The 121896-nt window shown below is 38.8% G+C and overlaps 1 protein-coding gene and 2 long non-coding RNA genes across 5 annotated transcripts; 1 reads left to right on the forward strand and 2 right to left on the reverse strand.

The window, feature by feature from the left end:
- The first annotated feature begins 10001 nt into the window (after nucleotides 1–10001).
- Nucleotides 10002–13029, forward strand: LOC116663668. The gene is made up of 3 exons (XR_004319943.1): nucleotides 10002–10207; nucleotides 12322–12476; nucleotides 12775–13029. It is a non-coding gene; the product is annotated as an uncharacterized LOC116663668 (long non-coding RNA).
- A 17207-nt stretch (nucleotides 13030–30236) lies between these two features.
- Nucleotides 30237–77337, reverse strand: SP3 (Sp3 transcription factor). Its single transcript, XM_032479713.1, has 7 exons — nucleotides 77199–77337; nucleotides 76453–76586; nucleotides 75819–75944; nucleotides 66941–68300; nucleotides 39889–40081; nucleotides 34416–34612; nucleotides 30237–32001 (listed from the first exon to the last, which is right to left on the reverse strand). Exons 1-7 carry the CDS (start codon nucleotides 77203–77205, stop codon nucleotides 31685–31687), a joined length of 2334 nt encoding a protein of 777 aa, XP_032335604.1. The 5' UTR covers nucleotides 77206–77337; the 3' UTR covers nucleotides 30237–31684.
- A 6441-nt stretch (nucleotides 77338–83778) lies between these two features.
- On the reverse strand, nucleotides 83779–120093 carry LOC116663669. 3 transcript variants are annotated; one of them, XR_004319945.1, is made up of 4 exons: nucleotides 119661–120093; nucleotides 114667–114774; nucleotides 97633–98177; nucleotides 83779–85471 (listed from the first exon to the last, which is right to left on the reverse strand). It is a non-coding gene; the product is annotated as an uncharacterized LOC116663669 (long non-coding RNA). The 3 variants fall into 3 exon arrangements; XR_004319944.1 differs by having other exon boundaries at nucleotides 97633–97676; nucleotides 114627–114774; nucleotides 119661–120083; XR_004319947.1 differs by having other exon boundaries at nucleotides 97633–97676; nucleotides 119661–120082.
- Nucleotides 120094–121896: the final 1803 nt, after the last annotated feature.

Raw genomic sequence — 121896 nt, forward strand, 5'->3', positions numbered from 1 at the left:
GACTCTGGCCTTTCTTCCTGGTTTCCCCAAAAGTAAGGCCACGGGGCTGGAGTGACCAGATGATGTCATTGACAGGTTCTCTAAGAGACTGAGTCAGGGAAGGCCTGCTGAAGACGACCTCTGTTCGTGTCTGCGGCAGACAGAAAAGGCCTGTGTTCCATGGTCTGTGCTGCTCCCCGGGAAAGTTAGGGCACTCGATTGCGAAAGACAGAAACCCATACTAGCTTGAGTAAAAAGGCAAACTTACTGGAAGGCTCACACCCCCATCTGGGAAGAGCAGGGAGGCCACTGGACGTCAGAGACGGCTGGGACCAGGGCCTCACACACCCTCAGCATGCTCTCCCTCTCTTTTACCACCACGTGAGGCAAAGGGCAAATTCCTTAGCTCCTCTGAGCCTTGGGCTCTTCATTGTAAAGTGAAAAATTAATAGGAAAGGGGGAGTAAAAATAATATCTTCTTCAAAGGGCTGTTGACCATTTTATATAGATAACCCATGTCAGTGGCTGATGCAGAGTCTGGTATGTGTGTGTGTGTGTGTGTGTGTGTGTGTGTGTGTATATGTGTATATATGTGTGTGTATATGTGTATATATATATATAAAGCATCAATAAATGTTCATTTTCTTTCAAGGTGAGTCTTAAAGTCAGGGAAGAAGTCAGCATGTTAAAATGGAGAGGAACATTATTTGGAGCACAGGGAACCAAACGAGAAGTGCTCTACAATTCAGAGTAAGAGGCACTACAGGGGTTGTTAAAAGGAGGGTAATGAGCCTTAAATCATTCCTACCCGTAAATCACACACACAATCCATGCTCTAGAAAAAGGGGGGCCAGCATTAGCAATTGGGAACCCAGAATGTCAAGTTGATCAATCAATCTGCGGTTTGTGAGACGTTCTTTGCTATCCAGGGGAAGATTATTTCAGTCAAATAACATTTTAGGGCCAACATAAAAAGAATTGTAAAAGATTTGGATTTTGATGAACTCTGAGGAGCAAAAGCTGCATTTGCTCATGTTCCCTTTATAACTTTTTGGAGTCAGGCCAGTGAACATCCCCAGCTGTGCAGTAGGATAACATGAATTTACTACTAGTTCTGCACAAATATTCCCTATGTTGTCTTCCCTCATCCATTTCATCCTTGAGTTTTATGCGAGGAAAAATAGGCTTCATATTATACGTTTCTCAGGTAAGATGACTATACTAGTGGAGCACTGAAATCAATATGTAGTAAATTTTCCAGTTTTCCCAAAGCTCAGAGAGTTTAGTGCATCTAAGATTTGGTGTGTTTTGCATTGGAATCAATTTAACTCACACCAACATCTGCTCTTGAAAAAATAACATGAAATGTAATGTCTTCACAGTGGCACAGAATCAAACCCTCCCCCCTGCTCTTGCTTCATCCCTTAGATGACATAGTCCCCCTGTCATCTGCCCCCTAATTTGTCAATGTCCATAATGTCTGACAATTCCCAAGAATTCACCTGCCCCAGGTTTCCACTTCCCTAGACACATGTGGGCTGCTAATGGCAGTGACCACACTCATCATCACTTGTGGTGTGTGGTGTCCTGTACAGTTGAATCTCAACACCTGTTGGGTTCATCCCCCAACCCTTGAGCTTTGACTCACCCCAGATCCTGGCTCTAGGACCCAAGCCCTCAATGAGAGCGTCCTGTGCTATTCCATTCTCCCCTAGGCTCTTACTTATAGCATCAGTACTTTGATCTCACTCAGGGGCTGCCTGGTGTTGACATTTAACCTTTACATGCCCATGTCTGGGGTCTTGCTGTGTACCTGTTCCCCAGGACCCGGCACACTGGCTGACACAATGCATGGCACGTGCATGGCACATACATGGTACGTGTACAGCTGACATGTGGTGGAGGCACCACAAATACGTGCATGAATGACTGGGTGAACGGAATGCTTTTCTACACAGCTTGGCATTTTCAGTCTTTGGGAATTGAGGTCCATGTCGCATGGATCTGGAGAAGCTAAGATCAGCGTATGGAGACAGAATGAAACGGGACCATTCGGGATGGCAGAGAGCTGTGGCCAGGCACAGAGGTGGGACTGGGATGGGGATGGGGAAGCATCCCAAATCCTGGTCTAGGAACCACATGACCTGCATTCTAACCCTGGTCAATCACCAAAAAGCAGGTTCTGTGATCTGGGGCAAGCCACTGAATCTTCCTGAGCCCAAGAAAAGTCATAGAAAGTTACCAATGTGTATACAAATTCCCCCTCTTTATCAGCAGAACAGATTCCTTCAGGCCACAGAAGCATCCGTTTGAAGGTCTAAGTCATGAGCCCATTGTCAACCTGGCAGGAGACTTGCTACTTTAGGAGATAATCACGAGCAGGCTTGAGGGCTGCTGGGATAATCATGACCCCATGAGCACGCCATCAGGACCGCTGACAGATGATCCACAGGGTTAGGGACCAACTGTCCCCTCCCCCTTGACACGCCGGACACCTGAGCATCCCGTGCACCAGAAGCCAGACTGGTGGGGGGTGGGGGGAATTCCCAGCATCTGAGCATTTACCGTAAGAGTCTGACTTAACTGTTTGAAAGTAGAAAACGGAGGTATCTGTCTTCAGTTTTCAAACTTAAATGTCTCCCCAGGCCCTAAGTCATTTGTGGAATGAAGTTCGAAAATAAGTTAAGTTATATTCTATAAAAGCAAGCCCTAGTGCTGACCAGCGTCCCGCAAGCGACCCACTGCTCTAGCAAGTCCTTCCATGCCGGCCACTAGGAGATGCGGTGCTAATGCCCAGGGCTGAGTTTGGGATGAAAAGGGGGAGAAGTCCTTAAACGCTTTTAGCATTTCTTTATAAATATATCTATTCCAGCCTTTTAAAAAAATTATCAGCAAAACCATTAGCAACTCCAAAACTCCAAACTCAAATAATTATCATTTCTAACATAGATTTGTGGCTCTGCTTCTTCACTTAGTGTTGCTTTAAGGACGCATTTCCAAACCTCCCCCAAAGAGAATAATCACTAGATAGATGTTGGTTAACAAAACTAAGCCGAGGCCCCTCCCTGGACAGTCAGGTTCAGCAAGTCGGGGTAGGACGCAAGGTTCTTTGTTCCTTGACAAGTGTCCCGGGGAAGGAGGGGAAACACTGCTGTAAGGCAGTGGTTCTCAGAGTGTGGTTGCTGGACCAGTAGCATCACTGTCACTTGGAACGTGTTACAAAAGCAAATTCTCATTCCCCCCCCACCCCCACCCCCCCTCACTGAGTCAGAAACTCTGGGCGTGGAGCCCAGTAATCTGGATTTACCAAGCCCGCCAGATGATTGTGATGCATGTTAAAGTTTGAGAACAACTGCCCTCAGGAAGTGATAAACAGGAAACGACAAAAGTTTATTACAACCAAATGCCACTCATCTACCCGCACCCCACCCACACCCAAAAGCTCAGCGAGAATTCATCTTGTACCCCTGTGTCTGACAAGGGGTGAGGTTGCTGTGACAGTGGTTCCCAGACTTCGCCCTATGTTAGAATCTCCTGGGGAGACTGGAAATCTCCCGCTGCCCCGGTAGCTCCTCCTCGGGAACAAATCAGAACGCGGTGGGTGGGAGCCAGGCACCAGTGTCAGTTTAAGGCACTCGGGTGATTCCAGTGTGCAGAGAAGTTTAAGAACCACTGGCAGAGCACCTAACAAAGCCCTTGGGGTCAGACCTGCCAGAAAAGATAACAAGTACAAAATGCAGACCAGAGGCCGGATAGCACAGGGCAGGCCCAGCAGGGAGACTATCCTTTATGGGATAAAATGACTAGAAGCTGCTTGCCAGGAGTCACTGGAGAATTAGGAACGCGCTCTCATCCTCCTGAATGTTCTCAGAGTCAGCAAGAAGTGGATGGGTCAGAACAAGAAGGATGAAGGCCCCCCACCCCTTCCCTTGACCCTTTTCTGAACACCTGTGAGCACCAGTAGCATTTTAATTAACATCTGACTCCCTGATGGGGCTTGGTAAATAGCTACTTAAATCTGTGCAAAGTGATTGCCAGAGTATTACATAACTGGTGGGTCTGGGTCCCTTGGTGCAGAATATGGTGCTGAGGAGGAGGGAGAGGAGAAGGAGGAGGGGAGGAAGAGAGCTAACCTCCTTGAGAGGTTCCTGTATGCCAAGCTCAGGGCCTCCGTCACTTCTTATCTGCCTCTGAGGAGGGCCATCTGAAGCCAGGGCAGGGCGGGAACTTTCCACTGGTCCCATCTGTGAGTGGCAGAAGCACTCACCAGTCAAGGTGCGAAATCTGCTGAGGGATCAAGGATGCCAGGGGACTGGAAGGCGACTCGGAGAGGGCAGAGGGAGGGTGCTTGAGGCTCGCTGAGGCCAGAGCCGTGGCATGGTGACACTCCGCAAATCAACCTCACCCTCTGGTGTAGTCCAGGGGTGACATTCTTGGATCATGGAGATTCCCTATGGGTCCAGAGCAGCCAGGGTGAGGGAGACAGCGTGGCCCAGGGGCTTGGGGCAGGGGTGTCCACCAATGGGCACAGATGGACTTCCACATTCAAGGAACCACTACACGCATCAGTGCGCACCAGCAAAAGGTGAGTCCTGGTTTAACGTGGTGCAGACACAGAGCATAAGGTTTTTGTGGTCTAGGATATTTAAATTTTTAAAAAGCCCTTTGGCATCCTCCTTAACTCACCTTTAATGAGATCCCAGATGTCTCAACTGGGCCACGAGCACCAGCACATCCAACTGCATCTGTGAGGACACGACTCCCCAACCGTCCACCGGGAGCCCATCCTGGGGGCTCTGTTTGGAAGCTGAGGCAAACAGTTATTGCACATGAAGAACCTGGCAGGTAGAGTGGTAGGGAGAGGGGAGGCAGATTCCCGAAACATTACCCGAATTTATGTCAGCTTTCACATTTGAGCTGGGAAAACACACCCAAAATATAACCAACAGGAGCAGTTCATTGCTTCAGCGTTGCAAATTTTCAGCCTGCTAGGCAAGAGATCGCAGTCTTGGCAGCTTTAGGGGAAAATGTCATCCAGCTGGGAGGGAGGGAGGAAGGGAGCGAGGGAGGGAGGAGGGAGGGACGAGGCCCACGGGAAGGTCAGGGGATTGGGACGGGGATTGGGACAGAGCTGGGAGTCTCGGGAGATTACAGTGAAAACAGAACACAAGTTTGGCGCTTCAAAGACGTTAACCAAATTATGGCACAAAACTCCTTAAGAAAAACATGGACCGAAATATCCTATCTATGCAATACTCTGGCAATCATTCTGCACAGATTTAAGGAAATCAGAGAACAGAGAAGGGGGCATCCAGCGCCAGTGACCCTGGTCTGAATTTTAAGCCAAGCATCAAACCATCAGTCCAATAGTTGCAGAGTGATGGTGAAAACTGAGCTATTTGGATGTAAAAATTCCCCTAAAAGCTAAATATCAGCACTGCAAAGATTCCAGTTGTCAACACTCACTCACAACAGTAACAACACCTATGGAGAGCTTACCTCGAGCCAGCACCTGCCTGACAGTATTCTAATGCTGCCTCGTGTAACCCTCTAGGCAGCCCTGTCCCCACACGACAAAGGAAACACCAGGGAGGCCACACAAGTGGTAGAGGCAGAGCCAAGGTTTGACTCCAGGCAGCCTGATTCCAGGGCCCTTCATTTCTTTATAGTTAATGCACCCTTTTGCTTCTGATATAAATCTGTAACACTTGCAGGTACTTACTGGGTCCCAGGCACTGTCCTAAGCAGTTTACAGGTATTATTAATTCATTTAATTATCATTGTTATGAGATATTAGTCTCATCCTTTATTTATTTATTTGACAAATTAGAAAACTGAGGCACAGGGAAGAGATGTAAATTTCCCCAGATCTTAGTACACGGTGGAGCCAGGGCTCAAAATTAGGTAGCCCCATTCCAGGGCTTATACTGTTGACCAGACAGTAACTCCCTGAGAAACACACACATCAGAGTTGAGGAAAAGTCTTCACTGAAAGTGTGAAAGCGGGGAAGAATTCTGCAGCCTGAAATCTGATCAAGGTCGTGAGTGGGAAAAACCCTGACCTGGCTGCCCACATTAGGGCCGAGGGATCATGGGAGCAGGTGACGTGCTCACCCCTTGGTGTTGCTGCCGTGAGATCCAGGGTCCCAGTTTCACAGACATGAAACCCTGGGTACCACCCTCTCGGCACAAGTGGGATGGATGTCCCCCCAGGTCAGGGCATCTCTGAACTCCTTTGTTTTCTCAGACTGATGGTCCCTCTGCTTAGCTTCCCAAGCACATGAATCTGCCCCAACTGGCACCTAAGGTAACCAGCACTCCAGCTCTGTCAGAGAACCTTGACTCAGACCGGCTGCAACCTGCTCAAACCCAAATGCTCGCTGGGGGAAGTGACGTTTATGAGAAGCTATACTTACTGTAGGTTTGAGCCTTGCATGTAAATGGACCACCAGAAAGCTGGATACCTGCACTGTCACCCTCTGCCCTCACAGAATTTCTTCTCTCAAGTTGCATTGGATATTTTGCTGTCAACATTTATCAAAAATCCTTTGTGAAGCAGTCAAATGAAACTGTTCCAGCATCTGCCATGGGAAGAATTTTGAGGATATTGTCCACTGTATTACCCAGGCCTCATAGGAAAGACCCCCATTAAAAACTCCCCCCTTTTTTTTTTAAAGCTGAGAAAAGCTTTACTTATCTTGAGGAAATAGAATTTTTGTTTTGTTTGGTCATTTCTGAGTATGAAAATTATGTCCCCACCATCTACCTCTTTTTCTCTCATTTTTTAAAGCTTCCATAGGAAGCTCAGAATCAAACTTGAATTTGAAGTTGTGGACTTTCATAGGCTATATCAGGGGCCTCATCTCCATAGGAAAAATGTAAAGACAAACCTTTAGTAGAACTATATTTATTTCTTTATGTAAATTATATGCATGGACCTGTTACATACTATTGCCTGATACTTTTAAAGCATACTATTCACAAAGGCCGAAGTTCATTGTTGATGACAGGGATATAAACCCGTATTTCAAAGGGTCTTCTAATAACTTTAAAGTTGTTTAGCCTCCTCTTTCAGCTGATTATATTTACTTTTAATGAGGCTGACAAAGAGCTTACTCAAGCGGCCCTGGTACCAGCTTTGCCATTTTCTTCTTTGCTTGAAGATAATACCAGTATGACAAGCAAAATTAGCAATTTCTCTGCAGAAATATTTTTAGGCTACTGTCCTCCTTTTGTGAGGCTATACGTAAACGGGGGTAATACAAACCAGAAACCCACTTAACTGGACATGGGACTGCAAGACGCCCCAGCCAGCTGCAAGCAACCAAGCAAACGGGGAGGCCATGTGGGCACTCCAGGTGGCGGACATTCGCCCAGGGCTCCTCAAGACGCCTTCTGGAAGTGTCAGGGGCCGGCCCAGGGAAGCACAAGACAGACACAGGTTAAATAGCACTAAATCCTAACGTCTCTCATTCTGGATGAAAAATGTCTCTCACGAAAGATTCTAATGTATTGACTTCCCAAACCACAATCAGGCTCAGTGTACACACACCTCTCTGGGCTCCATCTACACCCTCTGTCCAGTTCTACCTTTCCCTGGTCCTGACCTCCTACTGATGCTTTTCCTCGCCCTCCCTCTATTTTTATTTATACACCATTCTTTTGGTCTGGGCTCTCGTTCAGCCCTTTACCGAATGAGTGTGGGTGTATTCCTATGTGTTGTGAACAGAACAGATATTAGAAGCTGAATGAGAACTCTTTTTCTCAATGTCTTTCTTTTTCTTTTAGCTGACTGTATATTTGGGAATCTGTAAGTTTGGGGTTATTCCACACACCTATGTCTCCAAACATTTCAAGGCCATATTCAGAGAAATAAATGTGAGCTGGTGTTGATTACCAACCGAAATGGAAATATTTCGACTTTAACAAGATGTTCAGTATCTACCTAATCAAGATTAAGTCTGGTGACAGAAGTCCTGAGAAAACAGTGACTTTAACCCAGTAGGTTTTAGCCTTTCCTGTAAAAGAAGCCCAGAGGCAGGTTCTCTACAGTTAGTCTGACAGCTCCATGAAATTACCTGGGACCCGGCCACCTTCAGTCACTCCTAGGGTGTGGTCTTCATCCCTGAGATCTAAGACCGCAGCTGGAGCTGCAGCCACCCTGTCCGCCATCTAGACTGCCAGCAAGAGGAAGCGGGGAAGGAGGGGAAGGGCGTCTGTCCCTCAGGACACCCCGCAGGGGGCTCCACCACTTCCCTCAAGTCTTCTCAGCCAGAATATAGCTGAGTCGGCGGTACAGGTAGGCGGGAGACGGAGGTGCTAAAAATCAGGGATAATGGATATTGGGAGAATAGCAAGCAGTCTCACCACTTCTGCTTTAAAATGTGAGCTTTTCGTTAGCAAAGTGTAGGATCCAATACTAGAACCACATCCAGCAGAAGTCTGACTCCAGGCCATCAACTTATAACTTATTCCAATCTTTTTTTTCTTTTTCTATTCGAAGACCCATTATCCATTGCTATCCAGGGGTATTTAAAATAAGAATCATCCCAGGAATACGTTGTTCATTGTAGAAGCCCTGAAACGTGTCTCTTTGAATGCACAATTAATACTGACATCCCAAAAGACTTTTTCCATCTAATAGAAACCACAATAAGTATCTTCCTAAGACATATTTTGCATGAGATTTTGCAAACCTGATCCTCCTTCAAATGCATTAGGAAAGTTAGCTACTTCATGGAACCCACGGTGAATTTGAGGCCAGGGTGGGGCAGGGAGGAGACATACATCTTCTACTGTGAATAATCACTCTCTAACACGTCTATACCAAAATTTGAAATGTTCACTTAGCAGAATTTCAAAAAGTAGTGTAATCTCACTGGTGACTATAGCAAACTAAAAGAAAGCCTCTGAAACAATCCCAAAATATGAATCTCATCCTGGGTCAACATTCCCCTTTTTAAATCTCATCTCAGCCACTGCCGTGTGTTCTCCGCTAAAGATCCCACGGGGAGATGGTCAGTGGGTTTTGCTACTTTTCCATCGAAGTGACTTCTGTAGCGGGAGATGCAGGCAGATGCTGAATGGCAGTCTTCTTTTTATTGCTGAGTGTAAGTCAGGGAGAGGACACATTGTGCAACCACGCACAACTCTCATATTTTCAGATGCCAAATGTTCCAACTGGACACTGACTGGAAAAGATAGGCAGTGTTCCAGTCGTGAGCTCACACCACGTGGGTGACATCACACTCTGACCAGGAGGGCCTCGGCAGCTTACAACTCACCAATCGGCAAGCCTGAAATAGACATAGGTTCTCCTTTGCTGGACCTCACGCTTCGTTACCAAAACTGGAGGGCTTGCTCGCACAGACATAGTCCAGGAATCTGAAGCGCTCCATTGAGCTGAAAACACACTGAGGGGACAGGGGTTGAATTTCACTCTGTCCCTTACAAGTAATGAAACTACCACCGCCAGAGGTGTGGTTTCCAGAAAGCTGACACCGTGTGAGCACGTGCGCCGACCCACCAACATTACCTTCAACCCATAAGGAGGGGAGGACATCTCCTCTGTTTTGCATCCCCTCCTCAAGTTTAAGCGAAAGAGGAAAATTATAAAATCAGGAGGCTGCCTATCCCCTGAGACATTTAAATTTCAGCTGGACCCAGCACTACCCTCGTATCACAGGCAACAATTTCACCCTGGCGGGGAAGCGGACTAAGTGACTTAATGGGTATTTTCCATCTCTAATTTCCATGATTAAAAGAAAGAGGTTGAGAGGGGTACATGTGGAGCCTATTGTGAGTTTGCCAATGAATCCTAATTTAGATCAAAGAGAGCCTATGTGACACTGAACCATAAACACCCTAGTGTGCGTTACTTCAAGGAAGTTGTTAGCGTGTCCCCGATGGCTATTATGGGATATAGTTGCACTCTATAGCCTGCACCCTTTAATTACTAATACAGAAGAAAATCCCATATAAGAGGGAGGAATGTAAATGAGACCTCTGCTCTTTTGAACATTTTATGCACTTGCCAAATTAAAATTTGCTGTGGACTTTGGTTTTCCCTGATCGCTGTTGGTAGTGATCATTTGGCTCGTGGGATTAAACCCGATTTTCCAAAGATTATTTCCGATCAGTGTGCAGATTTCCAATCTTTGTGTGCGCTTCGCCTGAGACCTGGATCATCAGAAGCAGATTGGGCACAATGTCTTTGAAGTTTTCAAAGGTAGGAAGAAATCCTCTTTCATTCTCATCTTACTTTGTGCGGGGCGCTGTGGAGGGGGCTGCCACGGAGGGAGGGGCCCGGGGAGCCCACTCGGCACCGCCCCCAGCACGGGCTCGCGCTCCCGCGCCGTCGGGACCTGGGTCTGGGGCGGGAGCACCACCTCGCTCACTGACCCCGGGCTAGCTCACGCTGAGTTTTCACGCACACTTTTGACCAATGTCAACATGAACAGCACGATTTTAATAAGACTTCCTTCTCTAGGATTCTTCAGCCCTCAGGCTGGTGTAGAGAAGAAGGATTAAAAACAACTTTGGGCTTACACTAAGAGTGGAGTGTAGGACCAGGCCATGTACAAAAGCCAAGATGCTTATTAGACAGAATGATGACTGAAGATATTAACCATTCAGGAGATTTGCCATGCCCAACACTGCGTCTTGTTTAATAAAGCAAACTCCTTTGCCATCTGTCTCCTACTACAAAGAGACAATAATAATAAAATCATTGCTTAATGAGTAAACTAAGTAGAGGCTAATTCCCGAGTAGACCATATTGGTGTTCTTCTCTGAAAGATGCCATATTCTCAATGAGGCAGAGAACACAGGGGAGAGTGCGTGCTCAGGCACAGACGAGGACGCGGAAAATCAAAAACCAGTGCAGCATATGTCAGTATTTAAAGCCCCATCAAAGAAACATCCAACTTTTCAGCTGTAACCCAAATATAAATTTTCCTTACCCTGTCAATTAGCAGATTACAAAACTTCTGTAGCAGGAAGACCCTTCTGCCAACAAAGCCGTAGTGTTTGGAACAGGTCCAGGTCAGACAGATGGCGTGGAAAAGGGGGTGCAATGAGAAGTTCCCTACTGGCAGAGGCAACCGTTCTTCCGGGCGGCAAATGCAACCTTTGAAGGGCGGAGCCCCCAGGTGAAGGGCATCTCCCACACAGCTAGAGAGTCACACACACGTCTTGAGTCACCAAAGTAGTCAGGGGCAAGCACAACAGTGGGCTGGCTTAAGGGAAGTGTTCAAAAAGGGAAGATACGCACAATATTAAATAACTGAAAACCTTGTTCTTTGGCACCTAAAGTGCGTTCCTCCCAACGCTAAGCCGATGGGCATAAAAAGCAGAGCCGCATCTTCTCCAAGTAAGACATGACTGTTAAATGAGGATAATAGGTCTGGCTTTTTTTGGAAGGCTGGCTATACCACAAACACTTGAATGATGTAACCACCAGGGGCAGACAAAGGCTATGTGCTATACTGTTATTAAATGCCACCTGTACATGTCACAGTCTATTTGCAAAACTGGCTCACTTACAAACAGCACCTACCCAGCTGCACAGAAAAGCTTGATTCAGAAGTTGATGCTCAGTAAAGCCATTATACATAATAATAACAATGACAGCTCACAGGATTTTAAAAATGGGTTTAAACACTGATGACTTTAAAATTTTTTAAAGAATTTAAATTCCCCTTCTTTCTTTCTTTTTTTTTTTCCCCCAATATATTTGGGATCCGGGGTGGCGGGTTAGGTAATTAGGTCTACTTATTTATTTATTTTTAGAGGAGACACCAGGGATTGAACCCAGGACCTCATGCATGCTAAGCATGCACTCTACCACTTGAGCTATACCCTCCCCCCTAAATTCCATTTCGTTAAGATCAAAGAAGCAAAGCGATTTCCTTAACTGAAATGTTTTTAGGTCAGTAAAAGTGTCTTTGTTGCTATTTCTCTAAATTAATAGTGACCAAGTCACTTGTAAGCACAAACAGTACACCAGACACTTCACATGTGTCAACTTACTTAATCCTCTAAACTACCCTACAAAATGGAATAACTCTCATCATTTTAGAGGGAATAAATTAAAAATCCAAGAAAGGAACCCGGCCATGCTGGCAGTCACTCAAAGTGTTGCTATTCCAAACCTAGGGCTCTGGCTGGAAGGCAGTTTTCTCTCCACGCCACTGCAATGCCCCCCAAGGAGGGAGTGGCTGCTTCCCGCAAGTTCCAAGTCAAACTTCTGTCTTCAAATGGAAAAGTACCACCTGTGGGTGTGCAGATGAATTGGCCTAACACAAAACAACCAGTGTATTTATGTCCTAATTCCAATGTCAGCTCGCTCCAGGTCTTGGCTGGTGGAACATGGTTTTGCACCATGGAGGCATTTGCACCCAAGTACAAGCTGGAGTCTTACCTTGAAGTAGTTCTTCCAGAAGGTTCTCTCGCATGACCAGGAACCTGGTTCCATACTGAAGACTGTCTTCTGCCAAGTGAGAAATATGCAACATGTAGGGTGGGCCGGGCACTTTAGATCTTCATGCTCTTGCTCCAGATTCTTTTCCTTCTGCTATTGCTGGCCACTCACTCACAGAGGCTGGGGGTGGCGGGGGTGCTGTGTTGACACAGCGTAGCAAGGAAGACACTGGGGCCATTACTCTGACCGCGCTGGCCTAAATTCTTTTCAGCTGCTTTAGCAAAAGTGGACTCTGCCTTCATTCAGAGGGTGGGTTTTCTCTGCCATGATCTTGACAGAGCAAAATAACACACGGCACGCTCTGTCTACAACAGCCCCTGAGTAAAGAGAATACAGACCTGGCAACACATTTGATGTTGTAGACATTCAGGACCGAAGCAAGGTTCACCCACCAAGCCTGCAGGGAAATTTTATGACCAGCGCCACTGTTTTCACTTCACAACGACCGATAAGAAAGGTGATCCAGTGATTAAAACAACAATTAACTTGGTCATCAGTTTAAACTTTGCAACCCAGATCCCTGCCCTATATCCACACCCTGAGAAGAGAAGAAAAAGAAAGCACAAAAGCCTCGTGGAAGTAACAATTGCCTACTTTAATGTTGGCAACGTGTAAGTGACAATTATGTTGTTAATTGACAGTTATTTCAGTGAGTTGTCATCCGTGTAGATTGTTCAGATTAGCACTGCTGTTTTTGCATTGTGATTAAAGCACTGAGTAGCTGCAGGAAAACTATGGTAGAAACATTCTAACCACTCAGAATTAAAAAGGGACTAAGCTCCTTTAAAGATTCAGAGGACTTTTGAAAGAGGTTGGGAGATATAAAGTCTGGTTAAAATGTGATTTTGAACAGAATGCTAGATTGATGAAATGCAATGTTTAATTAAAGAAGTTTCTTTCTATGTAAATGTAGTATTAATTGACCAGAGGCAGTAAAAGAGGGAGCAGACGTTAGCAGCATGGTTACTGAGCTTCCCAAGGAAAATACTCCCCTGCTTTGAGTGAGGCCGACAGAGCCTGCGTCTGGCCCTGGAACGCTCTCTCAAACTCAGGACAGGGGCTGGTTTTTTCTGAGGGCTAAAGACCAGAGCAAGTAAAACCCCAAGGAAGTCTGGCCTGAAGGAAAGATTTATAATAAATTCAGAGCCCAAGATTAAACAGCAATGGTTAACTTTCCATCTTTAAATACAAAAACAAAACACCAACACTCTACATCTTACTTCCAAGTTTTCTGCAGCCTTCCAATCTTACCAATGCGGATTGAATTTCGAAGTCTTCCTGCTGCATAAAAGCTTAGAGCTACAGCCATTTGATTAGTAACACAAAAAAGCTGATCTCCAAATCTGTGGGCCCTCCAGTCTCTCATGGGGCAGCCGTGGCCACAAGGTGGCAGCTGCTCAGATCTTGGGTACGTGACCTGCTGGAAGTAAACAGAGTCTAGAGGCCATTTCATAGAGTTTCCGCATGAATTTGGGTGAAAAGCATTCATGTTGGCAAGCTTCTCTTTATTTCCTTTTAAAGGAGGTCAAGCTAACAAGCCGGGCAATAAGTCTTGGTAAACTGGAGTCATAGTCCTTTCCCATCAACTGTGCATACATTTTTAAAAGCTCACCTGTTTGTGGCCGCTTGCATCTAAACAGTACACCTGCATGTCTCCCCTCCACCCCGCGCCTCTCCGGACTGGCACTGTCACACTGCTGTCCCACTTGACAGACGGCGGACATCTGTGGGTTTAACCTGCCCAGAGTTATTTCCCTTGCTCCTGATAATTGGGCTCTAATTTTCCTTTGAAGAACCATCCCCCGTCTGCATGATTCCTCATGGTCTGGAGGGACAGTCACCCCCCCAACACACCCAGGGGCGGCACAGTCAGCTTGTTCCACTCCTCTGGCTCCACAGTGAATGGGTCAAGGATGAGCACAGAACCCAATAAGTCTGGTGGGAACCCATCTTGGAACTTTTTTCTGGAACTCCTAGGAAAGAGAAAGAAGCACTCTTTCTTCAAAAGTAATCAGGAGGAGAAAATGTAAGCTCAGATGCTGGGAGTCACCACACAGAGAGAGAGCCTGACTGAGAGAGAGGATTAGCCAGAGCAAAGCAGGATCCAGATAGAGCGGGTGCCTTCTCACAGACATAGGTTAGCAATTTGGTGACTACTTTATATGCAAATAGGTAACTATGCTGTAGATAAAGAAAGCCAGGTTTTTCACTGTCAGGGGAAGAAGTTAAACATAGGCAAGAGGGGAGGCTAAATGAACCCCAAGATTTTGAATTGGAATTGGAGGTACTAGTATGAACTCATGGTCTTTAAAATATACCGAGATAGACAGACACAGAAATAACTGTCTGTATGTATGCATGGGTTGGTATATTTCCTAGTCTTTTGTCTTCTGAGAAGACCTAGACGCAATGACACCCTAATAGTAATAAGCACACCTGCTAATCTCCAGCTCCCAGTGGGTCCTTCCCCACTCCCTTCCCCCCACCCTGGTAACCATAAGTTTGTTTCCTATGAAAAAAAAGAAAACAGTGTGCCTGAGAAGTACAAGAAAACTCAGCTCTGAAACATCTTTCCACCGACCCTGGCATAGAACGTGATTACAGATATTCTGCCGTGGCAGTCCTGCAACAAAATAATTTTCAAGCCTTTCTCGCCCACGGAGGGAGAAGAGCATGCGGATACTTCCTGGTGGCACAATCTTCTCCACTTTGGGGAGCACGACAAGGGACCTCCATGTCAACTGTGCACCCAGGCCACCGTCACTCAGTCACTCTCCTGATACTCAGGCTTGTTTGGGAGGTGGCAGAAGACAGGAGGCTACAGCCCAGGAAAGAGCATCAAGGCAGTTAAATTATTTTCAATGACAGAGCTACTGGAGCCAAGTCTGTACTGGAAACGTTGTGTACACTGACCTACTGCCAGGGTGTCAGAGGACAAGAGAGCAAGCTTCCATTCTACTAGACTCCTACTCTGGAAATTGAAAATGAAACATTTTATCCTCTCTTCTCTGCTGTTATTTACTGCAAAAAAAAATACCAGAATCTTTAGGGAGATCCCTGTGCCCTGTAGGTTATTTCTCCCGAAGCTTCCAGGACAACGTCCATTTGCAGGATTGCTTCTACCATATTTTGACAAAGAGGAAGTGGCCAATTAGCTCATTATCTCTTTAGAGCAGCCCGGAGAAGCTCAAAGAAAATCCCTTCTGGCCTTAGAATATCTTACCTGATGAAGATAACCAGCAAAGGCTCTTTTTGTTTTGCCCACTCTTTTCTGCACCCTTTCCTCTGGCCAGAAGTGGACTCTGAGGCTCACTTTGGACCTGTGGTCATCTGGGGTCCCCCAGGATCGCGGCCACCTCTGTAGAGCACTGTGCATCTCTGGTGGGTCCAGATGGGAGCCCAAATCCCACTTAAGAAGGAATGCCACATGCATCACCATTGCATTTACTTCCTTGGTTCTTCCCTTCAGCATTCTCGATCAGACATAATGCTGATGCAATGCTGATGCAATGCTGATGCTGAATACAGAAGAGGTAGCCACCCAGGGGCTTTTAATTTGAGGGGCCAGCTGCCCTTAAGCTCTTTCTCCCAATGGTCTGTTGCTGCCCAAAATGTTTGCATGGGGTTCAGGGATCGTGTCTCTCAATGGTCCTCTTAAATGCAAGCTTGCTACTTTGGAGGGACGGGACATTAGCAGCCCCTTCCTTACAATCGTGCAACAAGTATTTACTGACTGCCTGCTGTGCTCAGTCAGGTCTTCTGAGCCCTAAAGAAATGGTGCTAACCAAAATAGACATGTGGCATTGCCTGCCTAATTTGCCAACTTTTTCATCTTCAGCTTTTGTCACTTCTCTGGGAAGCCTTCCATGAACCCCAACTCTCATTTAAATGACCCTCTTCTATTCTCCCAGAACATTCTATGCACCTGCCTCTGGCACTCAGCACTAAAAACGTATTGCCAGATCCCAGGATTTCAAATAGGGGCAAAGGTTAGTTTATATCTCAGAATCTTTCATTTTCATTTCAGTGGTAAAGGACCAGATAAAGTCACTCCGAAAGCATCATTCTTAAGCGCTACTCAAAAGAGGGAAAAATTGATATTCACTGCACAAAATCTGGAAAAAATAAAGTCTGTATTGCTCAAAATGGCAAATGCGGTTGTGGGTCATGAATCCGGTCTAAATCACTAAAATCCATAAAAAATAGTTACAACTTGTTCATAAAACACCTCTTGCGAGACTGTCCATAAGAAACATCAGGAGGTAATGAAACATCAGACAATGGGAAGTGCTAATTAACTCCGGCAAAGCCTTGAAAGGCTTGGCTTTATTATCTTAATGAGGTACATCGTGAACCCTGGGCCCGTAGACATGTGCCTTCATCACTCAGGTTCCCAATATCGATGGGCAAGGAACTAGAGCTCCGTCAGCCACCAGACTTATAGCCCAGATTTTATCTTTGAGTTTCACACTGTACCTTCTATGTCTGCCTGCACGTTGCTGGGTCACCAGATAGAATGATTTCAGTAAATAGATCCTGTAATTGAGAATTAAAACTGTTAAGGGCCGAGGTCCCATGTTCAAAATTTGAAATAAAAACCAAACCTATAAATCAGAGTAAAAGATGTGAAACTAAGGTAGAGGGGAGAAAAATTCCCCAACAGGCTAAGAAAAACCCTTTTATGTCCAGTTTCTCTCATAAAATACAGACTCTTGGGGAAATTCACAGCACCTTGTATTCAGAAAGCCCTTTTTACTCTTTCTCCTCTTTACATTTTTTTTTTTTTTTTCGAATCCACAATAGTCTTAGCCTATGTTCTCAGGTTTCCCAGACCCATTAGCCATTCGGTCTTACCACGGGGTTTATTATCACCTTGAGCTCTTAACAAAACTAGAGGCAATTTTGTATCATGGTGAAACATTTGCTAAGTACTGACAAATACTATTGGCACATCTCAAAATGGAGCTAAATTTGACATGATAAAATAAGATTATGCAGTAATCTTAGTAATAATAGTCTTATCATTCACGTGAAGATGACCTATTAGATTTCACAGAATAATTCAAAGGGAGGAAGGGAAATCTACTGATTACTCACTGTCAAAAACATATTAAGAGGAATCATGGCAAGGGTAAAGTTATTAGGTTCATCTACAGAAACTTTAATTTCTCTGGATCCCCCTCAGTCTTCTGTTCAATATTTACTCAGTTGACAGTACCCTTTAATACCTAAGAACTGCTTTAATAATCTTGTAACAGGGAAAAATAATTAGCATGTATTTGTAACAAAAGTTGTACAGATGCTGATGCTGTAATTATATATCATAATAAAGGACATAATTCAATGTCCTAAAAGACAGCTTGCCTGAAAACATGTAGGAGATGATGTGGGCATGTGTTCAGGGACAGAGCAATTTGGTAGTTAGAAAATAATTTAGGCAGCAAGCAATGCGGTCTGCTTTCCCAAGCCACAGAGCAAATGTAATTAAAAGGGGGAATGGAAAATATTGTGGGTTTGACTTAAAAAAAAAATGGGTAGGGACTTTTCCTGACTATAATCTTCTCTTGTTACAAATGTCAGCATAAGGAAGTATGGATGCAAAGAACATGAAACGATGGCAGACTGGTCTGGGCTCTTCCTCTTAACCACTCGGGATACAGCCAAATAATGAGAAAGACAGAGATAACTCTAAGTGGTAAGGCTGGTAAACTCAGATACTTCATCCCCTTTGATAAAAGCCCTACTAGTCCCCTTTTAGTCTTTCAGCTGAACTAACATGTAAGAAAAAGAAGTCAAGAAAAATAAAGAGACTTGAGGTTAACATAAAAAGAGAAGGACGTGTTCAAACAAAATAAGGCTATCTCCTCCCTCTCCTGCAGGTTGCTGCAAAAATGCCCGAGGAGATAAATGGCAGAGTGCCAGGGACTTCACCATGCTCTCTGCTATACTTTATCCGACTGGGGATTTCTTTCTTCATAAAGTTCAAATTTTACTTGAGACTTTCCAATAAGCACAAGGTCTTGAAAAAATTATTCAGGTCAGCATAACGTGGTTGGTTATATTTTACTCTCTAACACCACCAGAGCCATCCTCAGGACTAGAGGGATTGGCCATTTTTCTTTTGTTAAGGTCAGATTCTCCAAGGGGAGGAGTGAAGTAGGGTGAAAGCATGAGAACCAAGAGGACCCTGGTGCCCGAAGCTGGGGACCTGGGAGAGGCTCCAGCTGAGGGAGCGGACAGTGAGCTGATTATACCGCTACATAGAGCAGTTCTCTGCTTTGAGCTCCGACTGATTGTTGCCATCGATTCTTATTTCTCCCAGGGATGGGAACTGAGAATAAATCCCCTCTCTGTCCTACTCTGTGGTCCCCATCTGCTCTACAAGGCACAGGAGATCTTCCCAATGGAACTTCTGTGAACTGGGGCTGGCCCTCTCCTGATGCAGCCAAGATCCAACAGAAGCATCTCAGACAGAAGGAATAGAATTCAAGTCCACCTAATTGTCAGGCATAGTAGGCTCAGGGCTGAGAGGTTCATGATATGTTTAGGGTTCCCTGAACATGTTTTTAGTTTCTTTTAAAATGAGAATAATGAATCCAGCAATTATGCTCCTAAGTGTATACCCCACCCACAAAATTGAAACAGGCATTCAAATAAATACTTGCACACAAATATTCATAGCAGCACTATTCACAATAGCAAAAAGGTTAACAACCCAAATGCCCATTAGTGGATGAAAGGATAAACAAATGTGCTATATCTATACAATGGAATATTATTCAGCCATGAAAAAAGAATGAAGGATTGACACAGGCTACAACATAAGTAAACCTCTAAGACATTATACTAAGTGAAAGAAGTGAGATACAAAGACCACATATTGTATGATTCCACTGATATGAAATATCCACAATAGATACATCTGTAGAGACAAAGCAGAATAGTGGTTCTCAGAGACTGGGAGGAGAGCAACTACTTAATGGGTACAGGGTTTCTCTTTGGGGTACTGTCTTGGAACTAGACAAAGGTGGTGGTTACACAACATGTCACTGAACTCTGGACTTTTTTAAATGGTTAATTTTATGTTATGTGATTTTAATTTCGATAGAGAAAAGAAAAAGAAAAAAATCCAATCTGGATTATATTCATCTTGGTACCAATATTGTCATAAAATATATGTTTTTTAAAATTATTTATGAAGGATCCCATAAAGGCAAAAGCACCTCAAGCCCACAACAGTCCTAATGCAGCCTGGACAGAATACGTGAGCCCATGAGGGACCCAAGGAAGTGAGAGAAGGTGCCGCAGCTGGAGGCCAACAGATGAGGAGCAGGCTCACCTGAGCACCACCCAGGCCACAGCAAAGACTCGGAATGCCATTTGAAGTGCCAATAAAAAATTTAAGGAGACTGATTTAAAAAAAAAAAAAATCACCCTGGGCTGCTATTTGGGGAGTAGATTAGTTGAGATTCAAGAAGAGTGGTTATGAGGAGCCCAAAATAGAGGATATTGCCATAGTCCAGGCAAAAATAGTGGCTGCTGGCCAGGATGCTGGCAGAGGAGACGTAGAGAGATTTATGGTTTCAAGACGCCTGGAATATCAACAGGACCAGTTTGAGGGACGGGAAGGAGAAGGCGGTCCAGGTTAACTTTCACTCTTCTGGCACCAGCATCTAGATGTATACGATGATGCTATTCATTCAGATAAATCCTGAAGATTGGGTTTAGGGAAAGACATTCAGAGGTTGAGTTTTGAACACACTGATTTTGAGGTACCCTTGAAATGTCCAACAGAGGAGCCTAACTGCAACTCAACTGAGGAGGAATAGAAACAGAACCCTTGGGAGCTGTCCATGTCTGGAGTAAAAGGAATCCCCAGAATGAATGAGGTCATCCAGGGAAAGAGCATAAAGTGAGAAGAGGAATCAGCTCAGGATCAAGCCGCGAGAAAACCCAACATTTAAGTGTCAGAGAGAAAAAGAAGAAAAGCCAGCAAAGAAGAGGAGCCGTGGAAAGAGGCAGCAGGAAACTCAGGAGGGCCGTGGATGTCGAGGAAGGAGACTGTTTCAAGAAGGGGAGAACAGCCAACTGCGCTGAGCACGCATGAGGTCAACCAGGATGAGAATGTTTAGGTGCCATGGGGTTTGGTGACCTGGAGGGCATCAGCGACTTTTTCAAGAGCATTTTCAGTGGAGCACTGGGGCAGAAATCAGGGGAGGGGAAACTGAGAAGAGAGTGAAAGAAGGGGAGGTGGAAAGTGTGGACCACTCTTTCAAGAAGCTGACTTCACTCACCTGCGATGCCTGCCCATCTGGCAAGAGACAAATTAAGGTAGAAGAAACTTGGCCAAAAAAACAAAGGAGTTAGCCAGCCACCTGGTGCTGCAAATTCTTCAAGATCCATGATGAGCATGACCAAGGCCCTTCTGCAGCTGGAGGCCTGACTGTTGAGCAACTTGATAGAAGCTGCCCTGTGATCCTGCTAGTTTTATGACTGTTTGCAAAGGCCAGATTCTCTGCCCTTGCAGAGCAACACCAAAGAGGAGTAAAAGTTTGCAGCTTGCTCCCTGCAGCTTTTAAGTTGTGGGGGAAAGCCTCAAGAGCAGAGACACAGGGGCAGAGTCCCAAAAGCCATCTTCAAATAACGTGAAGACCCTGTACCAGCAGCAAGCAGTTGGCTCCTGTGAACACGTTCAGAGGGTCTGTAGGTTGATTGTTACGCACTCACCCAGTGCCAGGGCTGAAGGCTGAGCCCCGCCCCTTGATTCCCCTACATTCCTCCACATCCTGGTTCTTAACTGCTCACTTCCTTCCTCCAAGCCTCTCCTCTTTGTGTCCCAAGTTTAAATTTTGAGACACAAGAAATATCTCAGAAACTGTGCCTTTCTCTTTTGCCAGTTGAAGAAGGAAACAGCCCAGCAGAGAGGAGCCAGATAATACAAGCGTCCCTGGCTTTGGGTGGTGTTGACACCTACTGCCCTTCCACCATGTGCCATGATTTTACAGGGCAGGATGCTTACTCTTTCCTCCTCCACCCCCTGTGATTAGAAAGTCGGTTGTGTGCATATGTTGCTGCCTGTAGTCTCCAGTTTCCACTTCAGGGCTGAGTCACTGTGTCAGCAGTGGAATAGATTTCAGGAGACTTTGGCCAGAAAGACAGACCCTAAGCAACTTTCCTTACTTGGTCTTTTTCCCACCCTGAATTTGGCCTATCAAGTAAGCTTTGAGCTTAACACTAGAGCCTGAGCAAGTCAGCCCCTATTATGTTCTTTCTTTGACTGTCATACAAGCTTTATTAGTTGCCCTCATGCGTATAACCCCATGTCAAGCAGACAGAGGGCCTATATCAGGCTTTTGCATGCTTGGTGTATGATATTCCAGATGTCACATCTGTGGACACTTTAGCAGGGTTAGGCTCTATCTCTTAAAGGATCATGTGTAAGAGAGAAAAAGAAAGAGAGAGAGAGAAAGAGAGAGAAAGAGAGAAAGAGGGAAAGAGAGAAAGAAGGAACAAAAGAAAGAAAGAAAGAGAAAGAAAGAGAAAGAAAAGAAAGAAAGAAAGAAAGAAAGAAAGAAAGAAAGAAAGAAAGAAAGAAAGAAAGAAAGAAAGAAAGAAAGAAAGAAAGAAAGAAAGAAAGAAAAAAGCTAATCTTCCCCTAACTTTGAAATTAAGGGAATATATTGTTATAATGGAACAAGTACAGGAAACTAGAGAAACTAGATAAAAATTTTTTTTTAAGTCAGAAAGGTAATTGTAGTCAGAATATCATCAGCCTCTCTGTACCCTTTAGGACAGAAACTATAAATTGATCATGTTTTTATCTCAAGTGCCAAGCATATAGCATAAGACTCAAATAAGGTTCCACGTGAGAGTGAAAAGTAAACGGTAGTCAGAAACAGGGAAAAAATACCTGTTACCACCATTTCTAGTTAATCTTAAGCTGCCAATGCAATATATTTTTTAAAACAGTGGTATCAGCATTGGGAATGAAGAGACAAACCTTTTCATATTTGAGGCCAAAATGACTGTCTCCATAGAAAATCTTACAGAATCTATAGGCAAACCATTAGAACTAGCTAAATAATTATGTAGAATAGTTAGACAAAATCGACATACAAAAATCAATAGCATTTATATGGACCAGCATTGATCAATTTACACATTAACTTAAAAAAAACAGCCTACTCCCCATAGCAACACTTAAAAAAAAAAAAGTTACATGGGAATAAATGTAAAAAAAGTTGTGTAAGACCTTTCAAAGAGAAAACAATTTATAAAAAGGACATTAAAGTAGACTTGAATAAGTGGAGATAAATCAAGATGTGAAGGCATGGTATTGACTTTATGATCTCAACACAGGAAAGACAGAAAGAAATCAAGGAACAGACCCCCACACAAATGGAAACGGGGTAAATGAGAGGTAGCATTACAGTTAGTGGAGAAAAACTGGGCCATTCAATGAACTGTGCTGAGACATGGGCACAAGCTATCCATATGGAAAATATTAGAACCTTCACACCATAAACAGAAATAATTTCAAAGTGGACTAATAAGCCAAACTGAAAGACAAGGTCATAAAATTTTTGGAGAAAAATATTTTTATGATACCAGGCAGAGAATTTGAGAAAGACAAGCTACAACTCATAGATTCCATAAACCCGAAACTTAAAACAACATCACACATACAAAACAAAATACCATTAACAAAGTTAAAAGATAAGCCCCAGACTAGGAAAAGATATTATCCGCCCATGTATGTCTAAAATATATGTATCTGAAGTGTTTTTGTTTTTGCTTTTGTTTTTGGTGGGGGTAGGTAATTAGATTAAGTCACTTATTTATCCTTAGAGGAGGTACCGGGGATTGAACCCAGAACATCATACATGCTAAGCATGCACTCTACCACTTGAGCTATACCCTACCCCCAATATGCATCTGAAATTTATTAAAAATCAATGCAAAATGCAAATAACCAAAAAGGCACACAGGCAAAGAAGGAAATAGGTCATTTCCTTCGAGAGGAAACATGGATTACAAACTTAACAAAAGTATGTTCAACTTCACCAGGATACAGAGAAATAAGAATCAAAATCATGAGTTATTTCATATCCACCCTGTAGGGTTGGAGCTATATATATAAAATACATTTACGTGGCAATACTGAGGGTCCGTGCAAGAAAGGATGTCTCCAGTGTGAAGTGGGCTTCTGCAGCTGACAGGCTGATCTATGAGTGCCTGAGTTGGAATGGGGTGAGGGTGGAGGGGGCAGAACGGGAGAAACTGGGCAGAGGGAAGAGGCCACAGTGCAGACTATACTCCCCGCCCCCGGGTGAAGAGAACTCCATGGAGAACAGCTGGCTGGGCCTGAGCCTTCTTTCCAACATTCAATCCAAGAAGGTTGTCTGCTGGGTGAGGAGACTGCTGCAGTGAGATTGTGGGGTGTACGACAGCACAGTGGGGCTGAATGAGCGTTAAAGGGTGCAACCACTAAACAACATGCAGCTTCTGCTAGTTACTGTATGTTTGTTATGCCTACTGTATCAGTGTCTTGATACAGCCTGGCTTTGTTTTCCTGATTCCTTTTTAACTTACACTTGCTTGTTTTTCTCCCAGTTGGATTTTAAATCACTTCGTCAAACTTCAAAATATAATTGCACTGTTTTTCATTAGAAAGAAATATCTGCCAAGGCCAAGGACCTGGGGAGGATGTGGGAAAAGGTAATCTCCTGTACGGTGTTAGGAGTGTGACTTGGCACAGACACTGCAGAGATCAATTTGGCAGTATCTGGTCAATTTGAAGATAAGAATATCTTACTGGCCAGTGACTTAAGTTCTAGATACATAGCTCAGAGAAACACACACACGTGCACAAGGAAACATGTCAGGTATTTCATTGCAGCATTGTTTATAGTAGACAAAAACTGGAAATAATTGAAATGTGCATCAACAAGAAGATGGGACTACAGCATTTAAAATGAATAATTTAGCGAAACGTGTTAACATGGATACATTTCAAAAACACGAGTGGAAAAACAAGTCCCAGAAGGTTATGTACGGTATGATACCATTTATATAAAGTTTCAAAAACATGAAAACAATCCTATATATGCACACATATAATAAGCATATAAAACCATTCACGGTGTCATTCTGATAAACATCAAAGTCAGAGCAGCAGTTACCCCCGTGGGTGAAGGGAGAGATATGGAATGAGACAGACTGTACAGAATTCAACTATAGCTATAATTGTTTCTTTTTTTTAAAAGAAACAAGCAAATATGTATAAAATGATTAAGACTGTGAAAGCTGGAGAGTGGATATACAGGTAATTCGTTATACTCTTTTCTATATTTTTTTCTGTACATTTTTTAATGCTTCATCATAAAAAGGCACAAATACTAGCAACTTTGTTAATGTTTGCTGACAGACAACTAGGTGGATCTAAGTGAATGAACACCCTAGTACAAGATGGGGATAATTATTTCCAAGTGTAGGAAGGGTGCTGAGTTCTCTAAGGCTAACATTTACTAGTACTTAACTATGTACCAGGCACTGTGGGAAGTAGTTTACGTGCATTAACTTACTTAATCTCTTCCATCACCCTTATGAAGATGATGCTAATATTATCCCCATTTCACTTTTCAGAAAACTGAGGCCCAGGGTGGAAAGGTAGGAGTCCAAATTGACACAGTTAGTAAGCAGCAGAGCCAGGACACAGACCCATATGTGCCCAAGTCCAAAATCTATGCACTATGTTATACTATGAGAGTTTTCACCTTTACTGAAGGATTCGAGATGGAAAAGCCACACAGTTACCAACAGCAAAAAATGGGAAAGATGCAATTAAAGAATTTTTAAAGGATCGGGATGTGAGGAAGCTAAGTAATTGGGTACATACAATTAAAAGTGAGGCCAAACTGCACCTGAGCCCAAATACATAATGAAAATAAAAAGACCATGTGATGGGAGATACTAACTATAAAGCTAATGTTGGCAGAAAGTCAGTGATCCTTAAGACCAAACACAAGACACAAACATAGACACAGCCCTCTGATTGTGTCCTCAGACTGTAGACTGCTAAGGCCTTTTACTCAGGTTTCCTGGGCACATTTTATTGACCTTTCAAAGCCCATCCTTTCTGATTTATTCAGGCTCTATGCTGAGTTCTCCCTCATCTAAGCCTGATTCATCTGGCATCAGCCCTGAATTTTTGTTGATATTTTCTATAGGCCTAAGTGATCAGCTGCTTCAACCAGGGTATTTTGTTCAAGAAGGAATTGTATCTCAGATGTTTTAGTTGGCACTATTTGGTAGCAAGTAAAAACCTCCCAAACTTAAGAAAAAACTAAAGGTGGAACTGGGGGAGTCTCTGAAAGGTTTTGAGGGTATCTTATGAAACCCAAGAGCAGGAAGTGCACAGGCACAAAACATTGGTACAGTTATCAGGAATCAAGGCAGACATTCTCTTCATCTTTTTCTTGTGGTTGTATGGTCTCTCATCTTTGATTTATTCTTTCTGCTACACATGTAGGTTCCAAATGCTACCTCCCAAGACATCAGTTTTCCAATTCCAAACTCTTAGGAAAAGTCATCTAATTGGCTCAAATTTGATGAGATGGCCACTCCTTGTCCAATCATCTAAACAGCTCGTCCCCGAAGGTGGCAGGAAGTAATACTAAGAAAACGGGATGTAATGAGTTGAGCAGATATCCTAAAAGTTACCTATTCTAAAATTTCCTGTATGTTGCTGTTGCCTATTAATGGAGGCTTAGACATTTTTTGGAGAAAAAAGCTGTATTTCTTTGAAGGCCTTTTCCAATTTAAGTTTGGAACCATTAAATGCTAAATGCTCCCTTTCAATCAAAATGAACCTAAAGATTCTGTAGCTGGTTCCTAGAAATGTTAAAATAGGATAGAATTCTCTATCAGGGTGTAATTTCTGTGCTTCGTTCTTTTCTTCTTACTCCATCCTCTCTAATGAAGGAGTCACTTCAGACACATCGTTCACTATCAACTTACTCTCTAGTTTTCTTTTCAGATTTCTGCATTGAAAACTCCCCCTCATTCTGAAGGTGAAAATCAATGCATGAACCATATTTAAACAATGGAAACCCCAAAATATGGTCCCTTCACCACAAAATAAGTGATTTCTCCAAAGTTAACAAACAGATGTGGGGAGAAAATACCATTTATTGAGTTGCTACTGTAAGCCAGGATATGCTAAATGCTTACATTTTAATCCTCACAAAAATCCTATGAGGGACACTATTGTTATTTATCCTTTTTATGGATGATGAAAATTAGGTTTTAAGAAAGTAAGAAACCTATCCAATATCATCTAGTATTCGGCTTAATATGGATGTAGAAGAGGCATGGTTTTTAAATAAACAGGGAGTGGGGAGAGGAAGGCTCAAGGACAGAGAGACTCCTTTTCCAGCACATCATTTTTAACCCCAAAAAAGCCTGTATCTTGAATATATCTAATAAAATGGTATAAATCATGTTATGTGACAGCAAATCATGCAGCTTTTTTAAAACTCACAAGTCCAATTTTGGTAGCCATTTTCAAAAGAAATAATAGTTATCTCTGGGTAGCTTTGAGCTCATTTAAATTCATTCATTTCTTACTATTTACCAATAAAAAAGTGCCACTTTTATAATCAGAATCAGAAACTTTTCCAATTTTTATAATCCTGACTCAGCTACACATCTGCCCATCTTTCTTCCCTTCATCACTAAACTTAATATTCTATGTCTCCATGGCTTCTTCTGTGTCCTCAGTCTTTTACTCAAATACTCTTGACTGCTTACAAAGGTCAGCTGGCAATTGTCAAAATCGAGTCTTCTCACTTTTCTTGCAACTTAACCTCTGTACTGCACTTGATGTTTATCACCATCTTTACACTGTTTCTAAATCAGCCTCCTTGACTCCTTTTCCTCCACCAGTTCCTTCAGTGTGGCTGTTTTCCAAGGTCCAGGCCTTAGCTCAAGTAGATCCCCGTGCACTGTTTGAACATTAGACGAGAATGCATTAAATGTGCATTTTCTAAGATGACTTATGATCCCCAAAATATTAGGAATCACTGGTAAAGATTAAAGCCCAAACTCCTTTTCAATTTGACAGCCCCTCCTCCAAAACATCTCCACTCCATCTCTCACAATTTCCCTTTATCATCCATAACAAATCACACTGTACCTTTGCTAAAGCCATTTCCTCTGCCTGGATTTCCCAGACTTCTCCACATGGAACTCTCCCTCATCTAAGTTTTGAGCACTTTGTATCTGCCTCTAGCATATATTTACCACAATATATTTGATTATATACAAATCTGAACAAGGCAAGGGGCCAAATCAGTATTATCTTTCGTGTCTCCAACACTAAATAAAAATGGTGATTTCACTAAAATATCAAATCTTGTTCCCAAGATATCAACCAATTTGTTTTGTGAGGATCATCAGCCACCAGAGACTTCCTACTCATTTATGGCAGAAAGTTTTTAAAATACTTTTCACTGAAACAAATTGTTCTCTTAAACTGAAAACAATTCTTGTCTACTTAACATAATTAAAACCAAAAACAAAGTTATCTGCAGGTAGGGTAGCATGACCAACACATATATTTTAAAACCAAGTGTTACTAGTAATAACCCGATTTTGAACAATATTGCATACAGTAAAATTTTAAATAAAACAAAACTTTGGAATCATGAATAGTCCAGTAATAGGATCCCAACTACAACGGATACTAAGGGGATGCTTGCTCTATTTGAGTGATTCTAACCCAGGAGTATTTAATCAGAGCCACTTGAGAAGCTGTTAAAAATACATACAGTTGACCCTTGAACAACACAGGGGTTAATAATTCATGTGTGACTTAAGAGTTGGCCCTCCCTATGTCTGGTTCCTCCACTTCTATGGATTCAACCTCGGTTTATGTAGTACTGTAGTATTTATCATTGAAAAAATCTGCATATAAATAGACCTACACAGTTCAAACCCACTATTCAAGCAAGGGTCAAATATATATATGCTCCATCTCCAGAAGTGTCAATTTAGGTCAAGGACGAAGCTAGGCTTGTGGACATTTTTAAACGCCCCCAGCATTTTCCGATGAACAATACTGGCTAAGAACTACTTTTTACGAAATATGTTTGACATGCCTTCAACTTATATGTACATGTATTTTTTACTATTTGAGCATTTTCACTATTCTGAAATAACTTAGAGGATCTTCACTATTGTGCCCGAAGTTACAGGGCAACTGACTTTTTGCAACACGTCTACTCCTTTAAAGCTTTATGTGATTTTTAAGTTAATTACTTCTCAAAGTCATTAAGTTTCAATCTATAGAAAATAGAATTTTCTTAAGTGACATTTTCTTTAAACTGAGGTATAGAGTACAGATACCTAATCCACTAGATGAGTATGCTAACAGGAATTATTTGTATGTAAATATACTGAATATGCACTAACACTAGCCTTTACAAAAATAAAGCAATTGCCAAAAACACCTATTAGAGTATATTTACACAAAGAAATATTATACCCATATACAATACTAACAGATTTTATAAATAGAAAAAAATTTCCTCAAGGTAATTCTTCATATATTGTTTCCAGAGTATATTCAACATTTTTAAAATACAAAAAAAAAAATATTTAAAATCACCTAGGTTGATGTTGAATACTAACTTTCATTTCTTTGTTGGGTAAAGATCCAAAAGTCACTGGTATGTTCCAGGTGGGCACTCAAAAAAAATCTGAAAACTTAAACAATTTTTAAGACTACTTGCTTTCTTCATTGCATTCATGTTCTAAGAACTGATAAAACTGTCTTGAAAACTCATGGGTCAAAAATGCTCTATAAATTTACTGCAAATTTTCAGTGTTAAGGACATCCCTACTATCACACTCTATAAAGTTTCTTAATCTTCTCACTTAATGGGTATTTTGCTCAAGTGATCAACCTCTTCATATTATCCTCTTCAACATCCTAAATAATTTTTAAAATTCTAAAAAGTATTTCAAGGAATTTGAAGGTTCAAATTCTAACCTTGTCACTTTAAATGTACATTCCACTGATTAATTTCTATAATTCCAAATACTTCCTATTTCACATCACAAGCTTAAGTTTAGAAAAATTTTGTGTTTATGTGTATTTAGCTAGAGTTGTCCTATGCATTCAAATATATTATTGACAGTGTCAGATTGGGACTGGAAAATAAACAATGGAAACCTTTAACCCCACTGTATACATGTATAAAGTAATTGGATTTTTTATTTTAAATATCTAAAATATTCATATTAATATCCTGGTAATTTTTCCTTCCCTCCTACCCTGCCTTTATGCTTAGATATACATAAATTCAAAAACAGTCTTTTCAAATAACTCTTGCCATGGTTACCAAAGTTTCTCTTTTGCTATTGTATTCAAGAATCTTCATGTAAACTCAAATTCTTTATAAATCAAAATATTCTGCATTGCTTTAAAGGGGAAACAAACAAAAAACAAGGTTTGCAAAATGGCATTGATAAGATTCTTATGAATCAACATGGGCTAAAAGATTTTCAAAACTTCTATTTAATAAGCTTATTCTTAGGTGAAAAAATTGTAATCTGCTAAAGCCTCTACTTTTTAAGTAAATATACCTGTTTACAATAATTTCAGTGTCTGAAATAAAGAATCTGCAAATAAAATGCTAAGAAAAATAAACCATACAGATTTTCTTACCCCATACCACTGCAATTATTTTAAATGCATAGGAATACAACAAACTCAAAAGAAAAAAAAATAGTGTTTTATTAACTACCACACTGTTATAATACACTTTTAAACGTACAATAAGGTAGCCTTTAAATTTGAGGTGGTCTTAAGAATAACAAATGAACAGAATTCCAAATTTTTGAAATAGGTGAACTGCTGCAGTTATAGGTATACATTTAGGAAAATTGTATAGCTCTTACAAGACCAGCAATGAAACTTTATTTTGTACATTTTTTAATAATTGAAAATATAAACAATAATTAAAAAATAAAAAGAAAATACAGCATAATAAAAAACATACATTTCTCAATTAAATGTACTGGATACATATAAATTTTAACATATAAATTTTAAGGGAAAAAGCAAAAAAGGAAAATGGTTGATATTTAAGTGCAGACTGACTACCTAGACCAAAAAAAAAAAAAAAAAGACTTAAAAAATATCATAAAACCTCTAGTTTTCTATGACTAATATCCATATGGTTGGAGTATCGTCACTATGGAAGTGATTTTGTTATGTTTGCATATGTTATACTTTACTGGTAATTTACATGATGGCTTTTAAGGCCCTGGCAGACATATGGTTTTTGGAAACAAGATTGGATTAAAAAAAAAAAATCACTGCTAAGACGCAATACACCGTATTTTTTTGGTCCTCCAATGTTCAAGAAAAGGGATAATTCACTATAACGTTTTCTTACCACCCAAATGCCTCAACCTATACATTTTAAACTTTTTAAACATTGGTTATATTGCCCAACTTCGTTATTGAAAGAATATTAACAAGACATTATTTTGGCAAATTAAATCTTAAACATGGCTTTTCAACAGGATTTAAAAGGTGACTATTCCTAGAGTTCCATGTTAAAATGTAGTTTTCAAAATCTTACAAGAGTAATGCTTAAAATATTGTACATAGTTAACCTAATTAAAATAATTAGCTTCAAAATGACAAATTGATAAGCTAAGTAAAGCCTACACTATGTAACATTTGCTTGGAAACTTGATTTGTCAGTTATGCATAATAAAAATTCCAGTCATCAAGAAAATTACAAAAATTTTTTTTATCATAACATGATTTCTTTCACCCACCAACTTTTTTTTATCTTACAATAGATAAATACCAACATGTTCTCATTTTTACACTAAACCACACAGGATTGATGCATTTGGTTAGACTACCATTCGCATTGTTAAATTCAATTTTCTCTTTATATAACTTGGTAAAATTTCATTTCTTCTAGATTCCAAAAGTACCTACAAAAACCCATGCAATTTTACCATTTTTAATATACTATGGAATATCATACAAAGTAAGGCATTTCAGTGTCATGTATAACCAAGTTACTGTCAATCCAAAAATTTTTGCACATCAATAAAAAGATATCTAAGAACTTAGGAACAATATTCTTCTCACTACTGTATAAAAATAACCACAATGAATAAGTATTTGTGTAATATTTACTCCATTGTCTCATTTCCAGAAACTGTGACAAGCTGTAAAGGTATTTCAGTGTTGGTAAGGATATCTTGATTGCTGGTGGTGGAAGTATTAACAGTTCCTATCCCTGAAACAGAACCTTGTTGAATATTTGCAAGGATAAGTGTTGTTCCTCCTGCAGTAATCAAAGTATCATCGCGTGCAGCTTCCACAGATGCCAGCACTGTACTGCTAGAGTGAATGCCTTTTTTATTCTGATGTGTTTTAATATGTTTGGCAAGGTGATCACTTCTCATAAAGCGTTTTGAACATTCTGGACAAACAAATTTCTTCTCACCTGTTAAAAAAATTAAGTTACTTAAGTTTTTTAAATTCAGCATTAATACACTGATCATTTTCTTAGAAAGAAAATGAGCCAACAGTGACAGGGACAGGGAGCAGAGTTCATTTAGGACTATATTAGTTTCATGGGCTGTCCCTGCAAGATTTTTCTCATAGAATATTTTTCAAAATAAATCTGTCATCTTTATTTTTGGATGAAAAGCTATCTTCAACCTTATTAAATTATACACTGATATTCAGATACCAATTTAATACCTCAACTATGTTAATAGTTTGTTGAAATATCTGTTACAAAATGCCAGCTTAAAAATGACCATCTGTAATGTACTTCTTCAAAGAAAAATACTGTTTTAAGCTATATTTAAGATATTATTAACATGTCAGATCCCTGATACTTAACCTTTAACTTTTAAATGTGAATTCAGGTCACTACACAGAGTACTTTTCAATTAAAGCAAAGACACAACCCTGAAGTCCAATAAAGGCTGAGTAATCCCAAGAATAGAGATAGCTAGCCGACTTGATTTCAGCTGGAATAATGAAGAGCAACCCTAATATATCATGATGTCAAAGTTAATAAGACTCTGATGCCTAAAATTATTTCCCAGCATGAATAAAACTTTTTTTAAAACACAAAAGACAGACTGAACTTCTATTATGCTGAAGACCTACTATGTAAGAGAATTTCTGAAAGACAGATAAGGCAAAAAGCCAACTTAAAAGCAATCCAGAGAAGTCAATCAGCAAACAAATCTAACATTTTCTTTACTTTCTTCACAATGTCTTACCTATCTCTTGTTCTAGCAACTCTCCTCTTAGTAGGTCCTCATCAGACCTCATGCCTGAAACTATACTGCAATGACACCCTAGCTGTTTCCTCTCCAATCCAACCAATCAATGCCAAGACAAATCTTTCTTAAACGTGAAATTCTATCACAGCACAAAACTTCACCTTTGTATCAAGTGGTACGGAAATGCAAGAGTAACTTGCAGATAACTAAATAGTTGAGACTCTCCACTACCTAACTTCCAAAGACCTCTATAATGTGGCTCAATCCTATGTAACAGAAATGTGTTAAATAAAATCTCATCTTCAGGCATGACAAAGTTTCCCTCTTTCTCTGTTCACACACTATTCTATTCCTCTGGGAAGGTTATGTCCCAGTTGCTTGAGGAACATTAGTCCTGAGAGATGCTCACGGCAAATGGCACGATGAAAAGTTGGGGAATGCTACACACATTACCTCCCCCACTTGGAGATGTACAGTGCTCATTAATGTTCAGTTTAAGGCCCTAAGAGGCGCTCCTTGAAGGTACTTGTAGCAACCGTCTTTAACAGTATTTCCTACACTTATTTGATCATAGAGCTTTCTTCTGTTTTACATTATTTCTCTTTATATCCTGCTGCTCAAATTCCACTGAGGAAAATTCTTCTACAGAGTTATCTTAAGGCCTATCCCTGCCTACTGCCCAACAATGCCTTACTACCCTAGTAATAATAATCTCTGCCTCTGAGCATATTTTATCTACTTTCTTATATTATTAGTTTCAAACAGTTCAAAGCTTATTTGTCTACTTATTTGATGAGACAGAAATTAAAACAAGTAGAGCATATATTATGTGTACTACTACAGACTTCGTAGGTTATTGTATGCATTTAGATCTAGGAGACTTCAAAATCCACACTATCCGTTTCACCATAGTTCCTTCTTTTAAGCTCTCTAGACACTGTAAATGCACTATTTTTCAGTTCTTCGGTATTGAGAGCACAGACTGATGAATACCTTGGTCATTACATGGTAGTAGGATAAAACTATCTGTATAAGTTATATTTAGTTAGGATTCAATTTGGGTCATTCCTAGGTCCATTTCATACAACAATCACACAACACTATGTAAAAATAATTTAATGAAAGTCTTGACATCAATATTGCCTTGGCCATTCCTCTATGAAATGTCTTTTGCTTACCTCACAGATATTAAAACAAGATAAAAGGTGAAATGCCTGAATTTATCAGAGGAAAAGGAATTATTCTTTATTATAGTATTGAGGAGGAGGAAGAAAATTAAGATCAAGAGTAAAAGCAGGCAACTAATTTTAAAAAGTTAAAATTAATAATGATAACATAAATGTGGCTTAAGACATTCAATAATGTGGAAACAAAACAAAAAAGCTAACTGAAAAAAAAAAGAGATAACTGAAATCTACATAAAATAAAACATTATTTTATAAGCCACACTGGCTTGTCTGTAATTAGTGCTTTTAAATTGGCATTACTGAAGATAGAAATTTGATATAATTGGTCATATTTTAAAAATTCAGTTCAGTAAGCTGTGCTAAAAAATTTTTTTAAGGTAATATGTAGTCCTATAATTCATTTTTGTCTGTTAAAAGTAAATATTAGTAACCTGTATGTGTTCTTCTGTGCCTCTGTAATTCATCACTTCGAGTAAATCTTTTACCACAGAACATCCAGTTACAAATAAAAGGGCGCTCCCCAGAATGCCAACGCAGATGGGCTCTCAGATGTGAGGTCTTCCCATAGACTTTACCACATCCTGGTATATGACAAATGTGTTGCTTCTTTTTCCCAAGATTGGTACCTCTAAAAAACACACACAGAATAATATATACTTATATGAAAATATTCAAATGGACATTACCACTCATATATGCCCCATGTTGAATTTCAAATAGAAGACACTATCACCATGAGGTCAATCAGAAACCAAGACCATTTAAAAGCAATTTAAATTAAAAAATTTTTAAGTTTTACATATTAATTTTACTCCAGAATTAATGTGACTGCTGTCCAAATGTAAATATGCTCAAGAAATACATAATTTAAAAGGACATTTCATACATAAAATATGTATAATACAGCTATTTTTTATTCTGTCAGAACCATTCACAAATTCTATGCATAGGTCCAATCCAATTAAGTTAGTTGTACAAGAAACTAAATGGTCTATTCAAAGTCATGATGTCAGCTAATTTCAAAAGTAAATAAACCAATAATAAATGTGCAACTATTCACAGGTACAATTAAGGCACCTTGATCAGACTTTAAATTAACATGATTTAAGCATATTTATTCACATATTTTTATGTCCACACCCTGAATATACACTGACTTAAGAGAAAAACAGAGAAAAAAAATCTAGACAAAACTATCATCTTAGATTTCTAGCACTATATGAAATAAATATAAATTAAAATTATCTTTATAGTTAAAATTCCCTTCATATTAACCATGCAAAGATATTCAAAATTATAAATCAGAGAGATAATACAGTTTCTCCACATTGCAAAATTTGACATCTGTTACATTTCAGTATTTGATACCAAGAGCAGGGTTTAGAAACTATGTGCTTAGATGAGTGAACACAGGTATCTTAGCCTAAGCAAGAAGAAAACTTTTTTGATTCCTGAACTGATATTCAAATTGTATTAAACACTACAGAAAATGTTATTACTTAACCTAAAAAAAAATTAGGCTAGTTTACTGAATAAAAACAATGCGTTTATAAGAAAACATGACATTTCAGACTCATCAACTGTCAAAATCAATTATAAAAACTTTGCAGTTTCTCTGAGATAAAAAAAAAAAGTACATTTAAGACCCCCCAACTTCCCCTCCTCCCACAATTTCAGTCTAAATTTAGCCTGTAAACCTTCCATAAGCCTGCAAATCCTCCTGTATATAACATACCTATCGCTTCTCAAATTTTACTGGAAAAATGCATATTTCCCCACATTTATATTTTAATGTACTCACACTCAGTAGCATGTGAAATTGCCATAGGACAAACAGTGCTAAACGGTGCCGTGCTGGCTGTTAGATGCCATAGGTGTTCTGAACAGGGAGACATCAATGTGGGCTCCAGTAGTTAGAGAAGGCTTCGTGGAGGAGGTGGGTAGGATTTAGATAGAAAGGAGGGAAGGCATTCCAGGCAGAGGAATAGCATAAGTAAAGACAAGGAGGAGTCATGCTGTTGTCTCAAGGGCAAGGATGTCATAATCTAACACAATTCTAGCTCCTGCTCCAGTCCACCCCCAATTTCTACAACTCTCTTTGAAGAGCTGAGTTGAGTGAAACAGGTTTTTCTGGCTCACCTGCAATGCCAAAGTCTTAACCAAGCCAGTATTATATCCATTTAATTTAGCTTTTTAAATTTGTTTTATTCTTAAATAGTCCTAAGAAAAAGAGCAATGTTTGTGGCTATTGGTGTACAAACCGATTTTACATATTATGTTCACCATAGCAATTTCACAGAGAACCCAATTCAGTTCACTCTATACATAACTTATTGCCTCTCTTCTATGCCTACCACTCAGGTCAGTCAATGTGCTTTTATAAACTCAAAAGTGCTATTTTACTAACTTAGCAAAATTTAGTTTGAGAGTACAAGCCACAAGATTGTAACAAATTACAGCAACAAATATGAGTTCTCAAAGAACCAAGAATCCAGAGAAAGATGTTTTCATCAATTGAATTATAAGGAAACAAGACATATTCATTGTTTGAAAATGGGACAGGCATCTAAAAAAGAAAAAAATGGAGACGGGGCACATGAAAATATATAAGGAAAAGCCCAATACCTAGGTCAAAGTTTCTATTAAAAAAATTTCACTCAAGGTAAAATCTAGATATGGATATATGACATGTGATGTGAAGGAAGAGAACTGAAGTGAATTTCTCAACAAACATCAAGTAATAAAAGATTTACCATCAGTTTTCCTCTTGATTTATCCAGTTATACCCCCTAATACCCATTACATGACCTAAAAAAGCTATTTTAAGTTTCTATTCTTGACTGCTTAAACTTGCTCCCAAAATTTTAATGCAAAGATAGAGTAACACGATAAATAAAACTAAATTTTGAGTAGAGGGGTTAAGAAAAGTTAAGTAAATTGAGTCTTTTGCTTGGGACAGGAGAAACAGAGCACAAACTGAAATGCTGACAGGGAAGAAAACAGATTTTGCAAAATAATTTTTAAAAAATGGATTGAGATCCACACAAAACCTATATAACAACAATGCCTTTAGAATTTATTTTACTTTATAAAATTATTTGTCTCTTCCACTAGTGTAAAAAGTTTCTGACAGCTGGTTCTGCTTAATAAATATTGGCTAAATGCCCAAATAAATACAATTTTAAAATATTTAATTATATTTTACATCTTGCTCAAAAAGGTAAACAAATAAAATTTAATTCTCTTAAGATACCATCTTACACATAGTCTTTTTTTTTTTTTAAGAGAGTACTGCTGAGGAAAAAAAGGCCAATATTCTAAAATGTTTAAAGTGCTACCTACCTCACTTCGCACAACAGGATTTACTATGCTATGCTTTTATTAATTAGATGCAGCAACTGTCAATGATACAGTTGTGCCTATCTTATATATTTTAGCTGGATTTTGTTCAAATGAGCTCTAAGAGACAATATAGTTTTCTTAAGAACTTCAATTTTGACTGCTTAGAATAAGTTACAAAAAGGAACAAAAATGAGTACTTTTATAATCCTCAGGATAAGGGAGATTAATAGCATGATAACAAGGCATCTCATATAAAGATTGAACTAAAAATTTTGTGCTTAAAAAAAGTTTGCAAACTTTAAGTGGTAGAACTCTCTTTACTTGTGTAAATGCATTCTGCAAACCACTGACAACGTTGAAAGGCAATGTAAAACTTGGAAAAAATATCTGCACATGTGACAGGTAAACACACAAATTAACAGATACACAAAAGACAAACAATTCACAAAAGAAATTGTGAAATGGTAAAATAACATCAAAAATGTTCAATCTCACAAAGTAACAAAAATATACTAAATAAAATAGTGAGGTGTTACTTTTCATCAGTCAGACTTAAAAGTGATAAATATATTTAAAAATGATAAAATCCATTGTTGACAAGGGTGTGGGAAAGCAGATACTCTCATGTACCACTAGTGGAGTATAAGTTGATACAACCTTTCTAAATTCCCTTTGATTCAACAATTCCACCTTTGCCAACCTATACTGATGAAATAATCAGACAGATGTGCAAAGATGTGTAAGGATTAGAACAACATTAAACTCCCAAAAACGATGTTAAACTCTATACAGCTATACAACTGAATACTATTACAAGTCATTAAAAAATTGATGCAGACTCTATATAGACATGGAAATATGATCACAAAAATTTTCAAAAGAACAGACATGTAAAACAGTGAGAACAAGACATTCTACTTTAAAACATATTTAAACTCTGGAAGGATATATACAAAAATGCTACAGTAGTCATCTTGAAGTGGGGTAGGAGTTTGGTATTCTTTTAATACTCTTCTATATTTCTAAATTCTTATAAGCATGCATTAGTTTAATAAACATAAATTAAGAAGGTTTTCAATTTAAAAAGAATAAGCAAAACATAGGCAAGGCCTTGACTCTCAATTAGATTTGACTTCCATGAACAATTTATCTTGAAAGTTCCTCTAAAAATGATGGTAAATTTCAGAAAAGTTATTGCCTAACCAGAATTCCACACTAATTTATTTAAATTGACCAAAACATTTCAAAGAATAAAATTTCAGACAACTGAATAATTACTGGTAGTAATACAAATGCCTAAGGATCAGATGCAGAAGCAAATCCACTTGGGAGGCAGTATGTGTAGTCGTTAAGGCCCTGGAGTAAGAAAATGGGTCCAAATCCCACTTCTGTATGCTCTTAAGAGTCATTCAGCCTCTCCATGCCTCACTTATAAGACCATCTCGAACACAGAACGCTCTCAGGGTTAACAGTTATTAGTCATTACTATTATTGTGAATGAGCTGGCCAATGTACAAACCAACTCAAAGGGAGACAGGCTCTATTAGTTCATGCTCATTAACTGTATTAACAGTTGTGGAGTTTTTTTCAGTCTATTTAAAGAGTTCATTTCTGAGAGAGGTATGTTAAGCCCTTTCACTGTAACTGGAGGATATGATTAGTATGTATTTAGAATTCTATCAGTTTTTGCCCTATATATTTCAAAACTGTGAAAAAGGTATCATGGCTATTAAATCTTCTTGTATTATTAAGAAATATATCCCTATCTATTCATTTGATATTTTCACCTTAATCTTACCATGCTTGATATTAACACTGCTACCCAAGTTTTCTTTTTGTTAACATTTGCCTAATAAATCTTTTCCATCACTTTATTTTCAACATTCCTGTGACAATTTGAGATGTTCCTATAATCAAAAAGGCTGGATTTTATGTTTTCTTAAATATGATCTGAGTTTCAGTCTCTTATTAAGCTTAATCCAACCACATTTAATATAATTACTGATCTGTTCTGGGTTTTACTCCTGTCATGTTAAGTCTTTATTTATGTTTATTTTAAAAAAACAATGAACTGAAATATTACAGTTCCACTTTTAAAAAATTCCATCAAGGCTTATTACTCATTTCTGTTGAAAATGGAAAATATTTATGCTTTATCATTATCAACTATTTCTGAACTTCTTATTTCTATATTATATAACTGCTATTCTCAAGCTAAGAATCAACTTTTAAATCTGTATTTAGGCTAATTCCATTGCTACTTTGCAAACAGACTAATTTTTGATAGACCTGTTAAATGGTATCTTGCTGTACTTTTTTTAAAGAAAGTAAACTAAGTAATTTTAGTTTAAAAAAGGCATTTAGATCTGAAAATTTGACTTCACATATTTTGTTCTAATTTTTTCTGCCACACTCATACAGACAAACACACAAAATGATCATGTAATGAATAATTTCCATAATTTAGTGACAGGGCATGCAGTATTTCAAAAATAAGGCTGATGATATTAAGTCTTTAAAAAAAAAAAAGAAAGAAAAAGAGTATGTTTCATGTGTGCATACCTCCCACCACCTTCTTTACAGTTGGGACAGGTGCAAGCTACCCTCCGAAGTCTTTTTCCTTCTTGATGTTGTTGGTCCCCTTCTTCATCTACCACCTGTACTCTTAAATGTGTTAGATCATTGGTATTCAATGTAGAATCACCACTGAGCTGCCACTCTTCAGGATCAGGTTCTTCTTCCTTGATCCTAATATCTAAAGAAAAAAACAAATACAGATGAGAAGCAGCCCATTGGCCCAAAAAGATAGCATAGATCTGAGCCTCTCTAAGGTAAAAAGAATACTAGATAAAAGTCAAAAATCATCCATTTGTGGAGCATAAACACTGCTCCTTGTTGTGGCTTATTCTTTCAAAACAATATATTTTATTCTAAATATAAGAGATTAAGCCAAAAAGCAAGTAAAGCCAGCATGAGAGCTTGCTTTTTAAGATTCATTAAGAAAAACAATTTTTTTTGAGCAAGCTGAGTCATAAAACAATCTGAAACTTCAATTATAATTGTTCAAATAGTCAGTGAATCCAACGGTCAACTCAATTGGAACAAATTCTAATGCCGTAAACCTCTCTTTTACAGCCTATCAATTATGCCTATCTGTAGTTACTATGGGAACACAAAATGTAGGTACTATGGGAATGCAATCAAGCCTCTCTGTAGGTACTGTGAAATTATTACTCACAAACCTAAGCTTTAAAGTCATTAGTTACTAAAATATCTATAATGGCCACACCACAGTATCACTGTGCAAGAAGGTGAAAAAGTGTAAGAGAGTTTCTATTTTCAAGGAGTTTTATTATAAACCAGGCTGGGAAACAAAATGAGCATGCAATGGTAAGAGGAAGAGTGGATATGGCAGGAAATTATATCATTTTCTCAGCATAGCCAAATATCTTTCTTTGTATTGCTAATGATATAAAATCATTTTCTATGTGAAACTGAGGTTTTTCATCTCAGAAAACTAATTCTTAAAAAAAAAAAAAAAAGAATTTAGAACACTGAATATAACCATCTTTGGTAAAACAAATTCCTGCAAATTTTTATTTTGATTCATGTAAACTAAAAATCTCAATGGAAATTTATTATTTTAGATCTATCAGTCTAACAATTGGAGCAAAAATAGCCGAAAAAAAATCAAATGTGCCCTAATAACTCTTGAATTTATACAATGAAAACTAGAACGTACAATCAAGAAAAATGTCTCAGTTTAAAACTAGTTTATCAGAATAACTACAACTAAGAATCAAGGAGGGAAATGGGAAGAGAGGAGACTCTTGCCTGGGCAACAGGGCAGATGGTGGTGCCATTCACTGAGATAGGAAATACTGGAGAAGGTCCAGAGGGAGGTAAAGAAGGACAGTTAATAAATTCAAGGTTGAAGATCATGGAATCTAAACTGTTTGTGAGACAAACCAGTAAAAAAGCTGGACTTATATACAGTTGGGAGTCCATCCAAAGAACAGGTTAGATCATTCAAGGGCTATGTGTAGAATTAGAAGAAACAGTGGCCTATGAGGAACACAAACATTTAAGGAAAAAAGAAGATGAAGAATGTGCAAAGGAAAGGAGTACCCAGGAAAATGTGCTACATTAAAGAAAGAAGAAGGAAGTGGTCAATATCAAATACTGCCAAAAATCAAGAAAGAAACTAAGAAAATGAGCAAGAAGTGAAAAAGTGTTTAATAACAAGTATAGGTAAGTTTTTCAAAATGTCTGGCTTAAGAGGGAGACAAACATGGCAGAAGAGGCTAAAGGGGATCAAAGAAGACAGTCTGGGGGAGGGAGTTGAGCTGATGGAGCACAGCTACTTCTTCCTCTACTACATGAGGGAAGAAGACATAAGGCACATTTGTTCATTCAATAAATAATTAGCTACCATGTGCCATGAACTGTGCTAGACCCCAGATGCAGAGAGAATTTGATAGCTGGAAATTAAGGGGAAATTGGTTTTTATTTCCTCAGTGAAATTTCAGGATAAAAGACTAGATATGTATAAAATTCACCCAGAAACTCAACAAAAATGAGTATTGACCTCTGTTCCTTTACAATAAGGTGTCCACCTGCATCACTGTGATAAAACATTTAATCACTTGCACAAATACTGCATAGTACTAGTTTTTTTATAAGTTAAATAAAAGACACAGCATATGGATATTACATATCCTAAGTTGGATAAATTTTAAGTCCATAAAATGAAGAATTTTATCAGATGTTTTTAAAGCTGCTCATCTTACATTATTTGTGACAAGACAGCAAGAAAAAAGGAGGACAGAATACTAATAGCAAAAATAAAGGAGTCTAGAGAGACAGAAGAAAAATTTAAAGACAACACAGAGAACAAAAAAAAAGCAACTGATGAGAGAGAGCAAGAATGAAATGCAATCTGACTGAGGGGACAAAGATACTATTACAGGGTGTTCTTGCTCATATTGCTAATTCTCTCTGGAACCTACAAAATATGTTTATAGTGTGTCATGGGCATAGATACCTATAACAAAGTTCTCCTTATTGAATCTGAATATAACATAGGTATGAAGAACTTACCATGTCCAAATTGAACACATCTTGTCCACTCACCAAACCCTCTCCTTGCACCCCTCTTAGTTAATAATTACAAGCCATCTAACTGTTCAAACTATCAACTTCAGGTGAGTCCTGTCAGTCCATTCCCTGCCTCTCATTTCTTTTTTGCCAATCCAACTTCTATACAGCTCCCAGAATTTTCCTCCTAAACAAAAATCTGATGGCATCACTTTCCTGATTCATTACCTGTACTAATCCTCTGTTTTCTACAATATTAAGTCCTAACTCATTAAGTCAGTATTCAAGAACCTTCTCAATCTGGCCCCAACCTGCTCTTCCAACTTCAGTGTTAAAATACTGAAGTTCTCATTTTCAGAACACATATCCTTTCTTAATGCCACACCCTCACATGTGCCTCTTGCCTAGCCTGGTTTCTAGCTCTTTCCTTTTTCATCTAACCTCTACTTATAGTTCAAATGTCATCTTCTCTATACATGCTTATGGTAGAATTAATTCTACTTATTGGTTCATAATATCCCTTTAGATAATGAATACTTCACTCAAAAGTGCTCAGAAATTACAATCCAACTAAATGAACAAACCCTTCCCTCTTACGGAGGAACTTCTAATAGAGGTAATAATCTACCTGGAAAAACTTTGTCCTCTACTTTCCTATGCTCCTTTTATCTGTATGTATTATGCAAACAATATATAAAGAGAAGATTTTTTAAAGATTAAGAGTCAGTTCATATGGACAAGACCACAAAGTGCTCACTTAAGACAATAAATCAATTGCCCAACAAGTGTTACACCCGATTTTTAAGCATTTTACTTGCTCATACACATCTGAGATATCTTAGAATCAATCATAAATTTAACTAATCTAGTAAATCTCAAATAATTCCCCTTTAAAACTGGCGTATCAGTTTAACAGACACCTTAAAAAGAAGTCTTCAGTACTAGGCAGTCAAATTTATATCTTCCTCAATATCTCAGTGTAGTTAATAGACAAGTATTTTTCCCCATACTTTATTAGTGCTCTACATGGTACCTAGTTATTTAGAAATCTACTGTTGATCAAGCTCAGGAAAAGAAGGAATGCCATCAAAATGGACCACAAAAGTATGAAAAGGTATTCAATATTATTAGATATCAGAATTAAAATTAACATCAGTGAAATAAATATACTGCACACCAAGATGGCTAAAATTTTTTAAACAATTATTTAAAAAGTAGTAGAGCAACTGAAACTCCCATGCTGCTGGTGGGTGTGTACATCGGTATAACAACTTTGGAAGCTCTTTTGACAGTATCTTTTAAAGCTGAACTTACGTATACTCTATAACCCAAGCAACTTCACTCCAACAGAAATGCATACACACATGACACCAGAAGTACAGAAATTCATTCTAAACTGGAAACAACTCATATATCCATTAGTGTTGGAACGGAAAATAGATCATGATATATTCATTCATACAATGGAACATGTTAAAACAATGAAATTAACAACTTATATGCAACAGGAAATCACAGACATAATTTTAAACAAGACACACACTTTCTCTCATACGTATTTATCTTTATCTATATATATAAATAGATACTCCGTTTAAATAAAGCTCAAAACAACACTACTATATAGTGACTGCCTACCTTTACGGGGGGAATGACTGGGTATAGGGAGATTGGCTGAGTTGCTGGCAATATCTTATTTCTTGATCCAGGTGATAATTTTTCCTATGTGTTCATTTTATAAAAATTCATCAAGTTCCACACATATACTTTGCACATTTTTCTGAGTGTATATTACAATTCAATATAAAGATTATTCTAAATAAAAAATTTAAAGTAATCTATAGGAGATTACTTAGGAAATCTGTTAAAGACAGTCAATCAACGTTTGTTGTGGTTTCATCTCTAGTTCCTAAACAATCAAGTAGTTCCTTCTCGCATCATCAGAATTAAAAAACAAAAACATAAACGTAAAAACCTTAAGATGACTGTGCTCTAAAAATTAAGTCCATAATTTGAAGTTTAGAATATGTTAAATAAATATGTGAGTGACTACAATATGCCAGTCACTGTTCTAGGTTCTAAGGATAAAAGTTAACAAGAGTTAAGCTCATGCCTTTATTGAGTTTCCTTTTTCGTGGGAGATGACAGAACAAATAAACATGTAAGTACTAACCCCCGAACAATGCAGAAGTTAGGGGTGCTGTCCCTCTGCACAGTCATATACATCTGTAGATTCAACCAACCACAAATGGTGTAGTACTGTTGTACTTACTACTAAAAACTCTGTGTGTAAATGGATCTGAGCAGCTCAAACTCATGTTCAAAGGTCAACTGTACATGGTATTTTAGGTTGTGGTTAACTGTTATGGGAAAAAGTAGTGTAAGGACAGACAGGAGAGAAAGGAGAGGAGTACTAGCTGTTTTAGAGTGGTCAGAAAAAGCTTTGCCAATACAGTGACATTTAATGCTGAAAGAGGCAAAAGAGCAAGAAGTATTCCAGGCAGAAGGAAAGGCAAGATGATGTATGCTTAACGTTTTCAGAGAAATGCAAGGAGGCCTGTGTGACTGGAGTGAAATGAATGCAGAGGAAAGTAGTTAAGTGGTAAGATAGCAGAGATAAAAATGCAAAGGTGGGATAAGATCATATTTGATGTTATACATTGTGTATTACCTTGCAGGCCATTAGAGGTTTACAGTTTATTTAGTGAGGGCCACTGAGAGTAGAGGGGTGATGATAGTCTAAAACTAGCTGTTAATGAAGAAGCGGTAAGAAATGGTCAGAGTCAGGAAATATTTTGTAGGTAGAGTTAAAGACATTTGCTAACAGATTTGGTAACAGGGTTTCATGTGAGGTATAAGAACAAGGGGTTAAAGACAATTCCAAGGTTTCACTCCTGAGCAACTAGAAGAAGGAGTTGCCATTAACCAAAACAGAGTAGACTGGAGGTAGAAAAGATTATGAAGAGGGTGCCAGTCAGGGGTCCATTTTTGGATATGAAAGTTTTGAGGTACCTATGAAATATCCAAATGATAATGTTGACCAAGCAGTTAACAGATCTGGAGTTCAGACAGAAATATGGCCTACAGATACAAATTTGGGCATTGTCAACATATATAGTTGGTTACTGAGAGTCACCTGGAATTAAGTTTATATAGGAAGAAATCCTGGGGATTCCTGGGGCATTTTAAAGTTAACAAGCAGAGGAGATTAAAAAAAAAAGCCAGTGGGACAGGAGGAAACTGTCCAGAAGCCAAGTGAAGAAATCATTTCAAGAACATAATCATAGATGTCAAATACTTGTTAGTCAATGTTAGTCAAGTAAAATGACTATTGAGAAATGACTTTTGGATGTAACAATGTGGTAATCATTGGTGATCTTGACAAGAGCTGTTTCAATAGAGAAGTAAGGATATAACCCTGCCCAGAGTAGATTGAAGAGAATGGAAAGCAGATGAAATGGAAACAAGTATATACAACTTCTTCCAAGAGTTTTGCCAGGAAATCAAGCATTATAAAAATGGCACTGAAGTTCCTAAGCTTAGCCCACGAGGGTAGATTTAACATGTAAGAGTAACTGAAATAGTGCTACCGAAAATAAAGGTTAGTTTACACTACCTATATAATATACACTAGTAGTATAAAAAGTGAATATACAAACTTGACTTTTGGTACATAAGGAAAAACAAGTTTAAATGCAAGAAAAAAAAGTAAGTAATGTAAATAGAAATTCTCAAGGACATTTCCATATACATATAAGAACTTTAAAAACTAACAGCACTGGTTTTTTATTATGTCTATTCTCTATCTCAAAATGTTTATATTTCCTTTTCATCTGGCTGGTATATGATTGTTAGTAACTTTGTTCCATAATTATGATTGTTTTCAAGGCTTACCCCAATAAAACAAGTTTTTGAAAGGGATATAAAAATGAAAATTTTTTTCCAATTTCCTGCACACCTGGGGAAGAGTTAAAGAAAAAGAAGAACTTTAAATGATGAAAAAATACACACACACACACACACAGAGTATGGTTACAAAGACTAATTTTCTTGTATAGTGAATGGACAATCACAAAATTGTAAGTTGTAGCTTAACATGTTATTAGCACACTTTAAGTAGAGAAGTACCAAAAAAGGAGAGAGTGGTGTACAGAAGTGTGGTAGTGAGGGTGGGTAAGGATGAATCCAATTTCCCATAGCCACCACTAAATAGCACTGATAACATCAAAGAGTTTGGCTGTTACTGTGGATTAAAAGAGGTTGAAGCCAGTGCTCTCCAAATCTTCCTGATTGCTTGACACTATTAGTAAGCTGTGAACATGCACCTCATGAATGTTTCTTAATTAAGCATATAAATGTAATACTATTCTAATTGATTATTAATTATAAAACACAAATAGATATATAAGAAAAAATTGTACTGTTAATCACCATAGCTCAGTATTAGACAGCATATACGTTGCAACAAAAAATTTAGGTGAGATTCAGTATCAATAACAGATGGAAACTGTCTACCATTTTCAGTGATACTTGCATTTCTTCTCTATTCAATCCATGGTTTCTTTACATGAATATTAAAGCCACTTGTCCACTTTGAAGGTTATTCAGTTAAAACCAGAAAATACAAATTCATTTAATTCAAGCACATTCACGCATATATAAACAGCAATATGCAGCAGCATGCTAAAAGCATGCAAAAAATGGACGAGTGAGCAGGCATATTACATGTAAAATCTCACACAGAATTAGTGAAGGCATCAATGGCAATTTGTATAATCAATATTAAGCGTTAAGCATTAATAACTCAGGGCCTGCCTAGATTTCTATTAAAAATACCGCCAGAAGGAAATGCTTAATGTTTCTTCCTAAGACTAATTGCTAATTATTTGTCAATAGAGCTAAGAGAATATTTAAGATAAATTCTTTACTGCTTTATCAAGTCTGAAAGATGCATATTTAAGTAACACTAGATAAATACAAATTACAGTACTGTTGATAAAATGAGACATGCTCCTTTATCAATAGCAAATCATTAGGATTTCGTTGTTCTTATCAAAGGCTTTCATGTTCTCTGCCTTCAGTTTTTAACTACTGATGAAATTACTTCATTTGATTCTAAAAGTGTATTTTATTTACATTCTCCCTTTAATCAATTTCACTTGCCATAAAAATCACCTAAACAGAATTAAAAGATAATCCTACAAGATCTCATATATTATTTAATTAGATTTTCACATTCATAACTATTTAGATTCCTATGGACATTTCAGAGTTACCAGAATTCTTTTTTTCCTAATTTTTCTTTCAAGGGGATAGTTCTAAATTATAGGCATGGATTTCTAAAAGTATAACTTCGCTAATTTGACCAAAAGAAGTTAACACTTTAGGGGGAGATTTTAAAATAAAATTTTGTCTTTACCAAATGTAAACACTCTCTCTCTCTGTAATTTCTGCTTTAACATGAAGCAATCTCTTTGCCATAAACCCTATTTCCTTAGATTTGGATCATTACTCTTCTATGACTGCTCCCTTCCCACTCCATGTAAATTTAATCTTAAATCTCATCTCTACTAATCTTTTTCAAATCTGATCCCCTATTTTTTTTTATAAGTTTCCCAAATTATTTTCAAAGCTTTTTACCCAATTGGAGATTATACTTTAATTATTATTCTTCCTAGTAAATCCAGATAATACAAACTTTTATAGGATATACACACATAGATATAAACGTAACTGGAAATGATTGATTTTCTAATATGCCTTATAGAAGACCTTATTTTATAGATATATCACAAATATGAGAAAGACTATGACTTGCAATTAATACACTAAAAATAGTGAAATATTAACTTTATTCAATCTGAAGTACTAGATAAGTTACTGTTAAAGGCAACAGTGTTTTACTCTATCAGATGATAACACACAAGATTTACTATTTGTCGGATACTACTGCAGACACTTTACATTAACTTACTTCATACTCCCTCTACCCTAAGGTTTTAGTAGTATTTTTCCCTGCTTTCTGCATGAGAAAACAAAAGGTTAAGTAGTTTGCCTGAAGTCACACAGTTAAAAATGGATGGAGAAAGGACATACAACAAAGAATTACGCAAAACTATATCGCAAGTATTGCTAAAGATCAGTTCCCTCCCAGGGCTAGTTCCCAGGAATAGCAGTTCTATCTCCTTACATATGAGTATGTGGCTTTAATTGTAATTTGTTCAAATCAAATTAATGGGACTTTAAAAATCTGGGGATGATAAAGAAAACGCTGTATATTCATATAATGAAATACTGTGAAGCCTTAAAACAGGAAATCTTGTTATGTGCTACAACATGGATGAGCCTTGAGAACATTATGCCAAGTGAAATAAGCCAATCACAAAAGGACACATGCTACATGAATCTACTAATGTGAAGTTATCTAAAGTAGACCAAATCGTAGAAACAGAAAGTAGAATGGTGGTTGCTAAGGGCTAGGGAGAGGAATGAGAGGGAATGGGTACAGAGTTTCAGTTTTGCCAGATGAAAAGTTCTAGAGACTGTTGCACAACAGTGTGAATATATTTAACACTACTGAACTATTATATACTTAAACAGTTAAAATGGTAAATTTAATGTTATGTGATTTTTACTATAATTTTTTAAAATCTAGGAAAATCTCCCTTCTTGTTTCCCACTCTCCTAGACGACTTATTTTAGGAGCCTTACAGATAAAATCTTCAGTGTCACAGATAAGAAGTTCAAAGTAACTATGAAGGATACACATCAAGATACTGCTGTAGACAGTACTCTTTGCTAAGGCTCATCCTTTCCCCCATACACTGTTGAGACTAACTGTCTCTCTAATTCCAGATTTAAAGAGAATACTTTAAAGCTATTCTCAAATTTTTTTAAAAAGAAACAATTGTTTTCCTTTATCACTCCCTCAAGTTAAAATAATACCGAAAAGATAGTTCCCAATAACCCCTGACTGCCATCTAAGAAACAATGAGTGATTTGTTACAAGCAGCTGCCACAACTCTCAGCATATTCAAATCCTAACAGGACCAAACATTCACACTAAAAGTACATTCAATTTTTAGAGACAACTAAAGATGATCTGAATTCACATGTTATGAAAAATACTAAGTATTTAAACTGGAAGATATAAGTTTTGAGCTTCATTCAAAACAAACCATGACCATAATATAAACTGGCTCCCTACATTTTATCTATCACCTAATCTTCATTGGAATAAGCAAAACACCTTCTTAGTCTAAGCAATTCAGGAGAAAAGACACTGTTGTTGTTTGTTGTTTTTTAAAGTCTTCTTTAGTAAGACCAAGGGAGGAAATATATAAAAACAGCAGTAAGTTATATACGATTTTTTTTAAAAAGCTCACCTCTCACAATCCAATTCTCAGTTTTCCTATCATCCATCCAGTAAACATATCTTCTCCCATGTTCACATATGTTTGTTACTCACCAAGAATGCAAAACATAGCTCTACATTAATTCTATTCCTAATCCACTCTAATTTCATGTTGCAAGAAAATTCTCTTCCAAACTAGATGGTTTGCAGTCATCTCTTAAAATACTCTTTAAAAAAAAATAGCTATGACAGAACATATTTCAGTTACGTTGTTTAGATACTATATATTATTACGATTTGTTGAAATACAATGGCAATGGCATATAATAAACTTTTTCTCAAATTTAAATAACCTGTGTTCTTTTCTAAGTTTTAATTCTAAAAACTTTAAAAAAAATTAAACATTGGAAAAGAGTATGATTTACTATTTCAATGTTTAATTATTTGTATATCACTTTAAAAATACACCAAAAACTTCTAAAGTTCAAAACCTTCAGGGCATAAGTTGTTTAGGATGGTAATTTACCAGATAACTACAAGTTACCATATTTTGAATGGAAATCTCTTCAGAATTAATTATACATTTCCCTGCTTTCTTTAGTGGGAAGCTCAGTCTAATGACTCAAATTTATTATTAAAAATAATTTATGGTATTAAATAAGCCCCTAGAACACTGTACTAAAAACATACAGAATTTCAGTTTCTTACTTCTTCTATCTACTTCATTTTTTTGTTTTTTCTTTTTTACCTTCTTCCCAATTCTGCAGGTATCATCCTTTACCTCCCAGGCCACTACATCCATCGTCCATTCCAAGGTATATCTTCCACGCCAGTTTTAAATTTAGAAATCAGCCAGGATTGTTAAAACTATATATAAATATTGGATAAATGAGGCCTAAAGAAAGCACCGAAGGCTTCGCCTAAGAAACCCAAACTCCCCAAAAATGAAGACAGCCACAGTGACTGTACATGGCTCCAACCCAGGCATTTTCAAACTGCAGCTCCTTAAAGGACAGTGTCAGCAGAAAAGATGACTACATACAGAGTCTCAGGCTCTCATATGAATCAGAGCAATCATATACCATCAGTTTTGTACCCCGGGGTTCTACCTAAGGCTTCGTTTGAGGAAAGATTCTACTCCAGCACTGAACTAAAATTGATGTTGTTGCCACAAACACTAGAACTAGAAAAAATAATGGTTTGGGGTTTTTCCCTTGCCCCCTTATTTAAAAAATTATCTTTATACGAAAGGTTCCCTTGATTTCCTCAATCCTGTGTTTAAAATGCACATTATTTTTCTAAGGATTATTCACTACCCTTTCTATGGATTCAACAATCTTAATTTGAGTTACTACCACCAGAAATGGGAAAAAATGTTTTAAATAATCCAGTAAATCACATCTACATATAACTTTGAACAATTATTTCTAGTTAAAATGTTACAAGTTTCACTGTTTTCTAATTTTTCCTGTGCCTTCTACATAATCTCTTTGCCTTATTACCTATATATATAAAAGGTAATTAGTCCATGTGTGGGTTTGTCTATTATAAGGAATATAAGCCTAAAAGCTGTTATCTCTGCAGTTGTAGAATCTGTACACTTTCTTCTTTCCTCAAATTTCAATGTATTCAATTCAAACATTTACTGAGCACCTACTGTGACTAAAATTATAACCTAACACATCGATCAGAACTAGTGAGGCGGTGCTACAATAACAAACAATCCCAAAATCTCAATGGCTTGACACAACAGTTTATTTCTCATTAACTTTACATGTCCAATTCTGACTGGCAGGTCCCTCAGGACTCCACTTGACACATGCTTCCAAGACTGTCTTGCCAAGGAAGGTAAAAGGTAATGTGATAAATCACATCCTGCTCTTAAACTTCCATTCACATTTTATTGGCCATAGTGAGTCACATGGACATGCCTGACATCAAAAATGACATAAAAGGGCAATCCTATTATGTGATTAGAAGACAAGTAGTCTACTTATGAAGAATCATGACTCCCAAGTCCCTATGTTGGTCAAATATTCAATACACTCTTTGTCCCACATCTGGATACATCTGTTTCCTCTATACAGAAGATAACCCCTAAATCCCACCTAGTTACAGCGTCAAGCTCCTTAAAGGTCAGGATCTGTGAACAATGTGGAAATAACCTTTTCAGGTCCAGATGTGGCCCTTCTTCACAGAGATCTATTTACTAAAATAAGTTATCTACGTCCCTTCACAGACACGATACACAAAGACAGAAAAAGTTAAGTATAACCATAAAAACCACACTTGCTAGTTTATTTCCCTTCCCAACTCTGACAACAATATGATCTTTTTAGAGGACTCATCTTTTATTCTCGGTAGCTTATCACTAAATTCTATAGATTCATCTTTTGAAATGTCTAGCATTTTTACTTCCTTACTTTAGCCATGTGTAACTGAAATAGCTTCCTATCATCTTTATTGCCAGTTCTTCCCATCCCAATCTATTCCTGAAGTGTATCTTCCAAGAGTTGATTTATTCATGTTATTCATTTGTTCAAAAATCTTCCAGGGCTTAAGTTAAAAAACATTAAAATCCTCACCAATACTATTTAGAGCTCTCTATTCTTAACCAAACGTGTCCCACGAGTCTCTAGTCCCAAAAGAACATCGCAGCCTTCTATTTATGCTATTACAGCATTTCCCGAAGTGTTCCTCACAATTAACCTAATGAAATACTCATCTCCAGAGATGTGTAATCTGAAAAAGAAAAAGGATGCTGCTTCCTTTCCTTAAACAGGTTTATTTTCCACAGGATTTCTCAGACTTTAACATGCTAATGAGAATTTTCATAACCTATTTAATAACACTCATTAGTATCTTACAAGCCATTTTTTGGAAAATGCTGGGCTATTAAACTTACCTTATGGATAGGCTGTACCTATTCTCATTTATATGGCTTTTTGCCTTGTTAGGTAAGATATTCCCCTGATCTTTCTACCTACAGAAATCTAGATTCCTCTACTGAAGTTCTCCTTTTTCCATAAAATCTTCCCTGACATAGCCAGAACTCTCTTTGATCTTCCACGCCTCTGGATTTTAATTCTTCTAAATCTCCTCATATGCAGACAAGACTAAATCTAAAATTCCTTCTGCTTCTCTTGGTTTTTTTCTCCCATAGGTTTGCAAGTTGGTTTCTAAAATATAACTCTCAATATCAAGAACCTTTAAAAAGCTATAAATTTAACACAATTACACAATTGGAAGTAATACAAAATAAACAAGTACCAGGCATCTCACATAACTGAACAAAATTATTTCAGAGGTAAACAGGTAAAATTTCCATTATATGTTGCCACACAAATCTATGTTTATTCTGTATCTATTACTGATATTTCATTGTTCATTCTCAACAAAAAGCACAGAGATAGAAAGATGAATAAGAAATGATTGCTGAATTCCAAAAGGAGACAATTATGTTAACTATAATAGAAAAGGAACAAGTGCAACTAAAAAGCAGAAATTTAAAGCAGGCAGGAATCAAGAAAGGCTATGGGATGAGGTAGTATCTGAGCTAAGCCTTGAAAGATGTCAACTCAAAGGTTACTTCTCTACTCTTCTCTGTTCCTAACTGTAGTTCAATGTTAGTATACCATTTACCACATTACATTAGAATCTTCTACATGACTGCCTAACCCAATGGGTTCTCAAAGAAAGGAGGGGAGATTTTGCCCTCCAGCGAACATACGGCAATGTCTGGAGCCATTTTTTTTAGTGTCACGAATGAAGAGGTTGGGGACCAACCAGCATCTAGTAAGGGATACTGCTAAATATCCTACAATGAAAAGGACAGCCACCACAACAAAGAATTATCAGGTCTAAAATATCAATAATGTGGAGATTGAAAATCCCTGGTCTTATCTTCAGAGTATGAACAATTCTGGTGCAAGAAGTATCTTATTCATCTTTGTATGCCCGGTATTGGAACTCTGAACTGTATACATATTGGTAGACTCAATAATGTTCAATTTAAAGGCAAAGAATACAATTTTATGTGTCAATTATACCTCAATACAGCTGAAATAAAAAATAAAGGCATTGGAAGAGCCAGTGAAGATTTTTAAAGAAGGCAACAAGAAGATCTGTGTTTAGGGAAGGTAACTGATGTAAAGTATATACTGGAACAACTACTAATATCTTCCAAAATTAAAAAAATACATAATCTCTACATGTATTCTTAAGATATACATACTTTCCATAAGAGGAAAAAAATATGTATATAAGGATATCCACTGCCGTATAATCTGAAGTAAGACTGAATATAAATACCCATCAATAAGGATCTTATTAAATGACAAGATATTTGTTCAACAGAATACTGTCACTGCCCTTGCTAAGAATGAGATAGCTCTATTCTTGTAATACTAAGAGATCCAACATAAAAACTTTTAATGTAGAAGAATGAGTACAATTTCAGAGACTGGCAGAGAATATACATGGATGGTAATGTTTGTAAATGTATCCTTCCGCCAGAGATATTACATAGTTAAAAAAAAAAAAAACTGGCAATAATGACTACCTCTAGGGAGAGTAACAGAGGGGTTTAGATAAGGAGAGAAAAAGACTAACTCCTTAATGAGTGTTCTTTCACATATTTTTTGAATGTATGCCTTGTGCAGGTATCACTTATTGAAGAAATAAATTTTCCATAAAGAATTTTAAATGCACTGGAAAGAGGAAAGATTAGAAGCATGAAAAGCAAATTAACTATTATAACAATAGCCTAGGAGAACAATAAAAGCCAGACTAATAAAACAAGAATGGACAGGAAGAACAGATCAAAAAAACTGGCAGAGATAAAACCAAAAGGAACTGGAACTCCCAACCAGGAAACAGGGAAGAGTTAACCCTGCATCTGCATACAAACAGCTAAACGTAACTGGAGAAAAAACAACTGTGCTAATTACTCCTGCAATTCTATGTCTCACCAATAATTTCACTTTCCAGTTTTCTCAGATGACCATTTCATGCCTTCTTCCTTCTTAAATTTTTAACACTTGTCCTCCTCACCCATCTCTGTTTCTTATTACAAAAGGAAATTAGAAGCAATCTGACAAAAATGCCCTTCTCTTCCTACCAACATAACTGCATCTGCAAAGCTCTATCCTGTGCCCTTCCTGTTAAAACATGATTATCCCCACTCTGTGGTCAACCTCTAAACCTGTGTCCTGTATTTCATCTAGCTCATGTTCTTAATAATTTTCCTCTATTATATCTTCTTCCTGTATCATCAATTTCTTACTCTTTATTGAGACTTTCCCAAGAAAGCCCACCTTGACCTCAAGCCTACCTCCAACTACAATGTCCTATATTTCAACATTCTTAACAGAAAAAATTCTTAAAACATTAATTACTGTAATTACTATTGCTACTTCCTCTTCATCTCCTTTTAAATCACTCAATTCAGGCTTTTCTCCCCAACATGCCACTGGAACCACTTGTTACCAACAACTAGATTCCCATTCTTTATCATCTTATGTACCCTCCACAATATCTGAAAAGTTAAGGACTTCTCCTTTAAGCAGTTTACTCACTTGGCTTCCAAGGTATCACTCTTGGCTGGAAGTGCCTTCTGTTTCCTCTACTGACTCCTCCTCTACTTGTAGCTCTCTAAAATGTCGAAAATGTCCTCATATTCAGCAAGGATTTCCTCAATTTTGGTCATTTTAAGTTTCAGTCCCTGAATTTGTATTTGATTCTTTTACAAATCTGCCATGTCATTTTTATTATAGTCTCCAACTCTTTGTTAAAAATTTTCAAGCTTGACTTTTATCTCCTAGACCATAGTAAAAACAGCTGTTTTAGCCTACTTTTGGTATCTAAAGTTCCAGTAAGTGTTATTTCTGTTGTCTGATGTTTCTACTGGTTCTAATTTATGGCACATCACCTCCTCATGTGCCTGATTACCTTTGATTCTGTACTAGACACTGCATCTGAAAAAAATCTAGAAACTTAATTTGAGGCCTAGAATGATAGTATTTTCCACTCTCTTCTTTATCTATATTCTTTCCCTATTAAGTTACTAATTTTCAAACCAGCTGCACTTCAGAAATCTCTTAGGGGCTTTTAAAATACATCTTTCCTAGGCCTAATGCAGAGCAATTAACTTAGAATTAGGAGGAAGGTGAACACAAGTTTTTGGAATTTTTTAAAAGTTCCCTGTGAGAGTCTACCATACACCCAAATGTTAAAAAGCTATGACCCAAATTTTTCCATCTAGTCACATCTATCTACATTGATGGCTCCCAAAATTTTATCTCTAGCCCAACCTGAGCTCCAGATTCTGATACCCAACTGTTAACCTAAACCATCCACCTGGATATCTACTAGGTAGCTCAAATTTAACAAAGCTACCACAGAAGTCTTAATTCTCCCTTTACCCAACCCCTTCCAGACTTTCCTTATTATTAGCCTAGCCAAACTATCTTCTTTTACCTGTTATTACTGCATTAGCCTTGCGCTTACTCTTGTCATCTCAGCCCTGACCCTCAGCCCTGACCCCCAGCCCTGACACCCAGCCTTGCCTGCTAATGTCCCAGGTATGTTTTGAAAACTTAAGATGTCATGTCCTTACTCAAAACCCTCCAATGTTTTCACATTAAAAAAAAAAATTTCAATGTCCTTACCATGGTCTTATCATCTAGCCCCTGCCTACTTCCAATCTCATCTTCTGACTCCTCCCATTCACTAAACGCCAGCCACTTTTGTTCATTACCTTTTCCTCCATATCTCAGTAAGTCTCCTTTTTCAATGTTCAGATCTGAATTTCTATTTTACCTCCTTATAAGGAGGTATTTTCTAACCATCCTACCTAAAATAACCACCATCCTCCATGCTTTTTCCATATTCCCTACCATTCCATAACCCTATTCTGTTTTTTAAACACTAATTATATAAAATTACTGTGTTTACTTGTCTTCATCCACTAAAATACAAAAGGTATGAGAGTGGGGACTTTTGTCTCTTTTACTGTTGCAAAGAACCTAAAAATCATTACCTGGAAAACTGTAGTATACCTCAAACACTTGTTGACTCAATGAATGATGACTGACTTCTTTAATCTAAGTTGCTGGCAAGATGATGGTACTATTCATCAGAGGAGAGTTTATGAGACAGATTTATGAATTGTCCCATGTCAGGTACCCTCCCACAAACTAAAGTTGGATACAAAAATCTGTCGCCAAGAACCACTAAAATGACCAAGCAGGTTAAAGACTAGCTCTAATAAAGTTATTCTCTTAGATTAAAAATAATATAGAACTATAGAAAAATGTATCAAAAAAGCATACTAATGAAAATCACACATTACATGACTTCCAATCTGTTGTGTCCATCCAGAATTCTAATTTACATTATTACTACATTATGGGGTAAACTTGGTTAATCATAAATATAATATAAATTTAATATAAAAATTCATATACTATTTCAGAAAATAAAGAGAAAAAGTATTTTAAAACAGACACTGAGCAGCCATTTGTTGAAGATGTATCTAATGAGCTGAGTTAGATGACCTAAGATTCCATGGTTTAAATCACATAGATACAAAATACTGGTATTACATATACCAAAGGTATGATATGTACCATATGACAATAATACTGTCACTATATTTACCAATATTAAATTAAATGGATATTTCTGTAAGGACCATCCTCAAGGGATTTCATGGATCTGTGAGCACCAATTTTCCATAGAATACTAAGAAAATAACAAGTATGACCAAAGACATACATTAAAATGATTTATTTTAAAAGACACATAATGTATTCTAGGTATTTTTCCAGTCATAGAAATTATTCGAAATTCCTAATTTCTTGCACAAACTGTTGAATTGCATTAGATGACTTGTAAATCAATATAAAACTAAGCTCAAAAATATGGTTCAAAGTTTCTAACTTATTTTACTCAAAAAAAAGTGTAGTAAGAACTTACATGTACTAAAACTCACCACTGACCATACTTAATGGCAAATAAATGGAGAAAATATCTGTGGTATGTGGCAAGACTCATGTCCCTCACACATAAAGATGTCTTTAAAAAAAAAAAAAAAAACAATTTTTCTTACAAATCAGTAGTGGGGGAAAAACATGCAAAAAACATTAAAGGGAACTGACCAAACACAAACAGTCAATAAATATACAAAAATGTTCAAGTTCCCCAATACTAAATGAATGTATTTGATTGTATTTATACCATCCCCAAACTGTGCCATTTGATAAAATGATATCGGAGTACAAAAAAAACCCATACTCATATACAATGCTGGTGAGAGTGTTTCTGCAATATTTATAAAAGCCTCAAAAACTTCTGTATAAGGAAATAATGAGAAAGATTTTTATGTAACAGGTAAAAATGAGAAATAACCTAAATACCTAATGATAGAGGATTACTTAAATCATGAAATACTCACACAAATACACTTAGGTAATAAAACCAAATAATTATGTGGAAAACTAATGATGTGGGGAAATGCACATAATATATTGTTTGGAAAAAAGTTATAAAGCTACTGTGTACATGACCCCAATTTTATAAAGACACACAATCAGCACAGAAAAAAGACTGGAAGATTATACAGCAGAATACTCGCAAGTAACTTAACAACTTTACTGGCTATGGGATTACTAGTACTTTTTTTTCCTGTTTCCTTGTCAGGACTGTCCTGAATTTCTACATCTGCTATTACTTTTTCTTTACTACACTTCTTTCCTATTTTCTGTTGGATTGATAATTTTCTACCTCTTTCCCAAGTTTAGAAGTTAAAAATTGCATTTTTGCAATAGAGAGAACACAGGATTTTCAGAGCAGTAAAAATACTTCGTAAGATATCATAATGATGGATATATGTCATTATACATTTATCTAACTGTTAGAATATGCAATACCAAGAGTTTATTATATAGACTATGGACTTTGTGTGTTTATGATGTATCAATGTAGGTTCATCAGTTATAACAAATGTACTACTATGATGAGGAATGTTGATAATAAGGGAGGCTATGCATGTGTTGGGGCAGGGGTATATGGGAAATCTCTGTACCTTCTCTTTAATGTTGCTGTGAACCTGAAACTGTTCCAAAAAATAGTTTTAATTAAAAAAAATATATAATTGCATTTTTTTCTCTTGATAATTACTTATATCCATATTATAAATTGATGTAAAAAGGCTAAAACTATTCTCTATAAAGACAATCTTCCTAAAAATGACACTCTTTACCCAAGAAACCAACCCCACCAGTTCCACACCCCTAATTTTTTCATGCTGAGCATTCCATTTCCTAACAATATAAATATTAACTACCAAGAATGATGACTTCCATGTATTAAAACACACATAAAAAAAATGAGCTTATAATGATACGTTAAAAAAATGCAGAGAATGTCTGAAGGCAGCTAAGACATCAACTCATTCTGAAAACAGATAAATACAAGGGATGGGTTTAATAGTTTATCCTTTCTTGTACAAATGTGCTTTCGTGGTAACCAGAGAGCTAACAAGGGAAGGTTCTTTTCAGAAAAATCAGTTACAAACACAAAATGAGAAAATTAAAAAATCATTTTGCAAACTTTAATGAAATAATGAATCCAAATGACAACAATGAAAAGCTACTAAAACCATTATTTGAAAAGCTAAGACTTGGAAGCACATGAACCAATAAAAGACACTATCCTTATCTGAATCCTAATTTGATCAATTCTAAAAAGACATTTTTTTAACCACTTGGAGAACACTAAATAAGGATATTACATAATATTAAGAGATTACTATAAATTTACGGTATTGTAAATAATGGTACTGTGGTTATGTTTCTTAAAATCCTTATTCGTTAGCACAGCAGTTCTCAAACATTTTGATACCAGGATCATTTTAAGTCTTAAAAATTACTGAGGACTTCAAGGGGTTTTTGTTATGTGAGCTACATCTATTTGCCAGAGAACAAGGGTGAAAGAGAATGGTTGACTATGAAGTGGCATGTGGGAATGAAGAGTGATAAAATGACACTATATCTTAATTATGGTGGTGACTATACGACTGTGTGCAGTTAACAGAACTGCAGAATTGCACACTAAAATTTTACAGTGAATTTTATTATATGTAAATTGTCTTTATAAAAAATAGAAAAAAATCAATTTTTTAAAAATTTGAGGATTTCAAAGAGTCTTTGTTTACATACGTTTTACATAATATTTACCATATTAGGAATCAAAACTGGAAAAATTAAAAGGGTGTATTTATTAACTTTAAAGTAACAAATTCATTAAGTGTTAACGTAAGTAACATCTCGTTACCAAAAACACATTTTTTTAAAAATTAGTAAGAATAGTTTGACAATTTGGCGAATTATCTTTAATATCTGGCTTCTTAGAAAGTAGCTAGATCATACTAAGTGAAGTTAAGTCAGAGAAAGACAAATATATGATATTAATTATATGTGAAATCTAAGAAATACGATATAAATGAACTTATTTACAAAACAGAAATGGACTCACAGACATAAAAAACAAACTTATGGTTACCAAAGGGGAAAGGGACAAATTAGGAGTTTGGAATTAACAGATACATACTACTATACATAAAACAGGTAAACAATAAGGACCTACACACAGGGAACTATATTCAGTATCTTGTAAAAACTTATAATGAAAAAGAATCTGAAAAAGAATGGATATATATGTATATCTCAATCACTCTGCTGTACACCTGAAACTAACACAATTTTGTGAATCAGATATACTTCAATTTAAAAAACCAGCTAGATCTTCCTATCTGCTTCTGTGTTCAATGTATCATCTTATCACATATGATTTGTGATAAAACTTCTGAAAAATTCCATCCGTGAGGTGAAAGTAAAATACAATAGCATCTTGGTATCATTACAAAAATAACTTTGATCTCAGGGACCCCTATGAGAAGTCTTGGGGACTCCCAGGCCACACACTGAGAATCACTCACTCCATTAGCATTTTTGAGTAAAATGATACAATGTCTGAAATTTATTTTAAAATACTCCAGCAAGAGTAAAATTTTAAATGCTGGGAATAGAGGAAAGAAGAACGGCAGAAATGTTGATAATGGTTGAAGCTGGGAGGTGGTTACATTAAGGTTCACTATACATTTCTGTTTTTGTGTATCTCTAAAGTTTTCTGTAACTTTTAAAGTTACTACTATTTTACTGTCAGTTAAATTATTAATTTTTACCCACTGTAATCACTATTATGCCCTCATTTCACCTGGGTCTATTTCTCTACTTAATCCTTCAGTAGTTTCATAAGGGTATTTGAATAATAAACTCTCAGTCCTTGATTATTTTAAATGTCTTCATTATATTCTAACTCTTGAGTAGGATTTTAACCGCTATAGAATTCTTGGCTGCTGGTTATTTTCTCTCAGTACATAAAGATATTTACTACCTGACCTTCTGGAATATGTGTGGCTGGTAAGAAGTTGGTAGATCTAATTTTATGCTAGCAATTTGCCCTTTCTATCTGTTAAAATTCAAGATCACCTCTCTTTCTCCATAATTTTAGTTTAAGACAGGGGTGAACTTGAAGCAAAATTTTCATCTGCAGACTACGTATCTTCAACACAAGAAAATTCTCAGCCATTATCTCATCAAATACTGCTTCTCTTGCCATTCATTCTATTTTCTTTTTCTGAAATTTCTGTGTTGGTGACTCTCAATCTATCTTTCAAGTCTCTTGATTGCTTGTCATCTCTAAGCTATATTCTGGGTAAATTCCTTAGTATTTTACTATTCAATCATTTTTTTCTATGTTCAGCCTAAGGGTCTCCTGTTTGTCTCCCCAAATTTTCCTATTTCATCTAATTTAAGACAATGCTAACAAAACACACTACCAGTAAAAAAAAGAAAAAGCACTGTAAATTAAACACTGATGTGCCACAGACTGTAAGATATACTCAGATCTCAGAAATATTAAAATGTTAAACAATATGTATCTTAGAATCAATGAAATGTTTCTCCTATCTAGGATTTCTGGTTGTTCCTTTTACACATCTTACCTTTTTGTTCCACTTCTTTTTTTAAAGATGCTACAGCTTCCTTTATTTCACTGGCAGTTATAAACATACTGATTTTAAAGTCTTTAACAGAATTTAAAATTATCTTTCTTTAAAACGGACATGAATTCATCTCCTGATTGTTGATTTTATTGGCTATCTTACATGATGAAGGCAAAATTGATGAAATTTGGAATTTTGGTTTTCAGGCTTACAATGAGTACAAATTTTTTCTCTCTGCATTACATCCCCATGCTTGGCATTTCTGCAAGTGTCTCCACCAAGTCTCTCTCACCCTAGTGCAGATCCAGGCTTTAGAGGTAATATTGGAGATACCATAAATCTAGACGTTGAACTAACAGCTCAATGGCTTAGACTGGTTCAGAAGCTGATTTCAGGACTGTCTTGATGTCCTCCTATTTCCCTATGTCCTCTTCTCATCTCTGTTAAGTGTACATCCTCATTTAAGTCATACCTTGGAGTAAGAGACAGTAACAAACTTTTTTTCCCCCAAAGCTTTCCTCTACAAAAAGGAACCCTACTCCAGATCTTGGTTTTAAGCAGAGAATCCGACTCCCAGCTCTTTCTCATGTGGGGTCTTTTTATTTGTATTAATAGATAATTAAGTAGGATATAATTCCTGACCTAAATGCTTAACAGATATGCTCATCCTACAAAAAAAAAAAAAGCAGCTAAAAGTTAAACAGGATTAAAAAAAAAACTATACAAGCAGTATAATTATGACAATATTCAAAAATGTATATGATACCAAGTTTTAAGTATGTCCACTCTTAAAGGATAAAGTCAAAATCTCATAGAAAACTAAAATTTGAGAAACTGAATAACTCTTGGCTTGAATTTGGGGGAAATTTTCCGACTTGAAAAGATGTTAGAAAGATAACGTAAATTCATACTTTGTCTCCTCTCACTCAGTTTCAAATACATAGCAAATGGTGGACAAAGTAAAAACTAAATTTCAAAAACAGCATGCATTTCTCAGTGGGCAAGGAACAGAAGAAATAAAAGGAGTGAGAATGGGGTTGTTGCTTCAGGTCCAATAAGGAAGATGGGTGTTTGGTTTCTAAAGGATAAAAGGCACTAAACATACCCCTCATGAGAGGCCCAGAGTCAGATTCACCTCTTAAAACAGGCTGGAATAGAGGTCATTTTTGTTAAAGGAGAGCTTTAAAAAAAAAAAAAGTCAAAGAAATTTCAGAGCCCTGCTTGAAAAAAAAGTGTGGTTTCACTTATTTTGGAAATTTGTTATATTATTTCCATACTCACCAAAAAGGAAAATACAAACCAACGGTGTCAAAGTTTTAAACATTTCATCTGGGCAAACTATGCTTTAATACAGACAAAACTTTTTCACTCTGATTTTCACATAAAACACATCCTAAAATAATTTCTTCCTTCTTGTCAATTAAGACAGTACACCACGGTATAGTTTTCCTATTACCAAATTATCCCCACATTACAATTTCCTGGTTTTTATTTCTAAATATGCTGCTGTGTACTACACAGCATTTTAATTTTCATTCTCTTTAACTTTTGTTTTCTCAAGTCCTTTCATCATTCCTTTAAAACTGGGGGAAAAACTCTAACTGAATGGTCTTCTGGAGTGCTTCTTTATTTTACCCTTCCTTGCCAACATTCAAGAAACTAATAAATTATCACCCTAAAAATTCAATTTTATATTTAATTCAAACAGTGTTGCCAGTGTATTAGTATTTTGGAAATAAATCACTGTACTGAGCACTTGGTACTTTATGTCAAACTAATTTCATGACCAATATAAATCACAAAATCACAGATCAATTCTCTAGAGGTGTTTTTCTAACATATATAATCTCCATAATTTTAACTTTGTGTAAGCTTTAAAAACTAGTTTCTAAAAACTATCCACTGTCTTCAGAAGTGTGTCATTCTTCAGAAGTGTGTCATTCTACCAGTATTCTCAAACTTTTTGGTCTCAGGACTCATTCTAAACTCTTAAATTTACTGAGGTCCCTAAGAAGCTTTTATTCATGTAGGGTATATATTTTAGTATTTACTGTATTAGGAATTAGAAGAGAAATTTTTCATTTTTTAATTCATTTGAAAATAAAAAATCCATTACATGTCAACACAAATTAGTATTTTACGAAAAACAATTTTCTAAAAATATACAAAAAAGTTTAAAGAGAAGAGAGGCCATGTTCCACATTTTTGCAAATCTCTTTAACATCTAGGTTAAAGGAAGACAACTGGAATTTCATATCTGCTTTTGCAATCTGTTGCAATATGTGGTTTGGGCTGAAGCATATGAAGACTACCCAGTCTCACAAAGATATGTGCCTGGAAAAGGAAGATGTAATCTGACAGCCTTTCAGCCGACTGTGGGTATTCTTTGATACTATACAAATTACAAGTGGTAGTTCCTTAAGGGTCAGTTGAAATCTCGAAATCTGAATGGATCTTTTACTCATCCATGATTCTGTAACATGAGTTGGTCATTTGAAAACCACTGGTTCACTGAGTTATCATAAAGATCTTCCAAATGTTGGCATTTTTCATTATAGTACAGTATCCAAAAAAATCCTACTTATTAATATTAATATCACTGTCCATTTCATCAGAAAAGTATTTAATTATTAACAAGTTTTCAAGTTCATAGTAGTAGATTCAAGTTTTCCAAAATTCTAATTTTTGCTGGAAAGCCCAAATTTTATTATTGGTAGCAGTCAGGAATTTTTCCTTTAAGGGACAGGCTCATTTAATTCATTTTTTTTAAAGAAAGTATCTTTTTAAGAAAGTATCTGTCACTTAAATACACAAGCCTCTTAATAACCATAGTTTGTCCGTTAGTCTTTCAAGTAAAACATGTTTCATGAAAATAGCACCTACTTCAGCTTGTAACTCACACAATTGCTCAACTGAAAAAAATATATATATATATATGTATTTTTCAAAGACAATCATCTTATTTTGGTATGTAGCAGAAGTGCTTTATTAAAGTACACTTCCCATTTTGTCACAAAGAATACAGAAATACAGCAGGAACTGCAAATCAGAAACACAATGAGATACCACTTCACACTCATTATTAGTATGGCTAAAATCAAAAAGGAGGATAATGATAAGTGTTGGTAGCGATGTAGAAAAATTGGAACCCTTTTACTGGTGAGAATGTAAAATGGTATAGTCACTTTGGAAAGTTTGGCAGTTCCTGAAAATGTTAAACATACAACCCAGCAATTCCACTTCTAAGTATATACCTAAAAGAAACAAAAACATGTCCATACCAAAAAACTACACAAATGTTAATAGCAGCATTATTCTTAGTAGCTAAAAAATGGAAATGTTGTCCATCAACAGATAAATGAATAAAATGTGGTATATCCACCTAATGGAATATTATTTAACCACAAAAAGGAATATAGTACTAATAAAGGCTATGATACAGATGAAATGAAAAGTCAGACACATAAAGCCATGTATTGTATGATTGTACTGATACGAAATAAAAAGCAAATCCAAAGAGACATAAAGTAGATTAGTGGTTGCCAGGAGCAAAGGGGAGGGGAGAATGTGGAGTGACTGCTAATGGGTATGGGGTTTGGGGGAGATACTGTAAATGCTCTAAAATTAGACAGTGGTGATGGCTGTACAAGTCTGTGACTATATTAAAAACTACTAAATTATATACTTTAAAGAGTGAATTTTATGGTATGTGAATTATATTTCAATAAAGCTGTTATTTTTAAAAAGACATGCAGCATTCAAGGGTCAAGATTTAGTAAATATAACTATTTTGACTGGTACATCAAGGTCATTTTTCAGTGAAGCTAGCGTTTTTCTTTAACTGCAAGAGCATGGTCATAAAGAATACAACTGCTAGTATAGTTTGGTATCACAGCTTTAATTTGTGCTAAGACACAGTAGTTTTGACTACCATCAGAGAAAATGTCAACACAACAAAAAACACAAATAATTTTACTAATATTATGAAAAGCAGTTTGACATCATAAGACCACTGAGAAGGTCTCAGGGATCCTTAGAGGTCCACAGACCACACTTCAAGAACTGCTGCTCTAAACCATGGCTTCAGAAAGTTTAAATGCAATTAAAGACTATCCAAGTACAAATCTGAGGCTTCAAGACAATTCCACTTTTCTAGATATCGCAATTTTCTCAAAAGAAAAAAGGTAATACCATTACCTCAATAAATTAAATCCAAGCGTACCAATTTAAGAGTTTGGAATCACTGACTCAGTGGAAGGTTATAATAGCAAAATTTCCCCAAAAACCAAATAGCAAAGTATAAGAAAGTAAGGATTTAGTACACAACAAAATATTTGATAAAACATTATCTAAATAAATAACATTAATAAGGTAATGATAATACTATCTCTTTTAAAATTGTATTATTTAATTCTTACACAACAAAGAGTAGACTTCTCAAATTTCTACCCATACTATCAATAATATACCTAACATAGCTGAGTTTAAGGCTCACCTCACACTTGTAAAAATAAACTATCACAGAATCAAAGAATTTTAGGTTTGGGTTACCCTAGATATAGTTACCTAGTCCAACAACCCCATTTTACCTGATGAGAAAACTGAGTTTGCAAGAGAAAAAGGAACTTAGCCAAAACCATACAGCTAGCTAGTGGGCGAGACAGCATAAACAGCACCCACTCCCAGTACCATGTTTTCACTGTGCCAACCTGACTGCCCACTAAATATAATGCATAAAACATTTACTTTACATCACACCAAGGACAGCAAAGACACCTTACCTGCCAAATAAAAATTTTGTAATGCTTGACAATATTAATCAGATGTGAAAACATATATAAAATTGAGTGATGAAAAACTACAAATGTAACTGTCATAATAGAGAAATGAATCCTTGACTTCAAAAACTACAAACTTTCAGTGAAGAACAATATATGGAACACATTTGATGGTGACTTTTCATAAAGACATAAGGAAATGTATCATAATCTTTAAAGATAGCCAGATGCTGATAAACACCTAAAGCAAAAGTTTCCTTATAAATTAACAAATCACTAAACTTATTTATGGCATGACAAGACTTAAGCCAGACTCACCTGCAGGACTGTCAGCATTCTCTCCTGGGTGTAGCTGTATACCAGTAGAATCTATAGAGTTTACTGTAACTGTCTGTAGATTTGGCAACTGACCAGTGCTTAGACTAACTGGAGTTGAAGTCAAGGCTCCACCTGCTGCAACTTGACCAAGCGTGAGTGTCTGAACAGGCGTCAAAGTTATCTGTTGGGCAGCAGTATTCTGTATTTGCAAATTCTGCAAGTTCTGGACCCCTTGTACTTGAAATGTCTGCCAAGTTATCTGTCCAGAAGGAGTCACTGTCTGTGCCTGAATTAAAAAGGTTCCAGGATTCAGCTGCAACTGAAGATTTTGCAAAGCCTGTTGTGATATATTCTGACCACTGGCTTGCACACCATGGATTGTCTGTGGTGTAATACCTTGCACAATTTGGGCTTGACTGGTTGGCTGCTGAGACTCTTGAAGTTGTAGATGTTGTACAACAGGCTGTGCTGTAGAAACCTGAATATTCTGAGCCTGTGTCTCTTCAGAAACAGGCGACTGGATATAATTTCCCTGAAGATCTGAAGAATGGACTTGCCCACTAGTAGTAGTCAAGCTATTGGTATTTTGTTGTAATATTCCTGTACTATCTATAGTAACAGGCAACTGTGATGAAGAGGACGTTGGCACAAATAAATCTGTATCAGTATTAGTTTCATTAATATCAGGAGAAACCCGCTCACCAGTCCTTTCTGAATTGTCTGAACTATCCATAGCTTGTCCTGTGTTTATCAAATGTCCATCAGCATTAATGCCTGCAGTCATTGTCTGAGAACTGCCCGAGAGTCCCAAAGAATCTAGATCGACACTATTGATTGGTACAAAGGTAATATTTCCTGGAAGACCAAGAGGCACATTAGCAACTACTTGGGTTTGGCCAGGAAAAGATGAACCACCAATTGCAACTCCCTGAACCTGGACTTGACCAGTCTGCGGTAGGAGATTCTGGATATTAGCAGGAGGTGTTCCAGAGGCAAGCAAGGTTTGATTAGAGCCAGGAATGATCTGAATTTGACCACTTTCTTGATTTATACCCCCATTATCTGAAGAGCCTGTGAAACCAATCTGAACCTGCTGACCATCTGAAGACTGAATCTGTGGTATTACTTGATATTGAACATTGGACACTGTACCATTTGATGAATCTGATCCCGGTGCAACTGAAAATATTTGCTGATTCTGCAAATTCTGAAGGGGAAGGACATACTGCCCACTGGAAGTAGCAGCACTTGGAATCTGTACTAGATTACCAGCTTCATCTTTTATAGTTGTAGGTGTGGCTGACAAAACCTCCCAACGGTTTGGTGCTCCTCCTAACTGTGCAGAAGCCAAATCACCTGTCTGGATGAAGAAAACAAAAAATGTTATGTGATATGTATTTGTGGTATATTTGATCCAATCCTCAAAAATCTCTAAAAACTGATATAAATCCTACCACCTGAAAATGAAAGGCTTCCTAGTAGCAAAACAGAGTTCAAATACGGAAGTACTATATAAACCACAATAATTATCATTTCCAATTTTGTTATTGCAAAGATAACCGTGCTATTTGAGTAGGAAAGAAAATTCAATTAGAATATTCTTTATTTTATGACCATAAACTGATTTTCTAATCCCTCACCTATGATCTCTAACGCTATAAAGTAAAAATAAATAAAAGTAGAAGTAGCTAGAAAAGATTAGACAGCTCAAACCAAACATACTTCAAACACTGAAGAGAGTTCAATAAAGTATAAAACCCTCTAAAAACATATCACTAAATCAGGTGCATTATATTTGTGTACAAAAAATAAACATTATTAGAGCAGTGTCATCAAGTTATCTGAGTAGAAAAAGTTAAGATCTGTATATTACTATCAACTTTAAATCAAACAATTAAAGCTACTCTTTCCTAGCATGTATTCATGTAGTCCAGAGTAAAATGGTGAGGGTGATTCCATTAGCAAGCCATCAAATTCTTCACTTTTCCCATGGACTACTTTAAAAAAAAAAATTAGATCCCAAAAAAATTTTAATGAGGAAAGGTTACTGCTCTGTGATCACATTGCAAAGTCACCCCATTTAAAAGGTTCTTCTAGAATCTAAAAGCTGGAGGATACAGACTGTTGCTTTACCTACTACCTCTATTTAAGTTTGCAGCAGAACGCCAGATATATCAATTTTGCATTCGGTAACCTGTTAGAATCTCAGGCATCCCCATATCCCCGTATTTTATGGATTAGACAAGACTGGAAATACTAACATAGGAAAGCAGAAAGCAATAAAACCCAACATATCAATGTCAAAGGATATACTTTCTAAGGGAATGGTAACAGTAATGTCTAACATTTCAGCCATTCTTTTATATGCCAAGCAACGTGATAGGGGTTTATAAGATTATATCATCTATTCCTTACAACACTCCTACTAGGTATGAGGTAGTTATTGTGATCACAGAAGAGAAAATAAGGGACAAAATCACATAGCTATCAAAGGCCCAAACAGGATTTAAAACTAAACCAGTCTAACTCTGGAACCCAGGCCCTTAAATACTATACCATACTTGTCTCCCATTAAGACCAGTGGGAATTGGGACATGGGGAATGAGACCCTATATGAATTACTCACTATCAAAATAATGCCATTCCTATCCCAATTCCTTCTAGAACTATATGTGATTTCCTATAACTCCACACACCACTAGACAATGAAAACATGAGCATATCTACCCCAGAATTCTCAACCTAGGATCCATGTCTGGGGTTCAAGGGATCTATGAATCCTCTAAAATAGCATACCAACTTTTTGACAAAGTGGGGGCGTGGGGTGAGGGGGTGTTATCTAGGGTTTCATCATATTCTCAAAGGACGTCTGTGACCTACTTTTTTTATAAGAGGTTAAGACAAATACTGTTCTCTCAACATAAACCATTCCACAGAATTTAATACAAATATTATAGAACCAAAAGAACCTAAGTTTCTTAAAGAGATTCACTACCTAATTTTCATGTAGACACAGTTAGAGAGTATGTATTTCAATGGATGAACCACGGTTTAATGACTCAAATCAAGACATGTGAGTATATCTGCCAAGAAGAAATAAGCATATATGGGTGAGTACATGAGACATACAGTCTCTATGTTCAAATGGTTCATAATCTATTCAAGCAGACATACACATACATGTCACTACTATGTGAATAGTGGTGTGCACTAGGCATATGATCGAAACACTTGTGGGGAACACAGAAAGATGGGGGAAAAAAAAAGATTTCACGTAAGAGATTTTGAAAGTAATCCTGAATAAAATTTAAGACTTCAATGAGGGCAATAAGGAGAGAGACAGAGATATTAATAAGATATAGAAATAATAAAGTCACAGACAAAAAGAAACTAAAGAATAATGTGTAGTTTGGAGTTCAAGAGAGGATCTAGAAAAAACTCATATTCAGAGAAAAAAGTAATGGTGAACAGGACTAGACATTTTTATCAGTGCCTACAGTAAACTCTGTAGATCCTATTAAGGAGTTTGAACTTTATCCTACAGATAGTGGATAAAAGCTGTAAAAGGTTTTAAGACAAGTGAATGGTGCAATCAGATCTGTGCTTTACAAAGATAAACTAAGACCCGATGAAGGAGACTGAAAGGCAGAAGACAATAAAGGCAGAGAAACTGTGGGACCCAGTACAAATGTCAAGGCATGAACTAAAATAATGCTCTATCTTTTAAATACAAACTTTTAAACTTATCAAACTTAAAAGATTAAAGTGAAGCACCAGACATTAAAGCTGCATATCATTCTTCAACGTCTGTCTGCTATAGAAATTACAAGCTTAAGTCATTTTTCCCATTAGTAGAGTACAATTCACGTTCCATTTCGGTCTCTTGTTATTTTAAGTAGAGTAAAGATATTTAAATCTATACTTTATACTGAAATCTACACTAAAGTATAGTGTTTCAGATCCAATCCTTATCTTTTCAAGGTTCTTCTCCTTTGGAGAATAGACCTTGAATTTTTTCTGACCAGCATTAAACTTACAATTTTTTCAACTTATGTCAAAAAATATAGTATATCAGATACAAATTAATTTTACAATGCAGTCATCCCTAAGTGTCCCCGGGGGCTTGGTTCCAGGACCCCGCGGATACCAAAATCCCCCAATGCTCAATTCCCTTACATAAAATGGTGTACTAGAGATAGCCCTCCAAGGACGCAGAACCCAGTTACAACGGGACAACTGTACTGGCATTTTGTCTCTTTTTCATCCTTAAAATAAAAAGTCAAATTAATGGCATCTAAAGTATTTCTTAACAAGATCATAAGAAGCGCAGATATTCAACCATCAGTGAACAGCTTTCTAGTTCAAGAAATTCCCTGAAAATAAATGACTATTCAAATGACAAGTCTGAGTAAACATTACCCAAGCACCACCTTCTCTACAAGTTAAATGAACTACAGTACCACTTTTCCCAACAATGCTGGCCCTTAACCGAAGGGAAATCCCCAAACCTAGGACAAAATTATGTATTTGAACTTTTCTGAGTAAACCTAAGGTGAAAAGCATATACAAAAAATATTTATGAACACTAAATCAGAAAGTACTAGGCTTTCACAATTTAAGCTAAGACTATAAATGCCTAGAGAAGAGGAGTACATTATCCTAGAAAAGAAAAAACTCATAATGGGTTCTAGCTCTAGCTAGAACTGTGGAATTATGTGTCATTTACAGCAAGACTCAGTTTCCTTATGGGAAAAATATTGCCTTGCAGGGTCATAAGAACCTAACAAAGTGTTAAGCTTTATAAACTGTAAAACACTACAAAATCCTAAAATACCCTTATGATGACTAAGATTATGAGGACAGATTTGAAAAACATACAATTGTGCGTAGCACAATGATCAATAAATATTTATTGAATGAATAAAAGTATTTTACTTTAAAATCACTGCAAAGAAAGTGACAGGAAAAATGGATCAATAAAACTGACCTTGAGATACCAGTCTTCTATAAAAATTTCTACACCAATTTTAAACCAATTCCACAATGAATAAGCCCCAAATATTTCAAAACTACAAAGCCTACTAAGACCATTCACTTCACTTGCAAGAGAAATTTCATCAGCAGCATACCAGCAAGAGATAAATTAAAAATCACCTGAGACCAGATAAAAGTTGTAAAAATATTTGATGTTAGGCTACAAAGGGAGAGAGACATAAAAACACACAACCCAGACAAGAACTAGTATTTGGTTTAGGTTCAAGATAACCTACATTAAGCTTACACACTGAAAAGAAAATCCACCAGTGTTTCTCTCAGTAATTCTAATATTCTTATTGACAACTAACAAAACCGCAATTAAAATGGACATTGGCATTATTGTAAAAAGTTGTAACTGAAGGTAGTCCCAGTATCCCTCTGTATACAAACACATAATCACATGGTAAAAGAGACCACAACTAAGTAGCTCTGGGATGCTGCTATAGCAATTCATTACAAAGGCATTCTCCACTGTAACCAGACATAAAATGGGAGGGGGGAGGGGAGGACCCAAGGATATCGTCTCAGATAATACCTGTGGAAGGGAATAAAGAAAAAATTCATAGCCACTTATTACATCGCATTTGGAAAGTATTATTAACCTCTCAAGTTTACACAACTGGCTTTACAAAAGCCAGAAATAGGCAAGGAAGGAGTATAGCTAAAAACATGTACAAGTGTGAAGCTAAGGTAGAAACAAACTAAGAACCATTCTTCGGCAAGTATTTAAGTTCCTTAAAATCTTGAAAGGAAGAGTAAAGAACACAGACTGCAAAAAACAAACAAAAACAAAAAAACTGTGCAATGAATTCCTTATGACAGTGTTGGTCTTATTTTAAGTAACAGCCAAAATAACCTTTTTTTGAAATAAACTATCATTCACTTTATACCTCACTAAATTTACAAGTTAAACTGAAATTCAGGCAATGCCTTTCATAACATTTATTTGTGCAGTTTATTACACTAAAGTACAAATGAAATAAGCAAATTAATAATCCACAAGTTCACACAAACGTAAATTGGACAAAATAATACCACGTAAAGGTCTACTTGGGGGGAGGATATAGCTCAAGTGCTAGAGCACATGCTCAGCATGCACAAGATCTTGGGTTCAATTCCCAGTACCACCATTAAATAAACAGACCTAATCATCTCCCCCCTCAATAAAACACATTAAAAAAAAAATCACATAAAGGTCTACTTTTTTTTCCCTAATTTATTGCTAAAACTACTGACACAACTTTTCATAATGAAGTACGAAGGAGTCTTACCATCAAATCAATTTTGAGAGGCCATGCTATACGACAAGGTGAGACTGCCTTGTTATGACCTATTCAGCACTGTACTGAAGGTAACCAAACATTCTTGGCCAGGATGTAGGATGAATGCCTATCACATTATAATAGATTCTAAATAGAAAATATTTAAAACAAATCTGCAACAGCTGATTGGTTTTCCAATGCCCCTTTAATCCTAAAATACCAAACTAAACTAGTATAAAGTTGCAGTTTATACGTATATTTCCACTTGATTAGGGGATGGGGAGGCAATTTCCTCTTGATTTTAAACACAACAATACTATATGCAATCCTGAATTGGATCCTGGAACAGAAAATGTGCATCAGTGGAAAAACTGGTGAAATCAGAATAAAGTCTGTAGTTTAGTTAATAATACTGTATCATAGTAAATTACCTAGTTTTGACAAATTTAACCTGGTTATATTAACATAAGGGGAAGCTGGGTGAAGGGTTCAAGGTGACTCTCATTTCTACCTTTGTAACTTTTCTATATATGTGGAATTGACCCAAAGTAAAATTTTTAGAAAGTACAGCCACAAAAAAAAGCTCTCCTTAGACTGATCATAATTCCCAGTAATTTGAGTAATTAAAGTAAGATTACTTAAGCATGTTTTTAAGTGGGGAAAAAAAAATCCCTACGAAATCACTTAAATTCTTTCATTTTCTGAGATGTCCATGTCTAAAATTCATTTTTCAGCTTGAAAAATAACTGTCCCATTTGCTAAGGCAAACATACTCAAGCCAGTCTTACTAATTTTACTCAGTGAAAAATTTTGTGCACAGGTGCCAAACAGACAAGGGAAAAATGCTCTGACTGATTCAGGTTCATGTTCATCTGGCGGGAAATGTGATGTCAGTAGAGATTTGGTAGTGCAGAAGAGGAGCTGAAGAGGCATGGAAACAACTTCCCTACAAGTATATAGCCTCAGCAGGTTAAGGCTGAAGACAGTAATCTATTCCCCGGGTGAGACTCACATAAACAGTACATAAACATATTTTTTCCTGTAACTTCCTCCTTCATTTCTCCCCTCCCTCAACCTCTAAACTAGTATCTAAACTTGGTAAGATGCACTTACAAAAAGTTTTTTGTTCTATTTGAAATTTAAAAAAGATAAATAGAAGCAATCTGCTTTGCAACTTTACTCATGAAGTGTTTTTTTTAAAGATAAACTATTTGTTTTGGCATTATGGACCTAAAGGGATATAGTTCATAAGAAAGGTATCAATCCATAAATTTGTTTAGAAGTAACAACGCATCTTACAAACATAATTTTATGCCTTTACATTTTTAGTCTGCTGACAAAAGCACAAAAACCTAAAACCACTTTTAAGTCATTAAATCTATTCACATCCCTCTACAGTATAATTTCAAGTACTAAAATTACAAATACAATACTTAACAGTAATACAGCTTCTTATTAGGTTCACTTTTAATGCCTTGGCATACTAAGAATTTCCTGCAGACTATACCAAACTTTTTGTCTACAGTAACAATTCAAAATACTATGCAAGCCAATGCTATAATCCATCTTAAAAAAAATGATAGGGGAGGTTTCAAATATTTTAATAAGTTAACACATCTACATGTTAAACACAACAGCAAAGATTAAAACGAATACGAAGTTCACAACAGTCTTTATTAAAGACTGTTTCTAGCTAATTTGTAATAAGCCCTCATTGTAACACTGGCCAGCTCCTCCCTCTGCCCCAAACTAAAAAACCCTACAAAAAGAATCCCACCATATCCCATCAGACTAGCAATCACAATAAAATGAAAATATAGCTTTGCCAACCAAATTCAACTGTAAGTATGTAAACATAATTCCTTACATGTACTTTTGTTTCTAACACTGGTATTCATATTAAGTTTCAAAAGCCAAAGTACTAAGTAACTTCGCCTATTTCAACGGTCACTTACTCCATTTATGAAAAATTACTGCAAATTTAGGTAATCTGCAAAAAGTAAAATTCAACAATGTAGAATAGCCATTTAAAAAGCATTCAAAAAGTGTTGAACTGTTCACTCTTGTATACAAAACGGTAATTCAAAGAATAAACCTTCAATCCTTTTTTTTAAACGATTTAACATTTCAACAGTAAGATCTAGTAACTTCCAGTAAAAAAGAAAAAAGCTCCGGGTTCAAAAACTACTAGGAACTAAAGACACTGCCTCTGCAGTTGATACTATCTATGGCCGATAGGCTGTGCTTGAAATTTTTGTAGTGTTCAGCGAAGGAGTTTTCGGCACTGATACGAACTGCTCAAACATCCATTTTGGAGTCCTCTACCCCCACCCTCTCAGACTTCATTTTGTAGTGAATTTGGATGGAGGTGCCGCAGTGACAATTTAGAGAAAGCCTGGGCTAGCTTCTGATCCAAACAGGCATGCGAAAGAGCAGGAAAGGGCGCCCTGGCTGCGCGATAGTCGGTCTCGGGGAAGGCGCGGGCGCCGGGGAGGCCTTTTGGGCGGGCGGGCGCGCCGCAGGCCCGGGATGGCGGGCCCAGGGCCTCGGCGGAGGCGGGCCGCGCGCGCGAGACTTACCGCTCCGGCAGCGGCGGCGGGGGCCCCGGCTGCGGCGGCCGCCTCCTCCTCGTCGTCGCCCGGCGATGGCGGCCCTATCTTGCTGCAGGTAGCGGCCAGCAGAGCGAGCGGTGACGGCTGAGTGTCCTACCCCCGATGGGCGGGTTCAGAGAGGGAGACAGGGGGAGGGGGTGGCGGTTAGGGCCGAGCCGCCGCTCGCACAGGAAGTGCGACTCGGGCCTCGCCGGCTGCGCCCGGGCGAGCGCCAGCCCGCGCTCTCCTCCTCCTCCTCCTCGCGTCCTCCCGCTCGCAAGCACACCGGCTCCACCGTCCGCAGGAAGGCGGGCGGCGGGTTGCGCGCCGGGCCTCCACCTTCCGCCCGGAACCCACCCCCGGGAGGGCAACACTTTCTGGATCACACACACACACACACACACACACAGACACACACACAGACACACACACTCACTCACTCACACTCACACAAAAAGGCGTCGGGCGGGGGAGCGCGGGCGGGGTCGGAGCGTTGGCGCCTCGGGCGGGCAGCTCCCGGGGCGGGGGGAGGGGAGGAGAGAGGCGCGGAGGGAGGGGAGAGGCGAGGGGAGGAGAAAGCGGCGCGAGGGGGGAGCCGGGCCGGGGCTAAGCCGCTCCTCACCTGGGCCGCCGCCGCCGCCACCGCGCCGTTTCCGTGCTGCTGCTGCTGCTGCAGATACTCGCCGTGGCCGCCGCCGCCGCCGCTGTCCACGTCCAAGGCAGCCATTTCCTCTTGTTTCACGGGCTTTTCGGGAGCTGCAGGCACAGCGCGGGGGGGTGGGGGTGGGGAGGAAGGCGGGTGGAGGAGAGGGAGGGGGCCCGCGGGCCGAGGCGAAATTACTCCGAAAGCCCGGACCGAGTCCCCTTCCCCTCCCCCACCCGCCCCCCGGCGGCGGCGGCGGCGGCGGCGGCTCCCTCCTCCCCTCCTGCTGCTGCCCCCGCCCGCCGCTGCCTGTAACCCTCCTCCTCCTCCTCTTTCCCTCCTCCTCCTCCTCCCCGCGCTGCCCCTGCCCCCTCTCCTCTCCTCCCCTTTCCCTTCGCGCCGCTCGCTCTCACTCGCGCTCGCTCCTCTCGCACCGTCAGTCACTCACACGCCCGCCCGCCGCCCGCGCCCGCACACAGGGGGATGCGCTCCCGGTGGACCGGGCCGCCAGCCCCGGGCCCAGCGGGGACACGGCGTTGCTGGGGCTTCAGGGGTGGACGGTAGCTGGCGGGGAGGGGAGGGAGGCGGAAGGGAGTGCGGCTTTCTGCCTCTCACAGACACTCGGTCTCATACAGGGGGCCCGGAGCCGGCGGCGGCGGCCCGGGGCTGGCTGTAGTCGGCGGCAGAGGCAGCAGCAAGGGTTGCTCTCTCTCGGCTTTACGTACCGGTCATAGTGTGTTTAGGGCACCTCAGGCGGGGCTCCCCGCCGCCTTACACATGGTGAGGAGCGAAGGCGGCGGCGGCGGGAGAGGATGCGGGAAGCGGCGGCGGACACGGCCGGAGCGGTCCGGGGATTTTTTTTTCCTATTTTGATTGACTGTGCGGGAAACACAAAAGGTGGAGCCTCCAGCCCAAAAGGGGGGAAGAGGGTGACAGTCCGGCCGGAAGTTCCGCCCCTCTTCTCCGTGGTAATTCGCCACCACGCTCTCCATAGGCAGTGCTCATTGGCCCGGACGCCGGTCCGTCACTCGACCAGGAGGCGCGCTTCCTGTTTGCCCCCCGGGTGGAAGAGGAGAGACAATGAGCGGCCGTGGCGGCGTAGGTTCCCGAGAGCGGCTACGGCTCGCCTGTTACTCCGCTGTGCGCGCCTCGATCGCCGGCTGCCGCTGCCAGGCTGAGGCGCCGGCCTCTTCCACCTCGCAGGTGGTTGGAGCAGGCCCCGGCCAGCCGTAGGAGAGCTGAGCTGGGGAGGAAATCCGTCCCCGGAGGCTCGGGCTCCACTCGACGCTTCCTCCATCCCGGCGGCAGCCGGATCTCCCCAGGGCCTCGCGCTCTCGGAGCCGTCGCTTCCCTTCGCTGCCAGAAGGCCGCAGCCGCTCAGCCCTGGGGCTGCTTCTGCGGCCGCTGCTGCTACTGAGCAAACCAGGCCCGCCCCGCGAGCCCGGGGGGGAGGGAGCTGGTATTGGGGGAGACACCCCCTCCGAGGCTGGAGGAGGATTTTCTCTCATACACATTCAGCTCTTAGATTCACAGTCAGAGCCATCTCATTCCCATCCCCCTTAGCCCCTGGTTTCCAAACCGTCTCCCACTTTTACGTACCCTGGAAGCAGGCGTTTAAAACAGGGAAGAAATCTCAATTCACCTTACAGATAGAAGAGCTTTCATTCTGGCCACTGGCACCAAAACAAGCACTTAAAGTATATTTCATCTAATACGCAATGTGTATATTCAAAGGGACAGAATCTTTTTTTAAAAAAAAATTGTCACATAGTCGTTACGCTGCACAAACATATTATTCCCTGCTTTTTAATTGTCTTGATAACAAGTGGAACATCCGAAAAAGCCCATCAACAGCAGTTGCCAACATTTTTAAAAACAGAATTGCAGCGAATTATTTTCTTGGAACATCTGGTTATATTTTAATTTAATGTCTCATATCACTTACTAGATTAGGTTAACACTCCTTCTTTGGCATCCTTAATGCCTTGCTGTCATCCTGGGAAGGGAAAATGCTCAAGTTTTGTGTACGTGTGCGTGTGTTGCCAACTAAGAGACATCTCTGCCTATTACCTTCAGATCTAATTGCCAAGAAGGAGGTTAAGTTCAAGAGATGAAAATGCTGTCCTTAGTATTCTTTTTGTTAGAAATCTGACTCCAACAAGAATTAGTGTTCCAATTAATTGTGATTGTTTGACAAAGTTGTGCCCCGGGGCTGGAGTTGTAAAGTCTAAGCACTTGAATTAGATTTTGTGTGCGCTAACTGAAAAGAATTCTTAATCCATTTAGGAGAGACAGAGTTTGCATCTCTGTTCTTATATTTTTGTCCTGTACTCATAGGATCAGAAACATACGGTGACTGGATACTTAACTGTACAAAAGATAGAACTAGAGAAATGACCTAAAAACCACCAACATGCAAAAACAAGACTTTAAATTCTGAATCCAAGAATGGAGTTGATTTCTTTTAATAGACCTTTTGGTCTCATGTATAAGTAACGAATCACTTTAAAAAGTAGTATATGTCCACCGACAGATGACTGGATAAAGATGTGAGATATACATACACACAGACAGACAGACAAACACACACACACACACACACATAAATATTACTCAGCCATTAAAACAAATGAAATCATGCCATCTGCAGCAACATGGATGAACCTAGAGATTGTCATATTAAGTGAAATAAGGCAGACACACAAAGACAAATATATGATATCATTTATATGTGGAATGAAAAAAATGATACAAATTCTATTTACAAACCAAAAATAGACTCATGGACATAGAAAACAAACTATAGTTACCAAAGGGTAAAGGGTGGGGGAGGGATAAATTAGGATTTTGAGATTAACAAATATACATTACTATATATAAAACAGGGGGTAAACAACAACGGCCTGCTATATAGCACAGGGAACAATATTCAGTTTCTTCTAATAACCTATAATGGAAAAGAATCTGAAAAGAAAATATATATGTATTTATACATATAACTGAATCACTTTGCTGTATACCTGAAACTAACGTTGTAAATCAACTGCACTTCAATAAAAAATAAAATTAAAAAAAACATAAATAGTATAAAGCCTGTACTATTTTACCCTGAAATTCTAAAGGAAAGCTGAAGTGTCATAGAAGAAGCTGATTTTTGGAGGGAAAAAAAAGAAACAGAGGGATAGGAGACTTGAAGGGAAGGACAAATGAAAACAAGTGGAGTGGGAGCAAGGAAGGGAAGTCACAGTATTGTCACTCTACTTACATGGATGTATTGGAGTGAGGATAGCTCTTTCCCTAGAAGAGATATTTCTGATATTTTTAGGTGTTTTTCTAGGAGTGGGGATGTGTTTTATGGGTCTAAGCATACTATATCCATGCCCCTTGTACAAAGTCTTAGTCCAGCAACCCAGAGAGAGCAAAGTTCTTGGCCACAGGAATTCAATTCCTCATTGATACCAACTGAAAAATGAAATGAAAAAATCATATTGAAACTTTGTTGGTCCACAGTCCATTCTGAAAAGATGCAAAAACAAGTCATCTAATCTTTTGAAAGGAAAAAGTAACCTAACAGATCTAACTACTCTGCTTTTAATGCAGTGCTTTTAAGAGATGCATATACCAAAAGTATCACTACTGCATAATTAGATTCAGAGGACCCGCTCAGACCGCACTGAAAAGAGTTATTATCATGGAATGTCTTAAGGCTGGAGATGAAGATAGTCTCTGGAAAGAACACCATTTCTTAGCTATTCCAGTACTGTAGTCAAATCTTGACATAGTTTATTTTAATTAAAAGATACTTGTTTTCTTGGTAGGAGACAGCCTCTCAATGGCGCCTACTGCTACATTACATAGGAACCCAGAAATTGCAGTTGTGTATCAGGAAGGGAAGCACTCTGCTGGGTATTATTTATACTTTCTCCTTTCCAAACATGATTTGAGGAAGCTCTATGCTGACCACTGTTTACATCACAGCAGGAGATCTGGATGTCACTTTATTTTCCCTTTTTCTCAATTTCCTTTGTTTTTGTATTTGTTATTTTGTATGTTTTGTAAGTTCTCTTAAATCCTTTGGAAACTGTGGTAAATGTCAAAGGGCCTCAAAGATTCCAATAGACCCAGTGGCATGAACTTTTTCACCCATCTTCAATCACCTTTTTTGCTACAAAGAGAAGAGGCCACTAAATAATGTTTGATTCACAGCTGCAAGAGCCTAACCATTCTGTAGGAAAACCAGTGACAGCCCTGGTTAACTGCACCCCACCTGAGGGGCTTTGCTCTTTCCTTCACAGTCCCCGCTGCCTTTCTTCCCTCCTGAACATCTGTTAAGTGAACAACATAAAATTGCCAATATTCAACCATTTTATATCTAAAAAGGTGGCAATTTTGTATAGTTCCACCTAAATCATTGTCTATTTAACATAACCTTTGTTTCTATGACTGTGACCCTCCTTTTTACCTACCTCTGAATCTCTTTAAGCTGTGCACACTGGATTTCAAATCTCTTCAAGCTTGTTCTACTTACATAATCACTGTCATATTTCAGAAGCATTTTAGTTGACATTGACTAGGTATACTTAACCCCCTTCGTGTTTCATATCTTCCCTGCTCTCAAAAATATACCTCAAAAGCCACGTCTCTTGTCTTACTTTTACTTAATCTATCAAAGGGGAGAAGTAACATCTTTGAGCTTTTGCTACGTGCCAACTCATTTGCACCTTTAATCCTCACAGCCCTAGGAGGTATCATAGGTTCATCCTTTTATGGATGAGGAAACTGAGGCTAGCAGGGTTATGAGACTTGCACACTGTCATTTTCAAATAAATGGCAGAATCAGGCTTCAAACCCACATATCAGTCTCACCAATCAGCATATCAAGTCTTGAATGATCAGTTTAAAAGATTCACCTAACCTTTATGTAAAAAATAAAGAGAAAGGAAACACAATAACATGGATAAAATATGTATCTATAAGGAAGACTATTTTTAAAGCAAGTCTTCTTAGAATACGAGCTGCTTGTGTTGGGGTTATTTATTTTGAATGTTCTAATCAATAACGAACATGTGAATATTTAATTAAGCAGAAAGATTGTCAAGACAATTATCTTGTGGAAAAATGAATGATGCGTTTAAAAAATTAGAAGTAATCAATAAATGTTGTATGATAAAATTTCTTTGACCTTATATTAGTTCACACCTCTTTCAAGATCACCTTTCCCAAATGAGTTAGACCTCATTTTCTTTCAAGCTCCACACCAATGATATCACCATGGTATAAAAGGACTGATGTTTTTATAATTCAAGGAATCCTGTTCTCTTTATCCAGGCTATTCTAAATTTTCAAAGTATCCGGTACACTTCTGAAGTCATCTTCATGTCAGTCCAGTAAGCTTAGTCCTCTGACTTACTTCTGAGTTGTTGCAATTTTCTGTGAAAAAATGGATTACGCATTTCTACCTTGTTAATAATCTTAGAAGAATATAGAATGCTAGAAAGTATCTTGTTAATTATCTTTCTTAGAATAATACAGAATGCCAGAAATTTTCTTGGCTGTAAATTAGCAAACTTATAAGTAGCTTTACTTATAAATAATACTTAAAAATATACTTCAGTAATACTTTTCTTAAAAATAAATAACTTGATGCCATTAAGGTATAGTGTCTTTAAATGATGAGCAATAATAACCTTCAGCCTGAAGTGTATTCATACTTTATTTCATGATTAAATCTCTTTCTTATAATGGAATTTTTTTTCTATGCTTTAGTCCTATAAACCAGACATCTATCAACTATTCTCAAAAGAGCTAACTATACGCAAGCCTACTTAGAGGAGGTAAGAGAAATGGGAAAAACTAAAGAATGAAGTGGCAGAGAGAAAGTTGGATAGAACTGTAGAAACTATTGAAAACAGTTTTTACCTGCCTTGAGGAATAGAATTTTTCCAGTTGGAAAATAAGTAAATAAGCTGCACCATGTCATACCTCCATTTCAACTCAAGAGGTGGAGTAAAATAATAAAAGCAACTGTGCACACATATACATATATTTATTATATATACAAATGTGTGTCTATATATGCACACACATTATATACAGTATAATGCACAATGGTTAATAAATTGTGGTATTTTCATTAAATAACATTTAAAATAAAAGAGATGATTCATCATGGATAAATCTCAAAAATAATGATTGAAAAAAGTTATAGCAGGATAAACATTATACCATAGTTTATATAAAGTTTAAAAACATGCCAACTTATATCCTATATGTGGCTACATACATGTGGAGTAAAACAACAAATCTTGCATGGGAATGATACATGCTAAATTTTACATGGTGATTTCCTTTGGTATGGAGAGTAGGATGGGATCTGAATGGATTTCCTCAGGGCTTTGTATTGGCAAGTTTACTTAAACTAGGCTGAGTATATTCTCATTATGATACTGTTCTCTATTACTACCTTGTTTGCCTGAAATATTTTCATGATTATTATTTTAAGCAAACAAAAAGAATAAATTAATAAATGAGTCCATGGCAGAGGAAGTAAAATAAGCATGCCCAGACAGCTGACTGACTGAGCTGTGGAGGGGAGAGAGAGGATGATTCACATATGACTAAGTTTTCCAGCTTTAGTAACTGGAAAGATGAGCTGGAATAAGGAATATAAAAAATGGGAATGGATATGGGATGGACAATCTTGAGTCTGGTTTTAGATGTGTTGAGTTGGAGGGGCTAACAGGATATTCAGGAGATATCCAACAAACTGTTGTAAACTTGAACCCATATCTAAAAAGAGAAGCAAATGCAAGGCAGGGATTTGGGAACTTGTGAAATAACGAAATACATCTCCTGCTCTCCGCCTCCCACTTCCATCCCTCCAGCAGCCCCCACCCCTGTTCCTGGCACAGAGCTCCTAAAACTCTTGTGATTTCCTAAGTGATAAGAACACTAGGTACGTCTTTTGTTCAAATATTTGGTCTTTGACCCTGGATCTTGACACAGAGCTCCTAAATCCCTTGGAATTTCCTGGATGATAGGAGTATCTTCTGTTCCAATGAGGTGACTTTGGGTGGACTTCTGGATGTGAGCTGGTCATTAGAAAGACCAAGCCATGATTAGAAGCTTGGAATAAACAACAAGGTCCTACCATGTAGCACAGGGAACTGTATTCAGTATCTTGTAATAACCTACAATGAAAAAGAATATAAAAAGGAATACACACACACACAAATATAAACTGAATCACTCTGCTGTACGCCAGAAGACTACAACATTGTAAATCAACTATATATCAATGTAAAAAAAAATTTTTTTGAAAGCAGCTTATAACTTTCAGCCCCACTCCCTATCCTCCAGAGCGGGGCTGCAAAATGAGTCAGTAAACAGTCCTGTCTACATGATGAAGTCTCCATTAAAATCCCTAACATACAGAGTTCAGATAGTTTCCAGGCTGCCAGCTGCTAGGAAGGTGGCATGCCAGGAGGTGGCATGGAAGCTCCTTACCCCTCCCCCAGACCTCGCCCTATGTATCTCTTCGTCTGTATGTTCATCTGCATCTGTTATGGTGAACTGGTAAATGTGTTCCCTTGAGTTCTGTGAGACATTCGAGCAAACTATCAAACCCAAGAAGGATGTTGCGGGAACCCCGAATTATAGCCAGTCAGTCAGAAGTACTGGGAACCTGGGAACAACCTAGGACTTGGGATTGGTGTCTGAAATGGGGACGGGCTCGTGAGGCTGAGCCTTTAACCTGTGAGATAATAGGTGTATAGTGTCAGAACTGAATTGTAGGACACCCAGCTGATGCTAGAGAATCAGTTGGTGTAGGGAATAAATGCACACAATTGGTGAGTAGAACTGAAGTGTTCTGAGGATTGTGAGTGTGAGAGTAAAGGGAGAAACAGGAAGTTTTTCCCAGACAAAGCCCTTACCATCTTCACAGGCCTCTGTCCATTCTCAAACACGAACAAGTCTCCCATCTTAAAAAACAAACAAAACAAAACAAAACAAAACAAAACAAAACAAACCCATGTGACTGCAGTTTTCTCTATGACCTTCTTTCTTTCCTTTCCTTGTCCAAGGTCTCAATAATCTGCTCTCTACCTACTGCCTTCCTAATTTAATGCTTCACCTGGTTTCCACCCCTACCACGCTCCTTGCAATTGCTATCTTAAAGGTCTCCAGTGACTTCCTTATTGCCAATCCACAGATTGCCCCACCACGATTTTCATTCTTTTTCAGCATTTGACACTATAAACATTTCCTCCTTAAACTCTCTCCTCCCTTGAAAGGTCATCTGCTCTCTAGTTTATCTCTCAAATGAGTATTTCTCTATACCTTTGCAATGCTGTCCAATAAAACCATCTGTGACGAGGGAAACAGTCTGTTTGCACTGTCCACTACAGTAGCCACTATGTGTGGTTAATGAGCACTTGAAATGTGGCTATTGTGACTGAGGAACTGAGTTTTTAATTGTCTTTAATTTTAATTAATTTAAATTTAGATGACTACATATGGCTAGTGATGACCATACTGAACAGTGCAGGTTTAGAGTTTCTTTTCTTCCTTCCAGCTCCTAAATTTAGTGAGTATTACTCCAAACTCAGATTTTGATTCCCTGAGCTTTTCTTTACAAGCTCATCCCCTGGAAGTTCAACCATTCCTGCAATCTCAGCCCTGTCTTTAAATTCTACCCCAAATCTTCTCTTTAGTTACCTCCTGTCACCTGAGTCCCAGTTCTGTATCTTCAAGCACTGTAAGTTCCTCTGGAATGTCTCTCTTTCACCTCAAACTCAGTGTTCAAAGCTGAGCCCATAACTTTCTGCAGAACCAGCTCCCTTCTCCCTCGTGACATTCTTATCTCTGACAGCAATGCTATCGTGTTCTCAGATGCCCATCCACGAAGTTGCCTTTGACACGTCCTCTTCTCCCACTGGCCACCAGTTACCAGGTGCTAACAAGTTTCCCTGCAGAATCTGTCTCAGCTACCCATTCACTGAAATAAAAAAAAGTTATTGAACCCTACTCTGTAAGATACTGCATGACCCCCACCTCCAAGAAGCAGATAATCCATTTAAGAGACAAAACATAAACATACACAAATTCAGAAAAAACGGAAGAGAATCAACAAAGTCCAAACTCCACTAGGTGCATTGCCAAAAGAGAATCCTCCAAATTCAGAAATCACGGAGTGTTAGTCAGCTCCTTTTGAAAGAGATCAAAGCATGCTTTGCCCTGTCTGGACTTCTGCAGTTCTAGATGGTACTCCAGACTTTCCTGCTCCTTTTCTGCATCTGCCTCCAAACTAACCTACCTTTACCTCCAAAACCGGTAGTGATCCCCACGATATGTACAAGGGTCTCTCTCAAAACCCCTCAATGCCCTGCATTTAATCACACCTACCGCTGAACGTTTACTCATTCTACCACCAGGATTGTTCCTCCTTCTCCTCTGTGCTCATGCAAATTCTAACAAGCCTTTAAGCTTCAGTTCAAGTCTTAACCTTATTCCATAAAGCCATTGCTTCCAGCAACTAGTAATTCCTTCACTTTTAACTTTCTGTTACCCTTAGAGTATGTACCCTGAATGTTACACTTAATTCATGACAGCATTGTCACCATTGTTTAAATCCTACGTCTTTTGTGCCCAAACATGATGTCTTACCCTTCTTCTGTGGCTTATAAGCAGTGATTCTCAAGGAAGGAGAGGAGTATGGTTTGAAACGAAAAAGCCCTTTTGTCCCACTGGGACTTTTTTTTTAAGCTATAATGTTAATTTATTTGAATTTCAAATATTAAAGGAAAATACTCATTTTTTATGCTTTATCAAAAAACACATGTTTAATAGAAGTTCAAGAAAATTCTATATGTTAAGCAAATAGAAGATAATCAACACACATCTACTGAATGATTCATTGATTTCAATAAGCCATGAATTTGTATTCTGTTACGATTAAAGTTTCATACATCTATCTTATTTTGATAGAGAAACTGCTAGTAACATGACCTGCTGATTGTAAAGGAGCCACAAAACTAGTATTCGTCAGCTGAACAAATCATCAAAAACTTGTAAGGAAATCTTTAAACGTTTTTATTATATACCACTTGATACACATCTATATTTTATATATATTTGATCACCTAATTTATTTCCAGTACTATATGATATAGCTTATATGTGTAATCTAAAAAAAAAAAAGAGAGAGCGACACAAATGAACTTATTTACAAAACAGAAACAGACTAAAAGACATAGAGAACAAACTTATGGTTACCAGGGGGTAAAGGGGGTGGGTTGGGATAAATTAGGAATTCAAAAATTACACCTCTTGGGGAATGATGGAAATATTAGCTATCTTGATTGTGGTGGTGGTTTCATAGGTGTACACATCTATCAAAATTCATCTGAAATATGTGTAGTTTACTGCACAGAAATTACACCATAATAAAGTTGTTTAAAAACAAAAAGATATTTCCTGTATTGATAGACTACCCAGAATACAAGCGCTCTATCATCCTTGACAGCAAGTGTCATTATTTTTGCTCCAATTGTATATATATATATATGTATGTATGTATATATATATATTCCAGTGAGTTATTTTCTTAGTCTAGTATATTATAAACATACTTAATATTTTTATTTAAAATACCAGTATTTAAATTCTATAGTCAATATTCCACCTTATTCATAGCATTTGAATTATTCTAATTTATTTCTAGCATGCTTATTTACTCATCTAATGAGTTTTCATTCTTTCACTCTATTTTGAACATTGTGATTGCATATTACTGTGAGATAATCTTTCTACTTCATATTTCCTCCACCCTGAATTGAAAAAGCCACTTATCTGCTTAGTTCCTAGTCTACTCAAGTCATTTCATCCCTTCTTTGTATCGACTGTCCCTCCCTCTGGTTTTGTATAACAAGCTTACTGCATGTTCCTTCTTCTAAGTCATTGACATATCAAATGAATAAAATTGGTCCTAATATTGATCCCTGGAGTTTTGTAACCCATCCATTCCAAACTATTCTGCACTTTGATATCAAAGTCAATGTGTAATCTACTTAGGTAGTTCATCCCTATACCATACTTGTCTAACTTCTAGATTAGTTGTTTGTATAGTATTCTTTTCATGGTGCTTTATCCCAAGTAATTGGTTCATGGCTTCCCTCAGCTGATATTTGTCATTAGACCCAGAGGTTATTTCACATCACTGAGATAGATGTGAATCCATGCTGACTCTCTAAATTAAATCATAACTTTCTGATACTTTCAATCATTGATTTTCTACAAAATTTACCAACATCTTGTCCTCCATGAAGTTTAACTTTAATAATTCTGAATCTTGTATTCAGGAGAAAAGGAATATTTAGGGAACAAACACTAATTTAATGAGGACTTTATTATAACTGGTATAGACATAGTCTATAAGTATTCCAAGTCACCTTTATCTTTATTGATGAATTCAAGCATCTATTAAGAATCAAGAAGAGAATATTTGAGTTACAATTATTTTAAAAAACCTAGTAGTCAAAAATTCATAGAATTGTGCCTGAAAAGGGTTTTTTACTGTATGTAAACTATACCTTGATTTTTTTTTTAGTGGGAGAGAAGAAAAGTAAGTAGAATCTTCACTTTAAAAAATCTAGTAGAATACTGAAAGTGAAAACCTCTCTAAGAATAGCATAGGGACCTGTAAACAAAGGGGTTTAACTAATCATGGAAACATTTTTGAGGAGGTGACAACAAATAACAGCAAGATAATAAAAAGATGAGCAGGCTACATTTTGCGTATAGAAAGCTCATTTCCCAGGCAAACCAGGACTCTACAAAGTTAACATCTTACATTACCATGGTGCATTCGTCTAAACTAAGAAACCAACATTCGTGAGTTACTACCAGCTAAATCCCAGACTTTATTTGGACTTCACCAGTTTTTCCACTAATGTTCTTCTGTTCCAGGGTCTAACTCAGGATACTACACGGTGTTTAGTCGTCCTGTCTTCATGTCCTCTGGCCTGTGACAGTTTCTCAGTCTTTCCTAGCTTCTCATGACCTTGACTCTTTTGAGAAGTAATTGTATTTTGTAGAATGCTGCTCTCAATTTGGGTTTGTCTGATGTTTTTCTCGTGTTTAGACTGGTGTTATGGGCTTTGTGGCCCTAACTTATTTTTAAACTCTTCAAATGTCAGTGCTTATTTTCGTGGTTACATTAGTCATTGTGGACTTTAATTTCCTCAGACTATCATTTTAATCTTTAAAAGGGGATTAAATCATTTGTCCAAGAGTCAGAATGAATTTTTAATTCTAGACAGAGTTTTCACATGACTATTTGACAAAGAACAAAATCAAATTGCTTCAAATTCAAAAAATTCTTATTTAAACTTTGAACATGACAGAGGTCACTGTGCAAATTACCTTTGAAGCCATGAGGCTTCTCCTCTGGCACCAACCTTAGTAAAAATATACCACCATTTGGCTAAGTAAATAAAGCTATAAAGGCTTATTTTTATTTTTATGAAAAGAAAACATATTCTCTGTAGAAGATTTAGAAAACAGAGATGATGACAAGGAAGAAAATCAAATTACTTGCAATTTCACTATCCTAGAAAAACCACTGGTTATAACTGTTAACTCTCTTTTATATCCTGTTAGTCTTTGTTTCTATCCATCAGATTTTCTTTTGTAAAAATTGTGTTATACTGTTATATGCTAATTTTAATTAACTTTCAAATTTTGATATATTATGAATATCCTTTTATACAATTAAACAGCTATGACATCATTATAATATCTGCATTATATTTCATAGTATAGCTAAATAGTTACACAGATCCATGATAATTTTCTAAAGTTAAATTCTTTTAAATGGACTTGCTTTATCAAAGGGTACACACAATTTTAAAGTTTCTGATATGCACTGCCAAAGTGCCCTCCAGAGTGGTTTTACCAATTTATACACTCACTAGCAACTGGTACACATTTTCTACATACTTACCAACTCAGTTTTTATTTTTATTTTTAATCTTTACCAATTTGATAATCAAAAATATGGCATTTTAAAATATCATGAAAGAAAGACTGTCTTTTAGGCCAAAAGGTAGAAGAGAGTACCAGTCTGCAGCCTAATCAGTGGGATTGATGAGATTAAAGATCCAAATAAAAGAAGGAGAGCAGTCAATTTTGAAACAGCATTCTTGGGAAAGGATGCTACGGAGGCACAATCCAGGAGAAAAGGTGCTGAGGATGCGACATGGATGTTTGCTTAGCAGCTGGAGCCCTCCTGTGAAGATGGGTGCATTGCTGTCCCAGCTGGTTGGCAGTAGCCATGAAAACCATCCAGCTCACTGCCCTCTTCCCCCAAAAGGCATCTTTTTTTTTGTTTAAGTTGTATTTCTTTACTAGTGATAGTGAGCCTTTCTATATGGTTAGTACCATTGGTGTTTCTTACATTGTGCGTTACTTGTTTATACCCTTTATCCAACTTTCTATTGAGGCATTCACCATTTTCTTATTGACTTGAAAGTGCACTTTCCAGTGACATTAAACTTGTCTTGTATATGTTTCAAATAGATCCCCCCCCCCCAGTATTTAATTTATCTTTTAATGGTATTTTGATATGTAAAGGTGTGAAATGTTCTCTCCTATTCTCTGCCTTTGATAGCTGTTTTTGGCTTTTTGTTTGGTTTTGGTTTGTTTTAAATATTGAGCTCAGTCCTGAATCCTGCTTGCTCCTATTCAGGGCACCTCCTGTAAGTCTAGGCACCCTATAGGACAGCACTGTCAACACACGTTCCCTTTCCAAATGAAGCAATTCCCTGAGTCCTCACAGCCCCAGGCTTTAGGAGAGAAGAGAGAAATGAAAGCAAAGTCAAAAGCACACCCCTGAAAACTGCCAAATTCAGGCCACCACCAACCTCCAAGGAAATAAAATCCAAAGATAGTAATAACTCTCAGTTAAAAAAATAAATTTAACAAAAGCCCACCTCTTTAAACAATTCAGCTCCCAAACCTCAAAACCATCTGTTTAATAGCTTTAGTGCTATGCAGAGCTGGGCTCCCCGGCCCACCGTTTGTGAGCACCCCTGCCTTTGAGCCCTTCCCTGCGGCTCCCGGCTCCCTCTGCACAGGGAAGCACAAGGAAAAGAGCCCAGGTCAGGCTGAAGTCAGGGTCAGGGAGGCCAGGAGTTCTCTTCCTGCTTCCCTGTCTCCTTGGCCCCATTTTAGAACATCTAAAGTCATGACAATTTCAAGGCAAATGTCAGGACTGAAAGTTATTAAAAAGAACCAGAAAGATTTAAAAGCTTCCTTTCTCCCCCAAACTTTTTTTTTCAAATGAGAACATTAAAGATGGCAAAAGTTTTACGTTAAATTTAAGCCACGAAGAAAAATAAATAGAAAAGAAAAACAAGGCAAGAAGAAGGCCCAGTTCACAGACAGTAAGCGTAGTCACTTTTGTGTTGTGAATCAAGGGGACTGGGGAAGGACTCCTCCTCACACATTCCCCAGAATATCTCCCTACCACAAACTCACCATAAATGGTTCCTTTCTGAAATGCCTGACAAAATACCCAGATAGAGTGGGTGTTTATTAGTAACTATTAGAAGTGTAAGAATTCTTGGGAAGTACGGGGTTATATACGAGCTATGTATTTGTCCTCAAGTTTTCAGAGATACAGACTGCCCTCCAGAAATAAAAGGGTACCATTATACCCCCAGAATGAAGTTCTGCCTGATTTGCCCTTTCCAATTGAGAAGGTGATCTCGATGGGGACAAGAGCCCACAGGGCTTTGATTAACATGGGAGAAAGAATTTGGACAGGGGTGTCTTAAGCACATGCTTACTCTGCCCATTGGGTAATCTAGCCTTGGTCCCGAGGGAGATACCACATTGATGTTAAGTGGTATAAAAAATAGGAAAAGGGATGTGGTTTTCACCCCAAACTACTCCTCCCTAGTCCTAGAAGCTAGTCTAATTCTGAAGCTGCAGATCAGAACCAACAACCCCAGGTCACATCCTTGATTCTAAAAGGTTCCAGCCCAGCTCCTGCTCAATGAAATTGTGATACAGAAATATTTTGTTTAACACTTGTAAACTGCCTGTTTTCTAGAGCTTCCTTGCTGGGGACTTTGCCATCCAGCTTCAGGATTAATTCAACATGGAAGGAGAGTGGAGGGATGTCCCAGCCTGAGCCTCAGCTGGGCTCAGAGCCAGGATTCGGATTTGTCTGGGCACGTCTAATGGGCTTGCCAGGCAGGCAGAGAGAGGGATGGAGGAGGCTCACAGATAATAACATCCTGAGGCAGTGGGTGTGGAGGGACACATCATGGCTATCAGAATCACCAGGGAATCTTTTAAAAAATATGTACACCCTGCACAAATACATTCCCCATTCTGATTATGTGTGTGTGTGTGTGTGTACACATGGATGCATACTAGCAAGGAGCACTGCTTTGGCACCGCAGATGGTCCTCAGATTTATACAGGTCAGCCTGCACCAGGAGCACTGAGGACTCCAGAGAACATGGTGTGGCTTCCGTACAAGAGAGTTCCCGAGGCTATGTAGCTCTCAACACTGACAGTGGCCACACTTCAGGGACTGTCTGTATTAGGAATTCTTAAACTGGGGAGCATGGATTCCTGGGAGTCTAAGAACAGGCTGCAAGGATGGGTTCATGAACTCCTGAAAACTGCATGCAACTCACTGGGTATGTACATTTATTTTTTCTGGAAATAGGTTCTATAAGTTTCTCAGATGCAAAAAAAAAAAAAAAAAAGGTATGATCTTCAAATGGTCAAGAACTGGCAACTGCCAACAAAATATTGAGGCAAGAAGATTTTGTCAGGTTTTGAGAATGCCACTATAGTAGATATGGACCAAAGCCAAAAAAAATACTGTTTTCTTTTCAGTTCTGACTGATTTTTACCTTGACGCATCAGAGATCTGGTAAAACCCTGAAAATATGAAATCCCACCTATACTTCAAGCCCACCTCAAATGCCTCCACCTCCTCCCCAACCAAAAAGTATTGCTCCCCTGCCTAAGCCTTGTTTGTGTACCTCTCGAAACACTGAACACTTTTTCCCTTGTATTTTAGCTAGGCATGTGCACACATCATGTCTCTTCTCCAAGCTATAACCTTTAAGAGTAGGAATCATGTCTTACCCATCTTCTTTCTGTTACAGTATCCAACATAGCATGTTTAGTTATCACTGGATGAAGGAATGAACAGACCACAAATCCATTTTATCTGCCAGAACTTTTTCCCCTCTCTACTAAAAGCAGCTGGTCCTATTTTCTTATAAAAGTATGTGTTTTGAATGTATTCTTTGTAATTTATATTGTCATAGTTAATTTACTTCTTTACACTTCATCCAATATTTACCTGCCTCATCTGTTTACATGGTTGTAAACTGCCTAGAGGGCAAGGATCATGCGTAACTCAAACAGGAAAATTCACATGCCCCGTGGGAGGAACACACGAGATAACCAATGTGTTCAGTGCCCTGGCTGAATCCACGAGGAAAGCTTTCATAAGAAGACACAGACTCAGACAAAACAGAGGTTGGTAGAAAAGGATAAAAAGCAACTATTAGTAGGAACTAAGCAAAAGAGCAAAATCATCAGGTTGTGAAAGAGGAGAGAAACCAAAGAGAGAGCACCGTGAACCTGCCTGAGGAGGAAGAGTGCAACCAGAAACACCCCTGCCTCAGAGGAGGTGTGGCTGGACAGTCGTTCGGAGCTTTGACCCTGGCTCCACTCAGGTTTTGCAAGAGCTGCCAGGTTTTTCCTAGCCCTCTTACCCTATTTGGACTGTTCCCTATTTGTGTCAGGCTTTTTTTGTGTGTTCAAAGAACCTGTTATTATATGTGCAGTGATGTTAATGAAATCATTTTACAAAGTTAAGTCTGTTTTCAGAGTGGAACACAAGCCAAGCAGAGAAACTGACCTGAGCTCATCCCCGATTATCAGAGAGAGACACATGCAGAGACATAGCAGCTCTCTCCTCTTTTTCCTCCTCTTCTTCTCAGTTTAATATTTGCTGACTTACATATTCACCCACACATTACCACACCCTTAGTTCTCCCCAGTCAGAGTCCAGAGGACTGTGTGATCTTGCTGACCATTTCAGCTTAATGACTGAATTGTTATGGTGTAATTATTCCAGGGAAGTTTAGTAACTGATGATGGGCAGAGCCATAAATGTCAGACCAGCCATTCCACAGGCAAGGGTCACACCAGGGAAAGTGCAAGTAGAAGGAGGAAAGGCCAAGCCAATCAGTGGCTCCACGGACAGTGGCTTAGCTAGTGATTCAGAATTGTCCAGAGGCCAGCCCCAGGACACAAGGGTTATTTGCGGGTGGATGCAGTTAGATAAATTAGATAATCTCACATTGCTTATGTAGCTTATCACAAGTTTAAAGTATTCATTTGTCATTCAATGGCCTATATTGAGTGTCCAGGTGAGGGATTCATCATTAAAAAGAACAAAAATCCCTGCGCTGGTGAAGTTTACATCCTAGTAGCAAAGAGTCCCATCTGGGCATCGTCTGTCAGTCTTTGTGGTAGTTCTGCATCTTCTCTAGGTCTTAACTCTAAGGCTCGTCATCTTGCTTGTCTCTGTTATTTACATCTCTGGACCCAAAATGAGTTTGTGTTCTGCTCCCTGAGTCTTTAAAGAATCAGGGTCTCTGCATTTCTGGGTCGCATGTCCAACCCGACCTTCTCCCATATGCACATTTTCCTCATCGCCTCAGCCTGTATCTTCTTAGGTTCTGGCCAGTGGAACCCATGACTGCTGAGAGAGGTCCAGGACAGAGGTTGGGGAAAATACGACAGATATCCAGTTTAACCCAGGTACTGCCCAGATGTGGAGACTGAGACCCAGGAAGGCAAAGAGACTTGCCAGTGTCACATAAGGGGACCTGGTCTTATCCCCTGGCCGCTTCCTCCCAGCATACTGCTTTTCTATCATATCATAAATAACACACCCTGTGGGATCAAATGGGCCAAAAGAGCTAAAAGTGGCTACAGAACAGACATGGAGCAGGACGGACTCACGGAGCGAGAGCACTCACACTGGAGAATAATACTTTGGAGGGCCGACTACCTCGCTAGACCTGAAATCCACCCGAGGCTAGGTGTGTGAATACCCTGGTATCACATCCTCTCCATCACCCCAAACAGGATTAAAGCAAGGCAAGGCATAGGAACTGGAGTTGGGTGTCTGTCCTGAACACGAATGCAGCTATAGGCCCGACTAGAGTTAGGACTTAAAAATCTGTGTTCCATAAACTAATCTATGTAGGTGTTTTTACAATTGTTTTCTCAGTTTACTAGGATGAGCCCATTTTGAAAGGGCCCCATGTTGTCACAGCTGGGCTGGTCTCAGCTAAAAGGAGAGAGAATTTTTCTAGATCTCATTCAGGATTGGGATGAGGAAAAACAGCTGCCTGAGCCCATAAGACTGACACGTATGGGACAGAGGGAGCATAGGAAGCTTGAGTTGGCTCACCTGCTGAGATTCTCTCTTAAAGAACCCTCCCAGAGCTCAAGACTTTAATAAGAAATCATATGGTCCAAGTCTCATATCCATAATTCACTAGATTTTCACAGTCCTCACCAAACTAACCAGTTGGCAGTTAAGGAAGAGCATGGGGCTGGGATCAGAAGACTAACACTCCTTGTGGGCCACTTTTATGACTTAAGGCAAGACCCTTCACTTCCCTGAGCCTTGGGCTCTCCACTTCTAAAGTGGAGAGAGTAAAACCTGCCTCATTTTCCTCTCTACGTTGTGAAAATTAAATCAGCAAGCAGATGAATGCTTTTTATAAACTGGAAAGAACTGTCAAATTTTAATTACCGTTATCAATGAACGTTCAACTTGAAGACTTTCCTAATTAAACTCAATCTTAAATTTAGCAACAATATGAACTTGAGAGGGGAGAGAGTATAGCTCAGGTGGTAGAGCACATGCTTAGCATGCACAGGAGGTCCTGGGTTCAATCCCCAGTACCTCCTCTAAAAATAAATAAACCTAATTACCTGCCCCCTCCAAAAAAAATAATAAATAAATATGAACTTAAAACTCTGCTTTGGTGTGTATGTTGGGTCGGGGGGAGCAGTACACGTTACCAACATCAAAATGCAAAGAAACAAATTCCTACAGGTATAATCATATGAATAAAGATACTTTTTCTTTCTCTTTTAAATAACAATACAATTTCTTTCCCTTATCAAGGTAAAGTTTTTTAAAAAAAATACCCACTGGGGTGAACTTTTTTTAATATACACTTAATGGAGCAGATAAGATCTTGTTTACTCAGTTGCTGAGTGCTAGGGCAGAACGAGGCTCAGTATTAGTTGCCCAGCCTTCAACAGGGCTCACACTTTTGACTGCTAGTAAAATCTTGCTCCTTTAAGTCCTCTACTTTCATTTTACACCATGTAATGCTTGTTACTTGGCCCCAAATTGCATGAAGACCTTCTCTGCTGAGATAAGCAAAGCTTTGCCATTTTTAGTACCTCTGATCCCAAACTGATTCTACAGATTTGGCTGCCCAGACAAGCCAACTGATGGGCAGATATTTGTGTCTGAACATAACTGAGGGATGCCCTTACAATGCAATAATTCTTCAATTCACATCTGCCGACCTCCAGGGCATAATTAACATCATTTTATTTTATTTTTAAAATTGCACCTTGTGCAACACAGCCGTTGGGTACTTGTGGAGAAAATGAGCACATTATAACAAATAAAGTATTACAGAACAACTAATAGCTTAAACTCATTAAAAGTAAGAATCCACAGAATAGCCTTATTGCTGGGCCACTGGGGAGGAGCAAAGTCCTTTAACCACGGAGACTGGGATGCACTGGCAAGAAGAGACTTTTCTTAAGCAATGCAAGAGAAGCGGGAGTTGGTAGAGAGAAGGGTTAGAGGAGGAAAACAGCAGGCTTTATTAGGTAGGAGTGCATTACTTCCCAGCAGGTCCACCTGCATGACAGTAATAGGCCAGCACTGCCCTGATGACCATCAAGAGGTAGGGTCGCATTTGGTTTCTTGAGATGTGTAGTTCAACTTAAATTACTAACTGAAGCCACCCCTGTTTCTCTGTTTCACTTTCCTGCCAGACTTAGAACCTGATGTCATCGCCCTCATTTTCTCGAAGAGGGAAAATTTCTTTATATATATCACTTAAATAGAAGTTATCTATTCCATGTACACAAATCAAAATACTAAAAATGTATAAATAAGCATACACATGCATATGCATATGCACATGTATATACATGCACTCTCATAGGTGTGTCTGTGAACTTAAAGGCCCTTCTGCAGATGTCACCACAGGATAACGTAATTAATCTACTAGCCAAAATAAAAGGCCATTAGGCATTCTTCCAGTAAGAGGGTACTCTAACTTTTCTTTAAGACTCCACAAAGTTTTGCATTGCTATCAAAATATTTTTGGAAATTCTGTAATGTTTCTCCTTTTCCCTTGGCTTCTTATTTCTGGCAAGGACTAAACCCCAAAATATCTTTCCTCTGGGACACTGAAATAACTGTCCCAAGGCAGCTGCCAGAGCTATAGCTATTCAGAATTTTAGGACAGATTTCCAAGGAAGGCCACTTGGAATTTTAATTGTTAGAGTCAAAAGCCCCACCTTCTCAAAGATTCTCAAAGAACAGGTGTGTGGGGGCGTGGGGGGTGGGGGTGGTAATCTTTCTGGATTCTCTCATTTTCGTTCATGACTCTGTCTGCTGTTTCACTTCTGTTTCTTCCTTCCTTTTGTCTTTGCCCCACCCCTCCTCTGGGTTTTATTTTAGATGTTAAAAAAAAAAAAAAATCAACAAACCACTCCTTCTCCCCCAGTGCTCTGAAGATGTATTCCTCCTCGGCTGCCTTTCCAAAAGCTCCCGTACCGTAACGGTGCCACAGAACTGAGTTCTTTTTACCCAGGATCACCTCTCTCAAGTTTAGAACAAGTTAGAGTTCAAATCTGGTAGATACAGAGGGGAAGAAAGAGGTCACCACCACCGAGCACAGCTGCCTGACTGGCTCAGGGGCTTTCTGCAGATAAAAAAGGCTCAAGGTTAGGACTCCTTATATTGCACACAGAGACCTTGACTGTGTTCATGGCCAGGCTACTCACCTTTATATCAGTGGGTCTCAACCCTGGTCGCATCTCAGAAGCACCTGGGAACGGTTGCAAAAAATATACCTTTGTCAAAACAAAACAAAAACAAAACTTTGCGCAAGTCTGATGCACTGAATCTGGGCCTGGGCCTGGGCCGGAGAGTCTCAGTTTTCCAACAGCTCCCAGCTGACTCCACTGCGCGGCAAGGTTAAGATTTCGCTCGTGGAAGTTATCCAATCCTGAGCTTACTCCCTTCCCTCCAAATACCCCTCAGGAGATTCCTCTGCCTCTTCTCACACCAAAGATTTCTGGGAGCCAGGAAATAAAGAGTATGACAGCCTGGGGAATGCAGTTTAGTTTTCGAAGGGAAGGGGGTTGACAAGAGACGTGGTGCCAGGCGTGGAGGAGGCTGGTCTTGGTGGCCCTCCCCCTGCCGCCCCCGGGATGTGATGGCACACAGCTGGTGTACATGAGGCCACCTCCTCTCCTGAAGGTCTGATTCTCTTAGGGCTTGGAGGATGACACACTTTAAGCATCACAATGCTGAGTTTCTTTCTTGCCTGGGTAAGAGAAGGGAAAAACTAAGTTGTGGAGGCCACTGGAGACTCAGGAACTGTGATGCAGAGACAGGAGAAGAATATAATCCCCAGACAGCAAAAGGACAATTCAAAAATTAAGTCACATCTATGCTGAAAGGGTGAGGATACAATACCAAGAATGATTGTACATACGGACTGAGCTGGAGAGACACACAGCTGCGGCCGTGATGCAGTCCGTTCCCAGTCACAGGACTCTGCTGGTGGGGCAGAGTCTCCAGAGAAGCCTCAGACCACCTCGGCCCCTTCATACCCTCCAGCTGGTCCGCACACATCCCAGAAAGAATAAGGAGGCCCTTCCTCGGAGCCCAGAGTTCTAACAAACTCCCGGGGGTTCCAAACACTGCCTGGTTGCTGAGGCAACTGGTGGGCACCATCCGACTCTTCCAAGCTGGAGGGTGCTGGGAGCCAGCCTGCCCGGCTGCTCAGCTTGTGCTCAGAGGTCCTTGGCTCTCTGCCTGCCTCCCTCTGGCACGTTTACAGCTGCTGTTGCGCTCTTGGCTTATTCTATACAGAGGTCTCCCTGCCTCCGCTTGCCTTTCTTCCAATCTCTCTCTCCCCACATGTCTCAGACATGTGGGAGAAAGCATGTTCTTACAGCCTATTCAAGAGACTTTCAAAGTCATGTCTTCCCCTGCAGCCTCTGGAGTCCACGGTGTCTCGGGGGCGTGTGAAGGGGACTGAATGGAGGGGGTAACTGTTTTGTGTTCTCTGGGTAGAGTTGCTAAATATTTCTGGGTTTCCCCTGGCACGGTTCTGATCTGTGAGCATCCAAAACTTAGGTCCTTGGCCTCAGAAACAATCGTGAAAAGCACGGGCAGCGGGATGAATGCAGATGTGCAACATGGAGGAGTTCCAGCTGGGAAGCCGCAGGGTTTTCCATTTTCTTATTCAGCTAACACCCTCCCCATTCACACAGCCTCGGTGGTGCTTCCAATTTAATGAAGTTCCATTCGTGGAGTTTTGGGTGTATTTCTTCTTTTATTTTTTCTTCCCAGAAGAAATCCAAGCAAAGACCAAATGCGGGTGAATGATCTCTCTTTCAGATAATGAACCTCCAGAGGCCAGGCTGAACTTTGCCCCACCAAACCAGCATGTGTCAGCCTGTGCTGGTCATCATCGCTCCTTCCAGACAAGCTATCCAACTTAAGTCTCTGGAGCTGGGGGATGGACCCTTCTTAAAGCTTCAGCATAATATTAGTAAACACGTGTACCTCCCAACTTCAAGCATAGTTTTTTTAAATGAAATGAAATCATGTAACCTACTGAACTTGCACTCCAGCCTAACAGTCTGATCTGGACCCTGAATGTGATGTATCTTTAAAACTTATCAGAGTGATCACACAGCAAGGGAGGGGAATAGGAATGCCCCAAGGCAGATCCTCCTGCAGGAGGAGATGGCTGAACGCCCTGCCTGGAACAAACACTCCTGCTGCAGGAGTTTCTTGCCCTGTTTCGTTTTCAGGAACCAGAAAAACATGAAATGTAAAAAGGGCTCCAGTTCTAACCATCCCACTCAGGCCTGGCCCCAGGCAAAAGGAGGAAACGGGCCAGCAGGGCCAGGCGAGGCTTGGGGCCCCATCTGCCCCTGTGAAAGTCAAGAACGCAGTCAGGGACACTCTAGTCCCTAGCCCAGAGGAGACAGAGCAGCTCAGGGGCACATGCATTCCAGAAATCTCTGTGTACAGGACAGAGAGCAAGAAAACTAGCGATATGACGTGTATTGGGGAGTCAATATAATAGCCAGCATGATATAATAACAAAAATAATAATGGCTACGAGGATTCTCATCCTAGTTCTGCTATTTAGAGGCTTTGTAACCTCGGACAATTATTTAACCTCTCTCTTTCCCTGTAAAATGGTTATAATTCTCTACCCTGCCCATGTCCCAGGGTTGTCATAAGAACCAGATGAGAGCATATAGAAGTGATTTTGAAAACTATAAGGTTGGTTTGTAACCTGTTTGAAATATTTATTCTTTTTAAGACTACTTAACCAGATACCACACCTAAATATTATACCTAATAGATAATATCTTATTTATCTATTGACGGCTAAATACGCAGGATTTGGTGAGCACATCTGCTATGTTATATTTTCTTTATAACAGTCCAAACCATTACTGAGGATGTGTAAGTGGCCTCACTGCATAAAACCAGTTATCATGGCATTTTCTAAAGTGGGCTTCTACCTAGCGATGTGGTATGGTTTCAAGGGTCCCTAGGGGGTGCTCTGCACAACCAGGAATGGGTGGTGCCACTCTTTAACTAGACCACTTAAAAATTATCTCTATTTCCGTTGAATGCAGCTTTCTGATTTGTGAGTAGGCTGCTCAGTGAGTTCAAAAAAAATTCCCTCTAGCTCCAGCTGGCAAGATGTCAAGATTGAAAAACACATTTCCTGGTTCTCTTTCTTGCCCCAGTTGGGATGGATGACCCTAATTCTCACCACCCCATTTCCTCAAGTCATTAGTAGTGATTGAATCTCTGCCCATCCCAATGAGCCTCACACAGACAATTTTAATGCACAGCAGCACCCATAATAGAGAGAAACTATGTTGTGAAACTTCAAATTTACTTGTAATTCCATCTTTGACAGACCAAATTGCAGCCATGGGCTATACTTTGCTATGGTCACTTAACACTAGCTGGAAATTCAGGCACCCTTCAGTTTGTAAAAGCTTCCCTCTCCCATTAGCCCCAGATCAAATAGAGGCAGCTCCTTTTCTATCTTGATGGCTTTCAGTCCACAGAAAAGGTTCATCTTGACAGGGAGGTGGTATAGAAAGGACAGCCTGAAGCTGGTGTCCCTGAGGAACTGGGGACCCAATAGGAGAGAGATGATGAGACGGCCAAGTGTCCTCTTACTGTACATACACATCCACAATGCACTTGTTAAGTACTGCTGAGTGACGAAGGAGTTTTATGAAACACACAAAAGCACTACAGATAATGTTCACTCATTCTTAAGTGGCCAAGAATCACTTATCTGCTATAAGGTTTCAGAGAAGAGAAAGACAGTAACAGCAACATCACCATTGACTGTCACCTCTCTCTATTCTCACAACAAACCCATGAGGTACCACGATTCCCATTTTGTAGATGAGGCAATAGAAGGCTTAGAAAAGTTGAGGAACTTGCCTAATAGTCCATAGATATTGGGTGGCAGAGCAAAAATTCCAGTCCAGATTTATCTGATTCCCAAGCCTTTTCTCCTAACCATTACACTCAGCTGCCTACCACTGTCCAAAGGGGTCAGTCAGGAACCTTCAGGAAGGTGAGGCTTGAACTGGCTCTTGAGGAAAGCGTATGGTTTGCATTGCCTTGCATTGAAGGAGAAGGGAAGAGGGCATAATCCAAGTTGCTGAGTTTGTAGCCCCAGGACACAAAACACTGCTTCATATATGGTAGCTGCTCAATATCAATTTAATGAATGAATGGATGGATGGATGAATGAGAAACAGTACAAACAAAGGCAAAGAGATGGCTATAAGGATGGAGAGCAAGGGCTGGGAAAGGGAAAAGGAGAAAGTGGAAGGGGAAAGAAGAGCACAGCCAGGATTGGAGCACAGTGCTAACCGTGGCGAGAGGTAGGAGCTGAGGTCATCCAAGCCGCATGGAACTTTCGGATGGAAGGCTTAAAATTCTGTGAGGAGTTTGGATTTAGTTCTATGCATGTTGTAAAATTAATTCCCAAAGAGGGGCCTGATAAGGTAAAAGCCATGATTTCGAAGGATTCTTCTGGCTCCAGTGAGCAGGAGGGGCTGGAGGTGGAGGGACCAGGGACCAGCAGACTCTGAACACTGGGGAACTCACTAGAGAGACCCAGGGGCTCTGACTGGCGAGCCAGGGTACGAGTCAAGCACAGACTTGTGCCTTAGTTAGACAAGAGGCTGAGGTGTTTACAGCAAGCGGAGGATAGCAGGGACACAAGCTCTCTTTATCACAAGCACACTCTGATACGGAGATACTTTGAAAATATTCAGCTAAGCCTCACTGCACAATTACTTTTGAAAAGCTTTGATTACCAGGTCAAAGGAATTGGCTACTGGGCTAAGCAAGTGGTTACAGGTGCTTTCAATGATATTCATTGACTTGAGGTTTGTTTGTTTTTTAAAGTCCTCAAATTGGAGCAGTTCCTTTGTTAAACTTAGGTGGACCCTTTTGCTAGTAAGAGTCATGAACCATAGGTAGCCATTCCTACAGAAACTTCCCCAGCCAGAGGACTATCTTGTTGACAACAAGAACAGGGCCTTCTCCTTTTGGAGGAACCTCACAGTGGATTCAGCCCTGGGTTCAGAGAAATGAATGCTTTACAAATACATTCTGTCTTGATTTTCTAGTTGAGAGAACTTTCTTCTTAGGTCCTATGCAGACTTGGCACTCAGTTGCTTCTAGCAAATGCTCAAAGAGCAATTGGAGCTCCAAACATTTGTGTTCAACACGATTTCCCTGACTACACTTCGATCACATGCCTCCACAGGGCTTGTTGTGCCTTTAAGAAAGGCACCTTAGGGTTCTTAGATGTTTGTAGTATCCTATAAACAGAAGAGGTTTTGGAAGTGCAGGTTTATAGATGTCCATTAATCATTCGACAAACATTTGCCGTGTAGAAGGTTACCTTCTAGTAGGAGAAAAATTATAAACAATAAATATAAAAAATAAATAAATTAGTAAATTGGAAAGTGGTAAGTGCTATGGAGAAAAGAGTGTGAGGGTTGGGGTAGTAACACAACTTTTTAAATTTTTATTTATTTATTTTTTTTATTATTTTTTGGGAGGGGAGGTAATTAGGTTTATTTATTTATTTATGTTTGGGGGAGTACTGGGGATTGAACCCAGGATCTCGCGCATGCTAAGCATGCACTCTACCTCTTGAGCTATACCCTCCCCCAACACAATTTTAAATAAAATGGTCAAAATAGACTTCATTAAGATGGTGACATTGATCAGCGACCTGGAGATAATTGTGTTTGTTCCTTAATTATAATACTTAAACTTAAATTTAAAGTTTTTCTTCAAACTTTAAGGTAAAAAATAAAGCATTCACTTATATTTGGTATAAGCAGAATGGGGGACTGGCCTTCTTATTATGAAACTAATCAGACATATTTTAGACACTTGCATTTTAACAACAAAAGCCATCAGAAAACTTAATCTTCTAAGGGAGACTGTGTTAAAATACCACCTCCAAAATCTTTCTGTGTAGCAAAGCTCCCCTCGTTAAAACTCTGGCCCTGCCTGTCAGTGCCACTCTCTCAGGTAGCATTCTTCCTCTGAAGTCTACAATAACAACTGCTTTCTTATCAAGATTGAAAACAGAAACCAAATTTCTGTAGGGGATAATTAATAGCTGAAAGCAAGTCTTAGCATTAATGCAGTGGCTTATGAACAAATTATGAAATTTCCTTTGCTAGAGAAACAATCAGCTGTCTTACTAATCACCCAGCAGCCTTTACTTTCCACTTGGCACTATATTTATGACTTTCATGGGGAAAAAAGAGGCTGAGAATTATGTGTTGAATAAATTTGGTATCTGTATAACCAATGATAATTCACATTTAAATGCATATTGTTAAAATTATAATCTCTGTTTCAGATTCTAAGCTGTTATACTATGCTTCTTTTTAAGACTTTCAGATCTCAAAGGGCTCCCCAATCTAGACAATTATCTTACTAGTCAGCTAGCCAGGGGTTTGACTTTGAACAGAACCAGTTTTGACTTTGAACAGAACCAGTTTAGTTCCCATGGGAACTTTCAAGAATCCTGAAACACAACATGTGTCTGAGAAATTAGCAAGTTCACAACATGTGTTTCTGTTACATGATTATAACTGGATTTGTGAGTGGTGTTCGTGGCTACTAGGTGGTTCTGCTCAAAGATTCACCCCCAGTACCACCTCCACACGTCTACTTCCTGCCTGCATTCCTCTGGTGGTGCATAAATTTTCACTTCTGACTTTGCTCAGGCCTTCCCCAGCTCTGGGCTGCCAAGACCAGAGTGTGTAGCTGAAACACTTTTGAATATTCATGTGAAAGGACCTCAACTTCTGCTTTTGGGTCATTTAGTAATAGTTGCTCTATTTCCTTTTCTTCTATTAAGCAATTCTATTTGCACAGGAAACTATAACCAACAAGTGATTTTTTTTTAAACCAAGTAATACAAACAATGATAAAAAACTAAACTGTGCGAGACATTTACATAACCTACTCCATGCTCACTGGTCACATCTGGCAATGTGTTGTGAGCCCTTTCAGAGGAGAAATAACAAAGAACTTAAAAGACAAAAAATTGTCTTTACAAAGAAAAGAAAGCATGGTGTAACTGTGACTTGAACTGATAAGAAACACTTCCTGCTTCAAGCGGAAAAAAAAAAAACCTTCAGACTATTGGGCACATTATCAGACTGATGTTGAATATACCTGTTTATTTTCTACATCTTTTGCCAGATGCTCAGTTTTAAGGCTTGGTCTAGAACCAATAAATACATCTTGTTAAAGCACAGGAAGGAAATAGGTGCTCTCTTCCACAGGGAGGCTCAACATACAAACAACTATCCCTTTGACCTTTTCATTCTTGAGGCTCCACTCATGACTTTCTACTTGCACCAAGTAACCGTGTATCTCACTATAACCTTACCATTCCCCTATTGTGTAGATGAATTGACTCTGACAAGATGAAGTGATTTGCCCAGGATCCAAGCACAGGGGTCAGCACCAGAACTAGAACTTGGGTCTCTTCACTGCTACCAGCATTCTATTGCCCAAGGTTACAAACGTAATTACAGAAAACTGAAATCATTCCCTGCTTCCCAGCTTCCAGCAACCCCCAACTCCCCCACCCTCCAGCACTCCCCTCAGCACACCCAGCCTGCACCTCACACACAATGGGGATGTCTTACTCTATAACATGCACTTGTAACCACTCTCTCTCCTGTGTCATTTGGTTGAGTGCTTTCTGTCTTAGGTGCAGGGCTGATACTCGAAATATTTAACAACTGGTATGGCCTAGGCACTGACCAATCAGAAGGGATGCTGACTTACTGCTGGATCAAGGACCTGGAGGCTCCCCTTCCTCTGCAATAGGCCCCTTTAGCTGTAGGAGTGTGGGGAGATCAGAGGGACCCCAGGAAAGCCCTGCTTAGGGGCAGCTTCTGAAGGGGAACTTGCAAAGGATCTCATCTTCTGTAATTTGTGCACCATGTGTACAATGTTTCTGATTTATTATTCATTCAACAAATACTAAGTTCCTAAAATGTGCAGAACCTTATGAGAAAAGCAAAGGCAGTCAGACATGCCCTCATGTCCTACCTTGTTTCCAGGTAGAATAGATAAGAAACGTACCTCAATAGCTACAATAGAAACCAGAAATTTGTCTGTTTTAAAACAGGTCCAGGAAAATGGGTATGGCTGTTGATCTAAAAAGAAGGAATCCTTTCTGGTCATAGATCATAGAAGGCTTTCTGGAGGGCTCATTTCAGCTGTGGCTTCTAAAGGATGAGTAGGACTGGTTATCATATTTGTAATGTATAGAAATATTAAATCACTACAACAGGAACTAACACTGTAGGTCAATTATACCTCAAAAACAGACAAACAAATAAACTCAAAGTAAAAGAGATCAGATTTGTGGTTACCAGAGGCAGAGGGTAGGGGAAGGGAGAATTGAATGAAGGTGATCAAAGGCACATACTTCCAGTTGTAAGTACTAGGGATGTAATGTACAATATGATAAATATAATTAACACTGCTCTGTGTTTTATATGAAAGTTCTTGAAAGCAAATCCTAAGAGCTCTCATCACAAGGAAAAAATTGTTTCTTTTTCTTTTATTTTGTGTGTATATGAGCTGATGAATGTTCACTAAACTTATTGTGGTGATTATTTCATGATGTATGTAAGTCAAGTCTGTACACCTTAAACTTACACTGCCTGTCAATTATATCTCAGTAAAACTGGAAGGGGAAAGAAAGGAAGAAAGGTGGAAGGCAGGAAGGCAGGAAGGTAGGTTGGGGAGGATTTGGTGAGGAGGAGCTAAAAGGGACCAGCATTCCAGACTGTGGGAAGAAGTTAAGCGGCACACGTTCCTAAGAAACAGTGGGGTAGAGAAAGGTAGCAGTGGCTGAACCAAGAGGCTCTGGAGGGCACTGGTGGCGCTTGCGCAGGCATCTGCTCTGAGTGGGTGTAGCAGACCGGGTAAGGGGGATCAGCAATGACCGCGTGCTCCAGATCAAGGCTCCCTGGGGGTCAGGACGTGCTCCCTAGGCGCTCTATCATTTCTAAACTGGCCAGGCACCGGCCTCCGCCAGCACCCCACCCCACCCTACCCCTCCACCCCACCTACACCCCTGCATTCTGACCATCCTAGAGAACAAGCAGGCATTTGCCAAATGGCCTAAGGGATTCCATGCCCTTGCCTGGCTCCGCCGGGCCAGGGAAGAACTGGCAATTGAATGCTGCCTCTGGAATTGCCGCCTGGAAACAGGGTGCATTCTTTCAGCCTGCTTGGAGGCAGCCCAGAGCTGAATCTGGCTGGAGTCCAATCTGGTGCAGGAGCCAGGAGGGAGTACCTGGCAATGAATGGTGGGTGCTTCCTAGTTCCTAGCACTGACTCAGTTGAAGTTGGAGATGGGGAAAGGGGAGGGTTAGTCAAAAACAGACTTAAGATAAGGGTAGGCAGACAACAGGGGGAGAAGTCATTTGAAAAGAATGGTGGATTTCTCAGAGTCTGCTGTACACGAAGTTGGAAGATTTAAAAGTTGCTTTTACCATCCCCAATAGTATATAAGTGTCCCTCACAATTTTAGTTGAATACTAAAAACCAGCTAATTGGAAAGAACTTGGGCTCTGGAATTCCATCAGCCTGGTCCAAGTCCCTTCCTTGACAGGAGAAAAGCACAATTCCTGTTTACCTAGAAATGATGCACTGGCAGGGAGAGTTCATGGATTCATGATGAAGTCTAGGAAAAGGGAAGTTCGTGAACAGTAATTTGTCAGTGCATCTCTAATATAATGCAAGAAAGATGGAGCTGTGTTCTCCATGACTGGTAGAGTCTTAAAACATAAATATCTGTAGAGCAAATGCAGGTAGGATAACCAACTACCCTTGTCTGAGGGCAGTGTTCCCTGAGAACAGCCACCTCCCTCTGTTCTTATTCTACACCCACCAATCTGCCTTCTGATCTGCAATCCGGTTTCCTGAGTGGACTTGCTTTAGAGCATCCTGTATACATAACCAGCTACAGTTTTCAAACAAAGCCTTTCTCCTTTTGCATTGTTTTTCATTTTGGAGTCTCTGATCATATTCTTAGAGGTCCAGGAATTCTTTAGAATGCTTTCAGAATTTTGCATTTTCATTTTAAAGATAATAAAAAAATTTCAATACAAGCATCACCTAGATCACCACCTTTCCATAGAGTAATGCCATGTAATCTCAATACCCAGACTAGATTTGCATTTATGACTGTTTTGGACAAGTGATCACCTAAAGTCTCATAATGTAAGTATGAATACAGTTTTTTTCAAAATGGGAACTGTTCAAGAGTCTACCAGCTTTCAAGTTTGAGAAATATTTCCTATTATCAATAGTCTGACAGGCTGGTTTATAATCAGTTTCTTATAAGTTTGGTTATAATGAATTAATCCTTTCCCACTTAATCACTCTGAGTCAAGGAGTCCAATAGTTATTGGATCATAAAGCTGAGGGTCAGCTCTGTGATACCTGTACCAACGTATTACCAGTCAGTAAAGCAGCCAGCCAGATGGCCTCCTGAAAGCTCTACTCTTTTCCATGTGATAGATGAATTGTGATTGGTTAATCAGACAAACCAATCTTAGATTTGAAATAGAAGACTTTCTGATCCCGGGCAAGTCCATTCATCTCTGCTCTCAATTTTAATACAGGTGATCCTACCACTACTACTCCTCCCACCAACAGGGATGCTGTGCTAACATATTCAGGCTTTCTGCTGCCAGCTCTGTCTGGCCCTCTTCCTGACACAGTTCTCTAAGGGGCTTACAGTTTTCCAAGAGACAAATAAGACGGGAAAGGCATGAGAGGGAATGTTTTGGGAAAGTCATCCCTGAGGTCTGGTGGAATTGTGAGAAGTTTCTTTAGGCAAATAACACACCTGAGAGACATCTGAGTCATCTCAGGGTGGGACATCTCATCCTGAGAGACATCTCAGGATGGGAGTAGCAGTAAGCCTGCTTTGCAGTCAAGTAACTAAGTACCAAAGGACTCATTGGCTCTTGAGTGCAGGCCATGTGCTTCTGCATTTGGGGATGCTTCTGTTCGGCATTCCAAGCAAGAATTCTAACATTCACCCTGATTAGACATCTATGTCGCTTGTCCAACATTCACATCCAATCTGTCAGAAAATGGTTGGTTCTACCCTCAAATTTTATCCAACATCCAACCATCCCTCACCATCTCTGCTACCACCCTGTTGCCAACCGTCAGCATTTCACCTGGATGACTGGAATCGTCTTCTAACTGGTCTCCCTGCTTCTGTGCCTATCCCTCCTACAGCAGCCTGAATTATAATTTTAAAATGTAAGTCAGAAAATGTCACTGCTCAGAATCTTCCAATGGCTTCCCATCTCACTAGAATATAAGCCAGTGACCTTGCAATGACCTGTAAGGACATGCTCTGACTCCCTGGTGACCTCTGACCTCAGCTCCTGCCACCTGCCTCCCTTTCTCACTGCACTCCAGCCACACTGGCCTCCTGTTTCTCTTACCGTGCCAGGTGTGCTCAGCTTCTGGAAAACCACATGGCTCATCTTCAAGTCACTTTGGCAATGAGGCCCACCCAGGACACAGTTGAAAAATGCAATGCCCGCAGACCCTCTGCACTCACAATCCTTCCATACTTCTTATATTTGTCTATAGTACTGCTCACCTAATATATTTATTGATTTGTTGACTGTTTCCTACCAGCTAGAATGTAAGTGATTTGTGTCTGTTTTATTGATATATCTCCATAACCTAGAATAGTATTTAGTTCATATTAGGTGCTCAAAAATTTTTATTGAATGAATGAATGAATTGGGACTGGCTTGGACACCCACTCTCCTTCTGACTCTTAGATGGGGAATGCCTAAGTCCTTAAAGCTAGGAGTAGGATCTACCAAAGTTGGACCAAGTTGGGTGTCTCCAGAGCTTGGAATTTTAGATTATGTTCTAAGAAAGAAACCAGCACAAATCAACAGATAATCAATGAGGTTAACAGGACCTGTGGTGCTTATTTAACATGATTATCTGTGGGTCCCACCATAAACTTACAAGTCAAAATTTCAAGAGGCAAGGGTCACAAATCTTCTTTTTTTGGTTTGTTTGCTTCTTTCTCTTTCTTTCTTCTTTTAAATCAGCAGTCCTCCAGCTGACTCTTCTGTTCACTAAAACTGAGAATAGTTTGAGGAATGCCTGTAAATGCTTGGAAGGAGCAACCCAGATGTACTGTGAGCCACAAGTCAAGTATGGCAAAGAAAACTGAGATATGGTACGTGGTATTGACCTATCTGAATAAAGATCATATAAAAGGAAGGAAGGTGTTCTTGGATTTAGAAAAAGGAAACCAAAGGCCAAAGTTTGGGGAGTGTTTTTCCAGTATTGCCCAAGAGACAGACTAGATCTAGGGATTACAAATAATCTTGTCCCTAGAGAGGGTTATATGGTAATTTGTCAAGGTCCACAAATAGTCTGCAGAACCGTCTGCACCAATTTATATTCCCACTAACAGTGCATGAGAGTTTCCTTCTTTCTGTAGCCTCACCAAAACTTGTTATTTCTAAACTTTTTGATAATAGTCATTCTAACAGGTATGAGATGATATCTCGCTGTGGTTTTGATTTGCATTTCTCTGATAATTAGCAGTGTTGAGCTTCTTCTCATGTGCCTGTTGGCCATCTGCATTTCCTCTTTGGAAAAATGTCTATTCAGATCTTCTGTCCATTTTTTAATTGGATTGTTCTAGTTTTTGTTTTTTGATACTTTTTTCTTTTTGCTATTGAGTTGTGTGAGTTCTTTATATATTTTGGATATTAGCCCCTTATCAGATACATGATTTGCAAATATTTTTTCCCATTCAGTAGGTTGCCTTTTCATTTTGTTGATAGTTTCCTTTGGTGTGCAGAAGCTTTTGATGTAGTCCCACGTGTTGATTTTTGCTTTTGCTTTTGGTGTCAGATTTTTTGAAATCAAGACCTATGTCAAAATGCTTAACATCCATGTTTTCTTTTAGAATTTTTATGGTTTAAGTCTACTTTCAAGTCTTAAATCCTTTGAGTTAATTTTTGTGTATGGTGTAACATAGTGGTTCAGTTTCACTCTTTTGCATGTGGCCATCCAATTTTCTCAGTACCCTTTACTGAAGAGACTGTATCCATTGTATACTCTTGGCTCCTTGGTCATAAATTAATTGACCATATATATGTGGGTTTATTTCTGGCTGCTCTATTCTGTTCCATTGATCTATGTATCTGTATTTATACCAATACCATGCTATTTTAAATTACCATAGCTTTGTAATATAGTTTGAAATCAGGGAGCATGATACCTCAGGCTTTGTTCTTTCTCAAGACTGCTTTCACTATTCAGGGTCTTTTATAGTTCCAGACAGACTTTAGGACTGTTTGTTCTATTTCTGTGAAAAATGCAACTGGAATTTTGATTGGGATTGGACTGAATCTGTATATTGCTGTGGGCAGTATAAACATGTTAAAAATACTGATTCTTCCAGTCCATGAGCATGGAACATCTTTCCATTTATTTGTGTCTTCTTCAGTTTCTTTCATTAATGACCTACAGTTTTCAATCCTTGGTTATATCCTTTCATATCCTTGGTTAAATTTATTCCTGGGTATTTTATTCTTTTTGATGCAATTATAAATGGGATTATTTTCTTAATTTCTCTTTCTGATAGTTCATTATTACTATATAGAAAGGCAACAGATTTTTGTGTATTGATTTTGTATCCTGCAACTTCACTGAATTTATTAGAGATGACAGTCTTTTGATGGAGTCTTGGGGACTTTCAATATATAATATCATGTCATTTGCAAACAGTGACAGTTTCATTTCTTCCTTACCAATTTGCATAGGGTTTTTTTTGGATTTTTTTTTTTTGTCTGTTTGTTTGTTTGCCTAATAGCTCTGGCTAGGACTTACAGTACTATGTTGAATAAGAAGTGGCAAGACTGGCTCTTGTTCCAGATCTTAGAGAAAAACTTGTCTTTTCCAGATCTTAGAGAAAAGACTTTCAGCTTTTCACCATTAAATATGATGTTAGCTGTGGGCTTGTCACATATGGCCTTTACTATGTTGAGGTATGTTTCCTCTACATCCACTTTGTAGAGTTTTTGTCTAAATGGATGTTGAAGTTTGTCAAATGCTTTCCCTACAACTATTAGGACAATTGTATGATTTTTATCCTTCATTGTGTAAATATGGTATATACATTGACTGATTTGTGGATCCCTAGAATAAATCTCACCTGATCGTGGTGTATGATCATTTTAATGTATTACTGAATTCAGTTTGCTAATATTTTGTTGAGAATTCTTGCATCTGTGTTCATCAAGGATATTGGCCAGTAATTTTCTTTTCTTGCAACATCCTTATTCTGGTTTTGGTATCAGGGGGATGCTGGCCTCTAAAGTAAGTATGAAAGAGTTCCCTCCTCTTGTATTTTTTGGAAAAGTCTGAAAAGGATTGGTATTAATTCTTCTTTGAATGTTTGGTAGAATTCACTGGTGAAGCTGTCTGCTCTTAGACTTTTGTTTCTTGGGAGGTTTTGATTACTTATTCAATCTCCTTACTAGTCATCAGTCTGTTCATATTTTTTATTTCATCATTCCAATCTTGGAAGGTTGTATGTTTCTAGGAATTTATCCATTTCTTCTGGGCTGTCCAATTTGTTAATGTTTTGTTGTTCATAGTAGTCTCATGATCCTTTGTATTTATGTGGCATCAGTTTAACATCTCCTGTTCAGTTTATTATTTTATTTATTTGAGTCCTCTCTTTATCTTGGTGAGTCTAGCTAAAAGTTTGTCAATTTTATCTTTTCAGAATACCAGCTCTTAGTTTCATTGATCTTTTCTATTGCTGTTTTAGTCTCTATTTCATTTATTTCCAGTCTAATCTTTGTTATTTTCTTCCTTCTACTAACTTTGGACTTCATTTGTTCTTCTTATTCTAGTTTCTTGAGGTATAAAATTAGGTTGTTTATTTGAGACTCTTGTTTATTTATTTATTTATTTTTACTGGGTGTATAGGTCTGAGTGATCCTGAAAAGGGGTGGCAGGAGGTAACACTCAGGCTGAGGCTCTTCCAGTCATGACCTGCTCCTATGGCACCCTCAGGCCAGTGATTGGGCAGGCACTGCCAGAAGGTTCCCCTGCAGCTCACAGGCACTGCCGACTTGGAGATTTATTGTTTCTTGAGGTAGGCATTTATCACTATGAAATTCCCTCTTAGAACTGTTTTTGCTGCATCCCATAAATTTTGGTATGTTACCTTTCTGTTTTCATTTATCTCAGATTTTTTTTTTTAATTTCTCTTTGGATTTCTTCTCTGACCCATTGGTTGTTCAGTAGTGTGTTGTTTAATCTCTACATACTTGTGAATTTTCCAGTTTTCTTCATGTAATTAATTTCTAGTTTCATACCATTGTGGGCAGAAAAAAAATGCTTGATATGACTTCAATTCTTTTAAATTTATTTACTTATTTTGTGACCTAATATATGATCTATCTTGTAAAATGTTCCATGTGCACTTGAGAAGAATGTATATTCTGTTGCTTTTGAGTGGAATCTTCTGTAAATATCTGCTTAGTCCATCTGTCCTAAAAAGACCAATGTTTCCATACTGATTTTCTGTCTCAATGATCTATCCATTGATGTAAGTGGGGTGTTAAAGTCTCCTAGTATATTTCTCTTTTAAGGTTTGTTAATATTTGCTTTATATATTTAGATGCTTCTATGTTGGTGCATAAATATTTACAAGTGTTATATCTTCTTATTAGATTTACCCCTTTATCATTATGTAATGCCTTTCTTTGTTTCTTATTACAGTCTTTGTTTTAAAGTCTATTTTGTCTGATACAAGTATAGGTACTCCAGCTTTCTTTCGGTTTCCATTTGCATGGAATATATTTTTCCTTCACTTTCAGTCTGTTTGTCCTTACATCTGAAGTGAGTCTCTTGTAGGTAGCATATAGATGGGTTTTTTTTTTTTTTAATCCATTCAGCTACTCTATGTCTTTTCATTGGAAAACTTAATCTATTTACATTCAAAGTAATTATTGATAAGTATATGCTTATTGCCATTTTGTTAATTGTTTCCTGGCTGTTTTTGTAATCCCTTTCTGTTCTTCCCTTGCTTTCTTCCTTTGTGGTGTGCTGACTTTCTTTAGTGTTATGCTTATATTCCTTTCTCTTTATCTTTTGGGTATTTACAATAGGTTTTTGCTTTGTGGTTACCATGAGGCTTATATATAACAACTTACATCTATAACAGTATATTTTAAGTTGATAATAACTTAAGTTTGATGCCATCCCTATTATAAGGATGCCAGTTATAGTACATTAGGGGCCACTTTACTCTTAATCAATTACATCTGCAATGAATTACTCTATTTCCAAATAAGGTCACATTCCAAGGTACAAGGAGTTGGGTCTTCAGCATATGAATTTGGAGGGGACACAATTCAACCCATAAGGCCACCATTTCTCTCTTGTGATTTGGAGATAACCAAACAACTTTCTGGTTACTAGGATAGATCCCCAGGTACCTAGGATTTAGTAGTGAGGATCCTGGAGAACATACAGGAGTCTTTTGGTCATGGGACATGAATGCCCCCATTGTGAACTGGCATTACGTTCACTCAGGTGTCTTCAGTGGGTCTGACTAGCATGAATCAGTCCCTGAGAACCTGGTCACTCTGGCAGCATTGATAATGTGAGTTCTGGGGACTACACAACTGTGATGACCCCTCAAACTTCTCTGCAGAACTAGCTGGCTTCTCTCCCTGACATTATTGTGGCCTCTCTATAACTACAAGAGGGAGCTCCATCTCAGAAGAGTCAGAAAAACAGCTAGCGAAGCCAGAAGATATGCCTAGTGCACATCACTCACCAGCCCTATTTCCCAGCAATCTCCACACCCAACCTACTTCTAAGATTCCAGAAGTGACATCCTCAAAGGGGAAGAATGGCATACAGCATGCTCTAACGTTAAAAGGGGATGGAGGTACCTGAGTCACAGACAGGGATTCCCAGATATTTTGCCACAGACAGTCCATCCTTTACTGGCCACATCTTCCCTGAACAACTAGAATTTTTGAAAAAGGGTAAACTTCTGACAGCTAGTCCTGCAGACCAGGGTACATTATCAACCCAGGAAAATACCCACCTGCCTTTAGTATGTTCTCTGGCAGGACAGCCCACAGTACCTTTTGTATTTGGGAGGCTCCACTGAGGAAAAGGAAGGTCTTCACTTCAACTTAAACAAACATTCTTCCCTTTCTGGCACCATCAAGTATCTTTCAAGTCCTGTGTCCCTGGAAAGAATACAGGGCTAAGACTTAAATGAAGTTTCTTAGAATCCCAGACATTGTCATAAACTAGGAAAAATGTTGTCTTAGATTAGCTTAGACATTTTATCAATTAATCTCCTTGTTCTATCCATAGAAAAGGATGTAAGTCAAAAGGCCTTAAAATGGCTCAGCTATGGTTGGTTAAGTATAGAATACGAACTCTGTGGGCCATTAGCACTAACTCTAAGCTTGAGAGTTTTAGATCCAAGCCAAGTTTCTTTACAAATCAAACCACAACAGCTGAAACTTGAGTGCAATGAGATTTCCAAACACTAGTGATTGACCCAGAAATTTAATCCAACAAAATTTTAATACCATAGAAGCCCTCTTAACGAAACACTGCTTAACTCACTCACTGGATTAACCTTCACTCTCTAACCCCCTGTAACCCCCACTGATGCCAGGTGCACTGAATGCTAGGAGGCTACGTTTTAACACAGTATTTTTCAAACTGTAGGTCTTCATATTAATTTACTGGGTTGAAATAAATTCACTGCGTCATGACTAACATTTTAAACAGTGAAACAGTATAGAGCAGTTGAATTGTGGGCTTAGAATTACTTATTTATTTTAAAATGGGATTATGTTTTATTACATAAAACAATGAAATATGAGTACAAAAAGAAAAAAAACAAGTAAATAAACCAGGCGTGAAAAATGATATAAAATGAAGCTGAATGATTTGAAAATACTCTATAAAGGCTGGTCACTAAAAAATAAATAAAAATTGATGTCAAATTAGTTGTGAGCTAGAAAATAGTAAAAGATGAGGAAAGAAATTGTAAAGCCTAAAACCCCGCTGAAACTGTTTTACAAGTATCTTTACATTATCTCCCCACTACAGAAAAACAAAAGCTAGAAATCCTAAACCCAATGAATCAAGAGTGGGGGGCCAATGCAAGCAAAAATGATGATTAATTTCAATGAGCAGACCCACACATTAAGCCCAACATCTAAAGACTGGGGAATGAATGTACAATTATATGCTCTAAGTAAAAGTAAAAAGTTTAGGGTTTAAGGTATTTTATAAGTCTCAATCAAATTTTTAAATTTTGGCCAATCCTTGGAATATGATGGAATGGGACTTGACTGTTATGAACTCACTGCACCTATCAAGGAAGGACGGAATCACCAAGCATTCCAAATGCATCAGAAAATGTACTCAGATGAGGAGGGCAAAGTACAGAAAAAAATAATAGTCCCACATCAGGATGGACTATCCACTTATAAGCTAAAGACTTGTAACTGGCCTAGATAACCAGTTTTCTATGAAGCTTTTCCTGCCTCCTCCTTCTTGATGTCTTCTTGCCTCACTACAACTGGCTACTCCTTTCTGCCTCACTGGCTGCTGTAAGTTTATCTACTTTGACCTATCAAAGCTCCTGTGATAATTCTCTATACATCATTGTTTATATATGTATGTCCATCAATGAAACCCTAAGCTCCTGGAAGATAAGGACCAGGTCTTGCCTGGTATTCCCAGCATCAGCACAGGGCCTGGCGCTTGGTAGGTGCTTAGTAAATTCTTGTTGGATGAATGACTGTGTGTAATAAATCAAGCCATTGTCCTAATTTTCAATCAAGATGGAAGGTAACTCTGTTTGAAGTAAATTGTAAATTTAAAAAAACTTTTAAAAGTATTATAGTAATAAAAGCAGGATAGAGCTACAGTCATCAAGAAAGCATGGTATTGGTACAAAAACAGACATATAGACCAATGGAACAGAATAGAGAGCCCAGAAGTGAACCCACAAACTTTTGGTCAACTAATCTTCGACAAAGGAGGCAAGAATATACAATGGAATAAAGACAGTCTCTTCAGCAAATGGTGTTGGGAAAACTGGACAGCAGCATGTAAAACAATGAAGCTAGAACACTCCCTTACACCATGCTCAAAAATAAACTCAAAATGGATCAAAGACTTAAACATAAGACAAGATACAATAAACCTCCTAGAGGAAAACATAGGCAAAACATTATCTGACATACATCTCAAAAATTTTCTCCTAAAAGAAATAAAAGCAAGAATAAACAAATGGGACCTAATGAAACTTACAAGCTTCTGCACAGCAAAGGAAACCATAAGTAAAACAAAAAGACAACCTACGGAATGGGAGAAAATTTTTGCAAATGAAACCAACAAAGGCTTGATCTCCAGAATATATAAGCAGCTCATACAACTCAATAAGAAAAAAATAAACAACCCAATCCAAAAATGGGCAGAAGACCTAAATAAGCAATTCTCCAAGGAAGACATACAAACGATCAAAAGGCACATGAAAAAATGTTCAATATCACTAATTATCAGAGAAATGCAAATCAAAACTACAATGAGGTATCACCTCACACCAGTCAGAATGGCCGTCATTCAAAAATCCACAGATGACAAATGCTGGAGAGGCTGTGGAGAAAGGGGAACCCTCCTACACTGCTGGTGGGAATGCAGTTTGGTGCAGCCACTATGGAAAACAGTGTGGAGATTCCTCAAAAGACTAGAAATAGATTTACCGTATGACCCAGGAATCCCACTCCTGGACTTATATCCAGAAGGAACCCTACTTCAGGATGACACCTGCACCCCAGTGTTCATAGCAGCACTATTTACAATAGCCAAAACATGGAAACAGCCTAAATGTCCATCAATAGGTGACTGGATAAAGAAGATGTGGTATATTTACACAATGGAATACTACTCAGCCATAAAAACCGACAACATAACGCCATTTGCAGCAACATGGATGTTCCTGGAGAATGTCATTCTAAGTGAAGTAAGCCAGAAAGAGAAAGAAAAATACCATATGAGATTGCTTATATGTGGAATCTAAAAAACAAAAACAAAACCAAAACAAAACAAAGGCATAAATACAGGACAGAAATAGACTCATAGACATAGAATACAAACTTGTGGTTGCCAGGGGGGCGGAGGGTGGGAAGGGATAGACTGGGATTTCAAAATTGTAGAATAGATAAATAAGATTATACTGTACAGCACAGGGAAATATACACAAAATGTTATGGTAGCTCACAGAGAAAAAAATGTGACAATGAATGTGTATATGTCCATGTATGACTGAAAAATTGTGCTGAACACTGTAATTTGACACAACATTGTAAAATGATTATAAATCAATAAAAAATGTTTAAAAAAAAAAAAAAAAAGCAGGAGTGCACTGGTGTATCTTTAAGCCAAAAAAAAAAGTCACTGGAAAGGTCAAAGTTCACTAGACTGATACAACTTAGTTGAAATAACCTTTAAAGCCATTCCATCCACTTTGCCTTTACTCTGGATTTAACATGAACTCTTGTATGGTTTTCATTCCCTGCCTGGGATCTTAACCCTTCAAAGGAAATCAAGACAAGTGACATTCTGGTTACCGAAAAGGAGATGTCATTATACTTCAAACTAATAAATCGATTTTCTAGCACAAATCAGAAAAGATTTGCTGGTCTAAAAAAAAGAAAAAAAAAGAGGAAAATTGTTGCTTTATTCTCAAGATTTTTCCTCTTCCATCTCAACATATCTAAAATATGATCATTTTTATCAGCTAAATTGTACAAATAAAGTACTTTTCCTGAGTAACAGAGTAACACATACTGACAGTAAAAAAGTTGGAAAGGACTAAAAAGTGTAAAGCAGGAGAAAAAAACCACTCAATCCTACTACAGCAGGGCATCAGCTCTAAAACTGGTCATGTTCACTGTCAATTGTCTTTTTTTACAATTTTCTTTATATAATTAAGATTATTATACATGATACCTTTTTATGGTCCTAAACTAACAAGATAACTTCATCTATTAAGTCTTTTTTCTATTTACCCTACCCCATGAAGAGTTTCTCTTTTCCATAACTTCAAATTTTCTAGAAAAAAATCTCTCTCTAGGTATCAGTGAGATTTTATTGATCAGTCAATTCACAAACATTTATTGAACACAAGCTATGTGCAATGTATCAAATTGGTGTCACTGAGTATACAAAGAAATAAATGTATGTTTAAAGAACTTAAAAAAGCAGGTTGAGGAAACAATCACCTATATGTAGACAAAGAAAACATGTCAAGCAACCCCCTGTTTAATGGGCTAGGTGGCAAAGTAAAGGGGTGTAGAAGAGGCAATACCGAGAGTAACTCAGGTGTAAGAGGGCCCATGGCTTGGACACATAAGACTAGATAAACTTACGTGAATTATTTCATTGAATCCTCCAGTCAACCTTATAAGGTGGGTATTATTATTACCTTCATTTTACAATGGTGGAAACTGCAGTGTAGGGAGGTTAAGTTATCTGCCTCAAAGCATAGAGCTAGTCAGTGGCGGAGCTGAGATTCAATCAAAACCGTCTCCAGTGTTGGACTCAGGCTTGCCTTCTATGAGATGTGCAAAGTCCCAAGGGAGTCAAATAATAAATAAGGGAAGACACCCAATCAAGTGTTAGCAGGAGCAGGAACGAAAATACGAGTTTGTTACCTGGGATTCAGAGCAGAGAATAACAGACAAGACGGGGAAACAAATGCAATGAACATCACTATTTAATGATAGGCTTCCCATGAGATCACCATGGGTGGGACAGGAACAAAGGCAAGGTGTCAGGACCAGTCTTTAAGATGCTCAGCACTTCGTCATATTGGAAGACCTGGCTACTTTGGGGACCTTGGGCCTTTTTGAATTCAGACAAACTGCCTCGCCTTCACCCCACCACTCAGTAGAGGTCTGGGGAAGAGGGGTTCCTGGAACAAAGCCCCTCTTCCTTCATGGATGCTCACTCCTGCTCACAGACCTCGGTACACGCTGGCATTCACACCCACCCCTTGGCCTGCCAGCTTCCCACCTGGAGACCACAGAAATGCAGAACTCACTTTCAGAACCGGGAGCCCCTTGAAGGGGTTGGCTGGGGGAATCGGAGGAGTCACACTGAACCCCGGACCATGAAGCTCCCTCCTTTCAGACCTGAGCACCAGAAGCGAGGTGAGCACCAGAAGCGAGGTGCGCTCCAGGCCACTGCTTTCTACAGAAAGCGCTGCACGGCCACACTCCAGTCTCACGCCCGCGTTTCAGAGGCAGGAGCACAACTGAACCCGGGCTGCGGGGCGTCCGCCAGCCTCCTTTCCTTCCGCGGCTTCGGCGCTGACTTCCGCTCCCTTCCCGGGGCCCCGACGTCCCGCTGTTCCCCAGGCCTCCCGCGGACGCGCGGGAAACGGAGTCGGCGCTCCCCTCGGCGCAAGCAGCCACTCAGCCTCCACGCTCGACTTCCGAGGCCCCACCCCGCGGACCAGTGGGCGGGGCCAGGGACCTCCCTGCTCCAGGCCCCGCCCCTCCTCGCTCGGCTTCAGCCTCTCCCCTCCCCCCTTCCTCTTTCCCAACCCCCACTCTCCTCTCACTCTTCTCCCTCCCTCCCCCTTATTACTCCCCTCCTTCCCTGTGTCCCCTCCCCCCTCTTGTCCCGACTCCCCTTTCCCGCTCCTCTCCCCCGAGCCCCGAAGGGAAGGGGACACCCGGCAGAGGCGAAGACCCTTTCCCTCCCCAGGGAGCTGGAAGCCGTGGCACTTCAAGCTCTCGCCAAGCTGACCGCCTGTGTCCCGGCGCTTCTGGACCCGGAATCTGCAAACAATGAGCGGGTGACACCGGCCAAACGCATTGAAGGCACTCAAAGGGGTTCCGAGGAGGCTCTTTAGCAAATTAGGCTTTTCACACAAGCGGCTTCTCTCTTAGGGCCCGGGGAAGTAGGAGGCAGCATTGCAACTCCTTATAGATCTAAGTGTTTGGACGCAGATCAGGCTCCCAGGCTCCCAGGCTCCCAGGCTCTCGGCCCTGAGGCAGAATGTAGAGTGGGAAGGATTTTAGGTGAATGAGCAAAAGGTGAAGATTTTAGGTGAAGCTTGCCTGTGTCCTCGGCCTCTGCTCAGCCCTCGAGGGGCTCTGAGCCCCCTTAACCAAATGCCATCCCAGGCCCTGGAGGGGCTAGAACCATTGTTAGTGGTGATCCTCTAGGCTTCATTGGAAAACAGCATTTTAGATTAGGGGAGGGGATTACAACCCCAAATCCCAGAAATTTAGAGCCAACATTCTGATTTGACCAAAAAACAAAACGATGTGTTCAAGAAAAAAAAATCAGTTGGAAATACAAGAAGATCATTGGATCTAGAAGAAAAAGATCAGCTTAGGTCTTGGCATTGCCTCAGGCTAGTTTTAGGCTATGAATGAGTCACTGAAGCTCTCTGAGACCATTTCTTCTATAAAATGGAACAATAATCCCTCCCTTAAGGGTTGTTGTGAGGAGAAACTGAGGTAATGCATGTGATATTGTAAACTATAAAATGCCATGCAAATGTGAGCTATTATATCTTCTGAGATTTAGGGCCTAATCTAAGGAGAAAAGAAAACAGGATAGCTACCCCCACTTCCAGCAAGGCCACAGTGAGAGCCGTATTTCCCAACAGTGTTTTAGCAGTTCTCTGGAGGAGACCCCAGGGACTTGAGGGCCCATCACAAAATTCTTGCAAAATTGTCTTTAACTAGGATACTTGTATTTCACCATCATTAAAAAAAAAAAAAAAGGCTTACCATTTAGTACATCTGAGAAGAGGGAATGTTAGGAATCAAAGATTGGGTGTCAAGATAATGAAAATGTAGTTGAGTTTTAGGCAACATTCAGTTAAGCCCAATAAAACCCCTTGTTTCTTCGTTGTTTTACTGTAGAATTCCTCCGAGCCTTTGGTGTGTTATGCTCCAGAAGAAACCATTACTAATAGTTGTACTAATGTTAATGGGATCCAAGTGTTTGCAGCTTGTAATCTCTGTCAGCCTTAAGCTTTTACCCAGGAAGACACCTATCTTCTTTACAGTGGGCGATAACCAAACCAGAGAGTGGTGCAGACTGCCAAATCGCTGGAACAGACTCTAGGGGACACCTCCTCGAATAGTGAGGCCCCCACCACAGTGTCCTCCAGATGGCTTTACAGGCCCCATGTGCCTGCCTCCACCCTGCAGACTGCTTATGCATATAACAACCTTCACCCTCACTCTGTTCAGTCACCCTGCCTTTCGTTCTCTTGGACCTCAGGAGCCCTGATGTTTGCTCATAGTGAACAGACA

This window comes from Camelus ferus, chromosome 5 (genome assembly GCF_009834535.1).
Source record: "Camelus ferus isolate YT-003-E chromosome 5, BCGSAC_Cfer_1.0, whole genome shotgun sequence".
Taxonomy (NCBI): Eukaryota; Metazoa; Chordata; class Mammalia; order Artiodactyla; family Camelidae; genus Camelus; species Camelus ferus.

Excerpts from the sequence above, each read along its gene's own strand:
- SP3 (XM_032479713.1), bottom strand. Across the intron at positions 75,945-76,452 it reads TGGCGGCGGCGGCGGCCCAG|GACACTCAGCCGTCACCGCT; the intron begins GTGAGGAGCGGC and ends CATCGGGGGTAG. Across the intron at positions 34,613-39,888 it reads TGTAAAGAAGGTGGTGGGAG|AGGTACCAATCTTGGGAAAA; the intron begins GTATGCACACAT and ends TGTGTTTTTTAG.